This window comes from Ostrinia furnacalis, unplaced genomic scaffold, assembly GCF_004193835.3.
Source record: "Ostrinia furnacalis isolate ACB-3 unplaced genomic scaffold, ASM419383v2 OfSCF4399, whole genome shotgun sequence".
In the NCBI taxonomy this organism is placed as follows: domain Eukaryota; kingdom Metazoa; phylum Arthropoda; class Insecta; order Lepidoptera; family Crambidae; genus Ostrinia; species Ostrinia furnacalis.
In genome coordinates, this window is record NW_021134638.1 from 1 (window position 1) to 144,179 (window position 144,179).

General features: G+C 37.6%; 10 protein-coding genes across 13 annotated transcripts in view; 4 read left to right on the forward strand and 6 right to left on the reverse strand.

Annotated features, from left to right (window-relative positions):
• Positions 1-1,863: 1,863 nt before the first annotated feature.
• Positions 1,864-10,061, reverse strand: Or-17 (olfactory receptor 17). Its single transcript, XM_028313902.1, has 6 exons — positions 9,504-10,061; positions 9,079-9,385; positions 8,678-8,774; positions 7,590-7,697; positions 7,120-7,281; positions 1,864-2,051 (listed from the first exon to the last, which is right to left on the reverse strand). Exons 1-6 carry the CDS (start codon positions 10,003-10,005, stop codon positions 2,010-2,012), a joined length of 1,218 nt encoding a protein of 405 aa, XP_028169703.1. The 5' UTR covers positions 10,006-10,061; the 3' UTR covers positions 1,864-2,009.
• Positions 10,062-17,948: 7,887 nt separating this feature from the next.
• LOC114359482 (uncharacterized) lies at positions 17,949-25,165 on the reverse strand. 3 transcript variants are annotated; one of them, XM_028313904.1, is made up of 8 exons: positions 25,135-25,165; positions 24,670-24,807; positions 24,098-24,158; positions 23,496-23,613; positions 23,075-23,203; positions 20,864-21,910; positions 19,662-19,797; positions 17,949-19,114 (listed from the first exon to the last, which is right to left on the reverse strand). In XM_028313904.1, exons 2-8 carry the CDS (start codon positions 24,797-24,799, stop codon positions 19,059-19,061), a joined length of 1,677 nt encoding a protein of 558 aa, XP_028169705.1. In that variant the 5' UTR covers positions 24,800-24,807; positions 25,135-25,165; the 3' UTR covers positions 17,949-19,058. The 3 variants fall into 3 exon arrangements, with proteins under 3 accessions (XP_028169705.1, XP_028169704.1, XP_028169706.1); XM_028313903.1 differs by lacking the exon at positions 25,135-25,165 and having other exon boundaries at positions 17,950-19,114; positions 24,670-25,128; XM_028313905.1 differs by lacking the exons at positions 20,864-21,910; positions 25,135-25,165 and having other exon boundaries at positions 18,309-19,114; positions 24,670-25,128.
• Positions 25,166-25,647: 482 nt separating this feature from the next.
• Smn (survival motor neuron) lies at positions 25,648-30,593 on the forward strand. The gene is made up of 7 exons (XM_028313898.1): positions 25,648-25,783; positions 25,873-26,020; positions 26,561-26,746; positions 27,161-27,346; positions 27,942-28,084; positions 28,575-28,717; positions 29,778-30,593. Exons 1-7 carry the CDS (start codon positions 25,742-25,744, stop codon positions 29,803-29,805), a joined length of 876 nt encoding a protein of 291 aa, XP_028169699.1. The 5' UTR covers positions 25,648-25,741; the 3' UTR covers positions 29,806-30,593.
• Positions 30,594-34,469: 3,876 nt separating this feature from the next.
• Positions 34,470-60,317, reverse strand: LOC114359476 (uncharacterized). The gene is made up of 4 exons (XM_028313897.1): positions 59,542-60,317; positions 38,374-38,459; positions 36,840-37,164; positions 34,470-35,638 (listed from the first exon to the last, which is right to left on the reverse strand). Exons 1-4 carry the CDS (start codon positions 60,093-60,095, stop codon positions 35,533-35,535), a joined length of 1,071 nt encoding a protein of 356 aa, XP_028169698.1. The 5' UTR covers positions 60,096-60,317; the 3' UTR covers positions 34,470-35,532.
• Positions 60,318-69,488: 9,171 nt separating this feature from the next.
• Positions 69,489-83,667, forward strand: LOC114359478 (spermine oxidase). 2 transcript variants are annotated; one of them, XM_028313899.1, is made up of 9 exons: positions 69,489-69,612; positions 73,906-73,968; positions 75,838-76,028; positions 78,351-78,524; positions 78,912-79,124; positions 80,995-81,205; positions 81,520-81,707; positions 82,115-82,489; positions 83,430-83,667. In XM_028313899.1, exons 3-9 carry the CDS (start codon positions 75,841-75,843, stop codon positions 83,662-83,664), a joined length of 1,584 nt encoding a protein of 527 aa, XP_028169700.1. In that variant the 5' UTR covers positions 69,489-69,612; positions 73,906-73,968; positions 75,838-75,840; the 3' UTR covers positions 83,665-83,667. The 2 variants fall into 2 exon arrangements, with proteins under 2 accessions (XP_028169700.1, XP_028169701.1); XM_028313900.1 differs by lacking the exons at positions 69,489-69,612; positions 73,906-73,968; positions 75,838-76,028 and adding an exon at positions 76,423-76,560.
• A 3,505-nt stretch (positions 83,668-87,172) lies between these two features.
• Positions 87,173-101,381, reverse strand: Hinfp (Histone H4 transcription factor). The gene is made up of 9 exons (XM_028313894.1): positions 101,003-101,381; positions 100,577-100,721; positions 99,723-99,964; positions 98,310-98,513; positions 95,889-96,109; positions 93,099-93,231; positions 91,711-91,841; positions 90,834-91,024; positions 87,173-87,761 (listed from the first exon to the last, which is right to left on the reverse strand). Exons 1-9 carry the CDS (start codon positions 101,237-101,239, stop codon positions 87,628-87,630), a joined length of 1,638 nt encoding a protein of 545 aa, XP_028169695.1. The 5' UTR covers positions 101,240-101,381; the 3' UTR covers positions 87,173-87,627.
• Positions 101,382-101,662: 281 nt separating this feature from the next.
• Positions 101,663-103,850, forward strand: Prps (phosphoribosyl pyrophosphate synthetase). The gene has a single exon (XM_028313895.1). It carries the CDS (start codon positions 101,877-101,879, stop codon positions 102,903-102,905), a length of 1,029 nt encoding a protein of 342 aa, XP_028169696.1. The 5' UTR covers positions 101,663-101,876; the 3' UTR covers positions 102,906-103,850.
• A 5,701-nt stretch (positions 103,851-109,551) lies between these two features.
• On the reverse strand, positions 109,552-115,407 carry RpL36 (ribosomal protein L36). The gene is made up of 4 exons (XM_028313906.1): positions 115,316-115,407; positions 115,040-115,163; positions 114,366-114,458; positions 109,552-109,717 (listed from the first exon to the last, which is right to left on the reverse strand). Exons 2-4 carry the CDS (start codon positions 115,160-115,162, stop codon positions 109,574-109,576), a joined length of 360 nt encoding a protein of 119 aa, XP_028169707.1. The 5' UTR covers position 115,163; positions 115,316-115,407; the 3' UTR covers positions 109,552-109,573.
• Positions 115,408-116,890: 1,483 nt separating this feature from the next.
• Rlb1 (lysine-rich basic protein Rlb1) lies at positions 116,891-120,376 on the forward strand. The gene is made up of 3 exons (XM_028313896.1): positions 116,891-117,144; positions 117,554-117,715; positions 119,045-120,376. Exons 1-3 carry the CDS (start codon positions 117,106-117,108, stop codon positions 120,290-120,292), a joined length of 1,449 nt encoding a protein of 482 aa, XP_028169697.1. The 5' UTR covers positions 116,891-117,105; the 3' UTR covers positions 120,293-120,376.
• A 7,417-nt stretch (positions 120,377-127,793) lies between these two features.
• LOC114359484 (organic cation transporter protein) overlaps positions 127,794-144,179 on the reverse strand; it is a 19,809-nt gene continuing 3,423 nt past the window's right edge. Inside the window, exons 2-6 of the mRNA XM_028313907.1 lie at positions 139,458-139,671; positions 132,472-132,727; positions 130,552-131,184; positions 129,716-129,894; positions 127,794-128,664 (exon numbers count right to left, since the gene is read on the reverse strand). Coding sequence (XP_028169708.1) covers positions 128,455-128,664; positions 129,716-129,894; positions 130,552-131,184; positions 132,472-132,727; positions 139,458-139,671 — 1,492 coding nt within the window. The 3' untranslated portion in view covers positions 127,794-128,454. The remainder of the gene's footprint in view (positions 128,665-129,715; positions 129,895-130,551; positions 131,185-132,471; positions 132,728-139,457; positions 139,672-144,179) is intronic.

Sequence of the window (144,179 nt, forward strand, 5' to 3'; positions counted from 1 at the left end):
AGAATAATACAAAGTAATAAAAACCACCGGTTATAGGGGCATTTTTTGGAGAAATTTATCTAATAACCAAAAAAACACGAATTTAAAAGCAGTTTTTTTTAAAAAGTATCATTTTTTATTATTTGTAGGCCTTTTTTGTGTATTTTATGTATTTTTTTAGTATTGCCTGTTATTTAGCATTATTACTGTTTTTATTTTATCAGGATATACCGCTTAGTTTAAAAGTTATTACGTTTTCTTTACAATAAGTAATTGGAAGAAAAAAAATTCTGTAGAAAATTAAAAAAAAATCTCAAAAATTTTTTGACCTCTTTTTTGTCGATAAAAATAGGTCTAGTATTTTCGGTTTTCATATGTACACTTTAACGTGACTCACACTGTATATACCTACCTACATAATAGCAAGCAATTGAATTGAACATACTGTAGATTCCTTTACAAGTCATTGGTTATTGTAACGATATTAAACTCAATTACCTGTGAAATTCCTTGATCTAATTGTTAGAGCGGTACAGTCAGCGGCAAATAGTTCGTGACACCCAAAGTAGCCAATAAGGCGGTTATCACACTGCGCCGCTTTCCGCCGCGGAGCGCGTGATTTCATATAAAAAATCACGCGCACAGACGCGTTGTCAGTGTGAAGTGCCGCGCGTGTTTTCTATACAAACTGAGGTACTTGCATACAATGATTAAATCTGTCGTCCCGCGCTCCGCGGCGGAGTGCGGCGCAGTGTGATAACCGCCTAAGTTCGCAACACGTCTTTATTACAATAGACATGTTGACACCACCAATCAATTGACGTACTTTTTTAAACTTTGAAAACGAAACTCTCCCATAGATTTTGTATGACACTACAAGCAAGTGACGTCACTATTTTATCAACTCATTTTTTTTTTTTTATAATGATTTCTGCAATCAGTCGCCAGACTATAATCAGATATGTTGAGTGTCATTTTATTGTTAAAGAGCAGCTGGCCTATGCCTAAGCTGTCTTCTTAAATTACGTGGTTTCTTTTTAGCCTTTTAACCACGTTGTCATTCTCCAGTAATCCATAGGCGAGTGGATTGGGGTGATGAGTAAGACGTTCGATGTGCAGTTTCTTGTAGCGCTCTATTTCTGTGGCCACGGTTTCAATGTTCAAGTACTCGTGTATTTCACAATTCCTCGTGAACCACGGGGCATTCGCAATATTCCTCAATATGTTGTTCTGCACCCTTTGCAGGCACGCGACATTACTCTTGCTGGCAACTCCCCACAACTGGATACCATATGTCCATATTGGCTTCAGGATGGAATTGTATATCAGCAGTAGTAAGAAACAAAAAACTTTTGTAGGAATTATTTTCATTTCATTAGATTCATTTTTGTGTTTAATTCTACTGGCCTAATAAATATTTATTCGTTTATAAACATTTTTGTGCCTGACTGTACATTTGATTAAAAATTGCTTCAAATCGAATTTAACTGACCGGGGGCGTCGACCACGGGTGCGTCGAAAACTGGGGGACTCGGCCACGGACCCGCTAATTCCTGTTCCCGTGGGAATTCCTAAGTATACTATAACCTGCCCAGGAGTATGAAGAATAATTGTACCAAGTTTCATTAAAATCCGTCGAGTAGTTTTTGTTGTTATGGGGTTTAATTAATAAAGCGCCATGATTATCTTCAACTTGATTGTTTAATGCAATCTTCTAGTAATAATAATAGATAGTGTTAATAGATAGTTTCTATAAGGAACATACAGACGGACAGACAGACAGACAGACAAAAATTTTACTGATTGCATTTTTGGCATCAGTATTATTCAGTATCGATCACTAATCACCTCCTGACATTTCATGTACAGAATTGACCTCTCTACAGATTTATTATAAGTATAGAAATAGATAGATGAATACTAGGCACTCTCTTTATTGCAAAGCATACCAAAATAACAATTGAGTACTACAAATAAAAAGTAAACGGCACAAATTGGGCGGTCCTATCCCAAGCGAAATCTCTTCCAGATTACCGGAACACGGCAAAGAACGAATAAGCAGCACGTATAACCTGTGGAAAGAAAAATATTTCTGGAAATAAAACTTACTATAGATAGTTCTGGCGCTTAACTCAGGGGCCGGTATTTTAAATCGTAGTTAAAATAACTAATTGTTAAATTTTGCTACTAATGGCAGGCGTGTTCATCTTCGCGAGTTTACATCGAAAACAAAACACGCACGATGGCCCACCTACAGGATACTATTCGACAAGGCCTCACATACGAGCGAACATTGACTCACGCACGCGTATTCTTGTGTATGATGGAAGAAAATGGTGTACTAAATACTGTGCAGTATTTAACTGCCTAAATAATAATAAAAACACCGAATGTACTTTTTTAGTTGCCTCAAGACACTGAGAGGTAAATAAGTAGTTAATATTATTCATGATAATTCATGCTAAATCATGTATTTCCTCCGCCATTTTCTGCAGTTTGGCACCTCACGTCACATCATTTTACCGAAGTCAGCCCTATAGCTTCGGCGCAGTGCCGATCACTGACGTTTGTCAACAAAATGGTGCTTGACTCTTGAGAAAGGCTAAATTACACCATATTGTTAATGACATTGAGCATACATTTTTTTAAATACCTTCACGAAGTAAAACTTCTGTACGTAGTACTTATTATTATTCTGTGCTAATGGTTAAATATTAACTAAATGTAAACAATTAGTTAAAAAATGTACTAAAAATCAATCTAACCATTGTTCTAAAAACATTGTTACTTGTCATTTGACATCTGTCAAATTTGACTATTGGTTATTTTAACTCTAAGTTTTAAGAGCGTTTACGTCTAGCGTGGCATGTCAAGTTTAGGTAATTTCGATGCTATTTTTATTCACACTAAAATAATTGTGACTGTGTGCGTGTTCTCACGCTCTATAGTCAAACCAAAATACTTTGATCCACCATCGTAAAAGTGTGCCAGGCTGTCAAGTGACAGCTCAAGGAAACTATAAAATCTTCAAATCTTCCAACACCGACTCCATAATTATAAATCATGGTATACATTAGTCCTAATAAATAATAAATACGTAAATTCTTTATCAAATAGTAAATTATCAAAGGTTTTTTACTATTTTGAGAATATTTTATACAGCCTATGTTCAGCAGAAAAAAAATTGAATTTTAATGGTGAGAGATTTTTTCAAATCGGTTCTATTCAAAACAAACTTTTCCTGTTAACTATTCTTTTTTTATCCGGAAAATGCATAACATTTCATACCCACCAGCTGCGGGGGCAGCTAGTGGGTTATGTGGGGTTCTTCCTACCAGAAGGTGGGTAGCCCCTACACCCACTAAAAACCTGACTTTTTCTGCCATGATCCATATGAGTGATATGATGGAACGCGGGACATCGCCATTGGCTGTTGCCTGTAGCATTCGTCCTTAGCCGCCACCAGACACCTCCATGTCTAGCGACCGAGGCCTGTTAGGAAGGGACAGTTGGAGACCATAAGCTGTCCTCTTGCGCCCAGGGTGTCGGCGGCGGATAACCGGAGTGTCGGCTGAGGCCTCTCGCTCCCGCTTTCTACTGCTTCTTTCTGTGAAAGAACACTTTCACTTTCACACAGTAAGCACACTATACCGTATGATTATTTGTCTCATAAGAATATATTTTATACTAATGTAGATATTGTTTCCGAAAGCGAGCGGGTTCATTCCGTACCTGTACGCTTCATGCGTTCTCTAGCAAAAGCTGAAAATGAGTGTTCTGCCCTTTTGAGGGCAGTGTTTATACTGAGGTCTTTGCTTTTTGCATCGCTGCGGCACACATCACTCTGACGCAGGGAACTATTTGAAACGATAGTCATCTTTATCTTCTGTTGTTTTGTCACTTTTGGTATGTTGCAACTGTTGAAATTATTACTAACCTGTGTAACAAAATACCAGTGGTGTCACCTATAGGCCTAAGATGCGCGCCGTGATCACTTTTATCGGCGTCAATTTGTAGTCATTTTGTGTCAGTCTGCTGCGGTGACTCACGTGCCAAGACTGCAGTGTTAACTGACAACCATCTACAGGCTCTCGGCCTATACGATGGAGGAATGGCCCGAAGCACCCATGGCCTGGTAGAACCTGGGTCGCCCTATGTGTAAGGCGATCATGCCGTCGCACCCACTCCTCTAATACAGGCAGAACTGCCTCTATGGTGCGACATAAAATTTGGCTGACGGCCAGGCGTACCCTTCAGCACTCTAGGGCCTAGATCCTCAAGCCTCTACCTTTTGGTTTTCACCTCTCGTGGTGCACGTACACGTACATTTCCCCTTGGGACCTATGGTCACCTCGCAACTGGCGTCTATTCTCGGTTGTCGACACTAGCTTTGTCGCCACTGAGGATAAATGGCATAAATAATATCGATTGTCACAGTGTCAACACATACTTTCCCAGTTGTAGCTACAGGCTTTCTCACAACTTATGACAAATTAGAAAAATACATCCCAATTATGCCTAGTGGGGACGTACACAAATATTGACGCAAATGTCATCGTGCATGACATACGTAAAGTAAAAGTCAAGTAAGACCAGATGAATACAAATATTATTAATTTTATTTTGAACTAGCGGCCGCCCGCGACTTCGTACGCGTGGACCTCGTTTTACTCCTTAGTTCGTAAAGTCTGTTGTTTGATATCATGTTGATAGATGGCGTTTCACGGCTTCCCCCGCATGAATATTTACGAACGTCAAAAACAATAGTTTGTCCAGCGCTGTAGATTTTAACCAATGACGATAGATTGCGCTTTTTAGACACGTCTTATTTATTTATTGAAATTTATTTGTCACATATCGTCACAAATTATAGCCTATATTAATAACTAGCGGCCGCCCGCGACTTCGTACGCGTGGATCCCGTTTTACCCCCTTCATCTATCTTACGCGGTTTAGATTTTTTCATACAAATGTATTTTTCCGCTAACTCCCGTTCCTGTGGGAATTTTACAATATCCTGTTGTAACTAAGCTTTAAGTTTACTAAGGTACCTGCATGCCAAATTTCAAGCGTCTAACTTAAGCGGTTCAGATTTTTCATACAAAACGATTTTCCCGCCAATTCCCATTCCCGTGGGAATTCCTAAGTATTCTATAACCTGCCCAGGAGTATGAAGAATAATTGTACCAAGTTTCGTTAAAATCCGTCGAGTAGTTTTTGTTTCTATAAGGAACATACAGACAGACAGACAAAAATTTTACTGATTGCATTTTTGGCATCAGTATCGATCACTAATCACCCCCTGATAGTTATTTTGAAAATATATTTAATGTACAGAATTGACCTCTCTACAGATTTATTATAAGTATAGATGTTAATCTGGGTTATAAACAATAATACTGTAAAGTTTCAACAAAATCCGTTCAGTAGTTTTTGAGTGAAAGAGTAACAAACATCCAGACATCCAGACATCCAAATTTTCGCATTTATAATATTAGTAGGAAGGATAGTAGGATTGATGACAATATTTTTTTTCCCATTTATCCTCAGTAGGGACATAGTCAGTGTCCACAACCGGGAATAGACGGACTGCAGATACTATGCGGTATCCACGAATTACCTCAGCCAGTGCCTCAGTGATATCATGCGTTGCGCTTTTTTCAACAGTACGATGCTCCACGACTACACAGCACTGTGCCATACTCGAGCCCCATATAGGACCAACGCGCGACGCAAAAGTATAGTCAGCGACTCAGTGCGGCCGGGCCTCCGAGATTAGGCATCAACCGGCTTAGTGCGCCGGCGGTAGCCAAAAGCTGAGGGGTGAGACGATTCAAGTGGCCGTCAAATGACCACTGTCCAACTAACTACAATCCGAAGTACCTACCGCCAAGATTTTCCGACTGTAATATGTTGTGTATGTTCCCCCTACAACTAGGTGGGACCTTGCTGGCAGAGCATTCCTATTAACTATTCTGTAACCACCTATTTATGGCAAATAAATTGTTAGTATTATTCCTCTTTATAATATTAGTACATAACTTGCTGTTCCAAATTTTCGTCATTCGTTTTCGTTTCATCGCTAAAAATAACTTAATTTAATTTTTCATTACGTCGGAAATAGAATTTGTTGTAAAAATAGACTGTAATGAAAAATAACAATAAAATATTTTAATTACCACGTGATCGCAAAATCTACCACCAAGATTTTGCGGACACACTATAAAAGTCCAGCTACCTGTCAAAGATCAACGTACGCGTGACACATGTCAGTAGAGCACCGAGCGACGTGACCTCACTCTGGAACGCCTCGAGGCGGACTGAATTTGAACGATTCGTGCGCGGCGATTTATAGTACTTTTCAAATACTCATAGAAAAAAAATTCCAATGAATTATTTTAAATTTCAAAGTAAATATTTTAGATAAGATATTCTTCTATTATATTAAGCTGTTTTTGTGTTGAATAAAGGAAGAATATTGGTGAAAAAATCACTTTGATTTTTGGGAATTTCACGTTCTTTTAATTTGTGATTTCTTATTGTAAAATGCTTATATCTAAAAATTTTCTCAGATAACTATTTGCCCAAGGATCTATGCTATAGGATATAAATGTTTGTTAAATCGTTTTCACAGTATTTTTATACAAATTTCAGCTTGTAAACTGACGCTAAAGTGGAAATTTACAAAACCTGTGTGGACTTATCTTGATAGAATTCTTAAATACTAAACTAATCGCAATATTTTCTCAATTAACTATTTAGACGACAAAATTGCCTAACTATTTATGCCTATAACATATTTGTAATATTACTGGTTAATGATTGTAACTAGTTGAAAAAGTACTGTTTTTGCGCCAAACGGCGTAAACGCTCTTAACTACGATTCAAAAACCCGGGCCTAATGCCTGAGGTAATGGTCGCGGCCCGTGAGGTTGGTTTTGTGGCGGTCAAACGTAAGTGAGACCTTATCTTAATATGCCCTCTCACGTGTCGTCATAAATGTTTGGAATGCTTAACTACCTAGCTCGCATCAATACATATGACTATAATTTGTATAATTTAAAGACTGTAAACCCTTGAAAAGGAGGCTGACAATAGTGTCTAAGTTTCACCGTAAAATTAATCCATGTAAAATCTCACCGAAATAAAGTTGCTATAAGACAACGTGATAACGCCAAAAGCAGTCATGTAGATAGGTTTCTGGCTGCACTGGAGAGCCACTACGATCAGGGAACGCAACCCAGGTCTCCAGGGGACCAGCTCCCAACCGCAATAAAACATTGACATTGGCAGTTTGGAAATCTGAATAAAGAAAAAGAAGAAGATTGTCAAAACCATTGTGGAATTCTTAGAGGAATTAATATGCAAACTGATGTCTCTCATTTCTTTCAAATAAGATATTCATTATAATATTATCAGAAACTAGCTGTATCCCGCGATAAAACGTAGCCAATGTGTTAAATCCATGGTGTCAGTTAACTCCTTACCAAATTTTGTTAAAATTGCTCCAGCCGTTTAAACGTGAAGAAGTAACAAACATAAACACTCACAAACTTTCGCCTTTTTATTATTAGTGTGATAGCGACAACGAATACTCAGTTTACACCTACTTCATATGTGATGTCCCCTGCAACCATCATATAAGCCCCATTGATCACCATCACGCAGCCAATGTACATTAAGTTCGCGATCAGAAACGTCAAGTTCCTTTCTGCACTCTGTATCAATAAAAGAATACGTTTTAAAATGGTTGAGGAATAAGAAGAAACAGTCTGTATGAATTAATTAATTTTTCAACTTTCGCGTTGCGTAATTTAATTATTCAATAAAAATAGATTTTAACGCGATACGCGGATAGTTAATAACGAAATATTACTTTTAATTGCCTGAAGTTTCGACCGGGTTTCGACAGGACCTTACGTTACGCAATAATTCCAATACCTGCAGATGACAGCATACCAAGCTAACATTGTAGGTAGCACCTTAAACGAATTCCTTATTTTCACCCAATAAACAGTGGAAAACTTAGTTTATTATTATATACTAGCGGCCGCCCGCGACTTCATACGCGTGGAGCCCGTTTTATTCCCTTCATATATCTTACGCGGTTTAGATTTTTTCATACAAATGTTTTTTCCCGCTAACTCCCGTTCCCGTGGGAATTTTGCAATATCCTGTTGTAACTAAACTTAAAGTTTACTAAGGTACCTGCATGCCAAAATTCAAGCGTTTAACTTAAGCGGTTTAGATTTTTCATACAAAAGGATTTTCCCGCTAAGTCCCGTTCCCGTGGGAATTTCGGGAATTCCTTGTTATAACTAAGCTTTAAGTTTACTAAGGTACCTGCATACCAAATTTCAAGCGTCTAACTTACGCTGTTTAGATTTTTCATACAAAAGGATTTTCCCGCTAATTCCCATTCCCGTGGGAATTCCTAAGTATACTATAACATGCCCAGGGGTATGAAGAATAATTGTACCAAGTTTCGTTAAAATCCGCCGAGTAGTTTTTGTTTCTATAAGAAACATACAGACATACAGACAGACAGACAGACAAAAATTTTACTGATTGCATTTTTAGTATCAGTATCGATCATTAATCACCCCCTTATAGTTATTTTGAAAATGTATTTCATGTACAGAATTGACCTCTCTACAGATTTATTTTAAGTATAGATTTAAATAATGTTCACACTTACAACTAATTTGACGAGACAGAACACGAGAAGTGATGTTGTTTCAACAACTGCCACTCCGTAAATGTTTCCTAAAGAATATTGGACGTTTCGGGCACACCTATAACAATGTTTACATGATTAACATTGCATCCGAGTAGTGGTGAGTAAACACGAGATAAATAATCAAGAAAAAATGCGAAAGTCATAGCCAAGCATCATAAGTTACTTTTCAGCATAGTACCTACATCAGCACTCTGCATCATAGTGCATTTGAGATGTCCGTAGGTATGGAGAATTTAAAAGATTCTGGAAAGGTGTCACAAAACACATCTGCGTCACATTATCGCTGTAGTATGATGGCACAATAAAGCATTCAGCAAAAACTATATCCAATAATTCAGAAAAATAAAAGTAAGTTTTACCATAGTGTATCTTCATGCAGCTTTATCCCGTTAATGAAGTCTTTTTCAAACTCCTGGCCCAAGGTTTCCTTACTCATACTTTTAGAGTTCTTAATAGTTTTTTCTCTCAAGCTATCAAAATACTTGCACACAAGTTTACATTTTGACCCGAGGTAGACAAGGGAGAAAATAGAGAGCCCATCCACCAAGATCATATTGGTGGCTATGACCCACCAGTGACATTCTTTTAAGACGTATAGAAACCCAAAGAAGATTCCAGAATACGATGGACTCGGAAAAAGATGGACTTCTGTGCGGAATGGGATCCCTGAAAAGCAAAAAAAATGAGTACCAATCTTTTCTTTAACAACGCATGTCACCACAGCATGTTAAACATACGAATAATCTCATGACATGAAAAACATCTGAGGTAGTCAAATAAATACCTTCTCTAATAGTACCCCTCAAAGCGTCTAACGCAGTGAAGAACAACGTAATGTAAGTCGTGGCTGCCAAAGTAAGTGAGTAAAGCATGGCTTTCTTCACAGATTTCTTATCTATATCCAGGCAGACATACAACCATTCTTCACCGACCATTCTCTTGAAAAGAACCCTCACTCTTTTTCTCTGGAGTATCAAGCAAAAGTATTTGGCGCTGAGTAGAGTGTGCGCAAAAGTGAACTGAATCAAGTCGTTCTTTTCCTTGATAGTCAGATCTGTTCTGAAGTTGGCCAGCACTTCGTTGCAGGTCTCTAATATTATGTACCCGTTGATAAGTACAGCCCAAATCGCGTACAGAACCTTGTGAGTGCGACTTCTTTTGGTTTCTTCGTACCAGCAGTCGCCAATGCCCACGTAGTAAATGAGCTTGCATATTATCTTCAAGTAGTACCACTGAGGGTGTGTCTCTTTAGTTTTTTTGACGTCCATCTTGTAAAGTGGTGTCATGGAAAATGAACTGAGTTTTAAAAACTTTTTGATAAATCGTCGCTTAATTGCCAGGAAGTTTTAATTGCGAAGTTATAAACGATAAATGCCTAAACGTTATTGCTAACTGACTAACTTTCATTTATTTTTCAAAAACCAGTGAGACTCTGAGATTCTTCTGTTTTCCGTTTATTGTCGACGGTGGACTTTATGCTTTAGACCCGGGGTTTTTACGTCCGATATACTAGTGGTCAATACCAGCTTTTTTACCGGTCGCTAAAATATAGACACATTCGTACATTTTCCTCTATCGGTACGATAGCGCAGAATAATCTAATACAAAGACCGCAGCGCCGCGTACACATTCGGAACTGTGGTGACACAAAACGGAATACTTTATTGACTGTTTTTACAAATGGAATTATTTAAATGGGATGAAGAAACGCAAACGAAAAATACTCGTAGTTAATAGAAAAATGGCAAGACTAACGCTAACTCATTATGTAGGTAGGTATCCTTGGTTACCTAGTCTAAGAGACTGATGCCCTTTTTCACCACCAGTCCGTAATTTTAAGTGACCCCTATGAAAACAAAATTCCTGTTATGTGTTACCATGTGGTCAGTTTAATTAAAGATTTGGGATTGAAGGTGAAAACGGGCATAAGTATATTCAAGTTATAGGGTTTATAAGTGCTGTATGTAAGAAATAGTCTCAGTCATAACTCAACTGCAGATTTAACTATTTACTGATCTTTCTGATTCAGTCGGTGCTAATAAAAAGAGACGATCAACTACTTACCTACCTATCTTATTCTTTCATTGGTATAATGAAACCCTGTTCCAAAAGTAATTTCCGAGCAATTCTGGCTTCGCTATGCTTTAAACGCAATAAAGGCGTCCCAGGCAACCGAAATATTGAACTACCCGCCATAATGTCAGCGGAGTAGGAACGTCGCCCACTATCAGTTACGCTGCACCTTTATTGCAGAACATAGGGTTGACACCTCAGATCACAGTAACTAAAGGGAGATGTGACAAGGGGGCGGGGCCGGTGTCGCAGCAATATGCCCAAAAACAGAACACAATGCTGCAGACGTCATAATGTAAACAGTTTACAAAGTAAAGTATGTACAGTAAAGATTATTCGAACGTTGAGTAAGTACTGATACCGCAGTGGATTATGAGCACATATTTTGATTACTTTGTGTGTGTCAATTTCTAATGCGACACTGAGTTCCGAAATAGCTCATTAGTTGGCATCTCTCTACATCTCTATGGTTGACACTAATAGTAGAGCCTCTACAATAATAGAGTTACAATTCTTTTCTTTACTTTAATCGTCTAACGCCCGTTTTCACCATCAATCCCTAATTTTTAAGTGACCGCTATGGTAACAAATAAAAGGAATTTTGTTTTCATAGGGGTCTCTTAAAAATTAGGGATTGATGGTGAAACCGGGCATAATAATACTATTATTGGAGGTCACGTGCCGGCAAGCGCAGCGTAGGACTTGGGTGGACGTCAGAAGGTGGACAGACGACCTCACAAAGGTAGCAGGAACGCGCTGGATGAAAGTCGCTACCTACCGGCCAATCATGAAATCATTAGGGGAGGCCTATGTTCAGCAGTAGACGTCCTGTGGCTGAAATTATGATAATGGTAATAAAATTAATTTAATACTATCGAATACTTGCTTTGACGCTTTGTACACCACTATCTAGTAGGTACTTTAACCAAAGTACGGAAGTTTCCAACCATAATTGTAGATTTTTAATTGTACCTTGGTTTAATAATTGTTAGCGTATCTATTAAATATAAAATAGTTTTAGAATTTTTTATCATCTTTCAGAAAACGGAATGACTATAAAATATTATGTACTTAATTATGATCGTGGAATATTTTGGAACTCGACAACCCTGAATGCAGGGTTTCATATACGGAATGCAGAGACAAACGATTTTTGAGGAATGCCGAAAACCATATCTTCTTACGCTAGTTATTTGAATATGAGAAGAACGCCTGAGTGCTCCTTTGGTCCAGGAATAGAACCACACGCACCACGGTCCTAAGCATTATACAATAACCAAACCTATTATGTGCTCTGATGTATAAATAACTAGCGGCTGCCCGCCACTTCGTACGCGTGGATCCCGTTTTACCCCCTAAGGAGTGAAGTTTCGTAAAATTCTTTCTTAGCGGATGCCTACGTCATAACATCTACCTGCATGCCTTTCAGCCCGATCCGTCCAGTGGTTTGGTGGGCTGTGCGTTGATAGATCACTATGTCCGTCAGTCAGTCAGTCAGTCACCTTTGAGTTATATACAATTTAGATACTAGTGTAAAGTTTCATCAAAATCATCGTTCAGTAGTTTTTGCGTGAAATAGTAACAAACATACACCCATACATCCTTACAACATTTCACATTTAAAATGGAACATGTACCACAAAACCTTATAAATAGTTCTTAGTTATTTCTTAAAGATTCTAAAGAATTTCACATGATTATTTTCTACGAGAAATGATAAGCGGTTAGCATTACACTTTCTTAACGAAATACGTTTATAGATCGAAAAGAATTCTTGATACTTCGTCAAGAAAATCTTCGTCGTAACATTTTACGGACGAAATCAAAGTACTATCAACGTAGAAATAAAAAATTCCTCCAGCAATATTCAGTCGACTTTCCTAATATCCTAAAGACGAGCTACGAAATGTTTTTGGGTAGATACTTTATTATAAAATATTCGGAGACATCAGCGAGAATGTTTTATTGATATTTAAAACAAAACACGCTTAGGGTTTTCAACGTTCTTGTATGGAGAAGAGGAAACAAAACATACTTAGTTATTTATAATTCAAAATATATCACAAAAGTACAATTTTAGGTAGCGGTCTCTGCATCAATATGCTTGTATCGCAGTGGCCAGAAATACAAACATGTTACGACAAAAAATACATTAAAAAAATGTAGTTCTAATACTAACCTAACAGTACGGAAAAAAATAAGGTAAAATAGCACGATACGAAAAAGAGGACACATTTCCTGAATTGGATCATATTAACCTAATTATCGTAAAATATGAATAATGACAAGATTGATACTGATTGATTACCGACACAAATGGACACGTAAATAATAATTAATTGTAATTTGATTGAGTGTGGTAATTAAAGATGAGTGATGAGCAACAGTCGAAATGAATGACGCTGAAAAACGCATTAGGCGGAAACGTCCCGCTTATTTAGGTAAGGAAGACGCACGATACGGGTCTACATTTTAACTTAGACTGCTTATCTTTCGTTTCAGCCAAATAACGTCCACTGCTGGACAAAGGCCTCCCATAAGGATTTCCATAACCGGTCCTGCACTGTTCGCTTCCAGGCTCTTCCCGTGACATTCACCAGATCGTCGGTCCACCTAGTGGGCCACGTTACGTCTACCGGCCCGTGGTCATCATCTCTACAAGCTATGTGCCCCGCCCACTGCCACTTGTTTTTTAGCAATTCTGCGGGCTACTTATAATGTAAAGAATAATCCTTATATTATGTAAGGGCTCTTTTTCACAGAGACTTCCCGTTTTTTGCATGGTCATAAGCTAGAAAGAAGAATAAAATAAACTGAAATTATTATTTTTCTCTGCCTTATTATTTGAACTGAAAGACAATTAATCGAGGATGGTTCTATGAAGAATCGTTGGAAAACCGTTCATATTATGTAGCTGTGTGTTTCCCTTTTTCAGTGACGTTCAAACGCGCCGGTCCATCGAGGTGTCCATTTTAAGCCGTTACCGATCGAGCTCTCTTATTTATCTTGCATACTCAAGGTTTACATACCTACTAATAGGTAGATATAGCGTAACGATTACATTGTGTTTACCTTTATACCTAAGTAGCTAAAAAATTCTAGAGTCTGTATGTTAATATCTAGACCAATTTCAGGATATAATCTATGACTGAGACTGAATCAAGCTTAGAGTTTTGTAATACGGACCATACTTTGTAACTAACCAACACTATCAAAGTATCTTCTTCTCTTCTTTTTCATATTTATTTAGTGTCGGCTCTCCTTGTTCTGATGCGCCAGGACACATCAGGACAGTCTGTCCTGTGCCTGGGTTGTTAAAATATTTGTTTGGGCACGCTCTAAGTCCTTGGCCACCGTGGATTGGACCACTTGGTAGCCAGTGGACATCCTCTACTATTCTTATTATTTGGCAGTACTAAGGCCTGTTTTACGACATGGTCTATTACATTATGCGACACTATCAAAGATGTAGCCTTTATCAATACTCCCTACTCCTATCACAGAATAAGTAATAGTAGCTCCTACGCATGTGATCACAGTTATGTCAGTTATTACGCTATTCAAGCGCTTGTACAACCAGTCGAATGGCTTCTACTGTCCACAATATTACGTGACCACAGAAAGTTTTGTCGACTATAGGCTCTACTCCGCCAAAGAATTCCCACAGAGTCGATTTTACTTTTCGCTTTTACTCATAGTAGTGAAAGAGAGGTTAGAGTCGATAATTACGAAAATCTTTGGCATGGTAGCGCCCTCCATGTTTGTGGGCATCCAGCCAAATGCCGTTGAGGACCTTCCAACCTATTTAGTTAATGACAGAAGCCAAAGGGAGATGCAATTTGGATTCAAGTTCATTTAAAAGTCTGTCCGGAACCGATAGTTCCGACTTCATGAAATTTTAGATGAATATTGGAAATATCATTATTAGCGTGGGAGTAAAAAGAACCACAAAGCACGGTTTCCCGCCTTTTTCGTCCAGTCATTGCCAACTTTCTTCTTGAGATTGTGGTCCAGCGCAGATGACATGGAAATAATGGTCTCTAATAAAAATGTTGTCACGTTATCAAAGCAAAATAATAGTAGGACTTGTAACAAATCTATATATATAAAAGAAAGTCGTGTTAGTTACTTCGCTTATAACTCAAGAACGGCTGAACCGATTTAGCTGAAAATTGTCAGGGAGGTACCTAGGCGCCATTAAGGCGGAACAAAGTTCGCCGGGTCAGCTAGTATTTGATAAATAAGTAACGTGGTGACTCCTGAAATAAGTTACCAGATAAAAATCAATTTTCTCTTTCATTTTTTTGCATATCCTACCAAACTAGGTCCTCGTAGGTAAACGTAAATAAATAAATTAACTATGAAAAATTTCGTCAAAAAGGTTGAAATTAAAAAATTCTACACTGTCTACGCTCCGCGAGGCATAGAGAAGAAAAAAAAGGTTGAAACAGCTTCTAAAAACAGCCAGTACTGAAATCGACGATTACACAAAAGAAATCGCAAACCTTCCAGCTGCAAATGTGGCTTTAACGCCGGGTAAGCCCCCGATTTATCCTAACTCCGTTTTAATAGTTCCCGGTGACGGCTCCCGGCATTCTAAAAAGGGATTAAGCAGGTCACCGCTGCGGAATCAACTTATTTCCATAATCTGCTATTAAAGAATTATTGTTGGTCTTTTTAGGGTTCCCGCGCTTACAGTTGAAGTAGTTTCAGTTCAAAAACTTTGATGTTTTTTTTTAACATTAGGTACCTACCTACCTAGTGTCATCAACAAAACTACCTCACCTACTCGACAGACTAAGGCTGAGTTGTACCACCTAACTTTAACGGTAAATAAAGATAACCAGTGCATTTTGTATGGAATTTGGCAGATTTTTGACGTTTGTTAAAGCTAAAGTAAAAAGGTGCAACCCAGCTTATGTAGCTACTAGGGTTCTTCGATAGATTAGCTAGGGTTGTGAACGAGTTTAGTAGAAACAGAGCTCTTACAATATTTTGATCCTGTCTAATCCGTATTGTCGTCACAGGCAATTTTCTCAGAAAATTATCTTAATGTGATTTATTAACGATACAGTAAGTACCTATTCGTAGTTTCGCTATGACCATTATTTATGATACGTAGCTAGGAAGGTTCTGCACAAGTTCCCTTCTAGCTTTGCCAGTTTTTTTAACGAGTGATTTAAGAACCGCTTTGATATTAAACGGTGGTTTAAGAATCCAGCTTAAGATTATTTTAGTCTGCAGCTGAACTAACTAGATTATTTTAAGATTTTCATGTATAAACAAAACTTATGCCCACGCATCCTAGGTTGTTATTTTTTAAGCAAAAACGTTTCAGTAAAGTCCAGGACCCTAGCCTACGCATAACGGTTTTCATATTACCATCTATTAGTGCTTATAATATCATCTTAAAATGACAGGGTGAGATGGATTATAAAAATGCTGATCTTGATTTTGAATATTGGCAACCTTTTACATTATTCCTCTCTCAGACAACTAATTGTCTGGTAGAGATCGTATCATAGGGATAAGACTGCCTAATTGTGCAGTGTCTTTTGTGTATTTATTTTCTTGTTGTGTGTGATGTACAGTGTACCTACTACAGTAAAGTCGTCGCTTGCCTCTCTAACTGACGTATCTGACATTTTTTTCGAAACTGAGTTATCTACACCATCTTAAATTTCGCAAGACGAATCGATCTGTCTAATCGCCTGAAAATTTTGCAAAACGTCAGTTACGTCAGTTAGAGGCAAGCGACGAAGTGTCATCTGTCTATCATCTATTTTTAACAGATAGGTATTCACAAAAAAGAGGCCACGTCATATCAGCCTCAGGAGTCCACTGCTGACCATAGGCCTCCCCCAATGATTTCCTGCGTAGCGGCCTGCATCCAGCGCCTTCCTGCTACCTTATAAGATCGTCGGTCCACCTTGTGGGTTGGACATCACACGCTGCGTTTTCCGATACGTGGCCTCCTCTATTCCTATTTACCTATGCATAATTACATACGCATAGCAAGCAATTGAATTGAACATACTGTAGATTTCTTTACAAGTCATTGGTTATTGTAACGATATTAAACTCAATTACCTGTGAAATTCCTTGTGAAATTCCTTGTGAAATAGATAGAGCGGTACCTGTGGTCGTACACTGTCGATTCCAAGTAACATGTGTTTGATTCCCAAATGCGATTTTATTCGTTGAATACCCCCTAAGATGATAATAAAAAAAATATATTTAATTAGCGGCCGCTTTACCCCCTTAGGGGTTGAATTTTGCAAAATCCCGCCTTAGTTAGCAACTACGTTCTAAAAGGAACCCCCATGCAAAATTTAAATCTCCTAGCACTTTTTTCGTGATAAGGGAGTGAGTCGGTGACCTTTCCTTTCTTTTAAGGCCAAGAACTTAGATTAATAAAACCTAGATGGATAGTCTTCATACAAACGCTTCGTCAAGAGTGAGGCAAAAATCTTATGTCATTAGTGTCAATTTTGTTGGGGAGTGTAGACAGTGAAGGCGATTTTCCCGAAAGTAGGGAAATTTTTAATACGTTTTTAATTATTTTATAACTAACAAAAACAAAACGCATCATGTACTTACTTATTTATTGAATTCAAAGTACCTACCTAATTACAATAAGATAAATCGCCTGAAAAGTCTCGATTTCATAAAAANTCAAGCAAAATACGCGTCGAATCGTAGTACTTACTTATGAAATGTAACACTGGTCACTTTCTTTAGTTTTTCTGATGTATTTAGACACCCTTTCACAGCACAAACCGTCTTAATTAATTAAAAGTCGTCGGACGTGTTTACCAATTTTTCACTTTGACAGTTCATGTGACGTTTACGAGTAAGCCATTCTGGCTTACTAAAATCTGCCTCACCTTTCGTGCACTGACTATCTATCTAGGTTTTATTAATCTAAGGCCAAGAACAATTAAATAAAACAGGGCCTGCCTAAATAACAATAACAAAGGGTCTTATTACAAAAATTTAAACGAGCGTTTAACACTTGTTTAAATTGATATTAAGTATGGAAATGTAATCTAAGACTGAGTTGCACCATCTTACCTTAACTTTCACAAACGTCAAAAATCTGTCAGACTCCATACAATAGACACCGGTTACCGTTACTTAAACTAACGGTTAAAGTTAGGTGGAGCAACTCAGCCTTAAACTATAAAGATTTTGGCCTGGATCAACGATTAAAGAAAACACAAAATATTTTGATATAAACGCAGTTTATTGCAGTTGCAAAAAATATAATAACTTAAGTAAATGGAAGTATTGTTTACTAAACTAATTTATAATTAAATAAGTATAACTACCTACCCCTAGTATGTATTAGTAGTTTAGGAAATACTACAGCTTTCTTCATATTCCTATCAGAGAACATTTTAAATTAAGTTATTAAGTAGTTAATAGAGAATACATCTCTTTTATAGTAAAAATCTATAAATAATTTTACTAACTTTAAAACTATAAAAACAAATAATTTGACATTTTACTTATATTATTATGTAGTAAAATAAATAAATTCAATATTAAAAATACTGACGGACACATAAAGTAAAATAATGCCTAATTTACATAGTATCAAGATAGAATTAATAAATTAAAATTAAAAGTAATAATAGAATAAAAAAAAAAGTAAAACGCACTTATGCATTTGGAAAAAGGTCATTTTGCCTTAAATTGGTGTACCTACCTATGAGCGTACATAATAAATTAAATACTATTTCTATAGTACATTTTCTAATATATTTTATTATACATATTTTATTAAGATCCTCTTTTAGTTTAATAAACATTCTTATTTAAAATAACATTCTCAAACAAAACTTGTACCGAGTACCAACATACAGTGAAAAAACTTCATAATAATTATTGCCTCAAGCAAAAATTCGCTTAGTAAATTATATTATGCTAAAAAATTGTGATTTTGGTGCTCATATAAAAAGAACACACATGGTAGTTTAATACAATTTGTATGGGAAAGTTTTTAGACACAAAAAAAACGTATTAAATTGATTTTCCTGTCTACTCCTATGAAGCTTATTCATTGCACATTATGTACTCGATAATATCAGTCTATAATATACCTATATGTAATTTAGGTACATAAATACCTACCTTAAAATATGGTATACATCATCTCAGTTAAATAGATAAACAAATCTTATAATTAACAGTAACCTAACTTTATTGCGTAAACCATTAGTTATAATTTTGAACTAGAAAATCCACTAACTCACCGTTTATTTTATGTAATGCACGCCTCTATGACGAAACCGTCGATGCGCTTTCCGTTGAAATACTCTGAAATACTGAGTTAAGGAATAATACTGAGATTTCATCATCATCATCATCATCATCATCCATCATCAGGTCAATAATCTCAACTGAACACGATATGTTTGAATAAATGTGTTTTTAAATAAAATATAATGAAATAACATAATTAATAATTGTTACTACTGATCTAATATTGTAACTTCTTCTTTTATTTTGTAAAATTTAATTTATCTTACATAAGAATTAACTCAGCAAAATACACCTTTATGTTTATTATACATAATACTTGCTATACCCCTACAGGGTGCATGTGATGTACTACCCTACCATTTACCAACTGTCAAACCACACAATATGTAATGCAATAAATGATTTGATTTGTTAACCACATTGTTGTGTTCCGGCAGTTAGAGGTAAGATAGCCAGTTTCTCCGTGGTTGAGGATTCCGGATCAAGCTCACTTCCATCTGATCATCACTTACCATCAGGTGAGATACACGCCAAGAGCTTCATCGTCGTGGATAAAAAATAGTGCTAGTGTTACTTTTATTCTAAATATTAAAAAGGATACGAAAACATCTTTGGGCATCATCCAAGCGACCGAACCTGGCGACGGCACAGCCTGGAGTGGTGAGCTGCAGAGACAACAGGCGCCCGCAGCGAGATACCTCGTCGCAGAGCAGAGGGAACGTTGTGGATGGTGGTAGCTGAAATAAGAAGAAATCATCGATAAATAAAAGCAATCGATTGTGTTCACGCCGCATCACTAGCGCCGCAACACGTCACTAGCGCCGGGTGCGCGCGCCCTTACAGAGTCCTACTTCAAGAAGATTCATAACCACAATAAATCGTTTAAGGCTGGGACATGCAAAATTTCCAGCCCACTTAAAAAGGATGAGAATGGTCTCTACAGACAAATATTGTCAGACAGACGCTGCAGACCTAGACCATATGATTCTACAATGTCCAGCCTTTAAAATGGAGAGGCTACTGCTAGTGGGTGGCTTACTAAAGATATACCAAGATGGAAATATTCCCCGCCTCTTGCCATCCTTACTAGCGAACGAAAATTCATATCTCCATATTTATCAGTACATTACTAGTACATCAATAGAACTATGAAGACCACAATGAAGACTTAGAACAAAATAGACACAGACATACTGAAGAACATAGAACCAAACACTGAGATGTTTTACCAAACAGTGCAATACAAGAAAGAATTGGCCGTATGGATATATATCCAAAGCCGTAAAACCTCTATGAAAAAAAAATGCGCGCACTCTCTCATGTCATGTGCTTGCTGGTTGCGCGCGCAGCCTCGGCCGCACTCATCAAAGCGACTCCGCACAGGTCGGAGCCATTTTAATTTATTATTGTAAAGCAACTGGAGTAAACTGCATTATTATAATCTATCAAGAGCAATTGTTAGCCGGCTCCCGAACAGATAGGGTTAACGAAGCACGAGTTGGGTTTTTTTCACAGATCACAGAAACTAAAGGGAGATGTGACAAGGGGGCAGGGCCGGTGTCACAGCAATATGCCACCCAATGAGATTTGTATCCCAAAAATTGCTGGCGTTATGGTCATCGGCTTACGAGAAAAGATGAAAATAAACTCAATATCTACTCAGTACCAAATTATTTATCATACCTATAAACGTTCATTGTGGAAAACCTTGGGGGAGGCCTTTGTCCAGCAGTGGACGTCATTTGGCTGAAACGAAACACTGATGAGTAACAACTACAAATAAATTAATATGAGCATACTCACATTACGGAATAGCACCTGGTGCTCTTTATTAGCCACCAGTTGATTAGGCCCTGATGGTGGACCATTCGGAGAAATCATTGGCCGAGGACCCATCGCTGGATTCGGGCCTTGCATGACTGGGACATTGGCAGTGGGTGGCCTGTAAGGCCCAGGCATGTAAGGGCGTATGGGCCCTGTTATAGGTCCTATAGGTACTTGAGGACCTACAGAACCTGGATGACCTAAAGGACCTTGAGGACGTACTGGAGGACAAGGCCTTATTGGGACATTCGGATGCATTGGAACTATAGGAACATTCGCACCAATCGGCTGCATCATTGGACCTGATGGTCCAACAGGCCCCATCATAGGTCTGACAGGATTCATCACTGGTCCCGGCGGATGAAACGGCCCAGGTCTTATATTCCCTGGTTGATTTGGAAATTGTAAACCTGATGGTGGAAACTTTTGCTGCAATTCTGTAATTGCTGGAGGCTTTTTATCTGATGCGCTTGTACTTAATGCAAGGGGGTTTAGGCGTGGATCATTTGGAAATGTATTTTTCTCAGGTGGCTTCTGTTTATCTTTTAATTTTGAAGGTGTGACTATTCTTGCATCTATGTTTTCTTCATCAGACGAACTCTCAATTTCGTCGAGTCTTGGCTTTTTGCTAGCGTTCTCCGAAATTATATCCTGTGCCGATTCTTCACAGATAGACAGATCTTGCACATTGGTAGTTTTAAAATATTTTCGCCGCTTCGAAGAATCAGTTTTTTCACTGGAATTACAACTGTTTGTATCTAACTCTTCTTTCTTAATATCCAAATGTTCTTTCTCTTCATCATCATTATCACGCGTGAACACCGAAACGTCGAGGAGTGAGCGTTGGTGTTTTTTGTACTTTCTATAATGTTGTTCTACGTCTCTTAACGGTCGCCCATTAAATCCTAAACCTGGACCAATATCTTTTAGACCTTTTGGTAAAATTATAGTGTCACTTGGTGGATTGATCATCATAACTTTTAGATTCTGACCGTATAGATTTTGGCCATTAAACATGGATATAGCCTGAAAAACAAATGGAGCTCATTTGACTTGCATAAAACTTCTTTATGCTTTAAACGGAATAATTTAAAAGTTTATCAATATTCATTCCAACTCATTTAAATATGAACAGGGTATGTTTGGACGAGCGAGAATCTCTCAATGTCCATCAAACAATGACTGAAAATATTTAAAAGTGGCTTTCATTTTAATACCAACGAGTTTCAATTGAAAAATAAATAAGATAGCTACTTTACATCAACAATGCAATTTATTTAATGATATTATTATTCTGCATAGGGAATTAATATCAAAATTACTTGTGTGTGACGAACATGCATCTTATGATAAAACAACAATTTCACAGTAAAATTTACTCTACTTACGGTTAGGATCAAGTACAAAATGTTTGTCCTCGAACATTGACGACAATCGAAACTGACTTACCTGCACTAGATTATATTAATAACTATTAACTATTGCTAATTGATAGATGAAGGTACTGAAAAGTGTGAATTTTAAAATGATTTCAAAACGAAATAATTATAAGCTTTTGTCTGCGACATCATCTTCGTCTGCATTTCGATAATAAGTACCCTATTATTGTATGTTTTGTACTTTAATATTAGCAGTGAACTTGTAAAGTTTCATCATAATTCGTCCAATAGTTTTTGTGGAAAAGAGTAACAAATATCCATCATCAAAAGTTTTATCAAATCACAATTTGATTAAGAACGAAGCACACTTATCAACCCGGAAACGGATCGTAACCGTATCAACTCGAGGCGGTCAGTATTCTTTGTATTAAATTCCGTACTGTAAATAACGCTTACTTATCCGCACCGTAACGTAAACGTCTCGCCTCAGGTGATAGCGCAGCGAAAGGCGATACGGTGTTGATCCCTCTCCGGGTTGAAAAGTGTGCTATGACCTTTAAAAATAAAAACCTTTAGTTTTATCACTAAAGTCAATTAATATACAATACTAAAGTCCGGTCGCCGAGCAGATAGAATTTCGTCCAATGACCCCAAGCTACCCCATCCTTATCGCTCGCGCGTAATTATATTGAGGCAGCAGTGAGTGTGCGAGCGCGACAGCAATACAATTACGCGCGAGCGATAAGGAAGGCTGGGTAGCTAAGGGTCATTGGACGAAATTCTATCTTCTCGGCGACCGGACTTTACTTACCTGTACAGCTTCTAGTGGATGATTAAACATCACATTGGCATATCTATTACGGACCGCTATCATGGAACATATCACAACATGGCCCGCTAGCTCAAACACGTCTTTCAGTTCTGACTTGTCACACCTAAACTAGAAAGATAATAACTAACACATTAAAATCAACTTTTAAAAAGAATATTCAACAAAGTATTATCTCATACATATAAATATTAGCATTCAATGGGTTACTGTGAAGAAAAAAAACTCATAAAATCTCATTTTATTTTTGCAAGTAGGCTTTTACAAAGCAATATTACACGTCCCAGTATTAACCCTACCACTGCTTCAGAACAAAACTTGGGCCAGTGCTAAGAAGCAGTGCAACATTAACTTTGGGAATAGGTTTCAATGACTTACTTTCTAAAACATTCATTCAACTTACATTAGTAACATACACCCACTTAGACAGTGGTAAATTTATACCCAATGATTTGAGGAACTCTGGTTTTAATCCGTACAAGTCTGAAGATGGTTGGTCGGCAAAAAATGGGGTGTTTTCCCTATAAAATAATTAATCATTACATTAATAAAGTAATGCTGTTTATAAAACAGCAATCATACAAAAAAATTAAAACAAAATTAAATAGCCCTTGAATTACATACATTTAAAAGCTAATAGCTGGTATGGAGCCTATAGTCAGCCCTCAATAATGTATACTAGTAGCTATGAATGATAATGGAAATAATTATTTTTAACTGAACACCAATTCTTTAGAAGGTTCTCTCTTTAAGCTTCCTTCAATACATTTTTTCAGTACCATCGGCAACAGTGTTAACTATACATTGTCTGTCATGTCGTCTCATTCTATCGCAAAGAATCACCATTTGATGAGAGCAAAAACGGAAATGGATAGTTAACAGTGTGGCCATGTGTACATTATCCTGCCTCTATGTGCAAATACAATACAATAATAACAATTTATGTACTTCCTATACTCATCAAAGGCAAAACTTAAATGAAAAATTGCTTCAGAGTACTGTTACCTGTTAGCAACCAAAACTGTTTCTGTTGATATTGATTTGCCATTTTCAGAAGGTTCCGATTCTGCAACAATAATATATTTTTAATTTGCCATGGACCTGTCACCGTAAAATTATGAACTCCAAGAATTAACTATGTCAGATTATTAACTAACCTAACCTAAACTAAACCACTGTTACACCTGTATTCACAAACAATGCTTGCATAAGTGAAGCAGCAAATCGAACGCACAGCGTTCAATAGAGCTCTGTGATTGGTTCATATGTCACCCTGTGCGTCCACAAGCACTGTGAGACCTCATAGTATCGTTTGTGAATATGGGTGTTAGTTTCAATCTCACACTTTAAATTTTATTATAAACTGACGGAGTTCACAGTCACTGTGACATAATTAAGTAGGAACTTCCAATCTTATTTAGTGTTCCTTTCATTAAAGCGAAATGACAGAACGCTCCTTCACCCAATTCAATTTTTATGGTAATTAAGGACGCCAAAAAGCATCTATGCTTACATGTTTCCGTCTTTTTGTCACAGACGAGCTCAAAACAAAAGAAATAAAATCTACAAGTACTTACCAATTTTTCTTTTACGTGATTTTATATCTCCAGGACTGTTATCAGTTTCTTTGGTTGGGTTCCATGTGTTACTTGGAGACTCTTGTTTATAATCGTCGTCAGACAAATCTTGCTGCTTGTTATTCTCCATGGCATCCCCTGGAAATGGAAAACCCTACTCTATTACTAGCTGACCCGAAGTACTTCGTACCGCCAGTAAAAGTTGTTTAAAACATTATGTCGCCTATGTTCATCAGGCTTAGTGTAGGATTCTAATAGGAAAGGGCAGAAAAATGCCTTAGAAATGCCGAACTTGTACACATGTACAAAACCTATCAAGTCAATTCAAGTGTTCTCTTTAATGACATGATGCAAATATTGGCCACGTATGTTCAAAATACAAAGATGCTATAGAATTTGTTATATGGATTTTATAAATGAAATTAAATCGAATAAATCAACAAAATAATCGTAAATAAACCACACCGGATTTGTTTTTTTGAGAAACGTCAATCGAATGAGGTGTCAATGTCAATGTCAAGAAAATTCACTATTTTAACGTTTACTTCTTCTTCTTCTTTTTTGATGTTGGCAATACACGTTGAGGCCGACATGATTTGTGCCATTTTCAAGTTTTAAGTGAGACGAGTTATAAAAAGGTTAAACGAATAACAATAATCCAAAAAACAACAAACGCTTTCCTTTGATATCACCCGGAAGATGACTCTGCATTTCTCTATCGATAGGTAAATAATAGATAACAAAACAGATTTTGGATATTATGATGGAATTATAAGTTTTCATGTAAGAAAGTGTTTTTTTGGAGATTTCACCCACAGTGTGAGATATTATGATGTCGCCATTTGGATGGGATTTTTAGTTGAAGAAAAAGACAGAATAATAGAATTTATGACTAGGCAGAATAGTTGCTATTCATAGCCTATTCCAGTAGAAGCCAATAAAAAAAACTGCCAGTTGACATTGTTGACACTTAAATGACAGTTTTAAAAATTAAATTTCTTTCTTTTCACGCTGCAAAAAAAATTAGAAATCTTTTTTAAATTGGTGAAAAAATATAAATTTTTGTACTATAATGTCCAAGAGTGAAATTCTTTACGTGAAAGGCATGAATGTGGTAGTTGTTTGGTGATACACAAGCAAAATATACAAAACATGGAGGGAGGTAAGCTCGAGATGCTTGATAGTGTTTTCTTTAATTTCTAGTCTGAAAGCGAAGGTGATGATGGAGACAATGATATCTGGGATGATAGAAAGCTGAACGACGCTTACGACAAGGCGCTGCGAATTGCCAATGCAGAGGTTGCGAAGAGAGTAGCCATGTCGACCAACACTCAAAATAAAAATAAAGAAGGTAACAAAAAATTGATGAAAATATTTTTTTAACAGATAGGTAAATTACGGAACTATTATTGGAAGATATTCTTTGATAATTTACCTCAGATACCTACGCCCGTATTCACAAACATTACTATGAGGTCTTAAAGTGCTCGTGAACGCACAGGGTGACATACGAACCAATCACAGAGCTCTATTCAACGCTGTGCGTTCAATTTGCTGCTTCACATAAGCAAGCATCGTTTGTGAATACGGGCGCTAGTATAAAGTGAAAAATGTTTATTTCGTTAACAACAACAATTAATAGGATTTGAGGTGGACTCTTGTAAGTCCAATGGTACCTGTGCCAGAAGGAGTCACTCTCCCTTAACAAATGAACATTAAACATTGTTTAAAATAATACCTAATTATTCTGTTTACCTGATCTTATGTTGTTTTCAATGGCTGTGTGAGTAAATGAAGATTGTTGATCTAGTTTTAAAACATTAAATTTTAAACTAATAACAATAGAACTTCATAGGTAGATTTAATTATTATTGTATTATGTTTTTGTCAGGACAACCCAACAAAAAGAAAGGCAAACCCATAACAAAAGATGCACCAGTTAAAGGCAATAAAAGTCAAAACACACAGTGGAAGGCAGGCATGCCTTGCAGAGCGATTTACGAAGCAGACGGTATTGAGTACGAAGCAGTTATTCTGAGAATCATCACTGATAATGAGTGTGTTGTGAAATATTTAGGTAAATAATACTTAATTAATATGTAAATGTTTTTGAAAATAATTACCATAGCCGTACCCTTAGAAGATCGCTGAGGTAGCAGCTGCGCGCTCTGTATGAAAATACCTAAGTGTCGATATTGCAATTTGGCGCTGTAATCTATTTCCTTTCAATATTGTTCAATTTAATTTGTCATTCTATAATCCGACTTCGATTCGGTTTCATCTCTTAGAAAGTAATTTCATGTAATTTTTATTTCTTTTAATTAAATATATTTTAAATTAATTGTTTTTTTTTTCGATCCTCCGGCTGCAGTATTAAATCCACTTTTTTAGGCAATACATCTATGTTCTTCAACTAATTTATATTCCAGTTTATGCTTTGAGTCATCAACATTTAATGAAAAATAATGTTTCAACTTGATCATATTTCCAGGTTATGGAAACGCAGAGGTTGTATCGATTAGTACCTTGAAACCCTCCCTGGGGAAAGACGAACAAGCACGTCAAATACAGGAAGCGTTAGAAGAGGACAAGACTGATGAAGCGTACACAAGCCTGTCGCCGAACATGGATAAAATGGAATGTGTCAGCGATACAGCTCCTACCGCTGAGAGCACAGGTAACTTTTCACTGTGACTGATATCTGAAATTAAAATGAGTCTCAAATGTGAAATTTATTTAAGACTATACTATAGGCAGTCGAAGATTTTCAAGCCAGTCCTAACAGACGACAATGCAAGTAATTCTACTTGTGATCACGGTTTTTAGGAACACAGCCATAACGTCCAGCTATGTACACACAACCACACTGTTAACTATCCATTTCCATTTTTGCTCTCGCTCTCATCAAATGGTGATTCTTTGCGATAGAACGAGACGACATGACAGGCAATGGATAGTTAACACTGTTGCCGATGGTACAGACGACGGCAGTGGTATTAAGGGCGAGTTTGCAACAAAACTGGGTAACCTGATGTGCTGTTGTGTGTACTTTGTACACATAACTAATGGTTGTGGATGAGGCTTGATGTTTTCAGTTCCAAATTAATGTAAATAAATATTGGTTGTATTGTTTGATGAAAGTTATTATTATGTGGAATAAGTTATGCTATTGCATTATTAGGTTTTCCCTGTAAAGATAGTGTAAATGTGTGAAAAATGTGAAAATAAATAAATATTTTAATAATAAAACAAGTACTATGTAACAATTTCAGAGCAGACAATCCCTAGAAAGAAGAAAACTGGTAAAAAGAAGAAGAATCAAAATGCTAAGGTGCCCAATGGGTTTGAGATGCCCAACGGCTTTGGAATGCCTCAGATGCCGTTCCCGATGCCAAATATGTCAGCGCTTAGAAACGTGAGTATATTTTTCTTGCAAACTGTTACAATTTGGTACTAATTACCATAAACAATTCATAAATAATATCACACATTGAAACATTCACAACATAGTGAAATTTTTGCTGTATTAGTTGGTAATTTTCTTTCAAGTGTAGTCTTGTAAGAATAACTAATAAGGTTTGTGTCAAGTGAGTTGTTTTTGGAGTTATTATTGGAATTGGAGGTTTTACCCGTTGTGTATTCCTATTATAAATATTTTTTCTTAAAATAATGCAATCTGTCTCCTTCATGGACATTCAGCAACATGTGTAATAACAGTCATCTTTCGTGGTCCAGGTCCAGTGACAAGGCCACGTCAATATAAAAGGACAGATTCGCACATGTCCCTGTCTTCTTTGAACTTTGCCGTATTTGGTATTATTGACACAAATTTAGAGGCGTAAATAAATAAATTGGATTTTTTTACTGTGGAAACATGCGTAAAAGTGTACGGTAAACGTTTCCAGCTAGGTCCGATAGATATGCCGCTGCCGCCGCCGCCACCGGGGCTTGGCTCGCGGGGGGAGGGAGAGGAACAGGCCGTCTCCTCCATGCTGCTCAGCTGGTACATGAGCGGGTATTACACCGGGCTATACCAGGGGCTCAAGAGGTGAGCTAGTGTCTGTACCTCTAAAGCCTGGTCCGTGAGCACGTAGAATTTTGTCCAATGACCCCAAGCTACCCATCCTTATCGCTCGCGCGTAATTATATTGCTGTTGCGCTCGCACACTCACTGCTGCCCGTCGCACAGTCGCGACAGCAATATAATTACGCGCGAGCGATAAGGATGGGTAGCTTGGGGTCATTGGACAAAATTCTACGTGCTCCGCGACCAGACCTTAGTGTCCGTCAGTACCTCTAGCATGAACAACTTTCGTCTTCGAATCATTTGCGTATTCGACAAAATTCGATACTCAACCTTCGAATTAAACGATAACGTGACAATTTTGATTCCCCAAATAAGTTTCGTGCAACCATTTCTCATATTAAGTTCACTTTACGACATGTTCACAAGGGCGCTGTTGTAGTTTTCGTACTAAATCTTTTGATGGCGATTCGAATACGCAAACGATTCGAACTCGAAAGTTTTTCGTGCTAGCCGTAACATCCCCGCGGGAGCAGGCCGTCTCCTCCATGCTGCTCAGCTGGTACATGAGCGGGTTACACCGGGTTATATCAGGGGCTCAAGAGGTGAGCTAGTTCGTTAGTTCGTTTCAGCCGAAAGACGTCCACTGATGGAAAAAGGCCTTCTCCAAGGATTTCCACAAAGACCGGTCCTGCGCCGCTTGCATCGATACATCGATAGGGATGTATTTTAAAATAATTGTCTTTAGAGCACTAATAAATCAATAACGTAACCTTTAGCCTACGCGCAGACCACCGATATTTAGTTGGTCGATAGTTGGGTCGGGCAGTATGGACGGAGATGTATGAAAGTATACACATTACATCGATTTGGTATTATTGGTATCGGCCGATTCTTCATACAAATTAAAATCAGGCCCAACTATCGGCCAACTAAAAATCTGTGGTAGGCTAAAACGATTGAACAACATAATTGGAAATTCTAGCAAATGTAATAAATCGTGAGTTTCCTAATCAAATTCTCGCCTTACAATCTCACATATTAACTTTCAACAACGTTTAAATAAAGTCTATATTATTTTCAGGGCCAAGGAAAATCGCAGCAACGTCTAGAAAAACACAAAGTCCCTTTTCATTTATTTTATTTTAATCTCGCATAAAATTAACATAACTACAAATAAAAATAGACTTGCCGTTTATTCTTGTAAAATAAATAAGATTATGCCTCCAGTTTTCTGTGTAGCTATGTACAAAATATACATTTGGACGCCATTTTATATTGATATACATTTTTTGTACAAGTTAATTTTCTATCTGATTGGTGGGTCAAATTGTGTTAAGGTGTCTGCTCACTATACTGTTTCAAACTATGACGTACTTAAGGTCCTATGTCCCCTAGATGGGGCTGAGGGCGTCCACAGCAGTCTTCCATCGCGTTCGGTCTTGAGCAAATCATGATGATGCTAAAAACTTATCATTTATTCGGTGATGAACCAATTTTGTGAACGTTACCCGAGACAAGCTGTTCAGTATAAAAATAAATATAATAGTATAAAATACTCGCAGGACCGGGAGCGTTACGAGTGCATTGCTGGCCTTTAATCAACAATATTTTAGTTCAGGACATACTCTTAATACTTGGGTATACTGATAATAATTCATATAAATAGCGAATATTCTTTTACATTAATATAGTACGGCCATGTATTACAGTGTAGTGAGCAGACACCTTTAGATTGAAATAAGTCTATGCATGAAATTATTTTAGGCAGAACTTTTCTATCACATAATATAGTTCCACGTAGAATAACCGAAGTATAAATTAAGTGTCTATAAAGCATGTATCTTTTATCAAACCAAGAAAATAGTCACTTTCAAATATAGTATAATATTCAACAATATATTTTGATTTTATTTATAGTCAGTGGCGGATTAACGTATAAGCACTACAAGCACGTGCTTGGGGCCCCAGTTCTCCAGGGGCCTCCATCCTCTGCTGGCGCGCCAGCAGAGGATTCATTTCATACCTACATTTTATCGAGATTTAGCCTATGTTACTCGTAAGTAATGTAGCTTTCAAATGGTGAAAGAATATTTAAAAACGGTCCAGTAGTTTTTGAGCCTATTCATTACAACCAAACAAAGTTTTCCTCTTTATAATATTATAGTGTAGATAAAGTAAAGTGCGTTTTCACAAATATACAAGTGGCGTTTAAAGAAAGAAAGAAAGAAAAATTTATTACGATGAACATCACTTATACATGACAGAGAAAAAGACAGAAATGGCACATAAATATTACAAGGAAATAAAAAGTGAACTGAACAGTGCTATCCTGTCGCAACAGCGATGCCCATCGCAATGGGATTCCACTCAGCATATGCCGTGGCCCACGGTGGGGAAGGCCACGACGCTGGTTTTCAGTGGGCCCCATGCCGAGTGGAAGTCACGGACACTAACCTAAACTGCATATCAACAAGGCCGTTTAGATATAAATATATAACAATAATAATAATGTGCAAACATTTGTTGAATAAACATAATTATTGTAAATTAATCCTTCAAGGCCCGCGAATCTAGACACAATAGATAATCAATTGTTATGACATCAATTAATGCCGTCTGGGACTCAAGCGGTTAAAGATACTACATATTAAAATAATACCCGTATTAAAATAATAATAATAGTGTATACAGGGTGTCCCGTAATGCAACGTCAAGCCGGAACTGGGTGTTGAGGCAAGTTACGCTGGTTATCAGAAAAATATAAAAAAACAATCTATGTGGCATTTTGACAAAGTAATAGGCATTTTTAAAAAAAAAACAAAATTTACTCCCGGTGACGGTCTTTTTACTCGTGTTGCCACAAATCTTCACTTTTTCCAAAATTTTTTTTTGTTAAGTAACCCTGAATAATGCTTCTCTAAATTGTTTTCAAAATTACGAAACCAGCTGCTCCAGCTTGGATGAAAAAATACATTATTCCCAAAAAAAAATTCAAAATAAAAATTTTGCCTAGTTTAAACTGACTGTACTGAAAAAAAATTGTACTACGCGAGTATGGCAAGTGACGTCATAATTTGGCGCATTTAGTAAGGATTCCAAAATGGTATAACACTTGGTAAATTCTTGCTGTGATTGTCGACAATTTTTGTTTTTTTGGAAATAATCCCGTTTTTAACTTTATCTACCTTGGTTAATTATTATTATTCTAATGTGCCCAAAATTCAAGTTTCTGGCTTAAGTAAGGTGGAGAAGCCATTTTAAAAGGTATGAGCGGAACGGAGAGGGCCATCTTACCAAGCAGGGATGTTATGGATATCCGTAACCGTAACCGATACTATCGGATATCCGAAATAAAAAAATATCCATAACCGTAACCGAAACAGATTCAAAAGTTACGGATAGTTTCGGATAAAGGTGGAGTCTTAAGGGTACAATAAATTCCAAACAGAAGCACTATTCAGGGTTACATAACAAAAAAAAATTTAGAAAAAGTGAAGATTTGTAGCAACACGAGTAAAAAGACCGTCACCGGGAGTAGATTTTTTTTTAATGCCTATTATTTTGACAAAATGACACATAGATTTTTTTTTTGATAACCAGCATAACTTGCCTCAACACCCAGTTCCGGCTTGACGTTGCATTACGGGACACCCTGTATGTGTATATGTATATTTATAAATGTATATATATATTAAAATAAACATGCGATGTGAAAAAAGAAGAGAAACCAGAGAAGTGTGCTAGTGTAAGACTAATATCATTGTGGTTGCGTTTAGAATCTTTCACAGCTTAATGATTACTAACTTCTTTGCTGAACGATCCTTCTCACAACTAAAAAGGTTAAAAAAACCCGCAAAGAACAAAAATCCGTCCAGACAAGCTTAATTATTTAGCATTAATGTGTATTGAGGCAGACATACTTCGTCGGATAAATTTCGACGATGTAATCTCGGAGTTTGCTCTGATTAAGGCAAGGAAAATAATGTTTTAAGTTTTACATTTTACCTACTACACTTTCTATTTTGATGAACTTACATTTTATACTTTATACCTTCCATTCCATTCCTTCCATTTCCATTTAAGCAATAGAGGGCCTACACAGGCTCTGTGCTTAAGGCCTCGGATACTCTTAATCCGCCACTGGTTATAGTTGATCTCAAAAAGTCCCTGAGGTGGAATTGTGTAAAGCAATCGTAATCATTTGACAGTTCATAATGTACGATTATTCTGTCAAACGCTTTGTTTATCTGACTTTATCGTACGTTATGAACTGTCAAATGATAACGATTGCTTTACACAATTCCACATCTTGATTATTTTCAGTTCCAAAAAATGTAAATAATAATTTACGGCCAGTAGATTATTTAATTGAATTGAAATTGAGTATTTAATAATCACATACATACGCAGATGTATATTCTATAACAGGTTATATTATTTGTAACATATTTTGCACACATTAATAAAGATCTCACAAACATTCACCAATTACATCTACGAGAATGACTAAGCTTTATACAGGGTGTCCCAAAAACAATGGATAACCTTATAACTACTGATAAACCTCACTATGTAATTTTAAAATATTGACCATATACATTTTTAAAAATTGGCACCTGCGATTGCGATGCGACACTGAGAATTAAATTTTCTTTTTTTTTTTAATTCTTTTTAACTAGTTTGTTGAATTGCATGAGAGCAACTAAAATTTATAACAGGTAAGGTAAGATCAAAATTTTATATAAGCTTAGATCATGAGGCGTATCAAAAGTTGCAGTGTTATCCATTGTTTTTGGGTCATCCTGTATTAACAGATTCATAAAACATGGCAAGTTTATTCATAACATGAATGGACTAACAATATTTACATCTAGCAAAATATACAAATACATTATCGATTTTATTTATTCGGCACACACGGTCGGTGCGATTTGTTTGATAAGAAAAGTATTTTTCTCGGGATTTTATGTGGCAAATAACATCTAGTTTTTGAGTTTATAAGAATAGATCGCAAACCTCAGATTATTTATTGAATAGGGATGTTTCCTGGGTCAAAAAGCAAGAGTTTTAATTAGTCCGTCAGTTAACTTATCAAAAAATACTCTACACGTATTTTTCACTTTTTCAAACTAATGAAAATTTAAAGAGATAAAGCGCGCCAAAGTTCATAAGAAGAGGCCCGTGACGTCAATGCGTGCATAAAAGTGCCGCACGTTGTGACGTCGTGCGGAACTTCAACGCACCATAAGTATGTAATTATTTGTTAGATTGACAAATAAAAATATATGTGTCCAATATTTTTTGATATTAAACATGACGGACTAAAAAAATTTTTTTAGGAAACTAGCCTATTAGGTAGGCTTGCTGTGAATCTAGAATCTGTATCGCGAAAAGACAGTCCGAGAGTCAGACCCGGTCGAGTTAACTGCACATATAGCAGCCGTGACGTCACATCGACGGTCTGGTACGGACGGGGCGAACGCGGCGGAAAGGGGTCATCCATAAAGTACGTCACACGTTAAGTGGGGGGGAGGGGGTCGACAAAGTGTGACATGGTGTGACAAGGGGTGGGAGGGGTCTTAAGTTTCGTGACATCACATTTCAATTGTTTCAAATATTTGATATAATGTTGATTTCATAAAAAAAACACTTAATTTAAATGGGAATAAAACTAATTTCGGACTGCTGTTTTAATTTAATAATTTTTCGATGTAAAATTGCAAAACATGTGACGTCACACTAGGGGGGGGGGGGGGTCTCAGAAATGTGACCACCTGTGACAAGGACGGGGGGGGGCTCAAAAAATCATGAAATTCGTGTGACGTACTTTATGGATGGCCCCAAAGGTGTGCGAGCAAGTGAAAGGGAAAGTCGTTTAGCTTACTTAGCCGACACAGTTTTTCATAGTGTTTGTATAGTTTGTACAAAACAATGGAAAACACCGTCAGCTATGCATTGCAGAAGTTACTACAGTATCTCGTATCATATAAACCGTATGTGCCTAATCGTTAAAGTCCAATTTTGAACATGTCGGTGCAAAAAGTATGCTTCATTTGAAAATCATACAATTTAAAGTTTTCTTCTCGTTTGCTTATTCATAAACGATTCGTTTTGCTAGCGGACAGTCAAATTTTGACTTAATTTCCATAGAATTAGAGCTATATTTAACTGCCCGAGCATATGTCGATAAAGGTTACTTTACTGTCATTATCGCTGTCAAAAAGTTAATAACATGTGAACCAATTTGAAAAGGCTTTTTTTTTAATTTTTAATATTATAAATGCGAAAGTAACTCTGCATGTCTGTCTGTTAGGCTTTTACTCCTAAACCACTTAACCGATTTTGACGAATTTTCGTGTAGAGATAGTTTAAGTCCCGGGAAAGGACATACAATACTTTCGTAAAGTGGTCCTAACACTCTGTCATATGCTTTAATTGGTTCTAATAAGGTGCATTTTGCAGCTGACATTTATATTTCGAAGTTTTACCTGAATACCGCGGTTTGGTTTAGATGCAGTTTTTTTTGCGCACAGCGAGTTCACAATTCCGTTTGCAGTAAAGGTCATATTAACGCGCTAGTAAAACACTGTGGTTCGAAAGCAACGTTGGTATTTGCGCACAGCGTAGGTTTTATACGTTTAACAATAAAGGTCACAACATAACGCGCTAAAAGAAGTACTTTTCGGTCGAAGCAACGTTTGTATTTGCGCTCAACGTAGTTTCTATTCCGCTGCAGTAAATTTCACTCTAGCGTGCCGAATTCAACGCGCTAAGTCCCATTGTTGCAACGTTAGTTTTTGCGCACAGCGTAGGTTCTATTCCGTTAGTAATAGAGTTCACACTAGCGTGCTGAGTTCATGCGTGTCGTGGCTGAGGTCAATGGTGGCGGGCGGCACACCTGGGGTGGCGGCGCCTTCGCCCGGCGGCGTGCTGGTTGGTGGCCTGGAAAGAAAAAGAACAGACATGAGAAAAAAAATGTACTAATTTTGGAGGAAATTAAATCGAATCAACGCCCTTTATAAAGAAGAAGACGTAGGTAAGTTTTCTATTGATCTAGTAAGAAAAATAGTAAGTAACAGTTCTATTTGTTATCATGCTTTTTATGACAACAATGATCATCTATTTGCCATTATATGCCTCCACTTGTATAGTTTCAGATTTTGCACGTAGTTTGAAATTAATTGAACTGATCGTTTCATTATTTGAACAGTCAATGCATTTATTTTTCTTAAGCCTTATTGGAGATATGACTTCTCATCATCATCATAATATCCGCCATTGGCAGCCTACTGTTGGACATAAGCTAAGCCCCAAGAAACGCTCTTTTCCTCCGTCACTGCCCTAGCAGTAGCTACTGCTAAGGTAGTTGCAAGCAAGAATGGGGAACATGTTTCCCATTCTAGTTTCAAGCGTTACAACTCACCTAATAATATAAGACCCTCCTTGCTGAGCGTTATAGGATGAGTATAGGGTGCCCCAGCCATGTTCAGATTCCCCAGCCAAGTATTGGTCAATTGACTCATCAATCATCATATCCGCCATAGTCAGCCTACTGCTGGTCATAAGCCCCCAAGGAGCGCTATTTTCCTCTAGTCATTGCCCTAGCAGTAGCGTGTGAGACGCTCTTTTCCGACATGTTCCCCGTTCGAGTTTCAAGCGTTATAACCACAGATCACAGAAACTAAAGGGAGATGTGACAAGGGGGCGTGGCCGGTGTCGCATCAATATGCCCAAAAACAGAACACATTGCTTGCTCGTGACAGCAATAATGTAAACAGTTTACATTGCTTGCGTAGTACTAATATCGCAGTTGATAATGAGCACATACTTTGATTACTTCGTGTGTGTGAATTTCTAATGCGACACTGAGTTTCGAACTCAGCGCATTAGTTGGCATCTCTCTATATCTCTATGGTTTCAACACTCACCTAATAATATAAGGCCCTCCTTGCTGCAGCAGCGTTATAGGATGCGTATACGGCGCCCCAGCCATGCCATGGAAACTCGAGATTCCCCATAGTCAGCCTACCGCTGGTCATAAGGCTCCAAGAAGCCCTCTTTTCCTCTAGTCACTGCCTATCAGTAGCGTGGGAGACGCTTTTTTCATGTTCCCCATTCGAGTTTGAAGCGTTTCAACACTCACCTAATAATATAAGGCCCTCCTTGCTGCAGCAGCGTTATAGGATGCGTATACGGCGCCCCAGCCATGCTGTGGAAGCTCAGATTGCCAAGCCCAGTGTTGTTCAGATGTCCGTTGCCCAGTAACACGCCATTCGACGTGTTGAGGTTCGGCGCGGCAGCCAGCTCTTGCGTGCGAAGAGCTTTGACTAGGTTCGTCTTCTCTTTCTGCCACACGAACACGTTGTGCACCATCGCGCAGCCGCAGAAGACTATTCCCACTCCGATAAACACTGACGTCACGATCGCCGGCGTTGAGTGGAACTGGATGAAGGTGTACAGGATTATGCCTGGAAGGTGTAAATGAAAATGAATTATTTATTTGCTTTTAAGGTGGAAGATGGTAACATAATGGGTTGACCTCACGTCAAAAGAGAAAAAGGGTTTTTAGTAAAATAGATCTATTCGTTTCTAATATCAAAGACAAGTCCCGTTCGTTCTTTCGTTCGTTTCAGCCAAGACGTTCACTGCTGGATAAAGGTCTCCCCCAAGGTTTTCCATAATGAACGGTCCTGCGCTGCCCGCATCCAGGCTCTTCCCGCGACCTTTACCAGATCGTCGGTCCACCTAGTTGGAGGCCTGCCCACGCTACGTCTAAAATAGTCGTCTAAAATAATATAGACCTATTCGTTTCTAATATCAAAGACAAGTTCCGTTACCCCTCTTGTACTAAGCTAATATGCTTGTGTTACGAGTGGGTTCACCACAATAATCGGCGGCGGGATTCGAACCCGCTCTCCTCGGATGTCGAGTCGGCCAATCTGAGACTTTCACCGTTCGGCTATCGTGACTTCATTTACTATCACCAGTTGGCGTCACTGGCGAGTTCATTCCTGTCACTCACTAGTGGCGCCAAATAGTGAGTCCAACTACAATAGAGCCATCATTTGATGGGTCTTCTGTCCTCGCTCATTCAGATTATTACACCTGATTGAGTTAACTGCGCACCTGGCAGCGGTGACGTCACATTGATGCTCTGGTACGGAACAGTGCGAATGCAGGAAAGTGTACGAGTGAATGCGAGGGAGAGTCGCATTCCAGCGAGGTGCACGGTTAGTTTGATTTAGTTGTGTTGTGAGGCTATATGTATCTAAATATATAAAAGGAGAAACTGACTGACTGACAGATCAACGCACAGCCTAAACGGCTAAACGTAGGCACTTGAAATTTGGAAGGAACGTAGCTTAGGTAGGTACCGTAGAGGTGCACTAAGAAAGGAATTCCCGAAATTCCCACGAGAACGGGAGTAAGCGCGAAAAAACATTTGTATGAAAAAATCTGAACCGCGTAAGATAGAAGGGGGTAAAACGGGATCCACGCGTACGAAGTCGCGGGCGGCCGCTAGTTTTTATAATAATTCTGTTTTGCTTAAGGTCAGCTGGGAGAGAATGCCACATGGCATTAAGCTCGCCTTTGTGTAGGTACGGATCATTCTTATGTATGTGCAATAAAGTCTTTAAATAAATAAATAAATTAAAGCAATTAAGTAAAACACTGACCTGTTAAAAATACTGGTATTGATATAAAGAAGCCTCCGACGGCGCACACGCGGGTGATCGCTGACTTCTGGAGGTATTTGTTTGATCTGAAAATAAACAAACAGTAATTATTACTAATTGAACCACAACTAGGTACGTACTTTATTATTGTTAGAGATATAAATAAGATAAAAATTATGCCGGGTTCGTTCTTTTCTCGAGTGAAAAACAAGTTACCGATTGCCTTTTAAGAAAAACTTTTAAGAGAAACTAAAAAAGAAAAGCAAAAAGGCACTAATAGAAGACACTTCACCACTTTAGTAGAGATTTAAAGTTAGAAGAAACACTGCGAATTCCAATACTCGCGCGATTTGAGTAATTTGACTAACTTACTCGACAGAAAAAAATGTTTTATAACTTTAAAGTTAGGATGTTAAAAAATCCTAATGGCGTGCAAGAATGGATGGATAACTCATCAAAACATGTCATTTAAGTTTATTAAACAAGTCTAGTTTCTTTGGTAAACTAGCTCATGAGGTGTAGTCTACCTCTAGTCACGTATTTTTCTGATCTTATCATAAAGATAGGGCTTAATAGCAATGACCACGTTCTGAAGTATAGCATCTGCGATTGTTCTATGATTAGTATAATGCCTTGATCACAGGTAACGAGCAAACGGGCGAGACAGTGCTTTCGGCCGAGTACTCGATGTGTATGTACAATACGCCGAGTGCTCGGCCGAGCGCTCGAGTATGTGACTCGCTCACTGTCTCGACCGAGTAAACATTTTACTGTCTTGCCAGTTTACTCGGTACGTGTGATCAAGGCTTAATGATCTTAGATAAATTATTTCCTTGCGATCACATGCACAACATATTTTAATACGTGTCTTTCAATAGAGCGAGAATTTTCATCCATATATGATTGAAAAGTCAAAAGATATCTAATTAGATACTATACCCTATTAGACCTAATAGAGGCCCTTGCGTGCACTAAATTGGTTGGAGGTGCCCTATTCCTTACTAAAAGGGATGTCTTTGAAATGGAGTGATTTGACCACATTGGAATTCCCGATACCTACTTGATTTTTGTGTACCTAATTTAATAATAATATACAAATTGTGTTGCATGTGGTCATAGGTCTATGTAGTGTTACGTACGGGTAATTTAGTTTTTCTCTTGAACAGTCAGCGTCAAATAGTTTGTGACACCTAAAGTGGCCAAAAAGTCGACAACACAACCTTATTCCAATTTTAATAAAAAAATTGGCCAAGTGCGTGTCGTGCCACGCGCAGTGTAGGGTTCCGTAGTTATCCGTCGTTACCACAATATATTTCAGAAGCATGCAATTACTTCATCTAAAGTAACTTTTCATATTTTTCTTCTAAGGATTTTTTACTGGTTAAGAAATTTTAAAATACATGAGTCAAATAACTATTACTCTTAAACTAACTGATGTATATTAACCGTTATAGTTTTCCTTGAAAGTTCATGAAAAGCAGTATTATTATTATTATTAGTAGTGATTGAAATAAATAATTATTTATTTATTTATTTATTATTACGAATTTTTCAAGATTTTTCAAGCCAACAGTGTAAACTACTAATTTCTATGGCATTAAGCTAAAGTAAACTCTGGAGGCGTGCGCTTAGGCGGACTCATAGCAATATGATATCGTCGGGTAAACCTCACACATCCGACGTTTAACGTTTCACGTTAGCAGTTCCGATCCGACGGATGTGCAGTAATAACATCTTCGTTGGTTTTATCGAGCGATACTTAGTTAACAGTCGGGAGTTAAAAGTTGTCTATCTACACTTAGGTTGGGTTGCACCAAACTCATCCAAACTCCATACAAAAAACACCGGTTATCGTTATACACTCAACATCAAATAAACCGCACCTTCCGCGACGCGAACTTTAAAGATTTTCTTCTGACACAATCATGGTACCCCAACAATATTGGTGTTATTTGAAAGCCCAATAAATATCCTTAAAGAAAAATACATTTCATTTCTAAATAAATTATTAACATTTACCATAAATGTGACTTGAAAATAGACCTCACTATGGGCTCACCTCTGGGATCAATTAGACCAATTTTCATGGTTATAAAACCAAATAAAGATCTCACGTGTCCTCTTTAACAGATGGATAGCGATTAATCTCAACTTAACAGTTTTATAGACATAAAAAATGGCTATAGCGTAACTACCTATTTTTTGAAGAAGTGACTCTGGATCCTTGTAAAGACACATTTTTGGGGTAAAAACCTTTCCTTTAATGAAATGAAGTTTAGAACTAGGCTTTCAAATGGTACCAACGTTGGTGGGAAGTGGGGATGCATACGTTTGATAAGTGCTTGTCGCGGGAGGTGCGATTTATTTGATGCCGAGTGTAGTTACGGTCAAAGTTAGGTGGTACAACTCAGCCTTAGATTAAGTTGCACCACCTTATTTTAACTGGTGTTTTTTGTATGGAGTGTGACAGACTTTTCACGTTTGTTAAAGTTAAAGTAAGATGGTACAACTCTGCCTTATTATTTTACTGCTAAAGTTTGCAACTTTTTGAGATCGTTTGTAGAAAGTAGGTAATCAATTTTTAGTGACATACGTATTATAAAATTACAAAAATCAAAATGATGCTAAAGCTAATGCAATAAATGTTTGTATTGCGTGGGGAACGAACCTGCGACCTCTGGCATAGTTATAAAAACCGTTGGCAAAGAGACAGTTGTGTCAACGGTTCTACACCTGTCCGTTACAGTTCGTTGCATTGCAGTAAAAATAGGGATAGGTTATGGAGGCAACGGGACACCATGCTTAGCATCGTGGCTCTTATATTTTTGTATTAGGTGTGATTTTGCAAAAAAAAATAATCATACTCATGTGCTGTTGACTGTACTTTCCATTGATAAAAATCCGAAAATTACTTAATTTATTGTAGTGACAACTAAAAGGACCAAAAAATTGACAACACAACCTTATTCCAATCGTAACAAAGACATATTGCGAACTTTTTGGCTGCTTTGGGTGCCACGAACTCTTTGATACTGCCACATGAGTAAAGAATACTGCTCTACCATACCATGCATTGATACTTTTGATACCACACTGCAAACTTACATTTGCAGTTAGATCGTACGGGAACACGTGTTCAACAACTGCAAGACTTTGGAACAAGTGCAATGGACTATGAAATGGTGGACTCTAACTCTACCATTGCTAGGCGATGTAGACGAATATCATCGTGTCATTTGACTCCAAATAAGGATAGTAACAAAAATTACGGAACTTGCATTGATGTTTTTGGATTTATATCGCGTACAGTCGATGAAATGCTCCTAATGCTCCTACAGCAGTGGCATTAGGTTAAAACAAATATAGTTACTTCACTGGCCATTTAAAATAATACAAACCCACACGCTCTTCCGCGTACAAATTATACTTATGTAAGTAATCATACCACTAATCTGAGACCGTTTGCCAAAACAATATGTTAATCCTTTGGGTCTGTAGGCCAATTGGTCGCTCTAAGTCGACTTTCAAGTTTGAGAACTGCTCATGCATTGCCAAAAACGATTCAAGGTCTGGTGATCGGATCTTGAAGAAATAACGAGTTTAACATTTCAAAGTATATTTTATGATAACTGCTTAATTCTTTACACGCCACGTGTCATTTTATTTCTGTAATATGTAAGTATTTAAGATAATTTCAATTTTCCACAGTTTTTGTTACAAACTGAAAATCCCCCTTTAGCGTATTATATAATTAAAAATTTTCATACCTATTCAGTGTCATACACGAATAGAGGAAAAATATTCCTCCACAGCATCAAGCCACTCAGGCGGACGTAAGATAATGAGGGTTTTCGCGATTGAAAAATCCGCCAGATGGCAATACGTAGACGGGAGGTCCAAATGCTGCATGATTGGTGGATTTTGACATATCTGTCAATGTCATGTCAAAAATAACCAATCATGCAGCATTTGGACCTCGCGTCTACGTATTGCCATCTGGCGGATTTTTTAATCGCGAAAACCCTCATTCTAAGCTTTTAGCGAGTTTCGCTACCCTACTTACTTAATAGATTCCTCCTTTAAATTTTACTACATGACTACAAATCTAAACCACGGTAATACTTAGTACCTACTTATTACCGTGTCTAAACTCTGTATTTGACGTCCTTTCCTGAAAGGAGTTCAAATTGAAACTTTTGGACGTTACAGAGTTTAGATTTGTGGAAACGTAGTCTCATCATCATCATCTCAGCCACGTCTCAGCCATAGGACGTCCACTGCTGAACATAGGCCTCCCCCAATGCTTTCTATGCTGCCCGATGAATGTAGAGTCTATCCAATCTATAAATATTTTCTTGGGAATACCTTTTTACTCGTATGAAATAGGTACTTAGGTATTTTGTGCTATCACGAGTTTTATGTTCTGAAATATAAGGTCTAGAGCGAAGGTTAAAGAATTCATTTAACCATTAGAACAACCAGCAATGCATGTATGCAAACAATGCGCGATGAAATACTCTAGGATAAGATTATGTTATCAGCGGGCTTCGCCGCGTCGCGCCTTATTCGTAAGGCCAGCTGACTCGACCGGTTTTACTCTCCGTCGCTACTCTATACAACGAATTCCAAGCAACAGGTACGTACTATAGTTGTGACACTGCTTTCCAAACTTTCCTAAGAACGCAAACTGCAGAGAGTCTTGCATTTCGTTGTATTTTGCAGACATAACATCTTGTCTTGACATAGTATGGTTTGGTAAAGCACATAATAATTTGGTAGGTAGGTACAAACAATATTATTTCACGAACTTAGGATGATAATAAGAAAACACTATCTCGTCAATTCATCAACATTTAACGTTATTTAATTACTTAACTAATGTTAAATTAAGCTTAATTTTATATGTCTTTGATTTTTGTATTAGTTCATGATCATGATAGAAAACTTGCCTACTTTTAAAGGATTTGTGAGAAACGCTACGAATTCTGATTCTGAATGTATCCGAATCTCATTATTATTTTATGACTTTAATTTCTTGCAGCCCCCTGAATGAAAAAGGCCAGTTTTGAAACCGCTGGGCAGAGCTAAAGCAATCGTGAACATTCCTCGTTCGCTCCAAACCGTGAGATTTTGTTTTGCGTGTCACGCGGGCTAAAGGCGGGAACGGCCGCCATTGTGAAGTTTTGTTTCACGATATGTTCTGAAATCAGTCTTAACTGTGCCGCGATTTATGGTCAGTGGGCTAGTAAGGTTTGGATTAAAATTAAAAAGATCCTATTTTTTATGTAGAGTCGACAGCACATCAACCTATACATTTTTGTTGCTTAATAGCCTGTATTACAGCGAGATAAGACTGTCGTCCGTACCTAGGCACCACTTTGGGACAACATTTTGGTTGAAAATAGGCTGTAAATGTAGAGTTTTTTGTCCCTGATGGATCATACATAGTAATAGGTACCTAACTCTTAGGAATTATGAAAACTTTTACATTAAGTAGGTACTACGTAGGTACCCAGCTACTTTCTGAAATTATTGAAGCTGTTCAAAAGTGCATTAAATATTATTTACAGATTAAAATCCGAATATTGCATTAAAAGTATGTACCTACCGAAATCTGGTTTCACTTCAGCGGCTGGCTTAAAGAATTTTATGTCTCAACTTTCATATAAAATTAGCTGAGTTTATGTGAAAACGCATTGCGAGACGATCGAATTTCGCAAAAGTATGCTTGCTTATGTATTCCGTCGTATGTATTACGAAAAACACTTAAATGTTATCACTTTCTAGATATAAATTCCACTAGTTACTGGATAATACCTACAAAATGTAATCTACTGCAAAAGCAACTTTTTGGGTGAAATTTCTCCTAAGAAATGGTAGAAAGCGATAGATCTTTTACTACATTTCCTCAATAAATAAAAAAACTTACACGTGTATAAAAAAGATGCAGCTAAACAAAATACCGCCAAAAAAAGAAGAAAAAACCATTCGAAACAGATCACACACGCACCATAAATTCCTGTTCCCCGACGCCGTGAAAAAAAAGAAAAATGTCCTTGACCAAGGTCGCCCTAGTGAATGAATGTCCCGATTATATCCGGGCATCAATCGGATGAAAAACAACAATCTACTTTAAGCAAAGAGAAACAGAGTTTATACTCCTATAATCAAATCCATCATCCATATTTGTAGAGATAGTTTTATGTTGATACAGCTATATCTTTCTTTTTATCATGGTATAAGTATTATCTCAAATTGTTTGTGCCGCATCAATTCGTTTGGTAGATTAATAAATAAATATTTTAGGTCATCTGACCTACCAGTTATCAATTTTCAATTTTTTCACCTCCCAAACGATTATAAAATTCCTCGGCAGAATCTAACGACCCAAAATTGCTTGTATTAACAAGCAATTTAGCAAGCAAGCAAACTCCCAAAAGTTCCAAATATAGCGCAATTAAAGTACCTAACAGTCACGATCGGTGTGTGTAATTTAGAGATTTTCACTATTTCTACGTAAGTTTTGGTTTTAAATACAATCATGTCTAATTTATTTGCCTCATCCTTTGAAGATTTACGCATACTTACGAATTTTTAGATTTGTGTCTTATTTGATTGTTAAGTATTTTTGGATATTTTAATACTTATGATCCCATCGTGAATCGTATTACAAACGCCAAGCCCAGAAAAGAGGGTTATTCTTGTTTACCCAGAAAAGTCTTGTAAAGCTTACAAACAAAGACTTCAGCGTCATGAAAATCTACTTGCTGCATCCCATCTAAATTCTAAGAACTCTACATTTAAGCTCAGAATAAAGCGAATAGTTAGCATCAATTTGAATATTGAACTTTTTTGTAAAAGAATCGAGATGACACATCACTGGCTGTCCAGAACCAAAACTGGCAATCCAATCTGATAAAAGCAGCTGGCTGATCGCAGATAGGTAAAAAGAAAAAAAGAGGTTCACCCAATATTTTATTTTTGCTGCTCTAAAGTTAAACTGTTAAACCAGCAAGGAAGCGCGTTATGAACAAACCTCTTGACTTCATCAGTGTTGAGATTGTTCCCTCATAACCATTACCGTTATCCATAGGTGATTCATGATCACTCAAGTTTATAAATAGTTAACATAAGCCTAACACGTGCCATGGTATTGTTGCGGCCATTGTTAATTAGAATGCACATTACGATTAGTGGATGAAAATAGAAGATAAACAATGGTTGGATTATACCTAATTGTTATACGAATTAACCAGACTTCTAATGCCATCCATTATGAGTATCATGACATAGGCCGGGTCTCCAGGGCGCGTTTGGCCCTACACATTCAACAAAAACATCTCAACATTCAACATTTTTTGTAGGTTTGCTATCCTGTCAAGGTAAAGCGGTTTCGCACTACGTCCAAGCCAAATCCGTTAAAATATGGATCTAGAAAAGTATTAACCGAATCAGTGCCTGAGATATGGAAGCGTGACGTGGAGGTTGTTTTGTGACGGTCAAACGTCAGCGAGACTTCAGTGGGTCAAGACAAAGTGCAAATTATAATCGCAAACCAGTCGAAAAGTGGTCGAAAAGCCCCTTTTTTGTATGGAGTTTTGACGGATTCGATTTTCGATTCGATCAAAAAGTGCGTTTTGTCTAGGGGGGCAGCCCCCCACAAAACGCACTTTTTGATCGATTATAATTTGCACTTTGTCTAGACCCACAGATTTGTAAGTTCTGTCACTTCATAATCTGTCAATGTCACCCCTCCTGCCCCCCTAGACAAAACGCACTTTTTGATCGAATCGAAAATCGAATCCGTCAAAACTCCATACAAAAAAGGGGCTTTTCGACCACTTATCGACTAGTTTGCGATTATAATTTGCACTTTGTCTAGACCCACAGGCCGCTCCCATACTTCAGACACTTAGCTACTAAGTTAAAAACGCTATACCTATCTAGTCAAATCGTATGTCGGAAATTGAATCTAGCAGGTAAACTACAACAAATATTTATACGACGGTTATACGACGACTCCAGACCGTATTTTCACGTGTTCGTATCGGAACGTACCTACGTGAAAGAAAGAAAAAATTTTTTTTTTCACTAGTGCGAAACCGCTCTTACTACGGTAATGGTAAACTGATATCATCAACATACTCGTAAGAGTGGTTCCAGCTTTGGGCTCACAATAATAGCGTGTTAAACAGCTCCCCAACCGTGGCAGAGACCAGCTACTGTCCAGACCAGATGACCAAAGCAACCAGAGCGGAAAAGAGGTGTCAGGTGACCACCGTGACGAGTTAAGCTTAATAACCACTCTTGGTTACGGCGAAAGCAGACACTTAGAGTCTAGCCGTGGTCTAGCGCTCAAATGAGCCAATCAACTTGCCAATCCTTTTGTGAGCAGTGTTCTCTTTAGTCTTTAAAGATGTTGTTATTATGTTTATTGTTACATAACTAAGTATTTAATTACGTAATAAGGTAAAAAACCTGTGTAATTAAAATAAAATAAATAAATAAATGAGTCAGTGCTTGAAGTATAGAAGCAGCTTGGGATGATAGTTTATGCTTCTTCAAACGTCAGCGAGACTTCGATTTCTTTCAGCTTTGAATGCTCTGTAACGTCATCAAGTCCCTTCCGTACCGCTCCCATACCTCTCAGTTATGCGCTGGACTTAGTGACTGAGAGTGACAAAAGTCATAAAACTCGTTTATTTTTGCAAATTGGCTTTTACACGTCCCAGTATTAACCCTACCACTGCTTCAGGACAATAAATGGGCCAGTGCTGAGAAGCAGCGCAAGAATCTCACGCCCGTATTCACAAACGATGCTTGCTTAAGTGAAGCAGCAAATCGAACGCACAGCGTTGAATAGAGCTCTATGATTGGTTCGTGTGGGACCCTGTGCGTCTACGTGCCCTGTGAGACATCATAGTATTTTTTGTGAATACGGGCGTCAGTCACCTTTATTCCCATCCACCCCTTTTAACTTTGCCACCGGGGTGGTGACAAAGTGACAATTGTAAACACCGTAACGGAATCACTGGAGCGGAAAATACAAGAGATTTCAAAGATGCAATAGGAGTAGCTATACTTACACAAGATACTTTAGATAAGATAAACTCTACAACCGCGAGGTCTCTATCTACCATATAAAGCAAACCATCGATGTGTTATGCAAAATGCCCATTAACGGGCAAAGACTGCGCGTGGGCAAGCTAGTTTTGCCCAGTGACCCCGCGCCGCCCACGAGCTAGTGTCAACTTTGCTTCTTTAGTTTGACATTCCGACATTTTTCTGTGGGGTAGTCATTTTGCTAGATGAGGTATTGATCTCGGATTTTGTGACGTACCGAAGGCGAAGCCATTGCAAGAAGCATTTTTAGAATAATGCATAATGGAAAACCTCATATCTAATTGTATAATTTGAGACTACAGCAATAAACTGTGTAAACAGTAAGTACCTACCTAAACAGCGAAGACGTAACTGAAAAAGGATAAAGGCGACCATTCTAGTAAAAAGAGCTTAAAATGGTATTTTGCGCGGAGAATCCATCATTTCTCAAGTGATCATGAAAATGTAACTGTACTTAGGTACTCGTATTTTACCTTTTGTACGAGTTTATCAAGAAACAAAACCCTGAAAAAGGGTCTATTCCACTTAGATCACCTGGATTAGATCTAGGTGATCATCCATGGGTGATCAAAGGACTGTTAAAGTGCCGACTTAAGTCCACTTTCTGGGTGATCTAATCCAGGTGATCAAAGTGGAATAGACCTCCAGAAGTGGTGTGTCTACTTGCGAAAAGTCGCTGCCAGAAACCAAATGCGAAATGCGGAAGACAGTAAAACGGCGCTTTTTCTGAAGACCTGTGTCCAGCAAACGTAGTCCACTTAAAACACCCGCACGAATAGCACCTGGCCTCGAAGCACCTATCGATATTTTGTTCTTTCTCGTGGATAAAAATGTAAAAATATGAAATCTACAAATTCCGATATCGATAAGTGCTCTTCGTGGACTAGGCCAAGTTCTATTCGTGCGGGTGCTATTTGGGCGGGTGCTCTAAGTGGACTACGTCATCCAGCAGTGGCAAGTTACAGGCAGCAGCTGGTAAAAATTATGTCCACAGTTTCATAGCAACTTAGAAATGAGAGATCCTTGAAGACATTGTTAGCAAAGCCAATACCTTGGCCGTATTCGTGCTAGCGATGATAAAGACGTTAAGCATCTTGACAAATATGTGCAATGTACATTTAATTTTAGAATGTAACTAGGTCATAATAATTTGAAGTTAAAATATTTTAATGACAATTAAAGAATTTCAACTTCAACGCACTTAATAATCATTAATAGAAACTGTCTCTATCAGCAATTACTTAATGTTAATAAAAACAAGTTGTGAAACGTAGGTTTTATACAAAATATGAACAATGTTATTTCTATTAAAAGTAGTGTCATTGAAAATTAACGCGTAGGAAAACCTTGTCGATCCATTTACATAAACATTATGTAAATCGCGTTAACTAGGTAATCTTAACTAAGTTATAGGTACGAGACGACGAACACCTAACTAAGGTAGGTCAACATTTCAAGAAGCCTACCTACCTTACTATTAAAAATAGTAGTAGGAATATCTAACCTACTTATACATGCAAAGCATAAGTAATCACAGTAAAAAAGTAGCAAAATTAGAAAAAAACACATACATTTATCTAAATACATACAAGCAAAGGCAAATACAGAGGTACAACAGAAGGCTTTGAATAAGTCAATGTGTATGCATGGAAACCATACAAGTAGTTAAAGGTTATAATTAAATCAATGCTGACTGAAGTACGTAATAAAAAGAAATATGTAGAGTGACTGGCAGTCAACAGCCTGAAAATATAAACATTCAAACTACGTTCATGTTCCAAAAAAAATGTACAATGACATTTGATGGAGTTATGCTTTGTAATCTGCATGTTTTTTTTAATCGGACCTTTGCGTCTAAATCTGAGTCGTATAAGCCCGTTACAATAGCATACCAAATGATTTTTTGCTCATACATTTGCCCAGAAATAGCATCAAAGCAACTAAAAGGCATTCCTGCCTCCCTTTCTTTCGGAACATGTAAGAAAAAGACAGGCTCTACAAAGAATGTTCCAATTTGTATGGCAGATGATAGCAGTTACGAAACACGGAGATTGATATCTTAATGCATGGACCTATAAAAAAAGTCGGACGGAACTCGCGCTACAACAAAACTGTGACGCAAAATTTTGGCGTTTGTCTATTGTGTGAGTGAATTTAGGGATGCCATGTTAGCCAAAACATTTTACCCATTTATTTTAAGAAAAACATAGATCGGCAGATGTTACTTGGAAATGTCGACAGAATTATTCCGTGCCATTTTAAAAGGATGAAAGGTGTATGCGTTGAGGTAGGCGCGAAATTTTCAATGTTCAAATTTTCTTACATTGTTTGCAAGTCAGTGTGTCAGGGTATGTACATAATGTTGATCAAAAATGATTCACGCAGTTACAAATTACGAATCTTGTGTACATTATAATCATAATCTTATGCATCATCAATATATTATTATTATCTCTGATAGATTTTTTTTAACATACAACCTGACACTGACTTGCAATCAATGTAAGAAAATTTGAATTTCGCAGTTCCACATTTTTGGGAAGGATCAAATTTGCCTATGAAAATATATCCCATTAAAACACAATTATTATGATAAATTATTTTATTTCCATAGTATGCGTAATAAATAACTAAAAAGTCCTAAAATTATTATTAATTTCCCATATTTCGGGTAATTTTCCCACGTAAATAACTGAGAACACTGGTCTTTGACGTATTATTTTTTCGAGTGAATGACGTTTGATTTCAATTAATTTCAATATTTTAATGTCGGGAAATAAGTGATTGGATTATTATTTTGCCTGTGAAATGTGATTCCTTAATTTTTGTTTGTTCGATCAGAACGGTTTTTACACAATTTCATCACACAAGACATGTCGTATTCGTGTTGTTTTTTCGCTGCTTAAATGTGTCAACTGTGTGAAGTTTGCACTCGAAGTGGTGTATCAGGGTGTGAATGTGTGCGTGCCGGCCTGTACGTACAGGCAAGCTGGTGTATCCTAATGTCACAGTATTTTGTTGATGAGAATCCGTCCGACTTTTTTTATAGGTCCATGTCTTAATGAAGGAGTCCCACGCAGATTGTAACATCCATTTGTGATCAAATTAAATCATTTGTTAGAGAATGTTTACATTCGTTCTCTACATAATATATTTTTCTCTAGCCATATTATTATGCAAAAAATTTAACCCTTTCAAAAAGATTAAGGGTGTGCAAAATGTTTTGGCAAATAATTTAGGATATACAGTGTGAGTCACGTTAAAGTGTACATATGCAAATAGATGAAACTAGACCTATTTTTATCGACAAAAAAGAGGTCAAAAATTTTTTGAGATTTTTTTTTAATTTTTTATAGAATTTTTTTTCTTCCAGTTACTTATTGTAAAGAAAACGTAATAACTTTTAAACTAAGCGGTATATCCTGATGAAATAAAAACAATAATAATGCTAAATAACAGGCGATACTAAAAAATACATAAAATACACAAAAAATGCCAAAAAATAATAAAAAATGATACTTTTTGAAAAAAATCTGCTTTAAAATTCGTGTTTTTTTTGTTATTTTATAAATTTATCCAAAAAATGCCCCTATAACAGGTGGTTTTTATTACTTTTTATTATTCTCTATCGTATTATCTTTGTAAAACCAAAAATCGCATGTCTCTATCCCTATCACAACATTTGCTATGAACGTTTGAACAAAGGCCTGCCACAACATTATTCTCCGCTATAGGTAGAGACAATTTTAATTTTAACTAAAATTCTTATTTTACTTTGAAATCTTTTGNCACAAAATATTACGACAAATCTCTATCTTTGGTAGGAATCCTATCTTAGGATAAATAACTCTTGCATAGATACAATATTAATTCAGGCTAGTTTATTTCTACGTATAATATCATAATATTCTCTACAATTAAATTCTATAACGAAAAAAAAAATTCAGGCCAACCAACATACTCCTAATATAATAGAGTGGTATGAGTTGACCAATTAATGTGAACAAGGAAGTTTAAATACCTTCTTTTTATTTGAGTGTAGTTATCTGATCCAAGGATCCTTATTAGACCCACGAAAAGGTTTTATTTCGAGCGAGACGATTATTTCTTTAGACAAATATGTGCGTTAGTCATGATACAAAAAACTGCAGACGAATACCTCAAGGATGTAAGTCATTGTTATACGACCTTCAGGGAAAGCAGGTAGATTGTAATTCGCTAGAGAATTGTACAGCAGCGTTGCCAGTTTTTTTTTTCGCCAAGTCGGGACTTAGGTACTTTTTGAGTGAAAATAGCGGGATTCTTCCGTCAGAAGCGGGACATAGTAAAAAAACGTATAATATAATCAAGGTTTTCAAATATTCGTCTTTTTATTTGACATAAAATTACGTTTACGTGACAATAGATAGCAAAATTAGCCATAGAAAATGTATTTTAACAAAAAAATAATTTTTTAAATCAGATTTACTCTATCGTTTAATTCGTCTTTAGAATAAAAAAAGAAAAAAAATAACAAAAATCGAAATTAAAAAAGTTTTATTCTTTAGAATAATATGGCGTTTCAAACAATAGTCAGTGCCCCGATTACGCTAATTTTAACGTCTCCAATACAGACGCGCTTCTTCGATTCTGCGATACGGATTGGTCAAAACAGTTGACGTCAGCTGTTTTGATAATCGGGGCTCTGGTGAAGTGAGTGTCTCTCTCCGAAAAGCGGGACCGAGCCTGTCCCGCGCGGGACATTTAAATTTGATTAAAAAATCGGGACGTCCCGCCAAAATCGGGACGTCTGGCAACGCTGTTGTACAGACAACGGCATTCCAGTTAAACATCATGGGATCATAAAGGAGTTGTAATTGAGGCCACTTTCCAACAAAACAATATAATCTGATAATATAATATTCTGTCTGTACAATCGGGAACTGCGCGAGCGAGTCAATTTTAAAGCTTATGGTGCGAAAGATTTGGGTTAAAACTGTATGTAAAATGGTGAAATAGGTCGATTGGTACTCAAACATGTTGTGAAACCAATAAAGTATGAAGTAGTAGTAAATAGAGGTAGGACCCATAATATTAATTGCTTGAAAAACTAGTCTATCTTCAAAAAACTTGGCTTTCTATTAAGCGAGGATTGAACTTTATAATATTATGGATTGGAGGAAGCCTTACCCAACCACAAGTAACTACCAAGTGTTAATATTGATGACTGGGGACAATTAATAGGTACTTATTTGGATTCCTACATTTTTACATTTCACATCACCATGTAGAGCAAGAAGAAAACTCTGATTGACAATATCTCTCTCGCTCTAAGTATTAACTAGTTATTTGACTTTATTGCTAGATAGGTAGGTTCATTAATCTCTATTCGCCATTTTCAATTTATTATTTTTGATTGTCATGTAAATGTAAGTATCTACATAACAATGAATTCTTTACCAGCTTTGCCATTAAAATACCTCCTAGCAATTAGGTTCACCTTATTACCGAGAATTTAAAATACCAGTCTGTCAGATTTATTAATATTAACAATCAAACATGGCATCATCCATTAATTACGAACTCAAGTGACGCATACACAAGCTCAAACGTGTTGAATGAACGGCGAGGCCGCGGCAAATATTTAACCGGTTCCTTAAGAGATCACTATGCGCGGTATACGTACAAGTTGTGCCACAAGTCTCCCGAACGATTCTGGCTGAGTGAGAAAGCAATCGTATATCTGAAAGTTGCCCCTCTGAGCTTTATAAGTACAAAACATATTTACGCCCGTATTCACAAACATTACTATGAGATCTCACAGCGTGGACGCATTGGGTGACACACGAACCAATCACAGAGCTCTATTCAACGCTGTGCGTTCGATTTGCTGTTTCACTGAAGCAAGCATCGTTTGTGAATGCAGGCGTTACGTCTTTTTGAGACAACACTCTCAAACACAAGTTATACCGCGTTGATGTCATTTTAAACCAATGTTAAAATATCATTTCCATACTTCATACTAAATTTTATGTTTTGTGGGTAGATCGAAACAACATTCAGCTACAGGATCCTCAAAGAAGTTTTTTGAAAATTTATATCCGTGAAAAAATATTTTTATAACAGAAACGGACTTTACTAAGTCGATATATCTTCAAACATTAAATTCTAGTTAAAAAAATATTAAAAAAAAAATACGTAAAAAGCTCTTACAACCAAATTTTAAATATACAAAGAGCGATAGCCATAGCTTTAATATAAATGGAAATACATAGTAGGTATCTAATTGAAGAAAAAAACGCTAATTTCATAGGTAAGGACCTAATATTAACAATTTTCATATGATAATGCTATACAGCAGTGCTTAAAACAATGTCTTGGTAGTCTAGGTACCTTTTAACGAAGCCTTGCTAAAGATATTAAATTACAAACCCAAGAAAAAGGCTCATGACAACCACAATATTGACCGCGATACAACTCTTTAGTCTTCACATACAAACAATAAGTAACAACAATCAACAATGCATATTTAAAGCTAACGTTGCACAACAGTTCCCATCCCCGTAATAAAACAAGCCTTGGAAAATAGCACATGCTTGTTGCAAATCTGTAACAAGATTGGAATCTTAGCACTTTAATACGAACTACTGCACTCAGGAGGATTTGATGAGTGCTGCAGGCTGACAACGCCACTCTTGTGGCGGAGTTTTGGGCCGACACTGTGAAGGTTTGTTGTCGACACGAAAAGAAGAAGAATATGAACTAAGCCTAGCTAGGCGCAGACCACCGACTTTTAGTTGGCCGATAGTTGGGTCGGGCTGTCAGTCAGTATGGAGATGTATGAAAGAGCGCACATTTAACCGCCTCTGTGGTATGGTAAGACCACCTGCTTCAGACGCAGAGGTCCCGGGTTCGATTCCCAGTGGGGGCAGATTTTTCTGTTCGGTTTGGTTGGTGGTAGGGCTTATTCTAAGTCCGCCTGGCTAGCTACCACCATCTTGCCTAAGTCTGTCGCCATAACAACAATGTTAACAGCATTGTTGTGTTCCGGCAGTTAGAGGTAAGATAGCCAGTTCCTCCGTGGTTGAGGATTCCGGGTGAAGCTCGCTTCCACCTTCGGCCTAATCATCACTTACCATCAGGTGAGATGCAGGCCAAGAGCTTCCTCGTTGTGGATAAAAAAAATAATTACATCGATTTGGTATCGGCCGAGCAACAAGTAGACTGAGACCGATTCTGTCTAAATCTGAATTCACTAAAGTCTAAAAAAGACTAAAGTCAGGAAACCACGAATAATTAATATCATTCTATTCTACATTCTGAAGCTATTTCGTCTTACTTAATATGTAAGTAATAGTAGAACGAACAGCGTTGGCTTCCAAATGATATAACGACTGTTTCATGGAATTTTAAATTCTCGTAACATTGTTTATGCATTCACAGTAACTCTAACTCTTCCTGATTGCAATATTATTTATTTACATAAAAACATAACATGCACAGTTGCGTATTTCTAAACGTCAACATCAAAAATGTATAACGCGTCCGTTGGTTTATTTTTGGTGTCATTGCTCGCATTAAATACTGCAGTCGGTTTGTTTACATCAAATGCATCTAAATTTCCATAAGGAACAATTTTAATTTTATTATATTCTTCGCACGTAAGTTTTATTGGGTTTAACGCACTTAGAGCTTACCTTTCACCACCTTTAGTGCGTTCAAGTCATCCAGTAGGTATTCTCAATGTAGCTGCATACATTGTGTTGTGACTTACGTAACTGTATTCACAAAAGCAAAAAGAAGAATCGATGAATACTACATTCTCATGCTTTAAATGTACATCGTCTATAGACCTGTCTTCGCTTCACTCATACTACACCTGCTCAAAGATTTTCTGTAAATTACGAACTCAGATCTAGTTTTGAAACGAGTTTCAACTCAAAAGAATTAGTTGAATGTCGGCGTTTTTTTTCTTATTAAGTTTTTTGTGAATTCCAGTAACGATTTGTTTCCTGCTGAATCAGTATTCAAATATTCACGTTCAGTTTTAATTAAATTGAGTCAGTTATCAGAAACAGTTTTAAAAATTTTCGTGTTGTTTAAGTTACGTTCCTACATGTTTAAAATGTAAACAAAATTTTAAGTTACTTTATCAGTAGTTAGTACTTCTCACTTATGATTGTAGGTAATATAAGAACACACTAGAGATACCTCTCTCTTTCGGTTTAAAAATTCTGTAAAAGCTGTTTTAATCGGTAAAATCAATCCATTCAAATGCGTTTTAAAAATGTGACGAAAAATACACAGTAGGTACTACGACTATTCTCTACATCGGGACAATTAATAGTTATGTTAACTTATTGTGAACTCCATCAGTTAATAATATAACGCGTGAGGTTGAAAACTATCAGTGGATTAGGTTAACTACGTCAGATTATAAACTAACGGTATTCAAAATTTTACGGTGACTTGTCCATAATATTATGTGACTAATGATAGGATCAATTTGCAAACCCAAAGGTCAAAGCGAACTATAAATATGTTTGAAACCAGTTTCTTACTGCCCAAGTAACATTTTACTCCATTTAAGAGTTCAATAGTCGTTCACATGTACTCCACAAGCTGTGTATGTCAGCTGTATACGAGCTGTATAGCTTGCTATAATGCTTTTATAGAACCAGTTTGGGCACAAATTAGACAGCTTTAAGTTCACTATGGCTGTACATTAGCAGTATAATAGCATTATAATAGCAGTTTAAGTAGTAACATCGTACTTAAGGCTGACTTACGGCACTATATGGGACGCAGTGTGAACCATACAACGTACGTGAGGACAATAAAGAGTAACAAGTGGCTAAATGCACAGCTTTCAAAGTTATAAAGTCCGACAAAAGTACTCCAATGCTACCTAAAGTTCACGTGTGTCTTAAATTATTTCCATATTTTAATATTAGTTTGGTATTTGTACGTGAGTGCCAAGAGGGAAACAACTCGGGCGGATAATCATTTATGCAAATAATAACACGGGTTTTAAATACTTAATAATGTTAATGCCATTGGGAATGCAACTTTATCGTGAAATGTATACATATTTACAGCTAAAATATTTACGCGCCTCTGTAAAAACGCGATATTCATTTTAAAATATTTAAAACTGGCTGAGAGGAAATCTACAATTTTCAGTTTTTGATATTGTATTGGCATTATAATTATACTACGGTAATTAATTATAACATGAAACCAAAACTCAATCGCTCTATCTGCGAATTTTGTGATAAATCTGCATTAATTTTGGAGATTTATTTGGTAAATATTTTAGGTTATGTAGAACAAAATGGTGGAAATGAAATACGGCTATGTGAACTGTTATAACTCCAATTTAATGCGGTGAGCGTATATTAGGTTCACATGTGTTCTGTTAGAATGCTGTTATCTATATTAAGTTCCACATTTGTACCACTACAGCGCTAATGTCTATAAATTTATTCTAATGTGAACTTATGTACAGCTTTAAGATGTACCTAGTTCAGGTCAATTGTGTATCTTTAATTCTTTCAAATACTGAAATTTTAGAGATCCGCAATAAAAATTATTAATGTCCGTTAAATCGCCTAGCCCAGGTACTAATAGTCAAGTATGAATACCTAAAGCATCAGACGGTAGTGTTCCCGGTTTAAATTCGTTTATTATGCTTGACAATTTATTCAAAGCGGAATGAGGAATACGATTTTCAATAGCCCATGTTCTTATTTTTTTGCTAAAGGTTAAATAATTGTCTAAATCAAAATTGTATTCACTATCACTAGAACTGCAATCATCACACTCTGATATCTGTATATTTTGAAGGGAACTTTCAGGTTCAGGCATAATATTTTCCTCTGCATCATGTACAGAACCACCATAAATACAACTAAAAACAGGCTTGGGGAAAAGTGTAATAGAATATCACATTCACATTCATTTTCAGCTTAAAGCAAATAAGAGTAGTACTTGTGGACAAATAAACTGCTATTGATGTTAATGGACAACACATATAGTCCTTTTAACAGCCTACAGTGTACATGCGAACCATTGAAACACTTTTGTACAGATAGTAAAAAAAGGTTATTTTAATTATCACAAACAAGTCCTACTACAGCTACTAGCTGTATAACAGTCTAAAACAAGTAAACATAACAGCCTTTGGCTTTATAAATGACCACGTGTGTTCTATTAAAATGCTAGCTCTATAACATCGTACAAGTAGGCCGTTTAACAGCGGTTGCCGTATCTCTACCCTCCTATAGTGCTCTTAGTCAGATGGCTGACTAAAAGATAGTTGTTAGAGTATTATAACACCAACAATCGTATAAAAGTATAACTCTACACTAGTCTACACTCCTATAAGTCCCTTAGACAGGTATAGGTGTAATTAATTGCAATAATACAGCTTATACATCACGAGTGAACTGTACTAATGCTTTAAGTACACATTGGAACTAAATGTGAACTCTTAAATGGAGTAAAATGTTACTTGGGTGAGCTGTGTTATGTTCGAATGAATTTTTTTCTAGACAATTGAATGAAATAAAAAGATAAAGACAACTAAGTATACGTATTCTTTAGATACGAATGTTTTAAAATTTAATTGCGTAAGTTTCAGACTATACTAGACTCTTTTAGTTTTGTTTATTTATGTGCCTAATGAATTATTTTTATGTAAGTGTTGAGTCAGATTGGACCTTTGATAATAATGAGTTAAAACTCGATGATAAAAAATGGTAGAGTCGCAAAAACATGAAAGTGATAGAATTTCGATTTGGAAACAAATTATAGGATTGTTAGGGATAGTCGTAACTCGTCAATTTAAGGTGATTCGTGCACACTGTTTCAGAAGCGTTTAGAATGTATGATAATGATAGAAAAAAAAAATCTGTGAATTCATCGAATATTTGGGCAACAAAATGTTGTATATGTATGTCTTTAAGCTGAATCTACTGTTTTAAATGAACCGTATGTAGGTACGTAAGTATATTGTTGAAGTCATAGCAACATAGGTGTATTTTGTTTTGTCACCGTCTTAACCTATAAGTAGCGTGGAAATGCGTTCTAGTGCTCTCTGAGATATGCGGTCACAAATATACATTCATATAGAATAGATAGAGTGTACGCGGAAGACGGTAGTACTAGTACCGGTTGAACTACTCGTAGAAGAGAGCTAAGCTATGTAATTCGAAATAATAATTGGAAATTGATCACAGAAACACAATAACTGTTGTAAATATTGTAAATGACGAAGGATTTTATAGCTTATGCAGTAGTATGTAAAAGTGTAGTGTGAAAAAATGTAGAGAGGTCAATCTACCTAACAACCATTATGTTATGCTTCGATTGCGATTTATTTTAAAAGATAGAGCGAAACTAGAGGCAACAATTATGCTAAAAAGTAATCACTGTGAAATATGATACCAGCGCGTAAATAAACGAAATTATGCAATGTAGAGCCGTGACCAAGAACCGTGAAGACGTTCATAGCGTCCAAGACGTTATTAAGACGTTTCACGTTAATGTGATTCGAAAAACTAACGATAACAATAAGCCTGCCGACGCCAGCGAGTTATCAACCGTTGAACACAACGTTTTTTATCAAACCATTCACAACTAACCGCCGCTCGGGACCGTTAGCACCTGCCGCTACGCACCCAATAAACCCCCAATTTCGTCCACAAACCTGTGACTTCAACTCGAAATCATTGATGGCATACACCAAGAATGCCGATATAACTGTTAAGCCCGACGAAATATTAAATTAGAATGGGAAAACAACTCGCCTCACGTTTTCATACAGTTATGCGTTGGGTAAGCGATAACCTGAATTGAGATAAGCCTTCGGGCTTCGGAATTTCGGAGGCGAAAGCATCGTCTTAAGCTTTAGTGCTTACCTCAGATATAGATAATATTGTATGCACAAGCTAGTCTTCGCATTTAAAGAAATCTGTAAACCAGTTTTAAAGCATTCTTAACGGTTAACGCGGCCCGGTGGCGAGCAGCCGACGCGGCCCGAGCCCGGCAGGTCCCATCACTCACCGTCCGTTCGGCGCTGACGGGGAGTGCACCAACTTCACGGCGAACAGGAACTGTATCGCACACACGAGAAGACAGCATAAGTTCAGCGAGAGCGTCAACGCACACAATGCTAACGTCACTTCGTACACTACAGCGAACTCCTCGGGAGCCGTCGTGGCGGGCGCGGAGATCTTGAGGAGGAACAGGAGCGCCAGGAGTGCCAGGAGGAGGCTGACGAGGCACAGCAGAGCGAGCGAAGTCAGTGCCTCCTCCGTGGCGGCGCGCGTGCTCCGACTCCGCGCGGGCGCCGGGCGGCTGGCCGGCAGCCCGGGAGCGGTTCCATTGGCAATCTTGGGGGGCGACGCGACCGGGATCGGCGCCACGACCGGCACCGGCGCCGGCGCCGGCGGCTGCGCGCCGGGGCTGACGCTGGCCGAGGTCCCGCCGACGGAGTGCTTCGAGGAGTCTAGGGTCGACACGTTGAGGGGCAGGTGGTGGTGCGGCCGCCGTGGCATGTTCTGGTAGCGGTGGTCGGCATCGTTCGCCGCCGGCGGCCGCTGCGCATGCTTCAACATGGCGCTCTCACGGCCCTCGCCATGCCGACTGGTTCTCGGTCATCCGGGCCGGTTTCGTTTGCGTTGCGTGCGCGCGGTCGGTGCGGCGGCGGGCGCTCGACTGGCGGCCCCCCGTGCCTGCTACACGCGTGTGTCAATCACCGCCTCGCCGGTGCAGGGTGCAACTGCATTCGGTCGAGGGTACACCTCTACCTAACCTACCCCGACAATAGAAATGCACTCGAAACAATCGACCCAAACATTGTCCATTGATGGCAACGGTGTTTGTAAACAGCAATTGGGCATTTGTTTCAACAGCTACTGCAGGTTTATAACATTTGAAACAATGTAAATATTTGATCTTTTTAGTGGCCTAATTGAGTTGGAAATGTTGGAATTCTGTTGGTTTGAATTGTTTAACAATTAATTTCACTGATAAAATTTTCTCAAATTGGGTAGGATAGTCGTTTATCATAATACAATCTCAAATCGCTGTTTAGAACTTGAAATAATGAGTAAAAAATACAATTAAAATAAAAAACATCTACGTAACTTAATTGTAACTTCCCATTCCATCTACTGACTGTAATATTATTGTGATAAAATCCTTGAATATTTATTTGGTTACACAAAAATTCTAAAAAACGACATTTGTGCCTGCCCTGATAAGCTACTGTATCGCGCATGCGCGTGCTAATTCTGCGCAGATAAGAAGGCTAGAACAATCAACGACCTAAAAAGCAAGATTTTTCACTTAGATAAATAAAATAATTCTAAATACCTACACTAGAAAGGTTCCAACTTGATGTTGATACATTAGCTGTTGATTACCGTTAATAATTTAAGGTAGACCGCACACGAAAGATGAAGGCGCTAAAAACACAGATAATTCGAAGCCACCTAAAAAGCGACCTACGCTACTCTACGTTAAAAGTAGGAATGTAATGTGTGACCCTGGCTTCGTTAATATTGTCGAACTTATAAAACATATTAATATTCAAAATAAAAAGCATAAACATTGATTTTTCGGAAATAAATAATTAGTGGCATACGGCTTTTTAGAAGTTGTTTCAACTGTAGCAACAAATCTGTGTACGTCCAACGAAGGAATCAAAACAAAAAAGAAATATAAACAACAACAAAGTTGCACTGGTGGTTTGCGGAATAAAAAGCAACCTGCTCACACCACGACCAGCTAAATGGCCCATATGTCAGGCATACAGTTATCGAGGCACATCCATCTCTCTACCAATAAGGCAGCAAACATACGAAATAAAAATGCAATAAGTTATGTTAATTTTTTACGTAATTCCCCGTTTCGATTCAAATACTGGATGTGACAATTTGTCCACCGGTTAGTACTTTGTAATAAATTCACAAATTAAGTCTAAAGGGCAAATATGCCGAGAGTGTGGTCAGGAGAAGGACTGAAGATTACTAAAGATAGGTAAATTGTAAAGCAGGGATGTTATGGATATCCGTAACCGTAACCGAAACTATCGGATATCCGAAATTAAAAAATATCCCCTAACCGTAACCGAAACCGATTCAAAAGTTTCGGATAGTTTCGGATAAAGGCGGAGTTTAAATCTTAATATTTTTAATATTTCTTACTTATCTGACATCCCCTAGCACCATTCTGATACACCCGCCTGTTTTACCTTTATCATAGGTACCGTCATAGTACCTACATAAAGTCGCTATGTGAGTCGCGCAGCATCTTGCTATACGAATTTTATCTTTTAAAATTCTAATATCCGTAACCGAAATTATCCGAAACTTTCAGATAATCCGAAATGATTTACTATCCGTAACCGTAACCGAAACCGATATAATATTATTCTAATATCCGTAACCGTATCCATAACCGAAACTTCATATCCATAACATCCCTGTTATAAAGTATTTTTATTGCATAATGATTTACTTACGAGTACTATTAGTTAAAAATTTAGTCTCCGAAAACAGTGCAGACATCTGAAACCGGTTTTGCCCCACGTAATAATAAAAGCATCTTTAAAACGCCGATGTACGGGTGCCCTTAAATAGCAGCTTTGCAAGTTTGCAGGAAGTGGGCTCAAATGGACACCTCGAAAGCTCGCGATAAGCTCAAGAATTTAATAAGTCGATGAACTCACGTGGACCTCCATGTCAATATCAAATAACTGAATGACTGTTTAATTTGAGAATGATGTTATTTTTTATAAGAATAAGTACCTATTAGTAATTTGTAAATTTATATTTTTAGTTAAATTTTAACCCCTTGTAGTAAGCTATAAGCGGAGATCGAACCCGCGCTCGTCGGATCTCAATTCCACAGACATTGTCCAGTTCGTTCGTTCGTTTCAGCCAAATGACGTCCACTGCTGGACAAAGGCCTCCCCCAAGGTTTTCCACAATGAACGGTCCTGCGCTGCCCGCATCCAGGCTCTTCCCGCGACCTTTACCAGATCGTCGGTCCACCTAGTAGGAGGCCTGCCCACGCTACGTTTTCCAGCCCGTGGTCTTTTGTCCAGTACTATATTTAAATCTAATGCCTGTTTTCACCATAAAACAAAATTGCTGTTATTTGTTACCACAGACAGATGAGACATATCACTTAAAAATTAGGGATTGATGATGAAAACGGGCATAAATCTTCTAAATTTAAATAACTCAAAGGTGACTGATTGACTGACTGACATAGTGATCTATCAACGCACAGCCCAAACCACTGGACGGATCGGGCTGAAATTTGGCATGCAGGTAGATGTTATGATGTAGGCATCCGCTAAGAAAAGATTTTACGAAACTCTACCCCTAAGAGGGTAAAACGGAATCCACGCGTACGAAGTCGCGGGCGGCCGCTAGTAATTGTATACAGCCGTCTTTACACTACAAACTCTTTACAGGTGAATCGAAAAATAACCATTTTGAACTACTAATCTATAATTAATCAACATAAGTTAAAACATTGACATTTAGCAATTCAAGACCTGTTTAGTTTTTAGTCCATTCACTATTCAAATGCCACGTTTTCAGATGTAGTCATCAAGTTACAGTTGTTCGAACAAAGTGCTTATTAATAAACGTTATGCTTGACGGCTTGACCCTTACACATGACTACGAGTATATGCTTTTATTTTGGAAACTTGAGCGTTGACACATCTTACATAGTCTGAACATAATAACACAAAATAGAATAGCATAGAAATGGGTCGCCGGTCCTCGATCATCAGGTCTTTAGTCCCCGGTGCTTCTGCAGGAGACTAAAGACCTGATGATGGTGATCAGGGTTCATACATTTTCCGGATAAATTATTTATTGTTCACAAAATGCAGTCGGTAGTAATATTTAATTGATGTCTCCGACTGCATTTGTGAACACTAAGTTGTCTTGTTTTTATCTTTTTAGTTCATTTTTACGCAGTTTTAGTTTTTGTTTTTTCAATAATAATTTTATTTTAATCTTTTTAGTTAAGTACCTCAAATTATTGTAAAAGCCCTTTATTTAGATACCCCACTCGATAGGTTTTGTGAAAAAAAAATTTTTTTTTTGAAGACATTATGGCGTCTAAAATCCGCCATTTTGATTTTTTTTCAATTTTAGTATAGCCAGTGTCAAGACGAATCTAACGACACCTCTCACGCTAAAATCGGTCAAGCCGTTTAGGCTGTAGGCCGTGCCAAAGAAATATAAGTGCATACATACATACACTCGAAAAACATGACCCTCCTTCTGGCGCAGTCGGGCAAATACTGTGGTTTTTAACTCCGAAACTGAGTTGTTAGTGAAACCTGTAATCCTAGTGAAACTATTCTAGTATCTCTAGACAAGCTTTACTAAAATAGTGTCTATCCTGATAATATTCCTGCTAATACAGGTTCCATACCATTAGCATTCTCGTGTGAACTCGATGTTTTTGTAAAGCGGATCACGCCATCTGTTTTACAATCCATTACTTAGGTACCTACTTACTATTACTTAGAATTAGATTAACGATTAACGCAGTATTCACAAACGATGCTTGCTTAAGTGAAGCAGTAAATCGAACGCACAGCGTTGAATAGAGCTCTGTGATTGGTTCGCGTGTCACCCTGTGCGTCTACGCGCACTGTGAGACCTCATAGTGATTTTTGCGAATACGGGCAATGGGCATATGTCTCACCCAGTCCTTGATTTAGATTTAGTAAATCATAAAGCTCTCAGTATTTTATTACGCATTTAAATTGTCAACATTTGATTAAATAAAATTTAAAAGTACCCTACAGTAGGGTACCTACCAATGTAAATAAAACTGCACTATCTGTACCTAGGTAGGTACCTAATTTATATTTGGACACAAAACGTAAATTAATTCTTAGCAGTTTTAGTTATAATAATGTATGCGTGTTTATCTTGTTGACTCTGTCATAATCAAGGCAATTTTTACCATAACTTCAATAGGCATCTGTAAAAAAAATCTCATAATACCTTACCTACTCTTGTTTGTTTTCAGAATATCATACATAAATCAGATTTTTTGTCATTTTCTAAAAATACCGCTCATGATTCAAACGCCTGCGCATAATTTAAAGGCCAATATTTTATTAGTCGCGTGTGGCAACACCTGTTGAAGCAGGTGTCAACATATCGTGTTCGTTTGAAAAAACACCGCCAAGATGCTCCTGTGAGTGCACGAATGTTAAGGAGTCTCTTAATTTGGAAGTGCTGGGTTCCGTTCCCAGGTGAAACACTCAAAAACTAACAATGACTTTTTCAAACCAAAAGTATCCTATTTTCTTCGTTTTTAAAGGCTCCCCTACCATGCCACAAAGTTAACTGATAAACATTTGTTGATTTCCGTAAGGATATCCAATATACCACAAAACACTACAAAAGGTTAACGGAAAATGAAAATGAAAACTGTAAATGAAACCTGTTTTGAGACAAATAAATACTTTCTATTTCTATTTTTCTATTTTCAAAGATCCGTATTCACAAACAATACTATGAGGTCTCACAGTGCGCGTCGACGCATAGGGTGACACACGAACCAATCACAGAGCTCTATTCAACGCTGTGCGTTCGATTTGCTGCTTCACATAAGCAAGCATTGTTTGTGAATACGGGCGTAAAGGTCAGTTTCTCTGATTGAGAAAATACGCGGAAAAGGGTACGAGTCCATGAAGTCACTAATTGTTCAGCAAAAGGTTACTTAAGTACATGAAGTCACTAATTATATTACTTTTTCAAAGCTAAGCTAATTAATCTTAGAGTAGGCGCACACCGTTGATTTTTCGTCGGCCGATAGTTTAGTCGGGCAGTTGATCAGTATGGGCATGTATGGGAGTGCGCACACTACACCGATTCGATTTGGCCGATTTTTCATACAATTTAAAATCGGGCACAACTATCGGCCAACTAAAAAGCAACGGTGTGCGCCTACTCTTAAAGGAAATTGAAAACTGGTAAATTTTTCAGTGTTAATTTTTGAAAGAAGTTGTCTTGATTGGTTTAACTGGAGTATTTTGCTCTACAAACTTAGATATGTATACTGTATACTGCATCAAGATCGGGTTTATAAAAGTGTAATATCTTACATAAGTAAACATCACTGGAAGGACGTTGTCCGAGGAATAGCAAAAAGTTGCATCTGTTGTAGGGTGACCATGAAGTCGATAAACAGTAAACCATCGTACAATCCTCGATCACTGCTCTATCAGCGGTTTGGGTAGAACGACCTAGGTATATCAATCACTTCACCTGCTTCAAAGAGGGGTCCTGAAACTATCCATAATTTAGGACTTATTTTCTTTGGATAATGGCTCAGTTACACTATGCGGTAAATTGGCCGAGACGAAACGCGAGCACGCACATCGAAGTATGGACATGGAGAACACACGGCATAACTGAAGTGCGTTTACACTGACTCGATTAATTTCCCGCATAGTGTAACTGCGCCATCAGTGGCCAGGCATCGACACTCAAAGAACTTTTTATGTCGGCCGTTTGGTGTTCAGAACGGACTACTATGCCGAGAGGTCCCGGGTTCGATTCCCGGCCAGGCAGAAATTGAAATAATGAATTTTAATTTCTGTGACGGGTCTGAGTGTTAGTTACTATGTATTTAAAAAAGTACATAAATAGTAAATAAGTTAGCACCCATAACACAAGCATATTAATTGCTTACTTTATGGGGCTAGATGGCGCTGTGTGATATTGTCCAAAGATATTTTTATATTTATTTATTTATAAAATACGGAATTTTGTTAATGGAAACAGCATCAACCCATTCTGCGCATTTCTCTTGTCACTGAAGAAGATCGTCCCAGGAACTACAAGATTTGTGGTTACCCTACTACGTTGCACATCCAGGCGGTTCTAAGAATGTAGTAAGTCTGGTTACTACAGTACCTCTAGCATGAAACATTTTCGTCTTCGAATCGTTTGCGTATTCGAATTGCCATTGAAAGATTTAGTTTGAAAACTTAAAAAGAACTGCGTTCCTACGAGAACTAAACAATAGCACGAAAATGTGACATTTAGTGAGCGTTCCGCAAAGTGAACTTTGTATAGTTGTCCAACACTATGACATTGATAGGAAGGCGCTACTATCAATATTGGATTATTTAGTTCCATTTTTTGCCACGTTGGACAACCATATTCATGATTTACAGGAGGACGCTATGCTACTATTAATTCTGGGTTATTAAAAATTATAAATGGTAGCACCAAACTAATTTTGACAATCGAAATCGTCACGTTTCGCTGAACTCGAAAGCTGGGTATCGAATTTTCAATGTTGTAAGTAGTAAGAAGGTTGAATACGCAAACGATTCGAAGGCGAAAGTTTTTCGTGCTAGAGATATAGGCCGGCTCATTACTGCCGGGGACAAAACGTCTTCCCTAGACTTTTTGCAACTAACAATCTCTGGCTGAAATTAGAAACTGTGCTTTGACGACATCGCAGCCAAGTTTTAGATTATTATAAAGGGATTATTATTCAATTACCGGGAATTATCTAGCAAAGGATTGTTAATAATAATAAGGACCTGGGTTAAAAAAATAAGGTATTTATTCCCGTTATCCCCACCTGGCTTGGTAGATACAACGAAAATTTAATTAATTAAAATGTATTTATACAGGGTGGCCAGGGAGTTGATGTTCAAAGCTAAAATGGGTGGCCAGAGTGAGAAAAAAGTTAAAAACCAACCATAGGTGATAGAGTTTAACTCTATCTCTTATTAAACTAAGCAAAATCGTAGAACAGATACACCTTGATGTAAGGAATCTAAATTTTAGTTTTGAACGTCAACTCCCTGGCCACCCTGTATATTTTACTAGGTGGACCGACGATCTGATGAAGGTCGCTGGAAGTACCTGGATGGGGGTAGCGCAGGACCGGTCTTTGTGGAAATCCTTGGGGGAAGCCTTTGTCCAGCAGTGGACGTCATTGGGCTGAAACGAACGAAGGAAGGAAACTCGTCGGAAGAGAAAAACATTTATCGATATAGTAGGTAGCATGTCCCTTATTTATCACTTTGCCAGTCCATACATATTCGTATTACTGTGAGTACCTACACTGCACTGAGAACGTACCGTAAGTACAATCCCAACTAATATTATAAATTCGAAAGTAACTCTGTCTGTCTGCCTGTCTGTCTGTCTGTCTGTCTGTCTGTTACGCTTTCCCGCTTAAACCTCGCAACCGATTTTGATGAAATTTGGCATAGAGATAGTTTGAGTCCCGGGAAAGAACATAGGATAGTTTTTATCCCGGTTTTTGAAACAGGGACGCGCGCGATAAAGTTTTTCTGTGACAGACAAAATTCCACGCGGGCGAAGCCGCGGGCGGAAAGCTAGTCAATTATAAGACCATCTTCAAGCATGAATCCTACTAATACTTATTATATCCTACTTCCTACTAATATTATAAATGCAAAAATTTGGATGTCTAGATGTCTGAATGGATGTTTGTTAATCTTTCACGCAAAAACTACTGAACGGATTTTGATGAAACTTTACAGATTATTCTTTAGAACGCAGAAAAACATAAGGCTATAATTTATAACTATCTGTGATAAACTAAAGTTCACGCGGGTGAAGCCACGGGCAAAAGCTAGTAATCCATAAACTTAGAAAATGATGATGTGTTCTGCGAATTCTATTTAAATCTACAACAAACCGCGAATGTTTATTTGCACAGTACCTACTTATCTTTCCGTTTAACCTGCTGATAAATTAGTTCGCAGTTCTCACACGCAGCGCCATTTGTTCCGAATCAGTGTTGCCAGTTTGGTGCTTCTAGATACTAATTTAATTTGAAGATGTTTTTTTATTGCTCTACAAAAATATTAACATATCATAACTGCTTTATAGTGGAGAAATAAGTACCTAGTTTACCTAAACTAGTTTACCTCACGAAGCTCACCTGAGCTTCGTGAGGAATAAGTACTTACCTATTTTTTTGTGTTGTAAGTGTTACGTTTTTTGTGACATAAACGAATGAAATCTAGGTTATTCACTTTGATATAAAAATGTAGGTAATGGTTTAACGTTTTTAAATAAATAGAAGCTAGTTTTTGCTCAATTATTATAATTAATGAATAATTTTATTACGTTTCGTGGTTCGTAACGGACTCGGTAAGTAGGTACTATGTCAGAGTTCGTTGGTTCGATTCGATTCCATTTCCCACACAACAGTACAAAGTTACAAACATAATGCATTAACTTTTAATTTTGTTAATTTTTTTTTAATCTATACTAATATTATAGAGCTGAAGAGCTTGTTTGTTTGTTTACTTGAACGCGCTAATCTCAGGAACTACGATTCGAAAAATTGTTAGATTGTTAGGTATTGAGGAAGGTTTATTGCGACAACGGATTTTCACTAGTACGAAGTCGCGGGCACAGCTAGTTTATTATATTTAAGTACCCACTATACAAAACAATAGCCTGGCAGCTAAGTATCACTGCTGCTGTAAAAAATAGCCTTTTAATTAACTTAGAAAAGTCCGGTTTTCACATGCATTGTGACATTTTTTGGTAGTCTACATTCAACAATAAAATTGTTTAAACACCTGCCTATGTACTTAATTGTGATAATTGAATTAATATTCAAACAATGATTACTATTATTTACTAGCGGCCGCCCGCGACTTCGTACGCGTGGACCCCGTTTATCCCCTTTAGGGTTTTCCCGGAAATTGTTCGAACTTCTTAAATAAATAATTAATAAAAAATGTATTTCTTTTAAAAACTTCTTTTCTCTTTTAAAAACCATCCTTGGACTTCAACGAACATTTAAAAAAAGGAATTGGTAAGATTGAGTTGGTAAGCGCATAGCTTGCTTACCAACACATTTTGCGATTCATTTTTATTTATATAGATTTTAGTATTATTATTATTTTTTACTTGACAACACTGAATCTGTCAATTACAAGGGCACTCGGAGTCTCGGACTTGCCGCCGTTGCTTGCCAACTTCACTCTCTAATCTGTGTGGCTCACTTCACTTCGGTGGTTAGTCATTAATCTAAGGAGAATATGGTGCTTTCTTTTGTATTCTGTAAAATAAGGTAATATTTATTTTATTTTATTTTATTTGTTATCTTTATCATTTATGACCATATTTTGGAAGATCTTTAGTTAGACTCTATCTTTTGGTGAAAACTTCTTTTATAGAATTGATTTTAGTATCTTTACCTAGTTGTTCATTGTTACTTTGTCAAGGGGAATCCCCGAGTTAATGTAACGCATATAAATAAACCCTATTATTGTTATCGAAATATCGTTTTTATTATACCTATCCAAGCGATTATGATTAAATTGAGTTTCGTATTAAATAAAGGAACCAATTTATGTTTTAAAATAAGTATTTGCATGCTTATTGCTTATTATGTAGATTTAAACGGACAATATTACTGTAAGTACAACAAATATTTTTTACTAATTGTAATTAGGTAAATATTTATAAGTACCTACACACAACACATAGTCTCAATAATGTGGCTTGGCCATTTGTTACGCTAATCCCGGTTATCAACACTGGCTTTGTCGCCACTGAGGATAAATGGGCAAAATAATCCCGATTGTCACCAGTGACCAAGTGAGAACAGCAGCGGTTTCGGTTACGGTTACGGATATCCATAACATCCCTGTGCGACATCATTCGTGGGATCTACGACGAGCAAGCGAAACGATACCTACACGACATTGCAACGCGCAATATTATTTTTTTAAGTAGGATTAATAATGAATTGTAGGCAAACTTTATAATTGTTGATTCCTATTATTAACAGCCTCGATTACCTATTACTTACGTATAATATTTTATGATAATACTAAGTATAAACTAGTAGAATAACGATATGATAATATGATAATCTATGCAATGAGTAAGAGAGCAGTCACTGCACCACCTAGTACCTACCTATTCCTGCCGGGCTAGGATGCGCGCCGTGATAAAATCTTATCGATGATTTTAGACGGCAAATGTATGGGCTTATCGCGCAAAAAATGGATAAAATGCGATAAAATGGCGCGATAAACGCTTATCGCGGCGCGCATCCTAGGCCTACAGATAGAGTATGTAGTATACATAATACAGGTTGCTGATTTCAATCCTCGTCATATTTATGGAGGTAAGTTTGCGCAATACCTGTAAATAAGTAGTTTGTGTTAGTTCACCCGGGAGAGCGACTAAATCAAGGTCAATACGCATGCACGACTCTATGCTTACAATTTGGTGTAGCGAGCGATAGTAGGTATCATAGTAGGTAAGTATGCCGGATGATTCAAACAACAAAGTGTGGTTATGAATAAATTATAGTTGATTTGCCTTTAGGTTAGTTACAGGTTCTAATGTGTATTCTGTACAGGTACTAAGTAGGGCATGAATATCGGAATCTCGGAATCTCGTAATATCGGAATCTCGGACTGCGATATCCGATATTTCAATTCCGATATTGAGCGACCCAATATCGTAATATCGGAATCAGATAAAAGTTTTAATTGAGGTTTTAAACAAAGCGTTTAACCTCGCCACAACCTGCCACAAAGCCCAAAGTACATGATTGGCAAAGACCAATGATTTTCTCATGTCTCTCACCATCACTTTTTGTTCCACTGCAAATATTTTAATATCTTTACTTTATGGTTAATTTAACTTGTTTCAAATCAATTTTAGCATTTGCCATAGGTACGTGGTTAACAAAGAACGACATCTCAACTCCCTTTCAAACATTAATTTTACTACTATGGACTATGGACCGTCAGTTCTGCGTACTATGTGTCCTGCCCATTGCCACTTCAGCTTGCTAATCCGTCGGGCTATGTCAGCGACCTTAGTTTACGGAGCTCCTCATTTCTGATTAGATCTCGTAAAGAAACACCAAGCTTATCCCTGTCCATAGCACGTTGTGCCCTATATTCAAAGGCCACGCTTTCGAGCCGTATATCATCACTGGTAACACACACTAATTGAAGACTTTCGTCTTTATATTAGACGATTTACCTCTTTCTCGAAATTGCATCTAACTACCTAGCTGATCGTTTGTCCGAGATAGATATACTTACTTGTCAACAATCTCTAGAACCGAGCTCCTAACCGAAACTGGGTAAGGAGCAACATGGACATTCGACATAAGCTTCGTTTTTTCCATATTCATCCGAAAGCCTACCTGTTGGGAAACTCGATTAAGGTCTTCGAGTATTGTGATAAGGTCTTCCAACGGTTCTGCCTTAGTACGAAAAACAGACGGACGATGAGGCAGCAAGGTTCTGAAGTGGAGGCCACGTACCGGAAAGCGCAGCGTAGGACTCATAACCACCAGGTGGACCGACGAACTCATAAAGATAAAGGTAGCAGGAAGGCGCTGGATACAGGCCGCCACCAAACGGCCATTGTGAAAATCAGCATCGGAGCCTGTGTGTTCAGCAGTGGACGTCCTATGGCTGACATATGGCTGGCTAGTGGTTTTGTGAGTTGTACATCGATAATCAAAGAAACAAATTACAAGCATATTCAAGTTTTTTACCACTATCTACAATTTTTGTAACACGTGATTTGAATGACTCTAAAATTCGTTCCACCAACATAAAACAGGGTAATATAATGAAGGAGTAAAAGTTTGTTTGATACCTGTGATTTTACAAAAACACTTTAATTATTTGCTAGTCCATATAGGCTCATTATCAGTAACCATTCATTATCAGGTGATCCGTCTGCTCGTTTGCCTCTTGTCACATAAAAAACCAAATGCAATGGATACCCATAACGTAAAAATGGTTTTAAAATACTTCAATTTTATGAAGTGCTGTTTTGCACCAAATAAAAGATTTTGACTAAAATCATTCTTTTATTGTAAATAATCCAGAATTCTTACGAATATAACCAAATATTAATTTTATAGCACATGAACTCAATTCCGATATTAATATCGGAATTCCGATATTGAGATCTAATATCGGAATCCAATATCGGAATTTAAAACCTTCCGATATTACATGCCCTAGTACTAAGTCTAACTGTAGGACTAGTGTCCGAATTAGTGCACGGGATGGTGTTTTTTGCAATGCTATGTTCCATAACAGCATAAACTAGGTACAATAACAGTAAACATTATAGTAAAAACAATAACAAAACAAAAAATAGACAAACAACACTGGAGGTAGGATAGCCCTCGGAATATAACTGGAGTTGCATGGATAACTAAAGATAAACTGGTATAAAGCCCCAGCAAACCATATGATGACAAGCGCGCCGCGAGACAAATAAGATTCGCAGTTAGGGTTGCCAGGCGTCCGGCTTTAGCCGGACATGTTTGGCTTTTTAGGGACTTGTCCGGCCAAATATTGCCTTGTCCGGCCTGTCCGGCTTTTGTTAGGCTCTTTATTCGGTTGCCGCGCCAGGCGAAAGTCGAGCCACAGAATCATATGAAGCGCACGCATCAGGATGTTGGTTAGCAACCGATGATGATAGTACTCACTCATGAGCTGACCTGACACTAATTCACTAATTGCACATTAGGGTAAAATGTCCGGCCAAATGAAGCACACAAAGTCCGGCTTTTGTAATTTTGGACCTGGCAACCCTATTCGCAGTGACGACAGGATAGGCTATCCTACCTCCAGCTTAGGTTTTTTTTTTCGTTTTTTGTGATGTTATTGTTCACTGTTATTGTAGTTATTATTGAATACAGGGTTGGAGGAGGCCTTTGTCCAGCAGTGGACGTCACTTGGCTGAAACGAACGAACGAACAGAACCCCAATTTTTAACGTCTCCAGACGTGCTTCATCGATTCTGCGATACGATTGGTCAAAACAGCTGACGTACGCTGTTTTGATCATTACGCTGACCAATCGTATCGCAGAATCGATGAAGCGCGTCTGGATCGGAGACGTTAAAAATTACCGTAATCGGGGCTCAGGGTACCTAGTTGCTGCTCGCTTGTTAAGATGTTTTCACCTCCCCGCGTCCCTCATTAGTTCAGTTGCAACAATAACAGGTTAGGGATGCGTTGTTTCGGTCTTCATGCTACCTGCCTCTAAAACAATAACAAGTAACGTTTGGAACATGAGTTTTACTTACAAATATTATCTTTTTGCTTTGACTGAAATGCTACATTTCAACCTTGTGTAGTGACTCAGATATTAGAACTAATAGTCAGGCGGGTTTAATACGCCTAGTATTGTTAGTAAATAACATAACAGACTCAATTATGAATAAAAAAAATCAGAAAAACTTAGAAGTGGATTTAATCTATTACCAGATTTACGAAGCACACATCAACCCGGAAACGGATCGTAACCGTTTTAACTGGAGGCGGTCAGTATAATTTATGCCTAATCAATTTTTATTTATTTTCCAGATATCAATAAAATAACAGGGGGTGATTGGCAGTTAATTTAAATCTCATTTGGCCAACTATTCAGTGAGTAAATTTTTAATACTTTGCTTAGCTTTGAATTTGATTTCGTCCATAATACTTCGGTGTATGTGCTTGCGCTTCATCCTGATCAATTTCGCACATAGTGTAACTGAGCCATATTAATAAGTGTTTTCACACAACACAATTGTGCAAAAAAAAATAAAACCGACTCCAAAAAACCTACACTAAAAAGTGGAAAAATAATTACTAATTTCCTACTTATTTATTAGGACGAATTAATATTTATGTAGGTACTAGCTTTCCGCCCGCGGCTTCGCCCGCGTGGAATTTTGTCTGTCACAGAAAAAATTTATCGCGCGCGTCCCTGTTTCAAAAACCGGGATAAAAACTATCCTATGTTCTTTCCCGGGACTCAAACTATCTCTATGCCAAATTTAATCAAAATCGGTTGCGAGGTTTAAGCGGGAAAGCGTAACAGACAGACAGACAGACAGACAGACAGACAGAGTTACTTTCGCATTTATAATATTAGTTGGGATACCATGATTGATAGGTACTTCTGGAGTCGGTGCCAAGATTATGAAATATGTAAAGTTTGCCTGCACCGACTCCAAAAGTATCAATCATGGTATACCTACATAAATATTAATTCGTCCTAATAAATAAGTAGGAAATTAGTAATTATTTTTCCACTTTTCAGTGTAGGTTTTTTGGAGTCGGTTTTTTTTTTATAAAATTTTACTTATTTCTTGCTTTTTAGTTAACTAATTATTACCTTGATGTTACCACTGAAGGTAGGCAGTACATTGACACCATATTCTTCATGTCTAGTGTAAATAATATTCCATACAAAATACAGGTTACCATGTAGGAAACCTAAAAGACCTTAAACCGTCAGCCCACCTTAAAAACATGAAAGAATACAACTGTTGGTCTGTTTGTACTTATAATATTTAAAGAATTATCCTCCAACTCCTAAGCATTAAGGAGTTTTACCTTCTATCATCAGCTCATCAATATGAGATTATGATTTCCAGGAGCAAATACTTGAATAACTTAAGAAAAAGTTTGAAAAACGATATACGTGCCTATAAAATTTGAGGGTTGCCCTCAATTTCCCTAGGATCCCATCATCAGATCCTGACTTGGTGACAATGGGACCACCTCAAAAGTGTACCCTATCGAACAAAAAAATAATTTTGAAAATCGGTCCACAATTGACGGAGTAATCGGTGAACATACATAGAAAAAAAAATACATACAGTCGAACATATAACCTCCTCCTTTTTTGAAGTCGGTTAAAAAAACGCAAAATGTAGTTAAGACCCCTTTTTTTAATTGCCACTTGTAAATGTATTACTATTAGCCCTCATTACCCAATTCTCGCATAAGACCTATGAGAAATGGGAGTGGCTGAAAATCCGCGCAGCCCGAGTATTTTCAGGCAATTAGCTGAGCCACCTCCAATTGCTTCCATAAACTATGTCAATCAATCAACAATATTATTGTTGGTGCGTCCAGACTGGGTGAATTTGTCACGCAAGTCATCCTGCTCACTATGCTCTTAAGCGGGCAGGATGTTGAGTTTGCCGCGCGAGCAAATTCGAGGCTTCCGGCGACTGGGACCGCAATTAACTAGGACCGCGGTCCCAGTCGCCGGATCCATAAAAAAATAATAATTTTCTTCCGGCGACTGGGACCACTCATAGATAACTTAAAAGAAAATATTATTCAATCTAAAATTGGTACAGTACTAAAATCCATGAGTGGTCCCAGTCGCCGGAAGAAAATTATTTAATTTTTACGCATCCGGTGACTGGGACCGCGGTCCCAGTTAATTGCGGTCCCAGTTGACGGCTAAGTTGTAGAGCAATAAAGGACTTAATTAATTTATTTATTTAATTCTTACAGAACATGAAGGGGATCGGTTTTGAGCTTGGCAAATCATTAGGGCCTTTGGGCATAGCTGCGGCTGTCGGTGCTGGTATAATGATGGCTGCAAATGCCAGTGACGCTATGGGATTTAATGATGCTTTTTCAAGTAGGCAACAGTTTAGAGTATCATCAAGCCACGTAGAAGAAGAAGAGGAAGAAGAAAAGAAGTAAGAACTTTTGAAGTAACTTCTTACTGAATATGGATTAAAATATGAGCTCGTAGTACCCAAATAATACACGTACTGCTTACCTTCGTTCGTAAATATTCCGACACTTTATTTTATTATGGCTTCATTAAATTTTAACATTTAACGACTGTGATGTAATGGATGAATATTATTTAGACGATGTTGCACTGTTTCGTTTTATTGCCTACATAAATCCACAAACACAAAATAAAACTAAACTGATAAATAAATAAAACATCGTTTCAAATAATAACTACTAATAAGTTATTTAAATTAAAGTTATCTAATACTCGTACTTACATAATACCTACTATGTTTATCAATTTTGTGACGTAAAACTAACTGATATGAATTAACAACATTATAATTAATATAATATGTAGAATTCGATTAGTAGTTACGATAAGTTAAACGCTTTTAGAACGTCGCAACACAACGACGCAAGGCGCCCCCTTGTCAGTGCAATGTTAAGATTTTGACAAAGCTTTAAGTGAATACCTAAGTGCAAAATGTAAGTGAAGTATCTAATTAATTTCACAAATAATTATTTATGTAATGGCGCAATTAAACTATACGGGAAATTGACCGTGACGAAGCGCGAGCACGAACACCGAAGTATGGACGACGCACGGCGAAAGTAACTGAAGTGCGTGTCCACACTATTATCTTCATCAAATTCCCGCTAGTGTAACTGCGCCATAACAAACATGTCAATTTTATATTTTAAAAGCTGGCTCGTTTTAGTTAAACCATCATTTTTACTAGGTCAATCAGTAACCATTCGGTCATTCAGTTGAATTTGATAAACAGAATCCATTCAAGTTACGTCCAACAGGTGTGTTGCCTATTTCTATGCAAAATCTATGAATAATCAACGCAACGTTTTAACTGCTGCCATTTTGCCATTTCTTAGGCCCAATTTCACCAACAAACGATATTAACAAACATAGGTTCAGAGCTGTAGTTTTCATGCCAATTGTTTAACACAAAATAATTTAGTTTGTATTTAAAAAAAAAAACTATAAAAAGAGCGTTAACGACTAGCGGTGCGCTTTCGTTTTTTTTTAATCAAATTAATAAACATGACAGTTAACTATCCGTTGCCATGCGATCTCTTTTTAAGTAACAGCTCTCAACTTATGGCTGAGTTGCATCACCTTAACTTTAACCGTAACTATGACTTTAAGCATGGAATGCAATAAAGATATTGACAATTTAACCAGTTTATTTAGTATGGAGTTTTACAGAAGATGGTGCAACCCAGTCGTTTTTTTAATCGTTTGTTGGGATTCGTGTGTCACCAAACTAAACTACCCAACTGAGGCCTCCGCCAAGGCGGAGCGAAGCGGAGACGAGATGTGCGGCGAAGCTGGCAGGCTATTTCCCCCAAAGCGGAGCGGAGTCGAGAGGAGATGCGGAACTGTCAGTATACAGGGTGGAAACGATAAGTGATCTCACTCGATTATTTCTAAACTATACAAGATATCAATAAATTAGTTAATGACCCTGAAAGTGCTTCATGAGCTCTATCAAACGGTATTAATAACAGGTTACAGAATAAACTGGATCTATCCGAAAATTCAATGTTTCCAGTTTCCATACATTTGGTAAAGTCACATTATTTTAAAAACTACACATGATATCGTAAAACTGATTACTGATTCTAAAAGTGCTTCACAAGCTCTATCCAATGGTATCAATAATAGGTTACAGAATAAACTGGATCTGGAATGTTTCCTTCTTCCATACATTTAGTACTACCACACTGATGACACCCATCTCTTGACAATATTATAGCAAGTAAAGCCTAAAACCAATGTTTTTCATGAATAATTTTAAATTTGAATACAATTTACGAGTTTATTTTAAGAGTTTATTATAAAATTTAAAAAAAATACACTTCTAATATTGTGTGTCTGGCATACATTTAGTATGGAAGCTGGAAACATTGAATTTTCAGATAGATCCAGTTTATTCTGTAACCTATTATTGGTACCGTTTGAAAGAGCTCATCAAGCACTTTCAGGATCAGTAACCAGTTTTTCAATATCGTATATAGTTTAGAAATAATCGAGTGAGATCACTTAACGTTTCCACCCTGTATTGCTCTCTATGAAAGGAAAACGCACTCCGCACCGCTCTGCTCAAATGAGTCCACGCGACATTTCTCCTCTCTTCTACGCGCGAATCGGAGGAGATCCGGAAATAATGAAATCCGATTGGTTATTCAAAACGCTTCTCTGCTCCGCTCCGGTCCGTCTTGACGAAAACCAGGCCTGAACTGTTACGATTACTTCGCAGGCGAAAATTGAAAGATGTAGTAGTAATAGGGTGCGGCGCTGCCGGGATTGCTGCCCTGAGCAAGCTGCAGGATGCCGGCTTGGACGTGGTGGGTTTAGAGGCAGCGTCTAGGATCGGTGGACGAATCCGCACCATTCCCTTTGCGGATGGCGTCGTCGACCTCGGCGCAGCGTGGTAAGCATATCCTTGGCGCGGATTCCGTTTAAAAACTACCTAAATATCACCCAGGTGAGCAAGTGGAATTGTTAGCACTTTATTCATCTGGGCGAAGAAAGTGGCATTTTTAGTGTCCTCATTTCACCTGGGAACCATTTCAGCCTTCATTTTCTTGAATTGAGTCGACTAAAGCGGTCGCCTTTGTTCACAGGCGCTGGATGTAGTTCGCTATCAATCGGACGATGTGAAAATCATTGGGGACGCCTATGTTCAGCAGGACGTCCTGTAGCTGAAATGATGATGATGATGATATAATATTCGTCTTACAAAACATTTGCCAGTTTACCGTGTATTAGCCTTATTTTGTAACTAACAAGTTAACTACCAAAACAACTTTACTTTCAGGTGCCACGGCGAAACAGGAAATAAGGTGTTTGAATTAGCCAATCCTCATGACCTTTTGGGCAGACCCGGCAAAGAAGAAGTCTGGTATATATTTTCCAACGGCACCCTTATGCCAAACGGGAACGCAAATACTATTGTCAACGAATTCAAAGACGCTGAGAGAGACGCAAATGGAATTGATAAGAGGTCCATTTCGAAGTGTATTGACGAAAAGTAAGTTGATGCAATCATCATTAATCGTTAATTGTAACTGTTTGCAAAGTCACGTTAGTTTTAAGTTCGAAGGCAAGGAACATGCGTTTATTCATAGCTGGGCACCGTTAATCAAATAGTTAACTTCGTTAATCGTTAAACCGTTAATAAAAAAATTAACTTCGTTAAACGTTAAACCGTTACATTTCGCAAGATTTAACGCAAGTTAACGTTAATCGTTAATCCGTTAACACATGATAATAAAACGAAAAAAGTAATTGAATGCAAGGTTCAAATAATTTCGAAAGCTTGTATCGCGCATGGAATTTATTCCTCTTTTAAATTTGCGCTACAAGCTTTCGAAATTATTGGAACCTTGCATAAGTAGGTACAATTATTTTTTTCGTTTTAGTACAACTGCATTTCAGAATAAAAGCTTGTTTTTAATACGTTTTTTAATTACATATTATAATTTTATTTTACACTTTTTAGTAGTATCTCATTCTCAGAGCCTTGGTTCAATTACAATACAATTTAGCACCAAAGTGCTCGAAAAGACAAATCCAGCAAACCCAAACTCGATAAGTTTCCACCCCTTCAGATTCAGAATGTCCAATTCTCAAAATGTCCAATTCCTGAAATGTCCAGTTCCCGAAACTACAATTCCCAAAATGATGGGTTTGTTAAATAAGTCCTCATAGGCTTTCTTAAAAATATTTAACAATTAACCATACTTAAATTTAAATAATCATTTATTTATTTACAAATTATTCTTTCCTTTTTAGGTCAATAGAAAAAAATATATATAACTATAATACATACTTGTACGAGTATAAAGTGCAGTAGCTACAAATTTTTTCTACGTACTTTTTGCAAATAAGTAATACAAATTTTCTATGTTTATATGCCGATTTTGCAAAAACTAAACGCATTCGTACAGAAATATATTAATTACTAATTTTTAAGAAAGGCTATGAGGACTTATTTAACAAACCCATCATAATAATAGATTGGACATTTTGGGAATTGGACGTTTCGAGAACTGGATATTTCAGGAATTGGACATTTCATTAATTGGACATTTTGGGAATTGGACATTCTGGGAATTGGACATTTTGGGAATTGGACATTCTGAACCTGAAGGTTTCCACCGTTTTGTTTAGGAATTCCTATGGCCACCTCCTGACTCCATCATCAGGACCCTGGACGTCATCTACTACTAAAGTGCTCGATAAGACAAATCCAACGAACCCAAATTCGATGCGTTGCCGCCGTTTCATTTAGGAGTTCCTATGGCCACCTCATGACTCCATCATCAGACCAGCTCAATGGTACTATAACAATGCATTGTCGTACTTACATAAGTATACCAAATTTCAGCTCAATCGGTTCAGGAAAACTGGTCTTAAATTCAATTGCAAGAGTTGTCCCACACATAGGTACTAACAAGTGTCGTTAGTGATCTGGTTACAAAAACTGTTGTTTTGGGTTCTGGAAGTTCTGGAAGCCCAAACATACTTGTCAGAACGCGTTTTTCTAGCGTTTTTCAGCGTGCCTGCTGTATCTTTTTGGTAAATAGTAGGTACCGGATTAACGATTAACGGACTTAAGATAATTTAACGGAAGTTAACGAGTCCGTTAACATTTTTTAAAGTTAACTTAAAAGTTAATCCGTTAATAGAAATGTTAACTTCGTTAATTAACGATTAACGGATTAACGAGTTAATGCCCAGCTATGCGTTTATTATTGCTATTTTTACTATTTGCTTTGTTTCCATACACTTTGAAGCGTTTGGGTTGTCTCTACCAATGTAATTCATAACAGAAATTTGACTTTTTATTGTAATTCAAAATTAATACTTACCTACTACTATTGATTTTTTACTTACAGAGTGGGTCGTAAGTCCATCGTTGATCCGGGAAGAATTCCAATAACCGCGCCGTTTATTGAATGGTACAAAAGAGATAACCACCTGGGAGGGCAAGTCGATCCTAAAGAGGGGAAGTCCCTTAGAAACCTTGTGGAAAATGAGACTTGTCGCGGGGAGTTCTGGCTCAATTGGAAAGGAAAGGGCTACAAGACTATTCTAGACGTTTTGTTGGTGATTACTTATTTTTTAATCTCCTTAAACCTCCTGTTTTTTTTTCGGGTTTGACGCAGACCGTACCATTCGCATTTTGTTCCAATCGAAAAATGATGGTCACACACAGATAAAGTTGAAGCCTACCATTTTTGAAACAATAGTTCAACTTGCAGGTTGAAAAAGTGTGACCATTTTGCGAATGGGACCAAATGCGAATGATGTCAAACGAGACGAGTCGTGTACGTTACGGATGATAAAGCGTTACCTACTGGTGATTTAATACATTAGTTATAGAAGGTTGCGATTTTAATAAAGTATATTTATTTTTTTAGAAAAAATATCCTCATTCGTCGAAGTCCGAACCTGAGATATTTCTGAATACCAAGGTGAATTCTGTAATTTGGCAACTGGAAGACGATACCAATGACAATAAACCGTACGTGAAAGTAATTGCGAATAACATGACGATCGAGACGAAGTGTGTTATCATCACTGTCTCAATTGGGGTCCTTAAAGAAAGGTAACGTAAATTCAATAGACTAGTTTTCTAAAAAAAATTAACACGTATATTTTATTTGTCAATCAAACAAGTAATTACAAAGTTATGGTGCGTTGAAATTCCGCGTGACGTCACAAAGTGCTACACTTGACGTCACGGTCCCCTTCATTTAATTTTGAACTTGGGCGTGCTTTATCTCTTACAATTTTCATTACTTTGTAACAGTGAAAAATATTTGTTGATTTTCTGATAAGTGACGGACTAATTCTAAATATTACTTTTTTTAGTCAGAAAACATCCCTATTCCATCCTATTCTGTGTAAAACATCGAGTTTCATGATTCACGGCATTGACAATGAATCAGTAAATTAATTGAAAAGTAGACTCTTTTATTGAAATATACATACGTATTTAATTCCTTTTTCTAGCCACAGTAAGCTGTTTATGCCCATGTTAGAGCCGGAAAAAATCAGTTGCATAGACAACATCGGTTTCTGCGTGTTGGATAAGATTTACATAGAATTCGCGAGCACATGGTGGGGTCATTCACCCGCTAATTTCAACGTCATATGGAAACAGGAGGACAAGAATGATTTTTCCGAGATTGATCAGTGGGTGACAGAAATATACGGACTGAGGACAGTTGAACACCAGCCGAATGTACTCTTGGCTTGGATCTACGGAGAGGGGGCGAAGAAAATGGAAGGGAAAGATGACCATGAAGTAAAAAGTGGCATCGAAAAATTTATGCAACATGTATTTAGTTTAAACTTCAAAGTGTCGGCGATTAAAGGAATCATAAGGTAATAGAACACGCTAATAAAGCTAGTTTCATAAAACTTTTTTCCAGGAAAGATCCCGTCATTCTGACGCCCGTATTCACAACTCCTCATATGTTCTTCTGATTAATTTCGTTGCGGGTCCAATAACAGTTTAACTTTTCCCCGGGACAAACTTGACCTTCATTGGTTGGGTTTTTGTGGCGGTCAAGCTGTAGATCCTGGCTACACAGGAGTTGCAGTAGTGGGAACGAGAGGTGGGAATAGTCCCGCCCGTATTCACAAACATTACTATGAGGTCTCACAGTGCGCGTGGACGCACAGGGTGACACACGAACCAATCACAGAGCTCTATTCAACGCTGTGCGTTCGATTTGCTGCTTCACTTGAGCAAGCATCGTTTGTGAATACGGGCGTAAGTAAAGCAAAGAACCCACTGTGGCGGTGGCACTCCTAGCACACCTAGGGTGCGAAATACCGTTCTTTGATTCTTCAACTCGATTGTATTGACGTGTCCTATACTTATTTTTGGTAATTATTGGGCGCTGCAAAGTAATGTGTCGTCATCATCATCATAAATCATTATATTAGGACGTTCTCCAATGATTTCCTTAATAATCGTTTGGTAACGGCCTGCATCCAGCGCCTTTCCTGCTACCTTTATAAGGTCGTCAGTCCACCTTGTGGGCGGACGTCTTACGCTGCGCTTTCCGATACGTGGCCTCTACTCCAGAACCTTGCTGCCCAATCGCCCGTCAGTTCTGCGCACGTAATTATGTTGCTGTCGCGCTCGCACACTCACTGCGGGCGCGCGTCGCACAGTCGCGACAGCAATATAATTACGCGCGAGCGATAAGGATGGGTAGCTTGGGGTCATTGGACGGGATTTTACGTGCTCACGGACCAGGCTTTAGTTCGTTTATGACGTTTACGTTTAAGTAATGTGTGATCTCCGGAATTTCAGGTCCCAGTGGTCTAGAGACCCATTAGTTCGCGGCTCGTACTCGTACCGGAGTGTGGCCACGGAAGAAGCCGAGGCCAGTGCGGCAGGCCTCAAGAAACCTCTGAACTTTAAAGGCAAGGCGGTCGTATACTTTGCTGGGGAGGCCACTTCGGAAAAACACTACAATTCGGTCCACGGAGCAATAGAATCGGGATTCCAGGCTGCCGAGGATGTGATGCGAGCGCCTCCGTTTTAAAAATTTACCATTTAAAGCCACGATAGCCGAACGGCGAAGGGGTCGGACTGGCCGACTCGACATCCGACGAACGCGGGTGCGAATCCCGACACTCGATTATTGTGATCCCACTACACAAGAGGGGCTAGACAAGTTGCACTTTTTGATCGAATCGAAAATCGAATCCGTCATAACTCAATACAAAATAGGCCTTTCGACCATTTTTCGACTGGTTTATGATTATAATGTGCACTTTGTCTAGACCCAAAGCATAGCTTAGTACGAGGGGCTAACTAATATTATTTTTCTTTTTGAAAGGGCCAAAGAAACGACCAAATAAAATATTTTGCGCAACCCATTTTGAATCTTGTCACTATTAAAATAGAGATCGGATTTTCGGAAGTATAACTCTTAAGCCAGCGGTCGGCAACCTACGGCTCTTAAATTAAATTTAATTTTACTATGAAATCCCTTAAAATCTAAAATCCTCAGTGGTGCAATCCCTTTCAACACATCTCTAGGTTCACTTCGGTTGTCCTTAGTTCTAACTCGATTGACAATAAATAGAAAACGGATAAAAATATATTAGAGGTTCAATCACTGTAAGTACTTGGAAAGGACATCATCCATTTTTGTCCAAAATCAAAAGTGCCGACCAAAAAATAAAAGTGCTAAAAAAAATTTATGAATCGTCGATGAATTTGAGATCTCAAATACTCGAAGTACAGTGGTGCTACAGCTTTGGTGCCATAGTAACAAATGCTAAGGCGGACGTATTCTGTCAGAATACAGCACTTTTTTTTTATTGGCCGACAGTTTTGATTTTGAACAAAAAATGTATGAATAGTCGATGACTTTTAGATCTCAAATACTCGACGCACAGTGGTGCTACAGCTTTGGTGCCATAGTAACAAATGCTAAGGCAGACGTATTCTGTCAGAATACAGCACTTTTTTTTGTTGGCCGGCACTTTTGATTTTGGACCAAAAATATATGAAACGTGGATGATGTCCTTTTAAATGATCTCTAGCTAGTCTATTTAGACCAAAAATATTACATATTTTTTACGGGATGGCGTCACGTCAGTTAAGCTTTATTTTATGTAGTTGTAATGTTGTGCTTTTTTGCTACATACATACATACATACAGATAATATTTTTTATATTTCAACTGCTTTTAATAAATATATTTTTGATATTTTTTATATTGTTGACGTACCTAAATGCAATAATAATGTATTTTCTTAAATAATGACTACACTCGGCGTCAAATAGATCGCACCTCCCACGACAATTATTTTTAAGATTTTCTTCTAACACAAACATGGTTCACCATCAATATTGGTATCATTTGAAAGCCCAATAAATAAACTTAAAGAAAAACACATTTAATTTCTTAAACGATTAACATGTACCATAAACGTGACTTGAAAAAATCCAATGTTTTGCCTCATCTCTGGGACTATCCAGACCAATTTTCGTGGTTATAAAACCAAATAATGATCTCACGTATCATCTTTAACAGATGGAGAGATTAATTCCAATTTAACAGTTTTATAACCATAAAAGTTCAAATCAAATCAAATATATTTATAATAATTAGGTATTACTAGTTTTTTTGCTGGTCTACTACGAAAATTTTTCAAGTCAGATGTTTGTTCGCTTGAACGTAACTACTTGTCACTTTAAGAAGAGACTGGATCCTTCTAAACACGCATTTTTGGGGTTTCTCAACCTTAAAAAAGCTTAGAACAAGGCTTTCAAATGATACCAATATTGGTGGGAAGTGGGGATGTATACGCTTGAAAGTGTTTTTCGCGGGTGGTGCGATTTATTTGACGCCGAGTGTAGGTGTTAAAATGTTTGAATGTTTTTACAAGTAAGTGTAGTGAGTGTAATCACAATATGATGGTGCTTTTTTTATATAATAAAACATATTAGTATTGGAATTATATTTTTATTTATTAATAATTATTAAAATGTACTTTTTGAAGATTAAAATAGTTTTCTAAAAGAAACAATATGAGTTATATTTGTGTGCAAAAATCAAATTTTATAAACAAATATCATTAGGCAATTATGAAAAAAATAATATTTATTATTATTACAAAACAGAAGAAGTTGGTAAAACTTAATTCATAGCAAAAAATATTGCATTTATCACTATTATTATTATTATTTAATATCACTAAAATTGTGAGTATCGCATTTTTAATATACTTACCTACTTTAAAATACAAATCTTTCGATTACGTAACCAACAATCACAGCTTACAATAAAAAATAGTTACAAAATTATAATTATTATTATGACGAAACCAGTAAGTAAATAAAGAATCTCAAAATGGAAAGGACCATTTTTCGATACCTTCAGAAAGCTAAAAAACATTGCAGATGGCGCTTTTTGGACCATAATACCAAGTTTTAAGGTACATATTTCACTGAAATTATCTTTTGTTCTTTACGGTCACTGTAAGAAAAAAAATCACTCTCGTGCAATCGTACCCAAAAACTAATAATATTTTTTTAATTTGATTCATAATCGAATAATTACAGTATTACATTGAGTTGAAATATCGCGTGACGTCACTTTTGAGTAAAAATTCTACTCAAGCGTGACGTATCGTGCCATTTCAACTCGATGTAGCACTGTTGGTATCCTTCCGTTTGGCCAAATTACTTTTCGCCAAATTTCACTTCGCAAACAACTTATCGCCAAAGTTTTATTTCCCAAATAAACTTTTAGCAACTGTACTTTTCGCAACTAATTCATTTGGTCAAATTAACATTTGGCCAAATTTTACTTGGCAAATGTTTATATAGCAAATGTTTTATTTTGCCAAATATTATATCCCAAATAATTTGCTTGGTCAAATTGACACTTCACATACTTACGAAGTTACGAGTACCCACCGTTACCCACAAATCAAAGCATAAGGCACATGGTTATGGTTTTCACAATAATTTTATGTAAAACAGAGAGATTGCAGAAAATAGTATGGTTGCAAAAAGTAGGTCTTGTAGAAAATAGTAGGTTAGGTTAGGTTAGAACAGTGACCCTTAATGCGCGAAGGCGAGCGAAGCGTGCCGCGGCAGCGGCCGCCGAGCGCTAGAATCATCTCTATTGTTAATGAATCATTTGGAAATTTCGATAAAAAGAATGAAATATGAAAATTTATTTACAAAAAAAATTATATTAACTACCCACTAAACAAAATAATAACCACAAGCTAATTTGTATTCCATTCTATGCACCAATCAAATTGTTTTGTAAATAGTTTATCGTGAAATATTTTTGCCAAATAAAACATTTGGCAAAACATACTTTGCCAAACAATAATTTGCTAAACAATAATATGCCAAAAACGACATTTGCAAATTAAAAGTTTGCAATAAGTTGTTTTGCCAAATGAGAATTTGCCAAATGAAAATTTGCGAAACGTTGTTTGCGATGTGATAATTTGGGAAACGTTTTTTGGCCAAACATTAGTAATCCAGCACTGTTATTATTTAATTATGAAAGAAAATAAAAAATATGAGTCTAATATTTTCTAAATAACTGTCTGACGGACAAATAATTGAAATTTTGTCATCTAGCCTATTTGCACTAGTGCTGCACTCTGGCGGCAAAATACAGACTTTTCTTAGTTTGAGACAAGATGGCGCTTTTTAAGTATTAGGTACCAAAGTGTTACTCTTCAAGGGAAGAAAGACGATTGAAAAAAAATTCCTTTCCAGTTCACGTAGTAAGTAAAGGTAAACGACAAATCGCTTTGTTCCTAGGGTAGGTATAGTCTGGTCTGCGAGCACGTAGAATTTTGTCCAATGACCCCAAGCTACCCATCCTTATCGCTCGCGCGTAATTGTGTTGCTGTCGCTACTGTGCGACGAGCGCCCGCAGTGAGTGTGCGAGCTCACAGACCGGGCCTTAGGTTAACTATTTAAAAATATGTTTCTTGTATTTTTACCTACATTCCTCCTCTTGTTACGTGTAAATGACTTCTGAGCTGATGACGTTTCCGTGCTCGTCGACGTCATCGATGGTGATCTCCACTGATCCTTCAGGCGGCTCGAGCTTTTCAGTCTTCATTGGCAATGACGCCTTTTCTTCATTGTCACCTAGAAATAATTGAACGATTTTGAAACGGCAAATGGAAAAAATAAAAAACTGACAACCCGTATTGATAGATATAGTCTGGTCCGTGAGCACGTAGAATTTTGTCCAATGACCCCTAGCTACCCATCTTTATCGCTCGCGCGTAATTATGTTGCTATCGCGCTCGAACACTCACTGCGGGCGCCCGTCGCACAGTCGCGACAGCAATATAATTATTACGCGCGAGCGATAAGGATGGGTAGCTAGGGGTCATTGGACAAAATTCTACGTGCTCACGGACCGGGCTTTAGTAGCGCCCTCCAGTAAGTGGCATAATTATATTGTTGTCTATCGTGGCAAATATCAGAACTGTATTGATAATAGCGCCCTCCTGACAACGTCATAGCTGGCACAGGTCAGTGCTAGCTACAGTCTAATTTTTTAGAAATCAGCAGAAATGTCATCAAACATGGCCAAATGACATAAAAATATTTTTAGTCTGTGAACTAGTGATGCGACAAAACCTCTCGTTAATCGCGAAGTGAAATTATTGTAGTACTTGCGTATCATCGCCGGGTGATCGTCAAAATACTAAAAATATGCAACAAAGTCGCAACATTGAATGTGAACTGATTATGAAATCGAGAACAGGAAACAAACTGTATGCACAGATGTAATCAAAAAACACACTGGACAGTAAAACAATCAATGACATCCGTAAAGTTATTAAACTTCAAATAGTTGCAAAAAGTTCTGTTTGACAGTGTTGCTACTAGTGACATCTCGCTCGCTCAGTTCTTTGTTGCTCTATTCCGCTAGGGAGGTAATTTAAGATGCTATCAATGAGGGTTTTCGCGATTGAAAAATCCGCCAGATGGCAATACGTAGACGCGAGGTCCAAATGCTGCATGATTGGTTATTTTTGACATGACATTGACAGATATGTCAAAATCCACCAATCACGCAGCATTTGGACTCACAGGTTACAGCACTGATGTGTCAGAGACAAGTCATAGACAATATGGAGATAACACATGATTTTAAACGTCAAGTCAATTTGACAAGTCTCACAAATTTTCATCGTCCACGTATTTTGCTAAAATAATTTGTTTCAAAGATTGATTTGAAACTTGTATAAACGTGAAAATAAAGTTGGTTTCATGGGCTTGTTAAATAATGTGTATGATATTATGAACACGTAAGTGATTATGGTGTAATTGTGTATGAAAGTGTTTGTTTACATCTCTGCTGGATTCTAAAAAATCAAGGTATATAAAGGACATTTTACTCCAGTAGCGTGGAACGTCCACCTACAAGGGGGATGGACGACCTCATAAGGTAGCATCCTCAAGGTAGACCTCATAAGGCGCTGGATGCAGGCCGTTACCACCCGGGCGATGTGGAAAGGTGGACTATATCATAGGTCATAACCTACACTGGTCATCACAAAAATCGGCCCACCTACGTTTTACAGGAAAACTCGTTTCTACTGACACAATCATGGTTCCCCAACAATATTGGTGTTATTTGAAAGCCCAATAAATATCCTTAAAGAAAAACACATTTAATTTCCTAATAAACGATTAACATATTATACATACAATAAATGTGACTTGAAAAACTTGAAAAAAGACCTCACTTTGGGCTCACCTCTGGGATCAATTAGACCAATTTTTATGGTTATAAAACCAAATAATGATCTCACGTGTCCTCTTTAACAGATGGATAGCGATTAATCCTAACTTAACAGTTGTATAGCCATAAAAGTTGGCTCAAGCGTTAACTTTTTTGAAGAAGTGACTCTGGATTCTTCTACAGACACATTTTTGGGGTTAAATCCTTTCCTTTAATGAAATGAAGTTTAGAACTAGGCTTTTAAATGGTAATATAGTATAGTAATATTGGTGGGAAGTGGGGATGCATACGTTTGAAAGTGCTTGTCGCGGGTGGGTCGATTTTTATGATGACCAGTGTATGTTTAGTGTAGTGCTGCTTTTACACTGCGCGGAAATTAAGTCAAGTCAAAAAAACAGTGGTTTGGGTATGAAAAACGAATGAATTTCATACCCACTCCTTCTGTTTTTTTTTACTGATGATGATAATTTTTGATTTTGATGATGATTATCATATTATACACACCTTTTAGTGTGATCTCGAACCTTCTAGGCATAGCCTATGTTTAGTGTAGTGCTGCTTTTACACTGCGCGGAAATTAGCCAAGTCAAGTTAAAAAAACAGGGGTGGGGATGGAAAACGAATTAATTTCATCCCCACTCCTCTGTTTTTTTTTTACTGATGATGATGATTATCATATTACACACACCTTTTAGTGTAATCTCGAACCTTCCAGGCATAGCCTATGTTTAGTGTAGTGCTGCTTTTACACTGCGCGGAAATTAGCCAAGTCAAGTCAAAAGTCAAAAAAACAGTGGGGTGGGGATGAAAAATGAATGAATTTCATCCCCACTCCTCTGTTTTTAGGGTCCCGTAGCCAAATGGCAAAAAACGGAACCCTTATAGATTCGTCATGTCTGTCTGTCCGTCCGTCCGTCTGTCCGTCCGTATGTTACAGCCATTTTTTTCCGAAACTATAAGAGCTATACTGTTGAAACTTGGTAAGTAGATGTATTCTGTGAACCGCATTAAGATTTTGATGCAAAAATAAAAAAAAATACTGAAACTCAAAAATTTTTTTTTCATCAATCATACGTGTGGTATCTAATCTATGGATAGGTCTTCAAAAATGATACCGAGGTTTCTAAAATATTTTTCTTTCTAAACCGAATAGTTTGCGTGTCAGACGCNAATGAAAAATCTAAAAAAAAACATATTATGTATACTATAAAAACTACCAACTAAAATTGTTTTGAACGAGATCTAGTAAGTAGTTTTTTTTAATACCTCGTCAATCGTAAACCGCTTGGTACCGCGTAATCTTTCATACAAATAACATAAAATAAAAAAAAATAAAAAAAATCATAAATCAATGGTACGGAACCCTTTGTGCGTGGGTCCGACACACACTTGGCCGGTGTTTTTTACTGATGATGATAATTTTTGATTTTGATGATGATTGATTATCATATTATACACACCTTTTAGTGTGATCTCGAACCTTCTAGGCGCAGTCTCTGTGGCCTCCGCGACTTGTCGCACGTTGAACTCGAATGTCGTGTTCAGAGACTCCTTGGGTCCGCTGTACCCGTCCACAATCTTCTTGGAGACTTCCAGAACTTCGTACCGGGTCGTAGTCAGCCGGTACATGCCGTCTTCGCTTATTTGATATCTGAAATGTTTTGCTTAGTATTTATTCAAGGCAACAAACTTATTATAGCATAATTAATACATTTATGACAATACAATGCCACCAAAAATCTTAATTTACAAGTTATTTAATACTAGCTTTCCGCCCGCGGCTTCGCCCGCGTGGAATTTTGTCTGTCACAGAAAAACTTTGTCGCGCGCGTGCCTGTTTCAATAACCGGGATAAAAACTATCCTATTTCCTTTCCCGGGACTCAAACTATCTCCATGCCAAATTTCATCAAAATCGGTTCAGTGGTTTAGGCGTGAAAGCGAGACAGACAGACTGATAGACAGAGTTACTTTCGCATTTTATAATATTAGTAGATATTAATTAAATTTTTATTACGAGAAGGAAGTATCTTTTAAAAAAAGTTGAGATATCAAATTGTAGGGGAATGGTGTCAAATAGTCTATTGGAATAAGGTTGAACTTTTTGGCCACTTGTGGTTGTCACCAGAGTAAATACAAATAAGTAGGTTATCTTCATAGAAACGGCGCAACTCCCCGCTAAATTTTGTCAGTGTGTGCGTGCGCGCCGCATACGTATTGGTGCGCTCGTATACAAACCGCGCTCGGTGCGTTTCTATGAAGATAACCTACTCATTTGTATTTATTCGGGTGTCACGAAATATTTGTCGCTGCTCGTACTACAAAACAGGGGACTTACCTAAACCTGCTATGTCCGAAGGGCCACTGTGCGCCGTGCACATTAACCAGATGCGTCGTGAGCCGCGAGCCTCGTGAGAACACCTTTGTGTGCTTCTCAGGGCACATGTGACATGCATACTTCTTCTGTGGCTATAAAATTAAATTATTATTATTTGTACGCTTTGGAGCTCACGGGTCAAAAGTGGCCCGGTCCTATACAGGGTGTTAGGTAAATGGGTATATAAGCCGACACTAGCCCATGTTAACATGGGCATATAAATGGTATGGTGAAGTCAGAAAATTTATATTTTCATTTTAATTATTTTTATTTTCATACAAATCGGATTTTATAAAATTTATTTTGTATGAAAATTAAAAAAATTAAAATGGTGATATCAAATTTCTGACTTCACCATACCATTTTATGCCCATGTTAACATGGGCTAGTGTCGGCTCATATACCCATTTACCTAACACCCTGTATAAGGCTTGCGTGGGGATACAGATCCAACACGTAGAGGCCGTTTTAAGCGCAAAGTTATTATTATTATTTGTATCTCCTGTGGATAAGCACGGCGCGGAGGCCGGTCCTTTTGGAAGGCGTTCATGGGGATACAGAAACAGATCCAACACGAAGAGGCCCCTTCGAGATACGATAATGTGTTGGGATGTGCATTATTATTATTATTCTTTACGCAGTTATGGCGAAGCCGAATAACGAAAAAAAAGCAGTACAAAATTGCTAGTTAAAACAATTTAATCAAAGAAAATATATCAGGATCAGTGGCGGATTTACCAGCAGGCTGATGCCTGCTGCAAATAAGGGGCGGCTGATTTTCAAAATTAAAAAAAAAATACATACTTTAACAAAAATCAAAATATAGCACTACTAGCTTTCCGCCCGCGGCTTCGCCCGCGTGGAATTTTGTCTGTCACAGAAAAACTTTATCGCGCGCGTCCCTGTTTCAAAAACCGGGATAAAAACTATCCTATGTCCTTTCCCGGGACTCAAACTATCTCTATGCCAAATTTCATCAAAATCGGTTGCGAGGTTTAAGCGGGAAAGCGTAACAGACAGACAGACAGACAGACAGAGTTACTTTCGCATTTATAATATTAGTTGGGATACGTATTACAGTGCCAAACAACTGATAGTTAATGATATTGAATTTCTAGAATATCGCAATAGTAAATATTTTTCATTTTTTGTCCAGTCGTTTACAACCCCCAGCCTACCAGCGGCCAATCTTTAAATTCGTCACTGATCCGGATTCCAACTACTCATTTTCGGTCATGTCATCTCGTACTATCGCAAAAGAATCACCATTTGGTGAGAGCCAGAAAAAAAAACGGAAACGGGTAGCTAGAACTGTGGCTCACTGTACTTAGATACAATGATCTGCTAACCTTAGGAGTCTTAACTTCGTCCTCGGAATTGTCTTCGTCAGATATGTCGTCTTCTAATTGTTCGTTCTTGATTCGCTTCTTTTTACGCGTATGTGTTGGTATATGCTTGCGAAGGTCTGAACTGTTTACGGCTCTGAAAGAGACGGAAAAGAAACATCAACGACATGCTAAAAGCAGGATTCATTCTCATTTCCGCACTATTTTTGTTTAATTAAACGAAGAAAAATAGTGTATATTTAGTTCACCTGCAGGTGCAGTCTGAAACTACCAACTAAACTGTGCTTGCAACTAGTGCAGCGCCATCTATTGGCGCACTCCACAACTACTACCATCTAATCTGTAGGAGCAGTGCCTGTAGTTGTAAAGCCGGGTCTCCCAGCACCTGTTTTGCCCTACACATTTTTGTTTGCATCAACAATGTTTTTGCTTTCCATGCCCGGTGGAAAACACATAAGTAGTGAAACGATGTTTTGTGTAGACAGGTTTGTTGAATGTTGACAATGTTTTTGTTGATTGTGTAGGGCAAACAAAACGCACTAGAGACCTGACTAAGTTACACAGTATCAGCTATCAACCCACCTGTAGGGGCCTGTAGAAAAGCGCCGTTTATTGACGTAAATCACAACTAGAGCCAGCAGATGACGGTATCGCAAGTGCTACTCTAACGCGGCTGTGTGGTACAGCGCCATTTGTTGACATAAATCACTACTAACCTGTACGGGCGGTGCGGGCAAGCGTGAGTGCCATGTGGTTACAGCGCCATCTGTTGACGCGTGCCATAACTACTAACCTGCACGGGCAGTGCGGGCAAGCGTGAGTCCGCGCGTTCTGTGCCGGTAGATGGCGGTACCGCACGTGTTGCTCTAACGCGGCCATGATTTTTTTTTATGTGACAGGAGGCAAACGAACAGACGAATCACCTGATGGTAAGTGATTACCGTCGCTCATAGACACCCGCAGACCCAGGGGCGTTACAGGTACGTTGCCTGCCATTAAGGTGAAGATACGCTCTCATTTTGAAAGCTTGCAGGTCGTATTCGTCCGGAAACACCGCAGACGACAGTCCATTCCACAGTTTGGTTGTACGGTGTGGTACAGCGCCATCTGTTGACATAAACCACTACTAACCTGTACGGGCAGTGCGGGCAAGCGTGGGTCCGCGCGTGCTGCGCCGGTAGATGGCGGTACCGCACGTGTTACTCTAACGCGGCCGTGTGGTACAGCGCCATCTATTGACATAAATCACTATAGTCTGGTCCGGGAGCACGTAGAATTTTGTCCAATGACCCCAAGCTACCCATCCTTATCGTTCGCGCGTAATTATGTTGCTGTCGCGCTCGCACACTCACTGCGGGCGCCCGTCGCACAGTCGCGACAGCAATATAATTACGCGCGAGCGATAAGGATGGGTAGCTTGGGGTCATTGGACAAAATTCCACGTGCTCCCGGACCAGACTATACTAACCTGTACGGGCAGTGCGGGCAAGCGTGGGTCCGCGCGTGCTGCGCCGGTAGATGGCGGTACCGCACGTGTTACTCTAACGCGGCCGTGTGGTACAGCGCCATCTATTGACATAAGTCACTACTAACCTGTACGGGCGGTGCGGGCAAGCGTGAGTGCCATGTGGTACAGCGCCATTTATTGACATAAACCACTACTAACCTGTACGGGCAGTGCGGGCAAGCGTGAGTCCGCGCGTGCTGCGCCGGTAGATGGCGGTACCGCACGTGTTACTCTAACGCGACCATGTGGTACAGTGCCATCTATTGACATAAATCACTATAGTCAGGTCCGGGAGCACGAAGAATGTTGTCCAATGACCCCAAGCTACCTTTTCTTATCGTTCGCGCGTAATTATGTTGCTGTCGCGCTCGCACACTCACTGCGGGCGCCCGTCGCACAGTCGCGACAGCAATATAATGAAGAATGTTCACTAATTTTGTTTTTTAGCTTTCTGTATTCTCTGTTAAAAATAAAAAATACACGTGAAAGAATTATTTCGATACGTCAATTAGTTTCCAAGATATTGAATTTTAAAAGTGCGGGCGGCGGCCGGCCCGCCATTTTATGCGCGTGACGTCATATTACAGTGACTGGCTCATATTTGTATGGGTGGAATCTTGCAAGCTGAATTAAGACCCACTTCCAGGCAACCGATTAAGCTGAAATTTCGCAAACACATGTGATTTGGATGACCATGCAATATTATGATGACATGGAGCTGATCTGATGATGGAGCTGGAAGGTGGCCATAGGAACTCTATAATAAAACGACTTAAATGCATCGAGTTTGGGCTCGTTCGTTTTGTATTGATGAGTATTTTAATTCTATATAGTAATCGGGGTCTAATGATGGAGCGGAAGGTAATTCGCAATAAAACGACACAATCGCATCAAGTTTGGGTTTGGTTCAATTTTAATTTCTGTGATGGGTCTGGGTGTTAATATGTATAATAAGTTTGTATTTACAAAAAAAAAAATATTTAAGTATGTTTATATCCGTTTTCTAGTGAGCGGACGCTGTGAATGTACGTCACACGGGGTCACGTGACCGTCGGCGGGACTCAATATTTAAGCGAACTTTGAATGCCTATAAAATCATAACTACTGGGTATTTTTGAATGAAATAAAAACTAATGTATTTGTAAATGTAAAAGCTTAACTGTAACATAGGTTTCAAGTGATTTTGCATACCTAGTAACATTCTCAATTACGCGCGAGCGATAAGGATGGGTAGCTTGGGGTCATTGGACAAAATTCTACGTGCTCACAGACCAGACTATACTAACCTGTACGGGCAGTGCGGGCAGGCGTGGGTCCGCGCGTGCTGCGCCGGTAGATGGCGGTACCGCACGTGCTGCGCGAGCGCGGCGGGCGTGGGCGCGGACATGTCGCAGAGAGCGCACGCGTACGCGGACACGTGCTGTCGCGCGTGCTCCCGAAGCAAGTACTCGGTCGCGCACGACACGCCGCACACTGAACACGGGTAGCTGGAGTGCGGGTATACGTTCTGTAATTGGCGGTTTAATTTGAATTCTAACTGACAAAACGACCTTCGTACCGCCTGTGTAGGATTCTAGGGCTTTTTCCTGGGACCCGGTTAAAGAAAACACAAAAAGAGGAAGGTACAAGCAAGAATAAATAATATTATTGGACAATTTCACACAGTGCCATCTAGCCCCAAAGTAAGCAATTAATATAATAATATGCTTGTGTTAAGGGTGCTAGCTTAACGGATAGGTACTAGATGTATACTTTTTTTAAATACAAACATATAGTGTCCGACCGAATGTTCGGTTTCGGTTTCGTTTTCGGTTGAGTTTCGGTAAAAACACGAGTTTCGGTTTAGTTTCGTTTTCGGCGGCAAACTTGCCGAAACTACGACCGAAACCGAATGTGCATTTGGGAGTTTCCGCGCTGTTATCAGTTATGTTCGGCGCGTTAAATGAGGGAATGAATCCGATCAGAGCCAATGTCGTGATTCGCTCGCTTGTTTGTTTGCTCAGCAAACTTTGCTGTTTGTTTTGTTTTGTTCTGGTGGCGAGTTTTAGAGTGATTTATTTTGAATTTTATCTCGTTTTATGTCGTTATAACATAAGAGCGGGTAATAAATATAAAAAAAAATATTTAATATGACTGATAAAAGTATAATCAAGTTTAATCTAACCTATTTTTTTTGGTTCGCAAATGCTATACGTAAACAAACATTAGTTAGGTAGTTAGTAATGACTAAAGTGCATTTCATGGTGATAATATTATGGATTCAGAGTTTAAAAGCTCATTTAGTATTTATCACCAAGGTATCCAAGTGGCAAGTACGTAGATAACCTACTAACTTACGTACCTACTACCAATTTTGTTTTGAGAAATTATTAAGGTATAGCCTGACCAGGAACATAAAAACCCTCGCCATGTTGCGGAAAACTAATGGTACTAATTTATTTTAATGGCAACAGTAACTGAAAACTTCATTGACATGTCACCTTGCATGTCAGACTATTGCTGTCAAAGTGTAAACAAACTTTATTTTAAATGTGCGCAATTTATTTTGTGAGTTAAATTGCTGAAATCTTTTATAGTCGTGAAAGAAAAGTGGTTTACAATGTGTTAAAGTATTTGTCGAAGAGAAATACTAAGGGTTCGGACAATATTTTCATTGAATAAGGTTTCCGACAAAGGTTGTCAAATTGACTGACATGTTTATCGTATAGTACAGTCCACTATGAAAATTAGCTGTGGTGTGTTTCAACTACCTATTTTTAAAAAAATGACACTTTCTAAGTGTTGAATTTTATGAAATTGGGAAAGAAGTACTGAGTTTGAAGCGTTCATGAGCAGACATTGCAGTTGAATATTCAAGTTCTAAATTTGATTATTGATGAATAATAAAATAAATCCTACTAGCTCGATTGATGGTTTCATTTAATTTATTTAAACCAGGTTACCTATATTAATATTTTTTCGTTAATTTATGAAAATATCAAATTAGCCCGTAATCCTGAATCCTGATACATAAAGTTAGCCTATTAATTTAACACAGGTACGACTGTACTCAGTGTTGCACTATCAAATGCAATTGACGCGCCTCTATGCCAGGGTTTTTATGTTCCTGGTCAGGCTATAAAACACCCGACCATGGGACGGGTTATGTAGATGTCCTGAATATTGCGAGTAATTAAAAAAAATCTAACTATAAATCCTTCTTTTTCTTTTTTAATACATAATTTGATACCTTTTAGAGTAAAAATGCGCTTTATAAGTTCAATTTTAATGCAATTTAAAGAGAAAACAATAAATACTGACTGATTATAATAACCTTTTCTTTATTTTTCCCTCAAAATATGAGCCTTGTAAGGAAGTTTCGGTTTCGGTTTCGGCCGAAATAGACACCGTTGCCGAAATTCGTTTTCGGTTTCGGTCGTAAAACTAGTTTCGGTCGGACACTACAAACATATTATTATACAAAGTAATAATTAATTATCTACCTACATAAAATTTGTTAATTTCTCATGTAAGTGACTGTAATGTTTTTAATGAGAAATAAATGTTATTTAAACCTAAGTAACACCCAGATCCGTCACAGAAATTAAAATGCATCATTTCAGGTTCTCGAATTCGAGACCTCTCAGCATAGTAGTCCATTCTGAACCACTACACCAAACGGCCAACATAATACGAATAAAAATAAAAATACATAGCGGTGGACTGACCTGTCTCCTCAAATGATCAGCCAGTTTCCTATTACACGCGAAGTGCTGACCGCAATGGTAGCACGCGATAAGTCGCTCCCCGGTGTGCGATCGGAGGTGCATAGAGAGCAGGCTGCGTCGAGCGAACGTGAGTCCGCAGCCCGCCCACGAGCATAGGGTCCGCTCGGAATACTTTATGTGGAGTTTGACGTGATCGAACAAGGTCTGCAATGAAGATAATGAGATGTAGGATAGGGAATTTATTGTTAACTCAAAAAGAGAAAGTCCCGGTTTTCGTCAAGGCCTAATAATAGTAGTTTACTTAAAGCTTTCTCTCTCTAAGATACATCCCTATGTCAGTAACAAGATTATGTACATGGATATCAAGCTGGATACAGAGAAACAGCAAATTGAAAAGTACAGTAAAAGTTACCAACTGAGACTGGATAGTCACAGAAACGAACTCGCCTCTCAACTGCAAGGAACTGGCAGTCTGCACTTTTCTAGACTGAAGAGACAGCATTCAAAACCTAGCGAAAAGATTCGCAGTGAAAGAATAAGAGATGACTCACTGGACTAGTCTCTTACTGAACGCCTCGAGAACCGGATTGGAATCAGACAGATGATTGGATTATTATTGTTTCGCGGAAACAGATTGTCAAGTAGCAGATTAGAAAAGGAAAAAAAAAACTTGAAAGCTTTTACCACTGACAACACAGTAGATTTCCAATTATGTCTATAGATTTTTAGAACGACTAAAGACGACGGTAGATTTAAATAAGCAGGGGAACATATAGGAAACTACTATACATACTATACTATTTATTTATTTATTTATATTAGGAAGACCAGGGTTTACATAATTGAATTACTGAATAAACTATTCGATTTGACTATTACATCATAAAACATCCCCCTATCTCTTTGATGAAAACAAAACATTTGTGCATCAGCAGATGTAATTATGGAAATGAAGATAGAAATAACCTTGAAATGACGCGATAGTGTGCGTATTAACTTTATTATCTTATTTATATGATTGTATGCAAACTTTGCAGTGATTTTCTCATAAAATTATTCTAAGGCAGTGGTTCTTAACCGGTGGACCGCGGACCACTGGTGGTCCCTGGAGGCATTCCAAGTGGTCCACGAAGACATCGTAATAAACAAGTGACGTGACGTGATGAGTCGAGTCAACACAACGCAAACGGCGCACAGTGGGCGAGAAATCGACCTCCCATTTTCATAGGATTTTGAAAATAAGAAAGTGGTCCCTGACTAGACAGAAATTTGGTAAAATGGTCCCTCGTGACTTAAAGGTTAAGAACCACTGTTCTAAGGTCAAGTCAATTGATGGTGACAAAAATAATTATAACAAATTCTTCAGAAAATTAAATATCGGTAGAGTTAGAAAATAATTATAGCATTTCTCACCTGGATGCAGTTAAATCTTTCTTCGCACCCAACCCACATACAAACATGTTCGCTTAACAATGGAGGCAACTGATTCCTTTTGCTCGAATCTTTTTTACACCGTGCCAAGTTCAATGTGGCACGCCCATTGAGACCGATAGCCAGGAGACGCGCGTGGTATGCGTGGTAGTTGATGTGACGGACCATTTCGTTGAAGTCCGGCGTTTTGTGCCCGCAGACATCCCATAGGCAGACATACTCCACTTGAAATATAAATAAGATAGCGTCATTAATATGTTATCGAATAATTTAGTACCAGACTCTTGTGGCGGAGTTTTGGGCTGACACTGTGTAGGTTTGTTGTCGACACGAAAAGAAGAAGATTTAGTACCGCCTACTATATTTTCAGTTTGGCCCTAAAGCTGACTGGAGGAGAATTCTGAATGACATTAAGTTCGCCATGTGTACCGTGATTTATGTGCATAAAAGTTTTAAGTAAATAAGATACTGTCATTAACATAATTTACAGTATAATATCTAGTTATTGTACAGTAGACATCACATCAGACAACACAATACATTTTTGGTGCAAAATAGCATTTTACAACAAAAATGCCACTGTGTTGCAACCTGCAACAAATACATAAAATGCCACTGTGTTCAGCTTGTACAGATGTCTGTCTGTTAATTTTTCATTTTGTGATCTATGGACTTACTTTGTACATAGAGTCATAGATACTGGTAAGATTAATGATTAATTTGTGAGCTTATATTTGACAGTTGCAAGAAAAAAAAATTGAAATAAACACACTATATGAGCCAAAACCTTAATATTGACAGTAATTATTATGCTGGCATTATAGTGTGTGACTCACCACTGTCGTCGTTTTTTAAAACATGCAAGTTGGAGATGTGGTTCCGGATGTGTTTCTGGAACTCCTCGTAGTCTGTGAAATGCCACAAGCACGCTTGCCATTCACAATCCAGACGTAAGCTTTCAGTGCGTAAACGGTGAAGAGGCTGTAAAAGAAGTACAAAGTTTAGTCTATCTTAAACAGGCACTACTACAAAATAAGCCATTGTAGTCATTAGTTAATTAACTCACTATAATATTCAGTACATATTAAAAACAGTATATCCCTCTCATTATTGTGCTAAAAGTATTTATTCTGGAGTAAAATAAAGCACATAATATTAGTAATACTTGATTACAAAAAAAATATCGTTTATGTCAAATGACGTCCACTCCTAGACAAAGGTGTTCATGTAAATAAAAAAGGTTAAATTAAAAACCAACACACCACAGCCTTTGGTTCGATTGCAGGCTCGTAAACACCATCAGGAACCGTCGCTTCGTCCTCAGCTACAGACAGCAGAAAGTTTTTTCTATCTGCATTGGTCTTGATAATAAACTGAATATCGTTCTTATTTTGTTGAGAAAGTTTCTTCATGTCCAAACTGTTTTGCTTCTGGAGCCAGTCCATACATCGCAGTAGTTTCATCTTTTTAACACCAGGAAGTTCAGATTCTTCTGCCATATTTATTGAAAGTCAATACAGTAAAAGCAATTAAAAATGAATAAACATTGTATTAATAAAAAAATTAAAAAAATACAAAATTTTGAGATAAAAATAGAAAAGACAACAACAGCTGACTGAACAGTTGGGCGCGAAGCGAATGTCAAAATGGCAATGACGTGTTTATTTGAACGTTTAGTTTATAAATGTCAATGGTTTTGAGCCGTCTTTTTAATAATTTATTTTAATTTATAGCTGAAAATTAATAAAACGATATTGATTTAACTACAATAAAACTTAAATATTTACTAGTTATCGAAAATCATTTTTTTTAATCAAGGAATGGATTTTTTGACACGAAAACGCAAGTCTGTGATCATGATTGATTGACGTTTAAATTCTTTAGACATACTCTCTAATCTGTGGTATAAATAAATTAATAAAAAAACGTGCGAGACGAGTGAGACGAGCGACGAACGCGTGAACTCGTGAAGTTTGGTGCGACGTATTTTACGGCACGGCGCGGCGAGTCCCCACGTTTTCCTAAGTATCTCTTATCATCATATAAAGACTCATAAATAGTTAATTCAAGTCGTCTGCCCGTCGCATACATTGAGTGACCGTCCCGTGAGGTCGTCCCGTCTAGCGGTTGGTGCTGATGAAATCAACAGTACCGCTCGAGGAAGTAGTGAATAAATTGGACCACATAACTCTACCTCTAACCACCAGAATGCCGAACATCAAGGTCTTCAGCGGGAGCTCGCATCCGGACCTCGCGCAAAAAATTGTCGACCGCCTTGGAATTGATCTCGGCAAAGTAGTCACAAAAAAATTTAGCAACATGGAAACGTGTGTAGAAATCGGTGAATCTGTTCGTGGAGAAGATGTTTACATAGTTCAGAGCGGCAGTGGCGAGATAAATGACAATCTTATGGAGCTACTGATTATGATCAACGCATGCAAAATTGCTTCGGCGTCCCGGGTCACCGCTGTCATTCCGTGCTTTCCGTACGCGAGACAAGACAAAAAAGACAAAAGTAGAGCTCCAATTACTGCAAAACTGGTCGCCAACATTCTCTCCGTCTCCGGCGCGGATCACATCATAACAATGGATCTTCATGCATCCCAAATTCAAGGATTTTTCGACATACCCGTGGATAACCTCTTCGCCGAGCCTGCAGTGTTGAAATGGATCAAAGAGAATATTCCTGACTGGAAAACAAGCATTGTAGTATCTCCTGATGCTGGTGGTGCCAAAAGAGTCACTTCAATAGCTGATCGGTTGAATGTTGAGTTTGCTCTTATTCACAAAGAACGGAAGAAGGCTAATGAAGTGGCCTCAATGGTGTTAGTGGGTGATGTGAAGAACCGCATTGCCATCCTGGTGGACGACATGGCTGATACCTGCGGCACTATTTGCCATGCTGCTGAAAAGTTGATTGAAGCTGGTGCAACTAAGGTGTATGCAATCCTCACTCATGGTATTTTCTCTGGGCCTGCCATTTCTCGAATCAACAATGCCTGTTTAGAGGCAGTTGTCGTTACAAACACAATCCCACAGGAAAGGCATATGCAGGATTGCCCTAAAATCCAGTGCATCGATGTTTCCATGATGCTGGCTGAGGCAGTGAGGCGTACACACAACGGAGAATCTGTTTCATATCTATTCTCCAATGTTCCATACTAGTTTAATTAAGCATTTAATTTTAATTTAGGTTAAGTTCTCCAACATTGGTTTTATATTGTTTGCATCATAGACTATGTCCCAGTTATTTTTGGACATCTCATGTTGTCTATTGGTATGTTATCTAACAGTAATAGATTAGATAAAGATAACTAAGAATTGGTGATATTTTTTACTCTGGAAATAATACTTTTGTATTTATAAAGGACAGTTGGAAGCCTACTAATTTAGTTTTAGTAGCTTTAAACATGGATTGGAAAGAACTGTGTTTTTTTCTTTTTTTTTATAATCTCATTTTATGGTTAGTTTTGTTGTATCATTCATTGTCTTTTCCAGACATTATAATTAGCAGATCTTGCGAGGATTAATGAACTAATAAGTATTAATTATCTTGGCCATAATGTAATAGTTTCATTCCACAACTGCCATGGAAAACTCTTTATGAACTTAGCTCTGCATTTATGTAATAATGTTGTAGATTAGATAACTTGTTGCTGTTGAAAGTTTTTTTTTCTTTCAAATAATAACATTTTTATGAGAATATTTTTATCTCTGTTAGCATAGCTCTAGTTATTAAAAGACAAATTGTTTTGTTAAGTATTTACATTAACGAGAAAAAGTTTATTTTTGAAGTGGTCAATTGATGTAAAATGTAAATCGAAATTGAGGTGTTTTATGTCTTATCAGCTAGCTAAGTTTATTGTAGGTATTGTACTGCTTAAAATAATGTCAGAATGTGGCCTTCTTTATATTTTATCGGAGTAAATTAATCCCCATAGAAAAATGAATTGAATGCATACGTTTTGATTAAACATTGGCTATGAATGGAATAATTACAGAAATCAGATGCATTAAATTGTATTACAGTAAACAAGTCAGTTATTATCACTGATAAAAGTTCAATTGTTTATGCTGTAGATGTTATTCGGCTTTAAATATTATGGAATTTGTAATGACAATGCAGATTTTCTAAATTTATAAAACATATTATGTATATTTGGTCCATATACCTACTTATATTAAGCATTAATAAAAAAAATATGCAAAACATGAATGTATTGTTTTAGTAAATACAAAGTAGGTACCTAAATAGTTATTATTTCCCAGACATTAAATAGAGATTGTATTATTGTGTATTATTAAAATAAAGTAGTGGAACTAAAAGATCTAATACTAACAATAATAAATACTGATTTGTAGATATGGGTTGTACCAATTTAATTTTATATTACACTAGCTGACCCGGCGAACTTTGTTCCGCCTTAATGGCAATAAATAAGCAGACTTTTTTTTTGTTTCGAACGGGAAAAAAAGTATCCTAAGTCCTTCTCCTGGCTCTAAACTACCTCCCTGACAATTTTCAGCTAAATCAGTTCAGCCGTTCTTGAGTTATAAGCGAAGTAACTAACACGACTTTCTTTTATATACAGTGTGAGTCACGTTAAAGTGTACATATGAAAATAGATGAAACTAGACCTATTTTTATCGACAAAAAAGAGGTCAAAAATTTTTTTTGATTTTATTTTTATTTTTTATAGAATTTTTTTTCTTCCAATTACTTATTGTAAAGAAAACGTAATAACTTTTAAACTAAGCGGTATATCCTGATAAAATAAAAACAGTAATAATGCTAAATAACAAGCGATACTAAAAAAATACATAAAATACACAAAAAATGCCAACAAATAATAAAAAATGATACTTTTTGAAAAAAAACTGCTTTTAAATTCGTGTTTTTTTGGTTATTTGATAAATTTCTCCAAAAAATGCCCCTATAACAGGTAGTTTTTATTACTTTGTATTATTCTCTATCGTATTATCTTTGTAAAACCAAAAATCGCACGACTCTATCCCTATCACAACATTTGCTATGATCGTTTGAACAAAGGCCTGTCACCACATTATTCTCCGCTACAGGTAGAGACAATTTTAATTTTAACTAAAATGCTTATTTTACTTCGAAATCTTTTGTTTTTATTTGAAATCTAACTTGTCTTTATCAAAATTACAAATCTAGAGCCATTTTCAGTTTCGTTGTTAACGAAGCGTTGAATGGCGCGCCCGGAGAGGCTTAGTTCAAACGATCATTGCAAACGTTGTGATAGGGATAGAGACATGCGATTTTTGGTTTTACGAAGGTAATACGATAGAGAATAATACAAAGTAATAAAAACCACCTGTTATAGGGGCATTTTTTGGAGAAATTTATCAAATAACCAAAAAAACACGAATTTAAAAGCAGATTTTTTTCAAAAAGTATCTTTTTTTATTATTTGTTGGCCTTTTCTGTGTACTTTATGTATTTTTTTAGTATTGCCTGTTATTTAGCATTATTACTGTTTTTATTTTATCAGAATATACCGCTTAGTTTAAAAGTTATTACGTTTTCTTTACAATAAGTAATTTGAAGAAAAAAAAATCTATAAGAAATTAAAAAAAAACCTAAAAAAAATTTTGACCTCTTTTTTGTCGATAAAAATAGGTCTAGTTTCATCTATTTTCATATGTACACTTTAACGTGACTCACACTGTATATAGATAACTTAAGTACCTATGTATTGAACCAAGGCTGAAATCGTAACCCGTTATTAGTTCAGTTTCGACGGATTGCTTCTCATTTGCTTGGTTACATCATTCATAATCACAAACTATATCAGTATGAAAACTTGACCCCTAAGGTCGGCAGCAATGATGTAAAATTGTTTGCGAGAGGCACGCCTTATACACAAGCGGTCAATGAAACTTTGAACTTTATTTCGTAGGCCTTTAGGTAGGTTACCGACTTGTTTTGTTTTGATTTCAACTGTACGGTCAACAGCGGAAATGTTTAGTAGGTATATTGATTAACACAGTATTATCTTTCTTAAGAGTACCTATATTCAGTAGGTAGGTACCTACTATTAGTATTAGTAGGTATTTTTCCGGTTTTGGGATGTGCGCCGATTCTATTATAAATATTTCCTCATACATAAGTACCTACCTGCTTTATGAAACGGCTAATCATTAAATCTATCTTTATGCATTAAAGTAAGATCACCTTACACAGTCCTCTCCTCTTAACTACCTTCGTAAGTAGGTACTTAAGGTTAAGGGTACTTAACTTAAGGTAAGGTTAAATTGCAATACATATTTGCATTTTGCAATATAATGAGGGACTTGTCTATCTACTTACAAGTTGCATTTCGACAAAAGGTGTAACTTAAGACTAGGCGCAGACCACCAGAAGTATGAGTAGGTATCTTATTGCTTGGAAGTGTTCTCTACCAAAAACGCGCGAGAGCGGTTTGCGATTAGTCGATTTCCGCTTCCGTTGCAATGAAGAAGAATCAAACGAACTTACAAACGATCCTTGCTTAAGTAAAGCAGCAAATCGAACGCACAGCGTTGAATAGAGCTCTGTGATTGGCTTATGTGTCCACGCGCACTGTGAGACCTCATACTTAGTAATGTTTGTGAATACGGGCCATCCAGTTAGCCTTAGGAACATACATACATAACATTGTCAGTACCTCCTACATATAAATGAACCGTTCCATTCTCGCCAGCGACGCTAATAAATTATTATGATTTCGGTCAATTGCGATAGCCTGTTCGACCCTATCGTACAAGGCCCCCTGGCTGTCTTTGGACGTCACTGTCGAGATAGTAATTCTTTAGACATAAGTACCTAGTAGTTACTAAGATCTACCTACATTTAAGCAATAACATTTATCTAAGTAGTTAGTATATCATCATAAGTCTCATCATCATCGGTTACGTCCCTCTACCAGAAGGGTTACCAAAATCACTAAAGCCGGACTTTGTGCTTCATTTGGCCGGACATGTGACCNGGGGGGGTGCAATTAGTGTCATCTCATGAGTGAGTACTATCAGCATCGGTTGCTAACCAACATCCTGATGCGTGCGCTTCATATGATTCTGTGGCTCGACTTTCGCTAATAAAATTTTCTGAATAAAAAGCCTAACAAAAGCCGGACAGGCCGGCGGACAAGGCAATATTTGGCCGGACAAGTCCCTAAAAAGCCAAATATGTCCGGCTAAAGCCGGACGCCTGGCAACCCTAACTGCGCACCTCGCTGAATGAGACTTTCCCTCGCACTCACCCACACATCGCATCTCCCCGTTCGTACCGAGGTACCGAGCGTCGATGTGACGTCACGGCCCCGCCAGGTAATAATAATAATAATAATTCTTTATTTCTCACCAGTAACGCAGGTGCGCAGTTACTTAATGGCAGTTAACTCGACCGGGTTGCACTTGTACCTTAGTATACTCGTTGGAACTTGGAACCACACGATGACCGATTTGTTGGCATGCCACCATAACTAGGTTAGTTTACCCAGTTGTTCTCCTAAAATCAGAACCGAGTAACGCTTTTTCCGATCAGTGGCCTTCTGCCAACGTTAAGTTGCCTACCAACCTTTTTCAGGCTGTGTAACGCCATCTAGTGGTTTACAGACAATAAAAAAAGAAGTTGATAAAGTGTAAACGAGTGATAGGACCTTACCTACTTACTCTACAGTGGCGCCACCCTAGTGAAGTGGCGAGTATCCTATCCTCATAGCAGAGTAAATACAAATGAGTAGGTAGGTCATCTTCATAGAAACGCATCGAGTGCGGTTTGTATGTGAGCGCGCTAATACGTATGCGGCGCGCACGCACACACTGACAAAATTTAACGTGGAGTTTCTATGAAGATGACCTACTCATTTGTATTTACTCTGCTCACCCCTCATAGTGATTGTACCTTAGTACTTATTCTTTCTCATCTGTCTACTAACTTAGCGCTAGCCGTAAATGCTATGAAAGTATTTCAGTAATAACACCTCCATTCTCCATTCATAGGTAGGTATAACAGTTTCTTTTGCCACTTCTCAGCACCAGTGTTGGCAAAAAGTTAATCTGATTAATGATTAAAAATTAATGATTAAAATCATAATCAATTTTTTTTGATTTCATTAATCATAATCATTAATCGTTAATTTGATTATTTGATTAACTATCCACTATTTTCATAAGAAAAGGGTTGGGGGTGTATGAAAAGGTACCCGCGACTTATAAAATGTCTAGCAAAGGGGGGATCTGGAGTTGTACTGTCGTTTTCCCAAAAACTGCGTCAACTTTCACTACTCAAAACACTTATCGCACTAGTTTTGTTTCTCACAATTCCTTCTATTCTTCCGGTATCAAAATTGGGTCAGGAAAGAAGTTAAGAGGGCTGGCTGACGATAGGGGAAAAGTCCCCCCCGCCCCCTCCCAAGGTAGGGGCAAGCGTGGGCAATTCAACAGAAAGGTGGGGTTGCTAAACTAGGAGGTTTTGTGTGTCGGGGAGGTGCAGGAGAGTTCGTAACAGAAGTTTCGGGGGGAAGGCCACGCGTGGGCAATTCAATAGAAGGTTGGGGTTGCTAAGCTAGGAGGTTTTGCGTGTTGGGGAGGTGCAGGAGAGTTCGTACCAGAAGTTTCGGGGGGAGGGCCACGCGTGGGCAATTCAGAGGTTTTGCGTGTTGGGGAGGTGCAGGAGACTTCGTACCAGAAGTTTCGGGGGGAGGCCCACGCGTGGGCAATTCAATAGAAGGGTGGGTTTGCTAAACTAGGAGGTTTTGCGTGTTGGGGAGGTGCAGGAGACTTCGTACCAGAAGCTTCAAGGGAGGCTAGGGGTGGGGGGGTGGTGGGAGTGTGGGGTTGCAAGTAAGTGCTGGAACGGTAGGGGAAGTGGACTGATATCCTCCTACGGGAGGTCGAAAGACTGCACCGGAAGTTTCAGCTAGGGAAGGGGGCGGGGAGCAGTCTAGGTTACCTTATATTTATCTAGGTATGACCTGTCATAGAATTGTAGCCTAAAACCAAACATCTAATATTAGAATTCAATGTTTTAACATTGTTTTCGATAGAACATTTAAGAAGTTAATCAAATTAATGATTATTGATTAATGATTAACAAATTAATCATGATTATGATTACTTTTTTAATCATGATTATTTTAATCGGGATTAATTTAATCATGATTAAAATTAATCAAATTAATTAATTGATTAAAACATTAATTGATTAGTGCCAACACTGCTCAGCACCCACCGGCTGAAATTTTTGTTCCGAAGTGGTGATAATTATGGCAAGAAGCTACAAATAAAGTAATAGTCACAGGTCTGCTACTAGTGCAGCAGTAGCAGTGGATATAGCTCGTGAAGTGATGAATGAAATGACTGTTGGGCAGAAGTTCTTAGGGAAGAAGCCGGCCGAAGACCGGAAACGTAGACAGGCCCCCAATCGGTAGACTGATGATCTTGCAATGAAAATGAGATGGGAACGCCAGCGTGGGCGTGGGTAGTGTAAGAATAAACGCAGAGATGTAAGATGAAGTTATAGGATTTGCCACACTTGGATGCGTTCTGCGAGTGAACGCAGCCCGCGTCCCGCATTATGTATGAACATCATTATCGATTTCTATAAATTTTATTGATGCGGGCACGAGAAAAAAAATCCAAACGCAAACCGCATCGCCGGCAGATAGTTTTGACCGTAGACCGTCGCCCTGATCGAAATGTTCATACACGATGCCGACTGCGTTAATTTTGACTAACCGCCCGCAAAACACATCCAGTGTGGTGTCATTTGGATCTGACGATGACGAGTAAAAGAAACACCACATCTTAAGTATTAGTTTATTCACTTAATGGTGTGCATGGTGCGCCTGAGCGGCGGCCTTCCTCATCTGAGTCAGCACGTTGCTTAGTTCTTCACGCTTCCTCTTGGCGCGGATGTGTGTGCCCAGGCGACGCTTCAGGAATTTCAGTGCACGCTTATCCTTTGACACCTGGGAACAAGTGAACATTCAAATAATTATGGCAGTTCGCGCACTGATAGGGTGTTGGGTCTATTCCACTTTGATCACCCACGTATACGATGCCCTGGGTGATCAAAGTGGACTCCAGTTAAATTATTATTTTAGTGTCCTTTGATCACCTACAAACAAATCACACCTCCTCTGAATAGTCACAATGTCCAATAATTGTTGTATTACTTACATATTTTGTTTTGTAACATTTTTGATATTTTCTAAAAACCGCAACAAACAAATTAGACATGCATGTGACTATTCAGAGGTATGATTTATTTATAGGTGATCAGAGGACACTAAAATAATAATTTAACTGTACCTCTAGTACGAAAAACTTTCGAGTTCGTTTCGTTGCGTATTCAAAGTGTCATCGAAAAATTTTGTATGAAAAATTAAACAGCGCCCCCTAGGGCGGCTATAATATAGGGGGCGCTGAGGTAGAGGTACTGGAGTCCAATTTGATCACCCAGGACATTGTATCCGTGGGTGTTCAAAGGACACTAAATTGTACCACTGATAGAGAAGTGATCAAGACGGGAGACCACGACTTTAGATAATGTTTATGTAACATACGGTTCACGAGCGTAACGAGAGACAGGCGACAAAGATCTAAGAGGAGTAACACACCGCTCCGGGTGTCGCAGCATCGTGTGCTTAGGCTCTTAGAGCGCTTTCACATTAGGGCGTCAAACCAGTTAGACGCGCGACAGCAGCGAAGCGGCGTTTTTATAATTTATTTTTTATTTATTTAATAGGACAACCAACAAGACATACACTGGAAGACAATCAATATTTACAACGTATTTAACTTAATCTAAGTGCTGCCTTAATTATAGGTTGCCACGGCATGCAATGAAATGCATGCATCCGCTGTCAAATAGTATGAAAGTTTGTAGCGTTGCTAAATCGCCTAAATGTGAAAGCGCTCCGATTTTTAGTTGGCCGATAGTTGGACCCGATTTTAAATTGTATGAAGAATCGTCCGATACCACCGTACTGATTAACAGCCCGACCCAACTATCGGCCAACTAAAAGTTGGTGATCTGTGCTTAGGCTTAGGGTAAGGGCCCTACCACCCTGGCGGTTTACAAGCGTTTTCAAAGCGATACACTCGAGTGTATCGTACACCGATCACTCGAGGCAGAAACATTGCGCATCCGCGACGTGTTCGCCGCGCAGTCGCAACGTCTACGCCTCGCGCGCAGCCGCGACGTTTTCGCTCCCGCTTTGAAAACGCTTGCAATCTGCCCATGTGGCAGCTCGCTAAAACTATTGAAGACATGAGACATAAGTTTGAGGCCAATTCAATTTCTAGAATCAAATTGTACTTTATTCCTTTTAGAAACTATTCATGTCATGATACTGCCTTGTAGTAAAATGGCTAAGGTGAAAAAAGCTCATAATAACAAAATTCTACTCTGTTGACTTCAACCTCATGCTTGGGAAATTAAATAAATTATAATAATACAACTTGTGAGATTTAGTATTCGGATATCCTGGTACCAGAAAAGGCTGGCACCCAGTAAATGTGTAAATCCAGTAGAAAAATGTGGTGTAATGTTAACTATTAAGCAGTTTTCAATGATTCTAGGATCATGGTTGCACAAAATAATGTAGATCTCAAAATCAATTTTCTGGTGTTCATACAAACAAACAAATTTTTGGTGTACAACCATTTAGATCATTACTAGCTTATGCCCGCGGTTTCACCCGCGTGAAGTTTCGTTTGTCACAGATCGTCATAAATTATAGCCTATATCTGTTATTTTGGGTTACAAACAATAATACTGAAGTTTCATCAAAATCCGTTCAGTAGTTTTTGCGTGAGAGTAACAAACATCCAGACATCCAAACTTTCGCATTTATAATATTAGTAGGATTATCTTATACAGGGTGGCCAAAACAGTGAGGTCTAAAAGAAAAATTTAGATTCCTTACATCAAGGTGTACCTAAATCACCCCCATGTATATTATACGATTGTGCTTAGTTTAGGAGATAGAGTTAATTTTGTGATATTTTAAAATTTTATGACCTAGTAGGCTTGAAACATTTTTATCTTTTTTTTGGATTGACTTTTTTCGGATTTCTTTTTTTCAACAGATTTGTTATGAATTGCAGATGTTTGAAAAAAATAATCACCTTCCTATCTTTGATTCAAGATACAAAAGTTTTGCTAGAAACATTAAAATTATGCTTTTATCAGAACACTATCAAATTTTAAACTTAAAAGTTTAAGTAAAAAAAAGAATTTCCATAGGTCCAAAACTATTTTAAAAACTTCGCCGTTTCCTGAACATTCATAATGATACAAAAAACATGTACTCAATAGGCCACTATTTCCTGTAATCGGTCCACTAAAGTGGTAAGTCGGAGATTCCGTTACATGTTTTTGACTTTCTTAGAGTGAATTAATATTGGGAATCCTCTAAGTTTACATTACGTAGAACAGATTTAGAGCAAAAACTGGACAGAACATGTTTTTATTCTCAACGAGGAAGCTCTTGCCCTTCATCACACTTGGTGGAAACTGATGATTATGCTGAAGGTGGAAGGGAACTTCAACTACAAAGGAACTATGGCTTCCTACCTCCAAATTCCGGAACACATTGTTATTTTAAGTAAGTTTTGATGAACTTAAACCAAATATCCCTCCTTCTTCTTCTCACTGTAGTAGGTATTTCAAGGGTAATAGTAAAATGTAACAACTGCCTCTGTCTTCAAGTGGTAAGAGGTAAGCTTCAGAGGTCCCGGGTTTGATTCCCAGTGGAGGTGAAATTTTCTGCTCGGTTTGGTTGGTGGTAGGGTTTGATCTAAGTCTGCCTGGCTAGCAACTCTATTTTCCTAAGTCTGTCACTATAACAATAATGTTAATAGCATTACTGTATTCCGGCATTTGGAGGTAGGAAGCCATAGTTCCTCTGTAGTTGAAGTTCCCTTCCACCTTCAGCCTAATCATCAGTTTCCACCAAGTGTGATGAAGGGCAAGAGCTTCCTCGTTGAGAATAAAAACATGTTCTGTCCAGTTTTTGCTCTAAATCTGTTCTACGTAATGTAAACTTAGAGGATTCCCAATATTAATTCACTCTAAGAAAGTCAAAAACATGTAACGGAATCTCCGACTTACCACTTTAGTGGACCGATTACAGGAAATAGTGGCCTATTAAGTACATGTTTTTTTGTATTATTATGAATGTTCAGGAAACGGCGCAGTTTTTAAAATGGTTTTGGACCTATGGAAGTTCTTTTTTTTACTTAAACTTTTAAGTTGAAAATTTGATAGTGTTCTGATAAAAGCATAATTTTAATGTTTCTAGCAAAACTTTTGTATCTTGAATCAAAGATAGGAAGGTGATTATTTTTTTCAAACATCTGCAATTCATAACAAATCTGTCGAAAAAAAGAAATCTGAAAAAAGTCAACCCAAAAAAAAGATAAAAATGTTTAAAGCCTACTAGGTCATAAAATTTTAAAATATCACAAAATTAACTCTATCTCCTAAACTAAGCACAATCGTATAATATACATGGGGGTGATTTAGGTACACCTTGATGTAAGGAATCTAAATTTTTCTTTTAGACCTCACTGTTTTGGCCACCCTGTATAGCAGAGCAGGAGGGAGTCACTTAAATTTTGCAGTTGTTCTACCTAAGGTACAGATGATGGCACATAAAAATTAATGACCTGTACTTGTTATAGGAGCAATTTTGCAACAATCTACCTAAGGTACAGATACAGATGATGGCACATAAAAATTAATGACCTGTACTTGTTATAGGAGCAATTTTGCAACAAAAATGTAAAGTCTGATGAGCTGTTGTCTTTTATTGACATAAATTTTATATAAATCACAATAGCTTTACGCATTCTCAAATGTTGCCCCTTACATGTTAAAACAGCAGATGTTGAATATTACAGTGTAGACTATTTCATCCTACTAATATTATAAATGCTAAAGTTTGGATGTTTGTTACTCTTTCACGCCCAAACTACTGAACGGATTTTGTCGAAACTTTACAGTATTATTGTTTGTAACCCAGATTAACATATAGGCTATAATTTATGCCGATCTGTGACACTAAATTTCACGCGGGTGAAGCCGCGGGCAAAAGCTAGTGTCAAATATAATGTACAGGCTGATGTTTTTTTTTTTTATGTGATAGGAGGCAAACGATGTACTTTCATCTGTACCATTTACAACATTAGGGTCATGAAAATTACAATTGTACAGTTGTAATTAGGGTTGCCAGATGCCCGGGAAATCCGGGATTGTCCCGGAATTTTGCGTCTTGTCCCGTGTCCAGTAATTAGACATTACTGTCCCGGATTTCCGAAAACCTAATAGTTTTGTGTCAAAATAAACTAATATGTAATAACAAATGACACGGCTGGCCTGCCTGTGAATCCTATTATGTACGTTGACGTACATTACTTATTTAATAAAAGTGTGTATTTGAAAATAAATGGCATTTTTCTTTTGAAATACAAATTAAATTATTTGAGAAACCAAGATATTTTTACTATGGCCAAGTCCCAACACCGTTGTCCTAGTAGGATTGTCCCGGATTTGGTAAGGCAACCCTAGTTGTAAGTTGTAATAGGAATAAAAATTTAAAATATACATACCTTCAGCAACTCCATAGCTCTCTTCTCATACTGTGCATGACCAACAACCTCACGGACTAGATCTCGCACGAATTTTGAGTGCTTTGTTTGCAGCTGGAATATAACATATAAAATTTTTAAAAACAACAAATAAACTTAATGCTAAAACTCCTGTATAGCCAGGATCTACAGCTTGGTCTCCAATGAAACTTAACCAGTGAAGGTTGAGTAGTCCCGAATAGCTTATTGTCCAAATGCTAGTTTGGTATTACTATTATTCTTAGATTATTTATTAATCTAAGCTATTATTATTCTGTCTAATGGCTCCAATGGTGCGAATTTGAAGCACACTGGTTTTGCCAATGTCGAGTGTTTAGAGAGACACGGTGGACAGTGGAATTTGAAGGTTGCTCGGTGATAATTTAATTAATTTTTTCTTGGTATCAAATACACCGTAGAGCATCGAACATGGGAAGTAAAGTAGTCATGGGGATTGAATTAGAGTAATGACACTAGGAAAAACTGTAACGGGTCAAAGTTATTATATTTTCCACTGCAGTATACTCTTACCAAGTTCCTGACGTAAATAATAGGCGTAAAGTGACCAACACGGGGCAAAAGAGTAACTTCAAATAAATTGTAGATACACAAACATAACCTCAACAATACAGATAAGGTACCAAACAAATACTTACACCCTTCAATCTAGCTGGTCTTATTTTGATGGTTTTGTCTTCCCTGCCTTTCTTGCCGGCAGATATTTTAGTTGTTTTGTGGCCTTTTCGCAGACCGACTGCGATCTCAAACCGGGGAGCCATGCTGAAAAACAAATACGGTCACGGTGAGAAACAAAATACGTATGCCAAACTTCTATTCCAGTATTTAGAGCACTAAACTGCACATAAATAAAAAGGAATAATCACAGATTCTATAGATATTTTAAAATATTTTCTTCAAAATTATTTACGTACTTTACGGATTGACAGATCCGACCAAAGAGAAACTGTTTTGCTTTTTCTTATGAGAATGTGGCATACTTGCCCTACGTCAATTTAGAACGTTTGCATACCGTTACCGTTACTGTTATTTTAGTATGTAGCTGATAGCCTTAAGGATAGCGTAATGTTTTTTTAGCTGTAGTTTAATTGAATAGTCAATATTTTTGATTGTTTAATAATTACGGATTTTGAAACCTCGATTAAAGGCAACAGCGAGCGAGTGCGACTTTCTATCCAGTCCAGCAAGAAGAGTGTTTTGTCTTAAATTGTCTTTCACCATGAGCGAGCTACTATTGTTTAACTAAATGTTTTCTAAGTTTTTCCACCAGGGTTGCCAGATATCAGCTAACTCAATTCGCCTAATTTTTCCTACCGAGTAGCCTAAATCGCCTAATATTTTTTGTTTCTTAAAGTAGCCTAATTCGCCTAATTTTTTGAGCTAAGTATACAAAAATTGCTTATACAAATACATATCAAATCGACACATCAATGACAAACAGCTGTTTATCTCTTTCTAACTCACCCATGGTGACGTATGAAAAAAGAGATAGATAATGTTTGGTCAGTACCTACTCATTCTGGCAACATTTTCATATGACGTCACTACCTGACTTGTGCCGAGTACATACAAGATTAAGAAAACAGCATGGCAATCAGCTGACAACTACACACACACACAGGCGCACGCGCACACAAACACATACCTGTCAGCTGATTGCCTATATTGCGGCCATGTTGTTTTCTTAAATCGTGTGTGCGCGTAATGTACGTACTGAGCACGTTTATTTTAAAGTTACGCCAAGTCCATGAGATGAGATACCTATCCTACCTACCAATATTATAAACGCGAAAGTGTGTATGGATGTTAACATGTTTGTTACTCTTTCACGCATAAACTACTGAACGGATTTTGATGAAACTTTACAATATTATTTTTATAACCCAGAATAACATAATATAGGCTATAATTTATGACGATCTGTGACAAACTAAATTTCACGAGGGTGAAGCTGCGGGCAAAAGCTAGTATCTTATTATATCTATACTTGTACGCAATAGCTCTATCTCACTCTTACAAAGAGTGACCGAATGGAAAGAACGGTGATGTGCATATTACGTTTCGTTACTTTTGCTATATTATGAAAAATTTCTTTTTCCAAGGTAATCCTGAAATAGCCTAAATAGCCCGATCTTTTTTTCTAGGTAGCCTAAATGGCTACCGGTAGCCGTTTGCATTTTTTGGTCGCCATTTGACCCCCGAAGGTAGCCTAAATGGCGATAATTCGCCTAATCTGGCACCACTGTTTTCCACACGCAGTGATCGCTATCGCGGACGCAGGCTTAACGCTTTGGTTTGGCTGTACCATAACGTGAACGCAAGACCAACGCGTTGGTTTGGCCAGCTTTAGTCCTTATAACAATAACGTTACTTTGACTTTTGTCTATGACAGGCTAATAATGGTTGTTACTATCAAGAATTTTTTTAAGTGACTTGATTAAAAAGTATACTGTCAATGTCAAAAACGAAGTTTCAACTGTCAAAATCACATGGTGTTTTTTTTGGTTTTGTCGGCGTTGATGTCATGTTTATCTGCTGTTTATTCACTTTATAAATGAATTAATAAATTATTTATTGGTACAGCTTAAAATATTATGTACATCTATGTATCAAGAACATCATATGGCTGTAAAAATATTCGAGTGAAGTGTATGAAATTCATAGGTAACATAACCTTAAATTTTGCAAGAATAATCTTGTAATCATGGAAGTCGGTGCTGTTAAACAGGCTTTTAACAATGAGGTAAATGATTTTAAGCTTTCCAAGATCGTCTTTAGAGAGCAAGCATGGTCAAAAAAAAGTAATTTTTAAGATATTATTTATGTATAAACTTAGATTAATTAATCTAAGTGTATAAACTCAAGACAAGGCCTTTTAAACGTATTGTTACTTTCTTCTCTCTACTTGGCAGAGCTTTCCAAGATCGTCTTTAGAGAGCAAGCATGGTCAAAAAAAAGGAATTTTTAAGATATTATTTATGTATAAACTTAGATTAATTAATCTAAGTGTATAAACTCAAGACAAGGCCTTTTAAACGTATTGTTACTTTCTTCTCTCTACTTGGCAGAGCCTGTGTTCGGCTCTGAACCTGTATACATACAATAATAATGAACCATGTTACCCAATAATGAAATTATCTTAAAATTTTCAGCTTATTCTATTGAAGAAAAAACTAAACCAAGCTAAAATCCAGATTATCCACAAACTAACAAGGAAATCTAAAACTCTTGTTGAAAAGAAAGCTCCTGAAAACCTAAAGGAAAAGTTGAAGAGAAAGGCAACAGCTGCTGTGAACGAAGTCTTAATAATAAAGGTGACTTGACTTACTTGACTTATGGTCCTATGTCCCCTAGATGGGGCAGAGGGCGTCCACAACAGTCCTCCATCTCGTTCGGTCTTGAGCAGGGTTCGAAAATATCCGATATTTATTATAAATATCAAAATATCGGATATTTATGATATATATCCGATATATATCAACTTTGATATATATCAATTTTGTATGAAAGCCATAGTATTATTTTATTGTATTATTCATGAATACTATTGCATATGTGTAACATAAACATATTTTTAATGTTTTTAAAACTTAAAATCAGACAAATAAAGCAAAAACATAAAATATCTTTGAAATACGGCAAAATCAACTAAAAAAATAAAAATCTTATGTCAAAAAGTACAAATACAGTAACAAATTTTAAAAGTTGATATATATCATCAAAACCGGCTTGATATATATCGGATATATATCCGATATATATCTTGATATATATCCCTTGATATATATCCTCGAACCCTGGTTTTGAGCTTGTCGCTTGATCTCGCTCCAGGTCTTGCCGATCTTCTTCGCCTCGTCCGCTACAGTGCGCCGCCAAGTTTGCCTGGGTCGACCACGTTTGCATTTTCCTTGGGGATTCCAATCCAGAGCCTGCTTAGGGATGTGATCGGGGTCCCTTCGGAGAGTGTGGCCAATCCAGTTCCACTTGCGGCGCTTGATCTGCTGGTCGATCGGAATTTCTTGGCAGCGTTCCAATAGCTCGACGTTGGAGATTTTCTCGGGCCAGTATATGCCGAGAATTCGGCGAAGGCAGCTGTTGATGAAGACCTGCAGCTGGTGCGAGATAACCTTGGTGACCTTCCACGTTTCACACCCATAGAGCAGAACGGATTTAACGTTGGACCCGAATATTTTGATCTTGACCCTTCGGGTCAATTTCCGTGACTGCCATATGGGGCGAAGTTGTGCGAAGGTAGCTCTGGCCTTGGCAATGCGCGAATTCTTAATAATTTATAAATGCTAAAGTCTGTATGAACATTTGTTTCACAAAAAGAACTACCAAGTGGACGTTAGTTACAGTATTATTGTTTATACTACATAATAACGTAGGTTATAATTTATACAGATCTGTGGCAAACTGATTCTCATGCAGGCGTAGCTGCCGGAAAGAGCTTATCATAGTCATAGTGGAAGTCATTGGGGGAGGTATATGTTCAGCAGTGCACGTCCTGTGGCTGAAATGATGTTGATGATGACACTGTCATATTGAATACATTTTCATAGATGTTGAGTAAAGTGTTAGGCAACTCAATAATTTTATCAATATAGAAAATAAGATTGAAATTGTTCTTTATTTTCTTCCAGAAAATCAAACCCAAGGATCTCGCCAAGTTCATAATCACACACAAAGGTGAGCTTAATAGCTATTTGAATAAACCCAATGTCGACCAAGATAAGGCCTGTGCCAGGCTTCTACTCCACAAATCTCTTCAGGACAAATACAAATTCATAAAGAGCAGATTCTCATCAGTGCCCATTGATGACTTACTGATGTCTAGAGAAGAAAGAAAGAAAATGAAGAAAGAGGCCAAAGAGAAACAGAAAAATAAAAAGAAAGGGAAAGGGGCAAAGGTTGTTAATGCAGAAGGTGAATGGGATGTAGAAGATATTGAAATGACTGGCAATTTGAATACTGATAAAAACTTATCTGACGATGATGATGATGATGCAGAAAAAGATGATTGTATGGATGAAGATGATGGGGATGAACCAAGGGAGAATATTTCAGATGATGATAAATCTGCTGAAAAAGAAGAATCTTCAGACGATGAGGAAATGGATCAAAACAGTGAATCTGAAAATGAATCGAATGATGAAAATGGGAAAGAGTCTGATAGTGAATCTAAAATTGGCGAATATTCAGAATCCGATGATGAAACACCAAGCTCTACTGGTAAATTAGCTAAAGCTGTTACAGCAGATACTAAGAAGGTTAATCCTAAAACTCCTAGTATAGTATCTGATGTTAAAACCCAACTAGATGTAAAGCCTAAACCCCTTGAGCTTAACAAAAAATTAGATAATAAAAAAGATAAGCATAAACAAGGCAAAAATAAAAACCTAAACGAGAAATTGCTGTCACGAAAGTTCAAGAAAGATGTCAGCGAAAGTCCGGTTCCAGAGAATAAGGTAGTTGATCCGTTCTTCATCACATCGACTGGTGAGAATTACATGTCGGTTGTAGAGCCTAGACCCCCAGATGAGGTGAAAGAGGTACACAAACAAGGTAATAGGAAAATCAGGAGAGCCGCCATGTTCGGCCATGTCCCCAAAATAAAACCAAGGAATGACAACTTTGCACCCGATAATAGGTTTAACAAACAGAATGGATTTAACAAAAATAGTACAAATAAGTATGACCAAGACAGTTTTGGCAAGTTTAAAAATGATAGCAGGAAATTCACGGATAAAAGGTCTAATTTTGATAGGAACGAAGAACCGAAGCAAATTGAATCGAAGCCAGAAAAGTTACATCCATCGTGGGAAGCTAAAAAACGTCAGTCCGGTATAAAACCTTTCCAGGGCAAAAAGATTGTGTTTGATGAGAGTTGATGGAGTCACTAGTTTTAGTTTTATTTTGTAAGTAATGGACAATTACATTATTCTATATTTTTAATAGATTTTATTATTATTGAAGTTCTATTTATTTTATTCTTTGATTCCATTCGTATTAAGATATAATCTTAAAATGTTCTCTCTGTTCTGGATATAAACATCATTTCAAATCTTGGATTTTACCTAATCTTTCGCTTTATTATATTGAGCTATAGACAATGTAACACTTATCATAATAGAAACAATAGAAACGCCAATTATGTATGAATCAATCATATCGTAATTATTTATTTATTAATTTATACTCGACAAATACCGCACTCGCTGGCCTGTTCGAATCTCGCGCTTGTCTAAGTCTTGCTTGTTAATGATTACTAGGTACATTATTTATTCATTTAAACCGTGATGATAGTAAAGTACTTCTAGCCTAGGAAACCTAGGATACGCGCCGTGAAAAGCGACGCGACATTTTATTGATTTTACGCGATGAGCCACACTTTTAACGTCTAAAATTATTGATTAGATTTTATCATGTCGCACATAGACCGGCTGGCATTTATATAAAACTAGCTTTACCGCGGCTTCGCCCGCGTGGAATTTTGTCTGTCACAGAAAAACTTTATCGCGCGCGTCCCTGTTTCAAAAACCGGGATAACTATCCTATGACCTTTCCCGGGACTCAAACTATCTCTATGCTAAATTTCATCAAAATCGGTTCAGTGGCTTAGGCGTGAAAGAGAGACAGACAGACAGACAGAGTTACTTTCGCATTTATAATATTAGTATAGATAGATTGAAGATTTGAATCGCCTGCCAGTTCACTATGATTTTGTTGAGATTTCCTTTTAGTCTTCGTCTAGCTGTCCAAATTTTCCTGCACCGAAATTGAGTGCAAATTAATTAAATCATACATCGGGCACGAGCGGCGCATCGATTGCGGTGGGTGGCGTCATGCGGTTTATGCAGGGCTGCCACTCACATAACCTTGGTCTAATAGTGTAGATCGATCCATAAGGAACCTGCATTGGATTCCCAAGTGTGGCGCTCAAAGGTGTTTGTGGCAGAATGTAAACTTCGCAAAATGCGCACTTTTTTATCTACACTAATTAAAGAGAATTGTATTGAATAGGCTCCGAAAATAATGGACCAATTTGAAAAAAAAATTCACCATTAGAAACCTGAAATATTTCTGATGAACATGAGCGGTTCGGAGTTCGCCAGGTCAGCTAGTACCTGCCTACTAATATAAAGGTGCAGGAGTTCGTTTGTATAAAATCAGTTAGTATAGAAAAGTGCGCATTCTTCGTCTCACCCTGTCGACTTTAAAATGGGAACTTAAAGGAACTTAATAATTAAGTATTCTTTGGTGGCAGCCCTATGCCCTCTGCATTTGCTACGGACGCAAAAAACATTTTATCGGTGCTCCCGCACCGTAAACCCGTAGATATCGCCCGTTATGTGCGAAATTGATGCTTGAACTGTGTCAGTAGGATTAACGTACAAAAAACTTAAAATGGGAGGGATCTATTGAACACTAATACCAAATAGTGCCAAATACCTATTTCGTTCGTTTCAGCCGAAAGACGTCCACTGCTGGACAAAGGCCTCCCCCAAGGATTTCCACAAAGACCGGTCCTGCGCCGCTCGCATCCAGGCACCTCCCGCGACCCTCACCAGATCGTCGGTCCACCTAGTGGGAGGCCTGCCTACCTATTACTTTTTTGTTATCATAAAACAAATAGGTAACTAATCTTATGGCGCCTAAAGAAAAAAATCCACTGAAAAAGAGCCTGAACTCTCTCACTTTGTCTATTTGTCTCTTTACTTGCCAAATCCCCTTAACAACCATTGTCTGGACAATCTGATCAAACTAACATTATGGACTAAGAGCCAGTGAACGCCAGACTTACGTTATTTTATAAAAGCTGAAAGTTTGTCAGAGCATGCTCCCAACATAGGCCAGAATGTTGGTGCATCTTGTAGTTTGGGTCATCGTGGCTTTGGCAGCTATCCTAAAATCTGGCAAGGAGTTGAACGGTCAAAGCTATCTGGCTGATGAGGAAACAACTTATAATTATTGCCGAAATAAAAAAGCAGCTTTTATGGTAGGTAAAAATTCAAATTCATTATCCAGTAGGTACATAGGCCCTTTCTAGGGCACTTATACACGGCCCAAATATAGCTTGCCCTACCACCACTTCGGGACAACATATGGGCTGATGCTGAAAAGAAGTGGCGGAAGAAACAGTCACCTATGTCAGCCTCTTTTTCAATAATATATCGTTTACTTTATAGTGAACCATAGTTACCTACTACTTAAAATGTTAGGGTTACGACTGTTATACCTTGTGCCATGAATACCTTCAAGCAGCACCTGTTATGCTACCTATTTGTCGGACATGCAATAACGTACTGAGATTCCGCGTGATGTACGAGGTAAATTATCACCACCACATAATCGCGCCATCTGTCACTAGATCCAATATGGCGGCCATAAATCGCTTCAAGTCATCTGTTAAGTGCAACGTTGGTATGCAATTAAGCATTCCATGTTGAATCAACGCTCACACAATTAATAGCGTCGTCTATCGGTGCCCAAATGTAGACGGTGCTTCCAGGATTTCGATCCTATTCCGAATTATACAGTCGAATTGCCTAGCGCTACTGGAACACACTGAAAAGTCGTGGTCTTCGTCACCAGGGGCCACGGCTGTAATTATGCTGAGTGGGGTTCCATTGCTATGGGCATCTGCATCGCTGTTACGACAGGGGCACTGCTTAGTACACTTACTTTTTGTGTAATATTTTATTTATGTATGTGATTTTTTTTATAGATTAACAGTTAAATTGGTTCTGCTGGAAAAAAGTGTTTCTTTCATAGCGCATGTTTTCTTAAGGATTTTCTCCAAGTTTTTAGCAATAGATTACTTATCATGATTCACTTTATACCTGTGGTTATACTCTGTCTTAATGGTGTTCATACCGTAAGACACATACTTACTAGTTTTGTCAGCAGCTTTTGGGAATTACGATGTCCTGTGTATTCCAGAAGCATAGCCACTGTAGGTAACTCCACGTCGTCAGGTATTATTCTACTCGTATGGTCCCTTTTGTACGCATAGGATTTCAGAATAGTTACCATCCTACTCATCTCTTGATTTAATTAATTACTTAATACCTGACCTGCCATTTCATGAATTCCCATGGAATACCAGGACCAGGAAGACCAGGGGCCCGGGTTCGATTCTCAGTGGTGGCAGATTTTTCTGTTCGGTTTTGTTTTTAGGGCTTGTTCTAAGTACGCCTGGCTAGCTACCATCATCTTATCTAAGTCTGTCGCCATAACAACATTGTTGTTGTGTTCCGGCAGTTGGAAGTAAGATAGCCAGATAAGATCTATCTGTGGTTGAGGATTCCGGGTGAAGCTCGCTTCCACTTTCGGCCTGATCATCACTTTCCATCAGGTGAGATGCAGGCCAAGAGCTTCCTCGTTGTAGATAAAAAAAATGAGTTTGTAAGAAAATTTCGCCAACTTTGGCGTTTAAAATTAACAAACGCGCTGGAAACCGCTCACGTCCGCTTTTTAATTTCGAAACCGGATTATAAAGATGTATTATTTAAAAAAACACATCCCGTGTCGGGATGCGTTGTAATTACGCATTTAGAACGTGATCCCATTTTGGAAAACGTGACCAAGTGGACTCCATGTTGTAAATAAAAAAAAGGCATGTTAACGTTTTTATTTGAAGACATAACGAATTAGACTCATATATTTGTCTGAAGTTAATTAGTAGACACAGTTAAAATATAATAATTTATATAAACAAAAATGTAAAATTAAGCATGAAGCAGATGAGTGTCAAAATACTCTGAAGGTGTTTAAGTATGTTTTTACTCTACCATCACCTCGAAGACCAATATTATTGTTGTAATTGCTGCGAATCGTCATCCGGAGTTTAAAATAAAAAATATGTAAATTATAATAAAAAAAATGTAAACGAAGTAATACTGTCAGAGTCTATATCTACACGGGAAACCTGTGGACCACGTACTCGCAGAAATCGCTTAGCGTCCTTCGGGTCCAATATAACAACGGTTTCAGGGTGCTGTTGGGCTTGCCTCGCTTCTGCAGTGCTTCGGAAATGTTTGCTCAGTCGCATACTGACGGCTTCTTTGCTGTCCTACGCAAGAAGACTGCCTCGTTGCTCAGTAGGATACGGGCGAGCCCCAACAGTAGGTATCCTGAAGACCGTGGGAGAGAGGTACGACTCTCCTATTATCCGACATTTCCTTCGGCTACTTCTTACCGAACGGGTTGGATAATTAGTGGTATGTTATAATAAATAAATTACTAACATAGTTGTATAGGCACCCATTTACTAACCATGTGGATCATTGTTATCTTTAAATGAATAAATTGAATTGAATTGAATACTAGTAATACAGTAGGTACAAAATACTGCTGTACCGAGCCGGAAGACGTAGCGTGGGCAGGCCTCCCACTAGGTGGACCGACGATCTGGTGACGGTCGCGGGAAATGCCTGGATGCGAGCGGCGCAGGACCGGTCTTTGTGGAAATCCTTGGGGGAGGCCTATGTCCAGCAGTGGACGTCTTGCGGCTGAAACTAACGAACGAACGAACAACTATTTTGTATGTAGATTGTAGAGTTCAAAAGAAATAGGCAGATCTGTTACATTCCATGATTCCATAGTTAGTAGGTAGGTAGATTTTGTTACTATTAAGTAGATATTCTGTATCCTAAAGGCTTTACCATAAAGTCCCCGTACCTTAGAGACTTCAGGCTTTGATATAACAGAAACGACGTAAAAACCCTGTTAATGTTAGCCTTTTTGTCAGCTCAAAGACATTATCTGCTAACTATAAACGCCGCTCGCAAACAAACCTAATAAAACTTGCAGAGCATTCAAAAGCCGATGACTGCTAGTGTGGGGAATGTAGCGATAGTTTCACTTTCGATAGTTTTGATGGAGTCAACGATTACGGCCAGTGGCGTTGGCGTAGCGTGCCTAAGATGGGCCCTGTATCAACATAAAAGGGGGCCATTGAAGATCAAGGGGCCCCTTTTTGTCCAAGAACCAAAATTACAGTGTGTCATTTAAAAAAGCTCATTGCAAAATTGATTTTTCATTTTTGAGCAGGGTCCTCTATCCCGGGGCTCTGGTAAGCTTCTTATAAAACCTAGGGCTCTAAGACAGTTGCCTACTCTGCCTAATAGGCCGGGGACTCCGTATCATTGATACGGCTGCTGACACGGTAGTTACGCCCCTGATATCGACCCACTCTACAGTCTATCGCTGGACATCGGACTGTTTCCATGACGATGAATCTGACCTTACTCCTTTACGTTTCCATCCTCTTTGATTGGTAGTACAGACAACAGCACATCAAGCTACAGTTGAAATAAGAGCAGTTTTGCATCAAAAAGTATAGTGATGTGCGTTGACTGTATAACTTCACATCTTGCAGCACCGACTCTACTAAAGAACTTGTCCAGGTCCTCCCAGGTCCAGGTGGGTGATAATAATGATCAGTTTGCTTATGTCAACTGCTGCTTGACCTGGTGGTTTGCATACCGAACTACTGCCAGAGGTAGCGGGTTCGATATCCGCACAATATAACCACTTGTATCCAAGTATATTTATTTATATGATTTAATGTAGGCTGTATCGATATGTTACGTAAACGATAGTGTGAAAATATAAACTCACAATTTGTGTCCTTCATTATTTTTGTTAATAAATATTTGACATACCAAATAGAGAAGTCATTATTATTTTCAATGCGAGGTCAAGGCCTTATTGTTGTCACTAATAAAATATTGTATTTACTACTTAATGACACGATCAGGTAATGCCAATGCCTACGCGTCATCATCTATTTATATTAGGCCAAAAAGTTAAGCGTAAATAAGTTACGTCACAAAGTGGTTACGATCTCGAATACAAAAAATCTGGATTTATTTAAATTAGTGTTTGAGGTTTTATTTTTAAATGTCAGCCGGGTCACATACCAATTATACCTGTTTAGGTAAAAATAAAAGGATCACGCAGGTCATTGATTAATGTTCTACGTGTAATGTGTGCTTTAACAATTTAATTTTAACAAAAAATCTAAGTTCAGACGCTGGCGCTTTGAAAAACACTTCGCAACTGGATTTCAACTTGCGCATTGATAGCATATAAGTTGTGGTGAGTGAATTTAAATCATTTAGACTAAGTAAGTGTTACTTGACTTATGAAGTAGATTCATATTTGAGTATATCAGAAACTTCAATCTATGCTTAAAATTGAAACGAGTTTTGAGCTAAGATTGTTTTTACTTATTGACATAGCAGTACAATATGAATATTTTACTCAACTTTAAAGATTCCTAAAGCATATAGTTAATAATGATATCGACAAATCTTGAACATCACTATTCCCAACAAAAACTACTCTAGGGTCAAAGGGCTGCCGTGGTCAATGCAAAAACGGTTACCTACTGCTTCTTGCTACAATCCTAGCAAACTCATGATGTGCTTAGTTCTGCATTTCTGTGAGCTCAAATGGAGGTTTTTTTAGAAGAATTATTAACTTCGCGATAAACTAAAATGAACCGTGAAAGTTTTTTATTTTGTAGAATGAAACTATTTCTAGGAAAAATACTTTTTATTGTGTTATCACGAAGGATTTATAATGATAAAAAATTACACACAACGTTCATCATTGAAATATTGTACTTATTACGTGTATTGTTGATATTATATTACACATACATAGTTACTGCTTCGTTAAAATGTATTTCTTTGGTTTATCATTAATTTTGAAATAACTGCAACCTGTTACATAGGTATTTCTTGGTGATTATGTATTACATAAGTAAAGAGATAGTAACGTGTTTTGCGTTTTTGTACTAAATAATTTAAAACACTTATACAATAAATCCTAAGGAGTCTTTCACAATCATACTTCGAATCACACAAATATATTATGTTAACTCTATCTAAAGTACAGTTATACTTACCATATTAAGTACCTACCTACATTATACTAATATCAAAATATGGAATTGTCATTACATTAGGTGGTACTTAAGTCCTAAGTACTTTAATAGTTATGTACTTTCATCATCATCAAAGACTTCTAAACTACTTCTAAGGCTGTGCCGAACTGAAATATTGCTTACTTAAGTAATTGTTGATGGATGAGTATCAACATCTAATTTAGTAGTTTGGAGATGTGCCACGAGCTCGCGAAGGTTTATGTCGACAAACTTACTGATATTGTTTAGTGAGGTCGATAAAAATTTAGCAGTGTCGATAAACATTTTTGTTGGTAGGTTTGTTTTGTTTTTTTGTTTCAGCTGAAAGACGTCCACTGTTGGACAAAGGCTTCCCCCAAGGATTTCCACAAAGACCGGTCCTGCGCCGTTCGCATCCAGGCGCCTTCACCAGATCGTCAGTCCACCTAGTGGGAGGCCTGCCCACGCTACGTCTTCCGGCTCGTGGTCGCCACTCAAGAACTTTCCTGCCCCAGCGGCCGTCAGCTCTACGAGCTATGTGCCCTGCCCACCATTCGTAGGTATTTGAAGTTATTTCAGGGGGTGCATTACTCGATCAGCCAATGTAGAAGAAGGAATGAAAATTAACTTAGAAGTCTTTGGTGATTAAGCATGTAGCTCAGTCAATGCGGCTATTTATATGGCAATTCGCGCATTGAAATAACATTATATCATTCGGTAATTTTCAGAAAACTGACATAATATTTGACTTTTAATTAAAATTACATTACAGGTTAATTAAATCTATTTCACAAGCCTTGTCAAATTGATACTTTTCCCATTTTCCATAACTCATTCAATAATCCAAAAATATAAAATAATTAATGTTCTTAATACAGTATACATTCTGTATATAAATACTACAGTTGCCTTCACATCAAACTATACATTTTTTTTTTAGAAAAACACACCTATTACATTCACAAGATGTCAACATTAAGCTTGTCTTTTTAATAAACTATCTACCTACTTACTATGTAGTTGCCTCTATCGATATTTTCTTATCAACCGACAACACTATGCAATCTATGCAATGGCGCAACATTATTAACCAATTTTCACTGACTTTTATTTCAATACCTATTTATTTATATAACATTATAGACTAGTTTTACTCTCTACGTTTCTATCAACTGGCGTTTCTTCTTTTTTGTCTTCTTTCTTTTTTTTTCTGTCCTGGTCCTGGGCTTCTTTCAAAGAGTCGGGGAGTTTCAGGTTGTTTGTCTCTGGTAGAGTGAGTACGAGGAAGGCGGATATGGCGGCCATGATGCCAAAGAGTGTGGTTGGTAGGTACACGTAGTACCTTGCCTGGAAAAGAAATAATCATTGTAACGACGAACAAAGAATTTATGAATTATGTAGGTAAATAATATAAATTATATCTACACATAATATGTTTAATCTATCTATATATATAAAAATGAAACCCGTTTCGCGTTGTCACGGCATCACGTGTGAACGGCTGAACCGATTTCGATAATTCTTTTTTTTAAATGTTTGTGGAAGTCCAAGGATGGTTCTTACGGAAAAAAATATTAAGAAAATCTCTACGCTAAGGCGGTACGAAGTTCGCCGGGTCAGCTAGTAAAATATGAAAATAATAACTTTATAGCGAGAAAATTTTTTGAGGGATTCTTGTCTTTCAAAATAGGTATTTGTCTGTAGTACCTAAGGAAATGTAGGTACCTAGTTTTATTCCAAAAGAACTTTGTTGGAATCAACCATTTGACTTTAAAACTTACTCAAATAAAATCTCATTATTATTATTTAATTAGAAAATGTCTTTAGGTTTGTAGTAGGTAACTGTTTTATGTCTAAAACATTTATCAGATAACGAAAAACATTTTGATAACTATTTAAAATTAGCGCCAGTTCATTCCGAGCTAGCTCTATAATCCAATTCAATAGGCATTCTTATTTCAGCGACCAAATATTGGCGTGAATTAGGCAATAGGTATGGCAACGGGACTATTCCCACCTCTCGTTCCCACCACTGCAACTCCTGTGTAGCCAGGATCTACAGCTTGACCGCCACAAAAACCCAACCAATGAAGGTCAAGTTTGTCCCGGGGGAAAGTTAAACTGTCATTGGACCCGCAACGAAATTAATCAGAAGAACATAGGAGGAGTTCGAAATTAAGGTTCGACTTCCCTCCATTGCAAAGCGGATGACAGGTGACAAACAAAGGTTTAAAACCTTTAAGAAAAAGATTATGCACCACGGACAATAAATTAAATTAAGGGGGCCTATCTTATGAGCAATAGGTATGGCAGACAATACACAGAAAGATGGTACAACAGTAACAATAACCAAATCGTATATACCCGAGATATATTGCAAATTATATCGCCGACTTACCAATAAAGGAGTGAGTGGAGCGACTGTGGACCCAATCCTTCCAATCGTGGAGCAAATGGCCAGCAATGTCGTCCTGTAGTTGGTAGGGAATACCTCAGCAGCGAAAACGTATAACGAATTGTATGCCAGCGTTATGAAGAACTTGCCTCCCAGATAGAAGAATATGGACCAGTTCCCAGCTGAAAATATAGGATATTTGAGATAACGGCTTGTTTTCCACAGATTTTAGACTTCTTTTAAAAGTATTAAGCGCTTCTTCTTTAATACAGGGTGAAAATAAGAGTTAACCGCTCGGAAAAGCTCGAAAGGATGTCAATGATTTAAATTTCACACTGTATATTTATTAAATTTCTAAAGCTATCATATAAATTGGTAGTACAAAGCTATCTTTCTTTATGCTATAAGGCATTTTCTTTCAATTAACTAAATTCTATAGTCAAATCTTGGTGTCAGACTTTGCAAGGTAGGTACTCGAGTCTAACATGCCTCAATCAAATTCATGAAGTTAATTAGAATATGTTACTTCATGGATTCATTTATAAATTTTATCAAAAACCGAATTGTAAGCAATGACAAAACTGAATTAGTCACGAATTTTACATTTCTTATGCCACTTACACTGCATAAGTGAACAAATACGGTAACTGCTTTACACATTAGCACACATCATATTTGACGAAAACATTTGAGATTTTCCTGTTTAACTTAAAGGTACACAAACCGTTAAGCTAATACTAATACCATTGACCTCGACAGTGTAGAAAGTGCCACCGAATTCAAACGATCTACTTACTAAATATACGTCGAAGGTTAACAAAAGAAAAGAGATTAGTTACCTGGTATAAACCCGTAGTTAATTAAAATTAGTCCAGCCAGGAAAAAGGCGGTAGAAATCACCCTTTTCCTTCCAAATCGGTCCAAGAATATCAATTTGCAGACATTTGCTGGGGCTTCAATGACGATCACTACTATGTAGTTCAAATAGCTGTTCCCTGACAGTTCTATGGCGTTTATGGATAAGCCATAGTAGACTAAAGTAGATGCCGTCCAGAGGAACGAACATATGAACAGTCTTTTCCATATCATTTGTGACGTCAGCAGTTGCTTGAAAGCGGACTGGTTACTTTCCATGGACTCGCTTTTCCTTGCATCTCTCTGCCTCATAGCTTGCTTCTCGACTTGGTTATAATAATCTTTAGGCACGGTCACATTGTTGAACCTCTCCGATCTTCTGAGGACTTTTAAACCCTCCTCGTACTTCCCTTTGCTGAAATACCACCTGAAGCTCTCAGATAGCATCCAAAGGTAGGTGAAGACAAAGACCGAGGGTGTGTAGATGACGAAAAGCAGGTACCTCCAGTTCTTGAGCCAGTATGCCAACAATGTGACTGTGACTCCTCCAAGGATGAACATGGTGTTAAAAAGCAGACTAGCGAAGACTCTTCCTTTGGGCCCGACTAGTTCTAAAGCTGGAAAAGAAATTAAATTATGAAGCTAAATATAATCCACAGGCAAGAACTAGATAAAAAGAGGAATCAAAACACAGTAACGCAGAAAGAGTTTATAAATACAGATGATACAAAAAAGGGCTCGTCAGGTGATCCCATGGACACAATGGTAAGAAAGTGCCTAAAACAACGCCAGGAAATGATTCTTGATACACAAAAACTACAATTAGTAATAAAACAATGTTATTTAGTCAGCCGTTTAATACGGAAGGCCGTGAGGTGCTAAATCTGATTGATTAAGATTATTCTAAATTATTGCTAGACAACGAATTGGATCCACTTTTTAAACTATTTTTTGTACAAATTATGCAAAATATTAGTAGGATTGTGAACTTAGGTATAAAGAACAAATATTTTTGATCTGTGAAGCGTTCCCAACGATTTTGTTTTGCAGTAAAAACCAAATCGATTTGCTATGATAATTTGTTTGTCAAATTTTGTAGTCATATGACATGATAAAAATCTAAGAATCCTCTAAGTGCCTAACTATAATTTGGACTCGACTGGTTTTTTGCAGTTATAACAACAATAATATTAATTATATAAAATATTATTTTCTTACGCGGAATGATGTTTGCTTTTTTATTCAGCCGGAAAACGTTCGATTCATCAAGAGTTTTTATATTTGAGCAGCATTATCCTTTACGCTTTGTGTTGAATTTAATATTTAGTGTTTTAAAATAAAAAACAAAGAAAATAGTCCGCAGTTTCTTGACTGGAATATGCTACACGACGGAAACTCGACACCGAAGGTTGCCCAATTCTGGGACAGCTTTCAATAAGTGAAGGGAAACATTTAACTTGATCGAATTGAACACCTATTGTTTATGAATAAGATTCAAAATGTCTTGAAGGCCCTTAGCCCGCAGCTCTATCAACGTAAACTATAATTAGGTAGGTACCTACCTATAGCATCAATAATGTGAAGTTTCATTTCCACTCATAGCATATAGTACTTAAAGCACATGCGTGAGAAAACTGGTGTTTACATGTTCCGCGTACTTACATTGACCTTATTAGAAGTTAGAACCGACGCAATACTACAAATATTTACTAGGTAGGTACTACATACGTACGTACCTCTACGGAAGGAAGAACCAATTTCAACATTGTATAACTTACATGCAGGGTCATTTTTTATTTTGTTTACACGATGATTAATTAAGTAAGTGCTATCATAATTAAATTGATCTAATCATTTTGTTACTGGTTTGATTCTTGAACAAGTTTTTCATGAATTTTACTTACCTAAAACAAAGCAGGCCGTATAAACGCCGCCTCCAAACGCTGGTTCCAGAAATTCGAAGACGACGAACATGTTGTAATTCGCCGCGAGTGCGCGAATGAGGCCGAACACGCCGCTCGCTACCGAAGCGAACACGAGCGCGAGCCGCCGCCCGAACTTGTCGGAGAGCAGTCCAGTTAACGGTATGGAGATGAAGAAGCCAGCGTTGTGGACGGTACCAACCAGGGATCGCTTCCAGTCCACACAGGCTAGGTTGAACTGAAACAAAATGGCAAATGTTAGAACAACCAAAGTAATCAAATCAAAACTAATGGACTCTACACAGTCTACATATTATTAGCCCGCCGGTAGCTCGGCTACATGGTGGTCGGCGGCTTTATTTCAAAAGAAATATTTGTAGACGACGACTTGTACTTTCTATGACTTTTCACATCATGTGGTCATCAACGAGGTGTGTCGGAAAACCAAAGAAAGTGACATAGCCCGCAGAATTGCCTTATTATGTAAACACAAAGCTCGTAGAACTAGAAAAGTTTATGTGTTAGAAGACACAGTAGTAGGGCTACCCCCTACTACTCAAGTTATTTCCAGTTTCTAGTAAATTACTGAAAAATACCGCTTTCATAATGCGCCAAAACACCAAATACGCTTTTTCTACCGCCCGCGCTGTAACCCGCAGCATGACATCATTTTAGTCATTTGTAGTGCCGTGTGTACCATATAGATCTGGTGCTACCTTCTCACCCGTCACATTCACGAGGCTACAATCCTGAATGTGTCAAACAACGTGACTTTCAGTTGAAATGGAACCATAAATACTTATCGTGAGTCACTTGCGGTGTAATTGAGGGGTGTGAAATCGCGATTACGATGGGCTGGCTTGATACGAGATGAATTATTATGGTACGGTCCACGTAACACCCACTAGCACGTTCTTTCAATATTTCTGCAATAAACCATCATTGTATTACTTTGTCTACTATTCAAAGTTGATCATCGTCAGGACATTTATTTTAGTATCCACTGCAGGAAATAATACAGCAATGAATTAGTTTCTTGCGCTGCTTCTTCTCAGCACTTGCCCGTTTATTGTCCCGAAGCAGTGGTAGGATTATTACTGGGTACGTGAAGTGCTTTTTAAAAGCCTACTTGCAAGAATAAAATTAGTTTTATGAGTGAGCAGAGGCAAACGTAGGATTTGTTTGGCTTACACTCTCCACTCTGGTCATATGGGGAGTCCCAATGCTTTCAGATATATCCCTTAGTTAGAATGAGAGTGGTCCTAGTCTACTATGCGAGAATCACAAGGATTGAAGTTGATTTTCATATTAGAATTTACACGCAAGTGGCTCAAAAAGTTAAAAGAAATGATCGCATAAAAATAATACCTGTTTCATTAAACTAAAGATTTAGATATAATGTGAAAATCTACTTATGCTTAGTAAAGCTAGTTATAGAGTTTGATTTCCGGTAGAGACAATTTATCTTTCCGGTAAGTATTAAAACATTTTTTTTTAATATTTTTAAAGGTAGGTCAGAGGTCAAGCTACCTCCCATAGTTAATTAACTTATTCTGGGACATCCTGTATATGTATAGAAATAAATCAAATTGTAAGGCGTGATATATTTAATTAATAGCTGTGTGCAGTTAAATGATTGTTTTACGGAGTCACGTGCTCATTTATTTAGCAAGAATGCTAATCTAAACTTCAGGCGAGCCTCGTGCTGAACGAATCTGCATGCAACACATTGTACGAGTAGGTACTATGTCTAAAAAAAGGTATTATAATAATTATTGTTTCATGAGCAGTTCTTTACAGCAGTAACGCGCCAAAATCGTGAGAAACGATTAGGGGACAAATATCAAATTAACATCTGTAGGCCTAGCATGCGCACCGCGATAAGCGTTTATCACGCCATTTTATCGATTTTGCGTGATACGCCCATACATTTGTCGTCTAAAATCATCGATAAGATTTTATCACGGCGCGCATCCTAGCAGGCCTCCCGAAACTGTTTGGCCAGCGTTGGGAGTGTGGGCCAAATCCTTTTGTTTCTATAAATGCTCTCTCATTTTGCTGTGATCAAAATGATCTGTGATGATGATGATGATGATAATGTGTAAAACTTATTACCAATGTCAGATGTGTATTGATTTAACACAAAAGACATTAAATTTGCACCTTTGTATTTCGTTGGTCTGTGGTAATAATATGTTCAATACATCATGAAACGATCAAGAAACAACTTAGGATGAGTTGCATCATCTAACTTTGACCGTAACTATAACGTTCACTGGTGGTTTTAGTATGGAGTTTGACAGATTTTTGACGTTTGTTAAAGTTAAAGTACGGTGCGTGCAACTCAGCCTTAGATTAAAATTATTACCTCATTGTAAAGTTAAGCAATTTATTAAGGATGTAGGTACCTCTGTCATGTTGATGATTACTCGATCATTAATAGCTCATCATCGTCAATATCATCGCGAAAGAATATTTTATATTTAACTTGTCTCTTTGTACAATGAAGACGTCAATTTGTATTTTAATGAGGTGCAAGTGCCAGGTGCATTATTTATTTATTTCAAACTTGTATGCACATAGAGCAGTGTGTATAACTGTATAAGGCGGACTTAATGCCTTTCGGCATTTTCCTCATCATCCTTATCATCTACCTTATTAATATTATAACGTTGAAGAGTTTGTTTGATTGAAATGAAAATGCTTGTCTCAGAAACTTCTCCTCCGATTTAAAATGTGGAATTATTTCTGTCAATTATAAATACAACAGTTGACGCCTTTTACAACGAAGGGAAGTAAATCTATGGGCCGCAGATATTGTTACCATAAGTAAAATTTTCTATCTACAGTATTAAGAGTACTTTCTCTCCAGGTGGCATTTAAAAATTCCATCCTGTATATAGGGCCCTGAGGGAGAGTGATCCTTGATGCAAATCGGTAGGTGGACACAAATAGGCGACCTTACCCTACATAGTCCAGACTGATGGCATTATAATCGTCACACTTACGTCGATCACCCAGCCATCACTAGACAAGATTTAAAAATAATAACAATAAACACTATTTATAGAGCTCTATAAATAGTCTTCATGATTTGCAGAATTTATTCTAAAAACATCAAATTATACCTGATATAACCTTACTTTAACAGCATTTTTATAATAGGATAAAAACTTTTTTAGGCCTCTATTACTCGTAAATAGACTTTATTGTCATAATATGCATAATTTATGCTAAAATTAGCGAAAACATTTGGTAGGCGTGAGACTTCTTTTCCAGTGCCTTTTTAAGACCATGTGACATAATATAGGGTGAAAAAAGATGAGTGAATAAACCTTAGTGATAGGTACTGATAAAGGACGTAGCACACTTATCAACCCGCAAAGGGATCGTAACATTCGTAACCGTATTAACGCGAGGCGGTCAGTATTTTTTCTATGAGACTCCATAATGCAACACACACTTATTCGCACCGTAACGTATAGGCCTCGCCTGGCGGTTGACAGCGCGCGAAAAGCGATGACAGCTCGCGAAAGGCGATAATATGGTCTTGATTCTCTTCCGACTTGACAAGTCTGCTATGAGTCCTGAGTGGATTTTTTTTATCCACTACGAGGAAGCTCTTGGCCTGTATCTCACCTGATGGTAAGTGATGATCAGGCCGAAGGTGGAAGCGAGCTTCACCCGGAGTCCTCAACCACAGAGGAATCCTGAGTGCGCGAGTTAATTCACACTTTGCCGGTTTTTTAAATTAAGTCACTTAGTCAAATTTTTTGATTTTGGACATGCAAATAATGGAAACTAATTACGTGCAAAACAAACACGATAGCATCATAGTTCTTGGCCTGATTTAAAACAATGAATTTGAAAAAGCTGGACATTTATTATCATTTATCACACTGATAATTACGTTTTTGCTTCGGTATAATTTGCGAAGTTATTCGCGTTATTTGTTCGCATAAGTTAAAATATTTGTTCCAAGGCTTAAACGATTAGTAATTTATTTTTGACGTGAATCATGAATCATGCTGGTGTTAGTTTAAATTTATTAACATCAATCGCTTAGTTCAATACGTTATTACAAACTTATAATTTGTTACTTGAGTTGTTTATTACAGAGTCGTAATTTTATTAATGATTTAAGTATTATGATAAGTTAAGTATTTGTTTAGAAGTTATGTCTACGATAACTCAGCACGGAAATTATTATGTGTTCGGTTTATTAATTAGTTCCTGGAGGTGTATTTTTAAAGTATTCGTATTTTATTCGCATACGAAATCACACAACGCATACGAATTAATAAAGAGACTAAAACAATTACTCCTCTGTGTCTGCATAGTTTTTAGGGTTCCGTACCTCAAAAGGAAAAAACGGAACCCTTATAGGATCACTTTGTTGTCCGTCTGTCCGTCCGTCCGTCTGTCAAGACCCTTTTTCTCAGGAACGCGTGGAGGTATGAAGCTGAAATTTATATCAATTACTCAGGTCTACTGTCCCTTGAAGCTGTGAAAAAATCAAACTTCTAAGCCAACGCAATCAAAAGATACAGCCGTTTATGCCGCAAATTTTCGACACTTGCAAGGGAATCAAAACCTACAGGGTGCTTCACCTTCCCGTGAACTCAGAATCTTGAAATTTGGTACGAAGCAACGTCTTATAGCATAGATAAAGGAAAAATTACGAAAACCATAAATTTTTAGTTACATCACATAATATATTTTTTTTAACAATTTTAAACATACTCATCCTCATAAACGCGTAGAGGTATTAAATTGAAATTCATACCAAATACTCAGGTCTATAATACCTTTAAGCTGTAACAAAATCAAACTTCTATGTCAACGCAATCAAAAGAAACAGCAATTTAAGCTGCATATTTTGAAACTCGCAAGTACTCGCAAGGGAATCAAAACCTAAAGGGTACTTCCAGTCGACCTAGAATCTTGAAATTTGGCATGAAGCAACGTTTTATAGCACACATAAAGGAAAAATTCCGAAAACCTTAAATTTTTAGTTACATTACAAAATATATATTTTTTAATAAATATAAACTTATTACTTTTTTCCTCATGAACGCGTAGAGCTATCAAGTTGAAATTCATATCAAATACTTAGATCTAATTGCCTTTAACCCGTGAAAAAATTGTGTGATTGTAAACATAATTTTAGTTACAGCAATGACAAACGATAAAGAGATCTTTGTCTTAAATTTATGCTCCTCCATCTTTCCCCATTGTCATGTTATGAATTTCATTTTGCAATAAAAATACCATAGTTATGACTCGATTGTCGTAATGAACGAACTTTGTAAACCTTGCAGGTTTGTACGGAACCCTCGGTGCGCGAGTCCGACTCGCACTTGGCCGGTTTTTTTACTTGTATCATTAGTTTTATAAGTTTATTTAATTGTAAAGCAAGTGTCGCCCTCTTTGCCGGTATTTTTGCCCCCACGAGGTGTCATGTGTGTAAGGTAACTTAGATTAAGAATGATTCGTTAAAAGATGTCCCTAACCTATCATTTAACCTAGGTCGCGGGAGGAGCCTGGATGCGGGCAGCGCAGGACCGTTCATTGTGGAAAACCTTGGGGGAGGCCTTTGTCCAGCAGTGGACGTCATTTGGCTGAAACGAACGAACAAACCTATCTTCAGTCACCTAGACAAAGTAGCATTCGTGATAGTTTTAATTCCGAAAGTCAATTAACTCAGATTTTTTTTGTATCCTCCATAACGCAAAGTGCAATGCTATCGTGTACTTCCTCCGATTTTGGGGTTCCGTTCCGTGCCCTGAGAGTGCGGTACGGTATTGCTAATCGTATATGGTTAATGGTTGTCTAGCGATTAATGACGTAACGAATGAACGTATATTTTTTTACAGTTTTTCTGCAAGTGATAAGTATGTTTCGCATGTAGACGTTGTGTCATTTATAAAAATCAAGTTTTAGTCTTTTTTACATACATTATCTCAGAATAAATAAATTATTATGGCCGTTATAAAAACACGCCTCTACTCTATGGTAGGTACATACGTAGAAATAGATTTTCTCGACTAGAAGGATCTAATTCGATCATATTGATTGAAAAGCACGTAATGTATAAACTTTATTTATTTGTTCTGAGTATGTTTTGGACACTAGGCTTGGTTGGATCGATAGAAAAGAAATATGATTCCGTGCCTCAATAGTCACGATAAGCCATTGGTCTAATTAAACCATATCTAATAGCTCATTAAGTCTGAGACCTCAATTAAACATCCTAAGATTCCACTCGAAGAAAATAATTAATAAAAGATAATAAGAACGAAATTCGCGTGCAGTCGTCTCGCACTTGACCGGCTTAGAAATGAAGGTACATTGTTTGGGTAATATCTAGCTAGGTTTGGCAATAAGTAATAACTGCACGTACATCCAGACATGCTATCTATGAGTATGAGTAAGGTCTGCCGTTTGCTAGTATTGAATACATTAGCAAGAAGTTGATCAATCACGGATGTATTTTCTAACCATACCTATACTACTTTGGGACCTATGATAGCATATATTGCTATGGTAGTCTCTCCAGGAAAGGGTGGTGCCTTTCTAATTTTCCTGAGGTAAATGGAGGATACGTCAATTTCATCTATAGGATTAAGTATTCCAGATTGACTGGAAGCGGCCTGCAGCCTGAAACCTTTACCAGGTCATCTGTCCACCTAGTGTGGTGGAGTGCAGGACACACTCCACTTGTCTGCTACGTAAACTGAACCTTCTGTTGCGTACAACGTCAAAAACGGTTGGTTCAAATATTCATTCCGTTTGGGTTCTTCTTGCTTATGAGACAAGATGTCCAGAAATACAATAAATAAGCACGTGTTTAAGATATTTTCAAACTATAGAAAAATTTACACGGAGGCACGTTTTTATTGGCCAAAATAGATTAGAGCCTTGTACTCGTATGTATAAACTATATTACAGAGCAATTAGAGACTTACCTCTTTAACAATAGAGTGTTCTTCCAAATACACGTACGCGTCGCACTCTATCTGACTCGATGTGTCGAAGTCCAGCTCAGAACAGTAGCTCTCGTTGTACGTTGAGTTACTGTAAGGCGCATAGCGGAGGCACTTGTGAGGAGTGCCGTCCTCCTTGTGGGGTATCGTGAAGTTGAGGGCCAAAGTGTCGTCGTCGCACTCCGGCACTGCGCACCTGAAAGAAAACTGAAGTTTGACATGTATCTAGTAAAATAACCAGCTCTTAGGTCTATTGACCTTCCTTAGACTACGAGGTCTAGGGTGCAATTCTCAATAGGGGCACGTAAGACAAACCTTTTCTACAAAAAGTATAGTACAATATTGTCGCATTATTATGTAGAAAACCTTCGTTCACTTCCGTTGTTTCGTACCTGGTACCCATAGTACCCTTGTTTAGCTTCGGATTAAATGTTGTTGTTGTTTTATTTTACATATTTGTCATAGTTTAAATACCTCCTACTTAGGCATTTGAATGAAAAACTACCCGTACCTATATCATCCTTTAATTAGGGCAACAAGTCAGCGGCTTCACTAAGTAAAATTCCGTTTCTCTCAGATATTTTTAGCATAAGCTACGACTAAGTAGTGTTCAGCCATTTCAAGCTTTTTTGATAGCAAAAACTGGCGGCTCCAAATTGCCAGTTGATAATACAAATAGCGGAGGTGGCCAATTTTGTGGGAACGAATGTTAACAAAAACCGGCATGGAGATCCATAGCTAATGGCCAATGGCGACAAGGAAGGTCGTTACATTCAACGGACTATTTACTTTTATTGCGAGGCCGATGAGGAAAATGCCACCTTAATTTATATAAATGTTAACCTGACACTCGTACGTCTTTGGGACATCATTATTACCTTTCTAGCACGTGTGTTAAAGCTAATTCTTCGTCTTCAAATGGCTCTAAATTGGAAATAAGTTTTATTTTAGATGCGGCTTTTGCTACGGCTACCACATAGAATTTTGAGTATAACATGTGTTATTATGTAAGCTATAATGTTGCAGATGTTCATCAAAATCTTTTCAGAGTTTTTTCCGTGAAATATCAAGGCGTAACAAATCCAATGCAATGTTTAATAGTTACCGAGATGTTAAAAAATACTTATAGATGTTTTTTTTTATATTTTAAGTCAAATTCGAAGTGTCTTTAAATTCGAAATGTGTATAAAATAATAGTTTTAAAAATAACAACCAAAGTTTTTGTAAAAAAATGAAAACAGTTGAATTTTTAACGTGGGTATTGAAACGAAGTCCAATGAATTCATGACTTACAAACTTCAAAAGTTAAAATGAGAATGCTTTAATAATCGAGGGACATTGTTTTAGCCTTCCAATAATACCTACAAAGTCGCTGGGAAGTTTCCACGTTTTTTGTGAAGTTTTTGCGTTTGACTGAGGCAAACTTTCTGTTTGCGTCGGGTTTCATAGAATTGCTGCTAATTATAAACTTTCAGTCGCATTGCCGCGAGCTTTTTTTTATTGATATCAACTTACATAATTTCCTTAGGCTGGTTTGTACCATCTTACTTTAACTCTGACAAAAGTCAAAATCTGTCAAATTCCAGACAAACAGCACCGGTTATTGTGATTGTTATGGTTAAAATAAGGTGGTGCATCTCAGCCTTAATGTAAGAATGAAAATTCAAATCTATAAAAGTGAAATACCATTCACTGGTTAATCACGAAATTTCAGAAACTATAAACACCTTCAAACTAGAATTTTGCAGGTAGGTTCCTTATTTATGTAAGCCACCGGCCGCTAGTTCTTTATGTGTATTAAGTACTTTACAGGGCACTAATACAGGTCCCAAAAGTTTGCTCTATCACATATTTTCAGCTGGTGTTGAGACGAAATGACAGAAGAAGATCAGTTAACTTTTCTGACCTCTTATTTACTAAATAATGGACATACCATTTACATGTTATAATATAAATGGGAGCAGACAGATATCTTGGTTACCTAATATTAATAGTGTTAACATTAGATATTGTTTCAATTGTTGCTAGGAGGCTTCCGGCGACTGGGACCGCAATTAACTAGGACCGCGGTCCCAGTCGCCGGATCCATAAAAAAAAATATTTTTCTTCCGGCGACTGGGACCACTCATAGATAACTTAAAAGAAAATATTATTCAATCTAAAATTGGTACAGTACTAAAATCCATGAGTGGTCCCAGTCGCCGGAAGAAAATTATTTAATTTTTACGCATCCGGCGACCGGGACCGCGGTCCCAGTTAATTGCGGTCCCAGTTGACGGAATCCTCGTTGCTAGTGAATACTCAGCGTCACAAGGTGGACCGACGACCTCATAAAGGTAGCAGGAAGGTGCTGGATGCAGGCCGCTACCAACCGATCTTTATGGAAATAATTGGGGAGGCCTATGCTCATGACGTGCTATGGCTAAAATGATGATGATGATGACTCAACGTACAATCTAATCTCACATTGGATTTTTTGTTGCAAATTAGCATCTATTACAATAAAATAAGATGCTATTACAGTAGCTTTATATGCCTTTATCTATCTGCACTGATAGAGCACGTAACGTCATCCCACAGTTGGGCGAGACCTTGAGATTACTTTTCTTGGTTTTCATCATCATCATCATTCATATAATATATGGACGGACGTCCACTGCTGAACATAGGCCTCCCCCAATGACTTTCATGATGACCGGTTCGCAGCGGCCTGCATCCAGCACCTTCCTGCTACCTTTATGAGGTCGTCGGTCCACCTTGTGGGTGGACGTCCTACGCTGCGCTTTCCTTTCTTGCTTTTAGTTGTAGTAATATTCCTACGGTAGTACTTAACTAGTACCTACATATTTTAAAGTCAATAAACCTCAGGTTTATTAACTATAAACCTAGTCATGTTCATAAAATTGATATTCCCTAGTAAATTGATAATAATTTAGATTTCTCTTTTCTATTTGCAGTGGTTTTGATAATCGGATATTGAATTATGGTTAAATTAATAATTTGATAGCTTTCATAAATAGAATAGGTAACCTTCCATATGTAGGGCTTGTTTACACCAACTCCGTGGGCTGTTTAGGATAGAGTCACATCTTTATTAACCTGGTAGAGTACTCTTAATTTAATACGATGGGAAAAGTAAGTAACAGTTATGAATGAAAATAAAATAAAAATACCGTCAATTTTTAAAAAATATTACAACTCGCTTATACCAATAAGAATTAGCTACATTGGGTGCGTTCTGCCGTCTGCGGTCAGATTAAAGTGAACGCAGCCCGCATCATGTATGAACGACATTATCGGTCTCTATACATTTTGTATTGATGCGAATCTCGAATCTGACAGTGCGGGCACGAGCAGAGAACGCAAACTGACAGGTGCGGGCTGCGTTGATTTGACCTGACCGCAGACCCCAGAACGCATCCGGTGTGACGAATGCTTTACCCAACGTTTGCGTCACATTTTAAAGCCATTGAAGAGTACATGCGTAAGCGCAGTTCTAATACAATGGACTAATAAAATGCCTTATAACGTAGAAATGTCAGGTTTACCAGAATGTGTCGATATTAAATGACTTATTTTTATTTATTTATTTATTTATTTACACACTTATCAACCCGGAATGGGATCGTAACCGTATCATCTCCCGCCCACACTACGTTTTCCCGTTCGTGGTCGCCACTCGACAATTTTTCTGTACCAACGGCCATCATCTCGATGAGCCATCAATAAAAATCATTGGCAGGTAATTAGGTATATCGATACGATGTTCTTCAAGAACTTTAACAGTCTGTATACATTTTGTTTTCATATATCGATACCCGAGTATCTTAGGTTCTCTACCATCATTCTCGATTGCCAATGATAAATTAATTGAGTAAGTTTCCGTTGCATAGGGAGACCGAGGTGAGTTGTAACACAGGAGAGTTGTGACATTGTCGATTTTTTGGAACTTTGAGTATTATCGACCTCGTAACAGTACGCGTTTGTCAGTTCAAGTCTCGAGCTAACAAATGCGCGCTGTTGAGAGCTCGCTGACAGTTAATAGGTTTCCAAAACTCAATAATGTCACAATTCTCCTTTGTTACAACTCACCTCAGTCTCCCCTATCCATTTGTTTTCTCTTATGACTTCTCCCAAAGCTTTTGATACGTCCAATGATATCAGACTTAAATTGCTGTGAATGTCTTCCATTGTCGTTTTATACCAAACAAGATGCCATATCACTCCGATATACCCGTCAGGTTGTGGCGAGCGTAACCGTATGAATCATTTCTCAGAACCTTAAGTGGAGACTCAAGTAACTGTACCTGCAAGTTACTGCTACAGTCAGTTACAAATAGATTGTGACACCCAAAGTAGCCAAAAAGTTCGCAATACATCTTTGTTACAATTGGAATAAGGTTGTGTTCAACTTTTTGGCCACTTTTGGTGAACTATTTAACGCTAACCTTACGTGTAAACCAAATTTTTATCAAAGATAGGAGAGTGCTCATAATCAACTTGTATGAATAAGCTTATTTTTGTTTCTGAATCTTCCTGAATTGATCTGAGTTTATTGAAGTTGAATTCTCAAAGTTGATTTACTCTCAATTCAGAACAATTCAGAAGCATTTTCCTGGATAAACCCGGTTGGAGTTATTCAGATTTTTTAAGAATGATGTCAGATTATTAATAAGCCTGTGTTTTGATACACAGTCGCTGTTG

What these genes read in the sequence shown, in the direction of transcription:
- Smn (XM_028313898.1), top strand. Translation starts at nt 25,742, where the DNA reads ATGTCCAAGAGTGAAATTCTTTACGTGAAAGGCATGAATGTG. An exon ending in ACGTGAAAGGCATGAATGTG is followed by an intron (nt 25,784 to 25,872) that starts GTAGTTGTTTGG and finishes TTTAATTTCTAG; the next exon opens with TCTGAAAGCGAAGGTGATGA. An exon ending in TCCTACCGCTGAGAGCACAG is followed by an intron (nt 27,347 to 27,941) that starts GTAACTTTTCAC and finishes TAACAATTTCAG; the next exon opens with AGCAGACAATCCCTAGAAAG.
- RpL36 (XM_028313906.1), bottom strand. Translation starts at nt 115,162, where the DNA reads ATGGCTCCCCGGTTTGAGATCGCAGTCGGTCTGCGAAAAGGCCACAAA. An exon ending in GACCAGCTAGATTGAAGGGT is followed by an intron (nt 114,459 to 115,039) that starts GTAAGTATTTGT and finishes GTTATATTCCAG; the next exon opens with CTGCAAACAAAGCACTCAAA. An exon ending in GAGCTATGGAGTTGCTGAAG is followed by an intron (nt 109,718 to 114,365) that starts GTATGTATATTT and finishes ACTTGTTCCCAG; the next exon opens with GTGTCAAAGGATAAGCGTGC.
- LOC114359476 (XM_028313897.1), bottom strand. Translation starts at nt 60,095, where the DNA reads ATGTTGAAGCATGCGCAGCGGCCGCCGGCGGCGAACGATGCCGACCAC. An exon ending in CCGTCAGCGCCGAACGGACG is followed by an intron (nt 38,460 to 59,541) that starts GTGAGTGATGGG and finishes GTTTATTTTCAG; the next exon opens with ATCAAACAAATACCTCCAGA. An exon ending in GGAGGGCCTTATATTATTAG is followed by an intron (nt 35,639 to 36,839) that starts GTGAGTGTTGAA and finishes TTTTCTTTCCAG; the next exon opens with GCCACCAACCAGCACGCCGC.
- Rlb1 (XM_028313896.1), top strand. Translation starts at nt 117,106, where the DNA reads ATGGAAGTCGGTGCTGTTAAACAGGCTTTTAACAATGAG. An exon ending in AACAGGCTTTTAACAATGAG is followed by an intron (nt 117,145 to 117,553) that starts GTAAATGATTTT and finishes TAAAATTTTCAG; the next exon opens with CTTATTCTATTGAAGAAAAA. An exon ending in ACGAAGTCTTAATAATAAAG is followed by an intron (nt 117,716 to 119,044) that starts GTGACTTGACTT and finishes ATTTTCTTCCAG; the next exon opens with AAAATCAAACCCAAGGATCT.
- LOC114359478 (XM_028313899.1), top strand. Translation starts at nt 75,841, where the DNA reads ATGAAGGGGATCGGTTTTGAGCTTGGCAAATCATTAGGGCCTTTGGGC. An exon ending in ATTGGGGTCCTTAAAGAAAG is followed by an intron (nt 81,708 to 82,114) that starts GTAACGTAAATT and finishes TCCTTTTTCTAG; the next exon opens with CCACAGTAAGCTGTTTATGC. An exon ending in GCGATTAAAGGAATCATAAG is followed by an intron (nt 82,490 to 83,429) that starts GTAATAGAACAC and finishes CCGGAATTTCAG; the next exon opens with GTCCCAGTGGTCTAGAGACC.
- Prps (XM_028313895.1), top strand. Translation starts at nt 101,877, where the DNA reads ATGAAATCAACAGTACCGCTCGAGGAAGTAGTGAATAAATTGGACCAC.
- LOC114359482 (XM_028313904.1), bottom strand. Translation starts at nt 24,799, where the DNA reads ATGGAGAATAACAAGCAGCAAGATTTGTCTGACGACGATTATAAACAA. An exon ending in ACAGTTTTGGTTGCTAACAG is followed by an intron (nt 23,614 to 24,097) that starts GTAACAGTACTC and finishes ATTATTTTATAG; the next exon opens with GGAAAACACCCCATTTTTTG. An exon ending in ACCAGGTGCTATTCCGTAAT is followed by an intron (nt 19,798 to 20,863) that starts GTGAGTATGCTC and finishes TTCTTATTTCAG; the next exon opens with CTACCACCATCCACAACGTT.
- Or-17 (XM_028313902.1), bottom strand. Translation starts at nt 10,005, where the DNA reads ATGACACCACTTTACAAGATGGACGTCAAAAAAACTAAAGAGACACAC. An exon ending in CAGGGGACATCACATATGAA is followed by an intron (nt 7,282 to 7,589) that starts GTAGGTGTAAAC and finishes TTCTTTATTCAG; the next exon opens with ATTTCCAAACTGCCAATGTC. An exon ending in CTTATAGCAACTTTATTTCG is followed by an intron (nt 2,052 to 7,119) that starts GTGAGATTTTAC and finishes TTCTTTCCACAG; the next exon opens with GTTATACGTGCTGCTTATTC.
- Hinfp (XM_028313894.1), bottom strand. Translation starts at nt 101,239, where the DNA reads ATGGCAGAAGAATCTGAACTTCCTGGTGTTAAAAAGATGAAACTACTG. An exon ending in CAATCGAACCAAAGGCTGTG is followed by an intron (nt 100,722 to 101,002) that starts GTGTGTTGGTTT and finishes CTTCTTTTACAG; the next exon opens with CCTCTTCACCGTTTACGCAC. An exon ending in GTTCGAGATCACACTAAAAG is followed by an intron (nt 87,762 to 90,833) that starts GTGTGTATAATA and finishes AATTATTTCTAG; the next exon opens with GTGACAATGAAGAAAAGGCG.